Below are 141011 nucleotides of genomic sequence, written 5' to 3' on the forward strand. Positions count from 1 at the left end.
GAGAACTTCCGCTTGAGCTTTCCTTTTCCCACTCTTGTGATTTTTCTTCTTGCTTGAGTCAGGTGCGTCCTTGGCTGGTTTCTTCTCTCCTCCGGTCTTCGGTTTGTCGTTCTTGCGTCTCAGAGCATCGTCCGCGTGAGCGCATCGATCGACAATTTCGAATTATCTCCGAGTAGTCGTGACGCGCCTCGTTGCCAACTCCTGGGTAGTATAGCGATCTCTGACACCGGACTTGAAGGCGCGGATTAGAGAAGCGTTGGTGATTTTGGGGATTGTATTTCTACACTCATTAAAGCGCCGAACATAATCCCTCAAGGATTCACCCGGGTTCTGTGTCAACGCATGTAGGTCGTCTTCAATTGCGTGGCGCTTGTAAATTCCTTGGAAGTTGGCGACGAACTGCTGCCACAAGTCTGCCCACGAAGAAATCGAGTAGGGCGGGAGATGCATCAGCCATGAATGTGCAGAGCCTTTCAATGCAGTTGGCAAATAATTCGCCAACGCGTTGTCGCCCGCTCCGGCAGTGTAGAGTACCGTGGAGTAAACCTGAAGGAATTCTTCTGGGTCGGTACTCCCATCGTACTTCTCTATTGCTCCTGGTCGGAATCTCTTAGGCCATCGGACATCACGCAGCGAACGACTGAAAGCTCTACACCCAGCGCTGGGGGTGGTGGGTTGTCGGCGATCATACGTCCTTCGTGGATGTCTATCTGATGATGAGGATGAGGAAGATGACGACGATGACGATGGGTCACTTGGTTCCGGTGTACGATTATGAGGACGTCGGCCGGGTTCTCGAGAATCCTGTCGTCGTCTCCTGTTGTTGTCCCAGCGCCGATCTCCATCGTCGTTGTCATTATGGCGGCGTCCTCGACCAGTATTGCCCAGAACCCGCCGTTCGCGATCATCGTGATCGTGGCGGTTGTGGCGGTTATCACGGTCTCAGTCTTCGCTCGAACGGCCTCCTCATTCTTCGTTATCGTGACGTCGTAAAGAGACGCGATGTCGGGAACGGTTCTCGTTGTCTCGTGCGCGTCGCGCCTCTCGGCGGCCATTCAGGTGATCGTGGAGATCTCCGGTGTCGCGAGGTGAAGGGGTGGCTCGATGAGGTAATTCCCGCTGTTCAGGGTTTTCGCCATCAGCACCGCCAGTTGGTGGCTGTTCCGGGTGCGCTGCAGCAGCGGCCTCTTCGAACGTGTTGCTGAGGTTGGTCACTGATTCCCGTAGCCGTTCTGTCCACCGTGCGAGATCATCGTTCAAAACGGGATCGTAGGGGGTTTCCCTCAGTATTGCGTTGACGGCCCTGATGTGTTGGGCCGGTGTAGTCACTTGATTTTCCGCTTCCGCATTAGCGCGCGCTGACGTGCCGGTCCCGTCGATAGCCAATACCTCGCGTGGCGTACTTGTCGACGATGAGCCATAGTCTTCGAGCAGGTGTAGAACTGACGGCTCGTGGGGATCGATGTCGATTACCCCCAACGAATCGATCTGAGATCAGCGTCGCTCCTTGTTCCTTGTCCTCATCCCTGAGGGGGATACGTGACTGCTGGACCTTAGGAGGTGACGTCTTCATGGCGCTGAGAAAGACCTTGCAGCTTGAGAGGTCGTGATTCTTTGTCTTGTGAATAGGACAATAGACATCACGAGTTGGAGAAGTACGCTGAATTCCACGCTCTTTGTAGGCACGAATTTCAGCGTGGACGTTGAGAAAAACCCAGCAGGCTTGCAAGGTGTGTTTTTTGGTTTTGTGGATAGGACACCAGGACCTTGTCACCTCGGAAGTCATCCTCGTCGGCTCGTGATTCTTGTCGGAAAGACAAGGTTTGGCCGCACTAGGATCCTTCTCGGGCTCGAATGTCGTCGATGTTCCGTTCTCCGCTTCGGCGGGAGGATCCTTCGACATGGAGTTGTCCTGGGTTGTAGCCACTGCGTTCTCGCTTCCGGTCATTGATGGACCAGCCAAGATCGGCACCGTGGTGTAAACCGGGAAGACGATTTCGCCGACTTGAGTCCGCACCAGCATTGTTGAAGCAGGAACTCCTTGGTTGAGGTTGGTGTTGACGCTGTTGTCGACGAAGCTGGATGATATAGTAGTAGAACCTTGAGCACCAAGTCCCCCTACCGGGCACGCCACTGTCGACGGGGGATACCCGTAGACCGGATGTAGAGGGTACTGGGGTACGCTGGTACGAGGATCTACGTAATATGACATCAAGCAGACAGAAAACAAAGATTATACTGGTTCAGGCCCCTTGATAGGTAATAGCCCTAATCCAGTTGATATGGGATTATATGATGGAAACCACAGATTACAGAGGGAAAAGCAGAACTCGATGATACCGACGAGGTCGTAATCGAACAGGTTCGATTAGATCTCCCGACGACTTGGCTTCTGTAGGCTTCAACTCCGTAGGCTGTGGTGGATGTGTTGGCTATGAGATTCGATCCCTTAGGTCCTCCCGGGGGGTCCCTTTTATATCGCAGGTCAGCTGGTCTCCAAGTAGGACTCGGAGACATCGGACCCAGCATGATACAATGATGACCCAGTCCCATCCGAGTAGGACTCCTTCCATCTGTGAACTCCATGGCGAATTTCCTTAACGCATGCCGAAAATGTCCGTATACGCGCAAGTATACCATATCGATACGTGACGTATATCGAAGGGTAGAGGGTATACCTTACCCGTAACCTTGACAGGCACCACGTCCCGTCCACCGCCGCGCCAGAGCCGCGCGGAACGCGATGCTCGCGCCGGCGCGGCTGCCGATCAGGAACAGGGGCCTGCAGCCGGGCGAGCCCGCGGCGTACGAGCGCACCCACCGGACCACGTCGGCGGCGTCCTCGAACGCGGCGGGGAGGCGGTCATCTGCGGGTTCGTCTCGGCGTGGGTGCTCATTGGGCTCAACGCGCTAGCGGCGAGGCTCAAATTCGACGACCCGCTCGAGACCGCGTAGCTGCACAGCGAGTGCGGCGCGTTGGGCGTCATCTTGTGGGCTGTTCATGGGCAGTGGCGGCGGCCGGCTGCTCGGGGCACACATAGTGGTCATCCTCGTCATCGTGGCGTGGGTGAGCTTCACCATGGCGCTGCTGTTCCTGGTGCTCAACAAGCTGGGCTTGCTGCGCATCTCAGCCGAGGCACAAGATGGCTGGCATGGACCAGGCGCACCACGGCGGGTTACCATGACGACGACGTGAGTGGCAAGCCGGACCGCGGCATCGGCGGGTTCATGCTCAAGTCGGCGCATGGCACGCAGGTCGCCGCCGAGATGGGTGGCAATGTCTAGTGGCATGGAGGAGCTGAGCTAGTAATACACACATGTAGCATCTGCGGATTCATCGGTGTCGACGGAGGCGATGACCGCGGGGATGGTGGCCGTGAGGGCCGTGCAGGAGTTGTGGAACGGCTCGAACACCGAGCAGAAGAGGACATACCCACCAGATCTGCTCGATGGAGAGGGAGGGGAAAGCGATTGCGGTGTCCATCACCGGCCACGCTTGCCACTGCCATTGCCGGTCTCGTGGAAGAGAGGAGAGGGGAGAAAGAGGAAGAAGAAGAAAACAAGGGTAATTTGGTCAAAAATTTATTGTAAATGCATCTCAGTGGCATATCTCAATATGTGCAAAATTATAATGGTATGATCCAAATTCACAAATACTGATGGCATATTTTAAAACTGGCATATTTTTAATGGCAATGTATCTAATTAACCCTATCCTATATAGGGCGCGTTCTTAATTCTTCATCAAGCATATATATGCATGTGAAACTGACACTGAAGATATAAATTAAATGTTAACAATGTTTCTAGAATTTACGGACGTTGATGACTTATTGGTTCCTAGATTAAATGGAGAGAGCTTTCAGAGGAGAGGAGCGGTGATTAATTTATGGCATCATTTTAATTTAAGAAAAAAACAATAAATACCATTGACAAACGCCAAAATTTAAGAAATACCATCGACGAATGCGAGTTTCATAAAATGCCATTGTACAAATGATTTTGTTCCAGAAATACCATCATCGTCAGGGTTCCGTCCATCCCGCGCCCTTAAATGTGATGTTCATCCTATATCGCTTAACAGAGGGATGCTAGCAAAACCCTAACAGCGATGATATTTTTGGAACAAAGTTACTTCTACGATGGCATTTTATGGAACTCGTACTTGTCAATAGCATTTCTTAAAACTAGCATGATGCGTGTGCGCTGCAACGGCATTTTTTTTCTATTTGTCTAATATATTATCATTGTGCTTGTCTGAGGGTGAGCTCCTCCACCAGGGAACCATAAGGCACCCTTTTTTTTAGTTTTGGCCTAGGGCGGTGATTGAAGTTCGAGGAATCTGTGGTGAAGTATGCAGGAGAGGGGGTCTAACCCCTCGGGGGAAAGACAATGGTGGTTTAAACAGGTTCGGACCGCTGAGAAGCGTAATACCCTACTCTTATGTTATGCTGACTGTGAGAAAGAGATTACAAGATTTCCTTGTTGGAGTAGAAGGTGTTTATCATGAGGGGCAGGAGACTGCTCTAGTGAAAAATGTCTCATCCCCTCCCTCATAAGGCCAGGACCTCTTTTTATATCTCAAGGGGTTACCACAGGGACCCGCCGAGCCTATCTAGGGAGGATAATCACATTGATTGCAAGTCTTGTTCCTTGCATTGGTAGTCTCTTACACGCCTTGCTGCGCCGTCGGGCCTGCCGAATCTATCCAGCTGACACGGGCGATGCGCTTGTCACTCGGCATTTAAGGGATGAGGACTTTTCGGTCCTCATTTATACCGGGAAGTTGGAACCCTGCCCTAAACGGGTTAGGCAAACCGTCTCCGGCTGACGTGAGAGGCTAAGCTGCCTCTCACCATCGTGATGTGACGGGGTGAGGGGGGGTGTTAGGCGGCTGGCCGCCTGACATGCAGCCAGGGGGCAGGCGCACTACCCCGGCCACATCAGTCATTTGACCGGTCACAGACCAGTCTGTCGCACCACGCCGCATTAAATGTAACACGTGGGGGGAGGGGTGCTCGCTCAGACCACCTTTAGTGCTGTTAGGTGGGCACTAGGAGCGCCCGCCAGGCGTGGCACACGGTGCCACGCGGAGGGGGTTGGGGTGACCTGACCCCTGGACACGTGGGGAAGGGTCGCCGCCCTGCCTCGGGCCGAACCTCCCCGGGGGAAGGCCACATGGCTGTTAGGGGCAAGCCCTTCCTCACAGTATGGGTACCCCAGGCCCATATTACCGACAGTGCTAATTTTGCTATCATTTCGTAAAGATAAAAAAAATTCATAATATTATATTGTCATATTATTCTTTCGACGAGGTTTATGACATGTGGGGGCTAGAAAATAAGCAAAGTTTTGTGGGTCCCACATGGTAGTTGGGTGGTGGTAATGACAGACTCACCACCACCACTACCATCTTTTTATCGCAGTGTTCGGTAGGCCGGCTGCAGCCGCGGCTGCGCACAGTGAATAAGGCATTGTTCGTGCCGCAGCCCCGACAACCGAACATACCCTATATTAGTATATAAAGATTGGACGTTTGTTAATAAAATTTCTTTGGATTTTCTCTTTTAATTGAGTGTGAATCCCATCATAATAAAGTGAAGATGGGCTAGCAGAGTATCTAATGCTCCGATTTAATTGAATGGTTTATATCACACATATTTTCTTTTCTATTGGCTGGAATAATACGGATGATGTGGCCGTACCTGATCATAGCTAATTGGGATTCTTATATACTCTATCTGTTTTACAATATAAGACTATTTCATAATATAAGACTTTCTGCTATTGGCCATATTTATATAGATGTTAATGAATCTAGACATATATATTTGTCTATTTATTAATAGCTATATCAATATGAGTAATGATAGAAAGTCTTACATTATGAAACGGAGGAAGTAGAATTTATTTATATATCGCTGAATGTACGTTAACTAGTTTCAGCTTAATTTTTTATAACTTGTAGAAATTAAATTTGACATGACATATTTGTGAAGTGATATATCTCATATTAATCTATCTTGATATTTTGTTTTAAAAATATTATTTAGGTGACATGAAAAAACGAAGGAATGTGCCCTCGAGACATAAAAATCCATCTCGGCAAATTTTCCCTAACACGCCAACTTGCAAGATTTTAATCAAACAAATTTTAGATGTATTTAAGTATCCTGCAAAATGTAACATTTATCCCAAATTGCAAAGATCCTGCAGCAAATGTTAGTTTTTTTAGTAGCAATTAATAGGTAAAAAATAACCGTAGTTCCTTAACAGCGACATCATCAAGAAAAACCAATAACTAATATCATCGCATGATTAGGATTTACCAAACCATTTTAGATGTAATTACCTAACCCCCACAGTTTAACAAACAGCTTACCATGTAGTATACCGTAGTTTCAAAAACCGAAAAAGTTACCACACACAATGGCTGTGATAACGGGGGATGCTAATGCGCGGGTGATCACCCGCACCCCCCCCTCCCCCTATACGTCCTCTTCTCCCCTTTTCTCCTCCCCTTCTTCTCTTTCCTACTACAGTATACCACAAATTTTTTTTTAATAAAACAAAAGTTAGAAAAATTTATGTAAATATATATTATATATAAAAAATTTGAATTCAAATTCAAATTTGAATCGGGTATGTAAACTTTTGACTTATAAACTTTGGATCTATAAATTTTAGGTGTATAAACTTTAGATGTATAGAAATACTATGTATAGAAAATATTTGAATTCAAATTCAAATTTAAATCAGACATAATTCAAATTCAAATTTGAAACGCGTATATAAACTTTTGACTTATAAACTTTATATCTATAAACTTTATAAACTTTAGGTCTATAAACTTTATATATATTAGAAATACTATATATAAAAAATATTTAAATTCAAATTTAAATTTGAATCGGATATATAAACTTTTGACTTATAAACTTTTGGTCCCTGAACTTTAGATGTGTAAACTTGAGGTGTATAAACTTTAGGTGTATAAATTTACTAAAATAGAAAAGTAATGCGGTGCCAGAAAAAAATCAGGTGGGCGAACTGATCGCTACCAGATCGCCCAGGCGATCGATCGCGCATCAGCTTTTCCGTGTGATAACCACGTGATAATCGTACAAAAGTACACGCAGAAGAACTAGACAAGCCAGAACGGCGTCTGACGAGGTGCACCCGGGAGAGACTCAAACGTGTCGAAGGTCTCGACGCTGCCGTCCTCGACGCTGAACACGTACAGGTTCCTCTTCTCGTCCTCGCTGAAGCCGTTGATCCAGTAGATGCGGTTGGCCTTCACCCCGCACCCGCTCGCCGAGCACGACGCGCCGCTGGAGTTGTCGCCGCCGACGAGGAACGCCCGGTCGCCGATGTCCGTCGCCCTGCGCCACGCCGGCCCCGGCGCCGCCGCCGAGAAGTCCATCCGGAACACGTGGACGTCGTACGGCCCGCCGATGCTGTACCCCTCGAAGGCGATGGCGACGAGGAACAGGTCGCCGCGCGACTCGACGAGGAACGTCAGCGAGCTGGACATCACCTGGCCGGCGGGGAAGTAGTCCAGGACGGGGATGGCGATGGCCCCCACCACCGCCTCGCCGCCGCCGCCGCCGCCGCCGCCGCCGGTGAAGTCCAGCGTGCCGAGCTCGCCCTTGTTCTCGGCGAAGTAGAACCTCCCGCCGACGCCGGCGACGTCGAAGAGTTGCCTCCTCTTGGGCACCGGGCAGTACTCCTCCGGCAGGTCGTAGCACCCGATGTCGTAGCCGTGCCTCGACCAGCGCTCGCCGCCGACGCGGCAGAACAGCAGCGCCGGGCTCTCCAGGTCGAACACGAGGACGCCGCAGCCGGGCTCCGGTGGCCGGCCCGACAGCACGCACCGGCGATGCGCCGGGAGCTCGCCCTCGCCGAGCGGCGGCAGCTCGGCGACCCTCGACCCGTCGCGTGGGTCGAGGAGGAACGCCGACGCCGGCGGCGAGCTCGTCGTCATCAGCACGAGGACCAAACCCTGCGGCGTCTCGAGGAACGTGTTGCCGCACATCTCCACCGAAAGGTTGACGTCGAGCAGCTTCATGGCAGGCAGACTGAAGACTCTCGTCGCCATTGACGAAGACGAAGACGACGGAGTGACACCAGCAACGCCATATCTCTGCACCAGCAACGGGTAAGCTGCGGCCGCCGCTGTCGATGAGTTCGCCATCGAGATCGATCGAAAATTTTACACACCGGATATTAATCAGGGTGCCTTAAATTAGCCGTAAATCTCTCCGAGTCTGAGTCCTATACATGTTCCTGGCCGAGTGGCCGCGATGGATTGCGCCTGATGATCGGGAAGAAACATTAACGGGCATCGTTCCATACTCAACTTATCTAATTTTTTACACCCTCCATCCCATAAAAATTATATTTCTAGCTAATTTAGGACAAAACAGTAGGATTAGAAAATGACCACAATGACCTTATTTAATGAACTCATTGCATGCACACATTCCATATATACAAATGATTAAAAGGAAGTTTGAGAGAATTAACCCATATAATTAGCATACTTAAATTATAAGCTGAGAGAACGTAAGGAAACTTATCTAGATGAATCAATTTGTTGGGCCCCACATGGCTAGAAATACAATTTTTGTGGGATAAAGCCTTAGAGCTAGAAATGTAATTTTATTGGGATGGAGGTAGTATATTATCAAGATTTCGGAGGAAACAAACTAAACATACCATCACCAATATAATATAACCTATCAAATTTTGGTAATTTCGAAGTTTATATTCTCAAAATTGGTTTTCACTAAAATTTGGTAAGGTATCAAACTAATTAAACATCTTATCCTAGCATTATTAAAGTTTCATAAAGGTTTTTTTTCCACAGTAAACAAGCCCAAAATATAAAGGTATTGTGGGAGGATGGAGTGGTTTTTAGGCCCAAATATTTTTTTTTACAAAGCCTTAATGTAAGACTATTAATTTCGAGTCTTTTCTTAATAATGGAATGAAACATTTCGGTCTTTGCTTAAGAGCTACAGCCAATTATTACTAGGTTCACATAAAAACAAACTTACACCGTGAGTATGAAGCCAAAGTAAAAAACCAAAAGTAAAAGCAAACTAATAAAAACCAAACAAGATAAAGCCCCCACAACTACTAAATTCTATTGGTGAATCTCCACCCGAAGTTTGCAAAGAGTAGCATGATCGTCGACTCAAATTTATGACACATATCTTTTATTAACTTGATATGATCATCATACCTTTGTAGTTGAGTCTATTCCCGGACCCACTATGTTGCCCTGGAAAGAACCTGCAAATAAGATTTTGAAGGTGATCTATCAAAAACCATTTCATTTCTACTAAGCCAGAGAGCCCAACATACAGCAGAAGCTTCAACAATAATAAGTTCCTTGATCTTTTTATTAACACCCACAAGCCAATTCCCAAACATATAAGATATACTACGTGGAGGGTATAATCCAAATGCAAATAGTATAGATCTCCTAATAAATATGGCAAAATGGCAATCTAGGAAAAGATAGTAAATCGTTTCATTTTTCATAAAAAAACAACATCTCAAACTACCATTCCAATTCCTCCTAGCCAAATTGTCTTTTATTAAAACAATCCCCTTAAGGAGATATGACATAAAAATCTTAATCTTAAGAGGCATATTAAGTTTTCAAATAAACTTATTTCTCTCGATATGCCCATTAATAAGAGCCAAATACATAGATCTAACTGAAAATTGACCACTTTGATGAAAATTCAATCTAAATATATCATCCTCCACTGTTAAGTTAATTAACATGCACAATTGAAGCACATAAATTCAACCATCTAATCAAGTTCTGATCAACTAATGCTCTCCTAAAAGAGACATTAAGCGGAACAATACTCATAACACTTGCAACTGAGGAGTTTTTCCTTCTAACTATGGAATATAATGATGGGTATCTGTCCTTTAAAGATGAATCACCTAACTACTTATCCTCTCATAATCTAACTTGTTCACCATTGTTAATAAACCAGGAACCCATATTTAGAAAAGAACTTTTAACCTTCATCCATCCTGACCAAAAATGGGAATCCTCTTGTTTCCGCTCAACTTGAGTTATAGATTTAGTATCAAGATATTTCCTTTTCAAAAGATCTTCCCACACACCTTGTTCATTTATTAATTTAAACAACCACTTACTTAGTAAACACTGGTTTTGATTTCTAAATTATGAACACCAAGTCCCCTTTAATCTTTAGGCTGACAAATAGTATCTCATCTTGTCAATATATATTTCTTTTTATGTTCATCACTTTGCCAAAAGAAATGGGATCTATAATAATCAATTTTTTGAAGAACCCCTTTAGGAATCTCAAAAAACAAAATCATAAACATAACTAAACTTGATAACACAGAGTTAATCAAAACCAATCTTCCACCTACAGGCATATGCTTACCCTTCGAACTACTAAGTTTTTTCTCAATTCTTTGTTTAATTGCTAACCAATCTTTATTACTAAGCTTTATAAAATGCATAGAAATGTTAAGATATCTAACATAAAAATCTCCTAGTTTGCACCCAAAAATATTTGAATATTGCTCATGACTTTCCTTAGCTTGGCCAAAGCAAAATAATTCACTCTTGTGGAAATTTATCTTTAGGCCAGATAAATTTTCAAAACCAGTTAAAATCAATTTCATATTTTTAGCTTTCTATAAATCATGCTCTAAAAAAATGATAGTATCATCGGCATATTGTAACATAGATAAACCATCATCAATCAGATGTTGGACCACTCTAGAAATTTGACCATCATCTTTTGCTCTCTTTATTAATATAGCTAACATATCAACAACTATATAAAAAAGAATTGGAGATAACGGGTCCCCTTGCCTTAAACCCTTGTATGTTTGAAAATTTGATCCCACTTGGTCATTGACTTTAATGCCAACATGTCCACCTTGATAAAAGACGCAATCCAATCACACTATTTTTTGTGATAAACCCTTCATTCTCAAAGTTTGTTGAACAAAAGACCATTTTACTTTATCATAAACTTTATCAAAATCAATCTTAAAAAGTACACCACTCTTTTTTATCAGTGCAATTCATGTATCATTTCATGAAGAATAACAACACCCTCCATAATATTCCTCTCAGGTATAAAAGTTGTCTGTGTGGGACTAATAACCTTCTGAGCCACTCCGGAAATTCTATTTGTAGCAACTTTAGTAAAAATTTTAAAACTAATATTAAGTAAACAAATAGACATATATTGTTGAATTTTCAAAGCCTCATTGCACTTGGGTAGTAAAATAATAGTACCAAACTTAAGAGAGTAAAGAGGTAAATTACCACTATGAAAATCATCAAATAAATCAACCAAATCGGGCTTAAGAACATTTCAGAAAATCTGATAAAACTCAGCTGAGAATCCATCCGGACCCGAGCTTTATTATGTTCCATTTGAAAAATCGCATCTTAAATTTCCTCCTCAGAAAAAACTTGTACTAAAGCTTTATTTTCTAATTGAGAGACCTGTGGAATATCACTTATTTGGCTTTCATCTAACGTTAAAGAAGACTTTTATAATAAGTGGTGATTTGCGCCTTTTCACATCACCATTAATTACCTAATCACCATCCTGTAACTGATAAATCCTTGTTTTCCTGTGCTTACCATTTGCTACCAAATGAAAATATTTAGTATTCGAGTCCCCTTCCAAAATATTTTTAGTCTTAGCTCGCTAATACCATTTAATTTCCTCTTCCCTTAGAAAACAGGATAGCTTATTCTTCAAATAAAGTCTAGAATCAAGTTCCACTTGAGTTAACAAAGTTCATCATAATTTTTTATCAAGAAAATCAAGTTTTTCTAACAAAAACTTCTTCCCTTTTCTTATAAAGGCCACTAGTCTGTTTGGCCCAACCTTAGTCTATTTGGCCCAACCTATTTGATGGTTATTATAAGTAGATGAAGAATTTGTGTTTAAGAGTAAAGAAGTATCGTCAAAGATATCTCTATTAGGAGTATAATTTTGAAGTACTCTTGGAGTTGACCAGAAACTCTCTCCGGAGTCCAACATATGTCTACTCCAAAACATCAATGGTTAACTAACGTGCCGTGTTCATGCAGAATTTTGCTGGTACATGTACGTATCCCTATTTCGATCGGATATTACGTGTTTTCCCCGTAGTGATAGAGATTTTCGTTTGCGACTCTGAAATCGTCTCGTACTCTCGTCAACAACAATGGCAGACGAATCGATCCCGTTGTTCACTGTTGGTTACCCTTTGTTGGTGTAGCAGAGCCATGCCGACGGCCAACCAGGCTCACCGGCGATGGCCTATAGCCTGCTTGACGGGAAGACGCCCAACGATATCAGCCTGCAGCCCGAGATGCACTCTAACACCTTCCTCGAGACGCCGCAGGGCTAGGTCTTGTACTGAGCACCTCGCCGGCGCTGGAGACGACGACGATGTTCCTCCTCGACATCCAGAAAGAAGGTCGGCCTATCACCTCTCGACTACTATCTCACGGCAAATCACAATGTTTATGCTACACACTGACCACGACGGTAGCCTGGGAACAATGGCCATCTCCGATCAAGTGCAGTTGTTAGTACAATGACGGTATTTAAACAGTTATATCCATCTACAATCGTTCGTTAAGCTAATGAACGTCAAAGAGATGTGCCACGTCACCAACTGGCTGCTAGCGCTACGGACCATGCTACAGTGCACAATAGGACTAAGGGCTTGTTTGGTTGCTACCCTGAAACCTGAGTCCAAGCCTGTGACTTGCCTGTGTTGTGTTTGGTTGGTGCCCTGAAGATATTGGCCTGATAAAACTTGCCTAAGTGCGCACGCCTAAGTCAGGCCTAGGAAATTGGTCGCCTGATCACCCCATGTACTGACCAAGTAAAAAAAATGGGCATCACTTTCCCCCTTCTTGCTCTCAAAAGTGAATATAAAAGCCTAATATCTTCACTTCTCTAACATTTGGCAAGTATAATCTCAGGCACAAATTGAATCAAACAACACCTGACCATTGTATCCCATCAGGCTTATTTTTAGGGCATCAACCAAACACACTACTCTCAGGGAGACATGCCTGACCAGGTAACTTTGCTATCTAAGCTCAGGCTACTCTCAGGGATGTAAAATGCTCAGGCAGGTTGCTCAGGATAGCAACCAAACAAGCCCTAAATGTGCGGGCTACAGTAGCACACATTACCCTGGCCGAATCTGAGCTGCTCTTATTTGATATGACGGTCACCCAATGACTACTAAATTTGTAGTCCCTACTACAACCGCTGGGGTCCTGATCCGCTTGAGGCATGATGAAACCAACCTGCTTGTGATGACAGCATCCAGTAGAGGATGGCAGCGTCTAGGCCATCGAGACATTTGACCATCTCCCTTTATCTCAAAACACAACAGACTAGACCATCTAGGCCATCGACACCGTTCTGTCACGTTCTTACTACCTCTGTTTCATCATTATTATACATTGTTTTATTTTTTTTCCAAATCAAACGTTTTTAAATTTGATTAAGTTTATAGAAAAATATAATGATATTTTTAAAAAAAAACTATCAAAATACGTTAAATGTAAGACGTAATGGAACTAATTTGGCGCTATAAATTTTACTATATTTCTATAGAAACTTGGTTAAACTTTTAATAAGTTTAACTTTAAAAATATCAAAAACAGAGGGAATAACTTTTAGGCAACAATTTTCATCAACATGTTGCGATCATTTTTATCTTCAGCCACGTTGTTTTGTGTTGTTAATTAATTATATAAGTTCTAAAATTGTTTTCGATTTGATTTGGGCTGTGCCGTAGAAGGCTGGATCGTGGCGCTGCGTATGGGGCTACAAGACGGGCCGACCCAGGTGCGTATCGTTCGACGGAGGCCCAAGTTCGGAATTTCTGATAGCCACTAACTTGATCCTTTTTTTCTTTTCAATCTTTCCGTCCATCCGTCAATGTCCTCGTATGAATTCGCCTGTGTGGATTGGAGGATTGGTTGAAATGAATTACTTTCTGAATAAAATGTTGCCGTTAATCCTTTTAATTGAAACGGCTATTGTTTCACCTACTCCGTATTAGAGTATCTACTCCTCTTATTGCCATTTGACTGCTGCACGATGGTGGTGTACTCAATTAATGAAGATTAAGTAAGCATATAGAAGAGAAATCATTACTACATGATTAATTAAATTTTAATTATTATAAATTTGAGAAATAAATTTATTTTGATACTCTCTTCATCCAAAATATAATAAATTAGCACCAGATGTGACATATCCTAATCTTAAGTATCTAGATATGCCCCTATCCAGAAATGTAGGAATGGAGTAGTGGATTTCTCTATTTTAAAATGAATGGAGTAGTTTAGAGCAACTTTTATATAGTAAAATTTTTTCGTATAGGACATACCATTCAGAGTTAGCTGTTTAAAAGCATGTCAATAAAAATAGAGATAAATTCTACTCCCTCCGTCTCAAAATAAGTGCAGTTTTGCACTGTTCATCTTCAACGTTTGACCGTTCGTCTTATTTGAAAATTTTGTATGATTACTATTTTTATTGTTATTAGATGGTAAAACATGAATAGTACTTTATGTGTAACTAATTTTTTAAAAAAATTTTATAAATTTTTTAAATAAGACGGACGGTTAAATATTGGACACGGATTTTCAGTATTTATTTTAGGATGGATGTAGTAGTATATCTTCAAAAGAAACTGCCATATGGAGGAGACGAGGAGTATCTTGCAACTGAAACGCAAGTACTCTACAGCAGCACCTCGCTGCCGCTACTGGCTACGCTAGTACTCCAACGTGGACCACACAGTGAAACCTGCAAACATGCAACGACTTGTCTCGTCACAACAGTGTGTGCAGATTCCGCTCGATGAGTACTGTGCCGGTAAAAGGCAGCTGGGGCATGCACAGTACTCCTTAACAAAAATATATCTTCCCAAAATAATTGTATTTTCTATACAAAATTTGTTCAAAAATAATTTTCACTCTAGAGTACTAATTATTCCCTGAATGACCTTTTATTTAGATTTCTCCTTATTCTACTTACTCTTAACCACTCTCACACTCTCACCTATACATCATTTAATGAAGGGTAATATAGTTTTTTTACTCAAACCTTAGTACTCCATCCGTCCTAAAATAAGTGCAGTTTAACAGTTCGTCTCATTTGAAAAAATTTTATGATTAGTATTTTTATTATTATTAGTTGGTAAAACATGAATAGTAGTTTATGTGTGACTATTTTTTATATTTTTTTTCAAATAAGACAGATGGTTAAACGTTAAATATGGATACCCACGACTATATTTATTTTAGAATGAAGGTAATATATTCTAAATAATATAGAATTATAATTATTTTAAAACGGAGGTAGTAAATCCTAGCTAAAAATTTAGATTGGTTATTTTTTTTTCGGAAGGGTACATTACAATTGATACAAGCACCGACAGGATAGGATAGGATAGGAGTGGCCTCGGATATCAGTGGGCTTTTTATTTATTTACCACGAATTCCCTCGCTGGTGCGTAACGTACGCAGAGTGCCGTGGTAGCAGACTGGGAGCACGTACTTTGCCGGACCCTGATGGGCATGGCATATGCAATTGGCAGCGTGATGTGAGCAAAACAACAGTTCGGGGAAGGCCAAAAGGATTCGAGACAGGATGGACGGACGTCTCTGATCATCTCTGAATGAGAATTGGATGATGGAATCTGGTCAGTTACGCATCACATCAGTGTTTTCTGCTGTCATGATTCCTGGCCTCTGCCTGCCTTGCCTCACCCTGTTCTCTGTCAGAACAACTCTCTCGCCGTTTTCTGCCGTTACGGTGAGCGAACTCTTTTTAAACTCTTGAGGGCACAAACACTTGAGGGCATGCCCAACGCTCCAAGCGTGGTCTCACCCCCTCGCGAGGAGTATATTCACGTTAGCTTGGCCGAGACCGCATCCTGGCATAGCGCTGCGACACCCAGAGAAGTTTGCGTGGATTTGTCAGCTTTTGATGAGGAAAAGGTGAAGAATGGATGAGGAACCGCGTTGAGGGAGAGGCGTCGCTACATACCGTAGCCCCGGGACATTGAGGCCAACTACCTCGCGCCACCGCACCTCGATCTGCCGCTGCCGCCGCTCGATCTACCCCTGCCACGCCTCGATCCGCCCCCACTGCCGCTCGATCTGCTGCCGCCACGCCTCGATCCGTCCCCGCCGCCGCTCGATCTGCCGCCTCCGCCTCGATCCAGCGTCGCCGCGCCTCGATCCGTGACACCGCCGCTCGATCTGCTGCCACCGCCTTGATCCGGTGCTGGGGAGAGAGGCGGCGCCGCCGGGGAGGGGAGAGAGGCGGTGTCGGCGAAGGGAGAGCCGGAGAGAGAGGAGACGCGGGGAGAGAACGAGAGTGGAGATGTGATGAGAGGACTGAGGAGGGTTTGATGGTTATATATCTTTGTGGTTTTTAGAGGGTATACTGCAAATATTGGATGTATAAGCAAATAAAAATAATCCAAGAGTTTAAATGCAAAATGTGACGGACTGGCAGGTGCTGAAACATAAAAATAAGATGGGGGTATAACTTGCACCGTGTGAGGCATATACCTATCTAGGTGCTTGATTACTTTTGCTTATGTGGATGATGGAGGTGCTCCCTGCCTTGGGCATGCCCGGAGAAACGTACTACTCCTACACCGTACACGGTACAGCAGCAGTATTAGTAGGAGTAAATTCGGTGAAGGAAATCGTGCAGCCTACTGACTACTGTATGCCCTGTGCGGCTGTGGCCTGTGGTGCTGAACGATCAGCTTGCGCTGCGCCGCGACGCGAGAGAAGGGAGGGGAGGCGACTAGGCGAGGCGACGTCGTGCCGTCTCGGTGGTGGGCGATGATGCGAGCGCGTAATTACGTAGGTGGGCGTCGGTGTTGGAGCGGTGAATTGGAGTCGTTTCTCTCTCTTTTTGTCTCGCTTTGCGCCCGCAGAATTCACGCCTTAAAAGCCGCGCGGCGCTCATCCCTGACTTGGCCTCTCTTTTGCCGCCGGACTGAACTGCTACTGCTACTATTTGATCCATCACAAAACTCGTAGTACTCGTCAACTCGTATATATTTTGCTATCGCGTTTAGAAAGTTTTCAACTTATCTTTTTCGGAAACTTTTCAACGTATACGTGAAAAGTTATTGAAAATACCTGTTGTTCCTGAACAAATAAATGGTTTCATCAGAAAATCACACGAAAAGATACCGTGGTTGATCAATCAAACCAGACCACCCGTCCTGAACCACCCACCCCACAAACCGAACAAATTAAAACAACAGGAATCGAGAGCTTGGAATCATACGTGCAGAAATCTAACCACCGTCCACGCTAGCTTCAAGACAAAAAAAAAAAACCCAGCCGCGCGCGAGGTGCAGGTCGAAATCTTCAGGAGACAAAGACGACGCGTGCAATGTGTCTAGAGCTCTCGCGTACTACTACTCCACTACTAATACAGGACTCCCTCCGTCCCATAATATAAGGGATTTTAAGTTTTTCTTACAACGTTTGACCACTCATCTTATTTAAAATTTTTTAAAATTATTATTTATTTTAATTGTGACTTACTTTATTATTTACAGTACTATAAGCACAACTTTTTGTTTTTTATATTTGTAAAAAAAAATTGAATAAGACAAGTGATCAAACGTTACAAGTAAAAACTCAAAATCTCTTATATTATAGTACGGAGGGAGTACTAGTTACTAGCCAGCACAGCCGATCGACGTCTCTCAAATTAACCAACGCTGCTAGCTCTTGGGCGAGTGACACGTCTCCCTTAATTCTTTACGTGGATCCATCGAGAAGAAGAGGATATGGATGGTTGTTGGAGAGGAGGCAAAGCCATCGCCTGAGCTGATAACGACAGCTACACGCCTTCGGTATTCCACGCGTGTATATACTGGACGGTTGAATTTTTGGGCTCGTACCACCACGCCGCTGTCAATCACTTGGTCGTTTTTTTTTTAAAAAAAAATACGAATTACCCCTGAACTATCACGGTCGACTGAATTACTATTTGAACCAAAAACCAGATATTACTCAGCCTAAATTTTTAATACCGGACGAATTACCTCCTTCGGTCTAATTTGGAGCGATTTGTCCTGCGCATAGTGGTGTCGGCGGTGGAGGGCGCTACCGGGTGGCGGCTGCACGCCACGGAGGCCGAGTTGGGGCGAACGTGGAGCTCGACGAGATTCCCTCTCTCTCGGGTGTGGGCACAGGTCGCGCGGCGGCGAACTCCTGGAAAGATGAGTGCATCGCGGATGGGTGCTCATCGGGATGCGGCGGAAGCAGCAGGACAGACGACACACGGCGCCCCCATACTCAGCTCGAGGGATGGAGATCGGTACAGCCTGCTTAGCCCGCCGCCTACCTCAGCTCCTCACCCGCCACCCGCCGCGGCCTCTGTGCCCGCTCACCTCCGGCCTCGGCTCCTCGCCCGCAGCTGCCTCCGTCCCCGCCCGCTGCCGCCTCCGTCCCAGCCCGCCTCGACTCCTCTCCCACCCGCTGCCCGCAGCCGCCTTCGCGCCCACCAGTCGTGGCCTCTGTTCACCGAGAGAGAGAGGGAGGGAGAGAAGGAGAGAAAAAAATTGCTGACAAGTGGGCCCATCAGTTTTTATTTGTTTTTGCTGATTGTATCGCCACGTGTGTGCCACGTAGGCTGAAAACCACTTCAAATCGAGTTAGGGTGGTAATTTATCCGATTTTAAGAGTTTGGGGGTGTCAAATGTCCGGTATTATAGTTTATGGGGGGTAAATTGTACTACCGCAATAGTTCAGGTGGTGTAATTCGTACTTTTCCCTTTTTTTGGTTAAGAAAAATCTAAAAATAACTGATTCGATACATAAATATGTAACATACCAATTTCATCGGTTGCTCATATTTTTAATAAGCCAAAATTGCTTATTGGAGGACAAAAATTAATTTATAAATAAAACTTTTATATATGTTCTTAGTGACCTGATTTGATAAAAAAAATACATTAAAAATATCTTAATATTAACTTAAATAAAATTAAGTTAGAAAATTTGAATTTTGGCTTTGACTTATTAGGACAAGGATGAAACTATATCACTCTTCAAACATGCAAGCTCAAATCGATTTGCACGTATAAAAACAAAAGTAACAAATTTGGCTATAAATAATACTCCCTCCATCCCAAAATATTTGACGCCGTTGACTTTTTTAAAAAATTTTGACCGTTTGTCTTATTCAAAAAATTTAAGTAATTATTAATTCTTTTCCTATCATTTGATTTATTGTTAACTATACTTTTATGTCTATATATAGTTTTACACATTTCACAAAAGTTTTTAACAAGATAAACGGTTAAACATGTTTAAAAAAGTCAACGGCGTCAAATATTTAGGGAAGGAGGGAGTACATACGCAATACTACCCACAGTCTAAATTACTATTTTATTTTTGTTTTACTTATGTAAGTTCAATTTGAACTTACAAGCTTGCCATCGCATATTTATTTATTTTATTAATTTTTTAAATATTATACAACATGCATGAAGCGAGGAGACGTCACCTTCTGAAACAGATATTCACCTCCCATAGATATTCTTGTTAATCTTATGCGTGACACTTCCAATCCTAGAAACTTTTCTTTTTTGGGTGAGATAAGCATCAGGCAAAGCGAAGGACCAGCATGTGTCGCTCCCTTTTCCAATGGATAATATGCCTTTTATTTATTAAAAACTCGTTTTGCAAGTGATAATCTTGGCTTAATAAATGGGAGCAGAGGGAGAGTGAGACACCACCGCCTCTTGATTCTTTCAAGATTTCACATGTTTGAATTTGAGCAGTCCGTTTTTCATGACAACATGTAGAAGAGGATTTCTATCTCTTTCATTATCTTAAAAAAAGTACTAAAAAAACCACTCAGCCTTGCTCTCACGTTAGATCAAAATCCGGCGGTTCAGATGGAGCCACGTGTCAGTTGGAGTATCCATGCTCTCCGGGTAAGAAAATGGAGGCCATACCGAACCATCCCTACATCAACCGGTCCTGATCATTGGATTGAATGATTTGTACAAATAACTCCAGGAATTAGTGGAGTAATAGAGTAATTAGGAGTACTAGTAGATGCAAGGCATTGATGACTGGATATGTGACTGGAAACCTGCATGATTGCACTTGCTATGGCTCACAAGGCCACAGGAGCCATGCCAAGCTAGCCAGCTGATTGAGGCATGGTTTCCTGGCCTCTGATAGGCATCTACCACCTCATCAATTCAGAGGGTGATGGGTTAAGTAGTGTGGTGCACCATGACCTTTTCTATCCAATATTTTGTCCCTTTTTCCCCCATGATGAACATGGTCACACTTGGAAATTGGAATGGAGGGGCCAATCATCTTTCCTCCCTCTATCTTTCTTTTTAATTTTATCAATGAATTGGTTGGAGATCCAGGGCAAATGATGTTCTCATTGTGACCACTTTTTATGTATAGGCTATATATAAAGGTTTGATGGGATGGCCCTACTTCTCTACCGTTATTTCACATAATCATTAGTTTGTCCTTGCCGAAATTAGTTAGACCTCCTTTGGAATTAAGAAATTTAGAGATTTTTCAGAGAGAAGTGAAATAGTTCCTGTAAAATTCCTACTCATTCCATCCTAAAATGTAGCTATTTTTAGAGTTTAAATTTGTTCCAATATATAGCTGTTTCTCCATCTGCACCATTATCTCAACCAATCATGCATAAACATCTCCCATTTAACTTTACATATTTTTTCTCAAACCATCACAATCTTTCACAATTTAATTACCCTATTTTTTAAAAAAAAAATAGAAATATTTAGATTTTTTTTGACACCGAAATATTTAGATTTGGGGATGAAGAGAGTATGTTTCACAACCGGTACTTTGATATGGTGTAGAAGAAATCACAACCGGTAAAATATCATGGATCCTTGAAAAAAAAATAAAGGGCAGCTGGCTGAAAAGGGTCATAAAAACACGCTCCTTTCTTTTTTCAAGTGAAACAAAGTCGAATTTTGAATAGGAAAAGTCAGCAGCTACAGTTATACTAAAAAGGTGGGCATAATAATTGTTCTATCAATGAATAAAAACAAACAAGTGGGGAAAATACCAGCCAACTCTAATGCAAACATTGACAATAATACAGACATTCAACTACTAATAAGAAGCCATTATAAAAAAAAATCAACTAAGGCTCTGTTTAGTTCCTACGTAAAAACTTTTCACCCTATCACATCGAATATTTGATACATGCATGAAGTATTAAATATAAAAAAACTTATTACACAGGTTGCGTGTAAATTGCGAGACGAACTTTTAAGCCTAATTGCTCCATGATTTGATAATATGGTGCTACAGTAAACATGTGCTAATGATAGATTAATTATGCTTAATAAATTCTTATTAGTAGTTAATACTTTAAATATGTGTACATATACTTTAAATAGTTTATTGACGGATTCTGTAATTTATTTTGTTATTAGTCTATATTTAATACTTTAAATATGTGTTTATACGTCAAAAATTTTCACCGCTGGATATAAACACAGCCTAAGATTCTCCTGTCTTGCTTTTGTGAGTAAGTTCTAATATAAGTCCCCTGTTTGCTGATTCCCTTTGAATATATTCTTCGACATACACATCCACCCATACTCGATGACAAAAACAGTTGGAAACAGCTCTTCATGGAAATGCTACATTGGCCAATCATGCTCTTTATTTACTCAACGGAATTATGGGAATGCTACCCTAATTATTTATTAGATGGAGGGTGATAGTTGGTACTGACAAAAATTCCTTGTTGTCAGCTTACATTAAGCCAAGATTTAAGGGACACTTCTCTTGATATGGTACTGAAGCTTTTTCTTAGAGCTGCTTTAATAGACAACCTATCATACCCCTTCTTTAGCTATAGAGAATCAATTCCTTCAACCCCACCAATCTAAACTTTGTTACAAATCAGATTTCCTTTTTCTTTTGCGATTACCCGAAAGACCAACACACATACAACATATACATCACTATACACGCAAAAAATTCCTAGCTCACAGAATTCTTATTCACAAATGAACCCTGATTAATAAAGTCTTTATTTGTAGAGAAGGGTATTTTTACTCGGCCTCTATATCCAACCAGAAATATGTAGCCCTTTTAAATTAGTAACCGAACTCAGAGCTTTGGGTGCTACTCAGGTCACTGCAACCACTAGACTACATGTTGTTTCACGATTAATAAAGTCATACAGTTATATTCCATGACCACATATTTGGCGCTGCTCTACTAAATCCCTCTAAAACATGGACCAAAAAAATTCATATGGTGAGAGTTGCAACTTACACTTATTGGTAAACAAAAATTCCAGAGCTCTCTCAGCAAAAATCTTTTTTTTTTGTTTTTGATACATTATATACTCCCTCCGTCCAAAAAAAGACAAACCATGATTTTCGTGTCCAACATTTGACCGTCCGTCTTATTTGAAAAAATTATGAAAAAAATTAAAAAGATAAGTTACGCATAAAGTATTGATCATGTTTTATCATCTAACAACAATGAAAATACTAATTATAAAAAAATTCATATAAGACGGACGAAAACCATAGTTTGTCTTTTTTTTTTTACGGAGGTAGTAGACTGCAATTTGCAGGTAGGACTACATAACTACCCACGACATGACATCATGCCAGCCGATCCGGACCATCCGTTACTTAAAAGTGGACGGCCAAGATGAGCCAAAAGTCAGCGGCACAGTCGCACAGTAACGGCAAGGACTGACGACCCTGAAAAAAAAACCTCGTAGCCTCGCAAGAAATTCAGTCGCGTCTGCATACAGGTCATCCATCTCTCTCACTCTGCCTCGCCGGGAAGCAGCAGCGAGCGAAGTAGTAGGCGAGAGAATCCGAGCGAGGAAGAAAGCCCGAGCCGAGGAGCGCTTTAAAGCGGGAAGAAGAAAGAAAGCGCGCGAGTAAAGAAAAGGGAGGAGGAGGAGGAAAGAGAGCCGTCGTTTTCGTTCTCCTCTGCTTCGCCTCGGCCACGCTGCGGCCACCTCCTTTCTGCCACGGCAAAAGCCTCCTCGGGATGCTCCACTGATCGTCTTCTACTTACTCCTCTTTCTTCCAGCTTGGCCGGCGTGTGGCTGATTATTCCAGAATTTCCATTAGCTTAATCACCGGATCAAGAAGAATGAGAGAAAGGGGGGAGAGGCTCTTTTCTGTGGGATGACAGATTCCGTTTTGTAGGAGCAGCGCACCATTTCAGATTTCTTCCTCCTCCTCTTCTTCTTTCCGTTGTGCTTGCTGCTTTTCTCTACTACCTTTTCCACTGTTGCGAAGTCGGGTTGGTGGGTGGTTGATTGATTGTTCTTTCCTTCCTCGTGAGGGTTCTTGCTTCTTGGCTTCTTGGCCGCTTCTTGAGTTGGGGCTAGCTGGTTCTTTTGCTGTCTCTGTCCCGTCAAACTGAAGCGAGCGAGAGATTGACCGGGTGGGTGATTCTTCTTCGAGGAGCTTCTTCTTGGAGCTCGTGAGAGTGGAGTGATCGAGGTGGTGGTGTGAGAGCAGTAGACAGGTTTTTCTTGGGGAGCTTGGAGGTAGCCGGAGTTGGGGGAGGAGGAGGAGGATGGCCGCCGCGCCGCCGCCCAAGGCCGACGAGCTGCAGCCGCACCCGCCCAAGGAACAGCTCGCCAGCGTGTCCTTCTGCATCACCAGCCCTCCGCCATGGCGTACGTGCGCTCTGCTTCTCTACTTCACTTCAGGGTTTCTTAATTTTTCTGATCTCGAGTTCTCGATTGCTGCTTAAAGTGTTCTTTGTGATTTGTCCTTTCGTGTTGTTTTTTGTCCATGCTTTTGTTTGGTTGATGCTTGAGTTTTTCATCGGTGGATACGTGTGGTGATCATCTGTTTATGTGAAAGTGGAATGTTTTAGTACTGAACTTTTGGCCTACTTTTGGTTTGATGCTGATGCTTTTGCGTATAAAATTGTGTATTAGTTTGTACGACATGCTTTTGTTCTTCTTTTCTCTCGTTAGTTCTAGTATTTTCTTACTTTGCTCAGCTGAGGAAAAGGAGACTTTTGATTAACTAGTCTATAAAGATTAAGTTCACCTTTTAAAGTTTTAATCCATCATAAAAAGGGTTTTGAATTGCAAATTCTTTATGCAGTTGCCTAGCAGTAAACTGTGTGTATGTTCAGTTCAGAGATGTGTTCAAGTATATATGCTATTTTTTTTCTCTGAACTTGTTATCTTATCTTATATGCAGCCGAGGCCATTATATTAGGATTCCAGCATTTCATTGTTATGCTGGGCACCACTGTCATCATACCGAGTGCACTTGTACCTCAGATGGGAGGAGGAAATGTGAGTCCCAAAACTTATGTGTTACAGTACATCTCTTAGTTCTATTCACTTGCTTGACAATTGATTTCAGTACTACTGAAGATTTATCAGTGTTAATTTACACAAAAAAAAATTGAACCTCTACATGCTGAATATCTGAATAATTGCTTCTTTATATCAGGATGAAAAAGCTCGGGTAATTCAGACGCTGTTGTTTGTTGCCGGAATAAACACCTTGTTCCAAACATTCTTCGGGTCTCGTCTCCCCGTTGTGATGGGTGGCTCATACACTTTCGTCGCACCAACCATCTCGATCATTCTGGCTGGACGTTACAACAATGAAGCAGACCCTCGTGAGGTAGTGCCCAGTGGTTTTGGTCTTCGGATTAGCGGTGTCTCTGTCTATTTATGACATTTTTTTTTGTGGGGGGGTGAAAGCTAACATTTTTCTGCTGTTGTTGTTGTAAAGAAATTCTTACGGACCATGAGGGGAACACAAGGTGCTCTCATCATCGCGTCGACGATTCAGATGATACTTGGTTTCAGTGGTCTCTGGCGCAATGTTGTTAGGTTGGTATGGTTTTGGTCTTTATTTGATTGAAGCTAGAGCTGTGTCGTGTAGAGTTTTGATTTTTGCAATTAACTGTCCTGTATTATTTTTGCAGGTTGTTGAGTCCATTGTCTGCGGTTCCTCTTATTTCACTTGTTGGATTTGGGCTTTATGAGCTTGGTTTTCCAGGGGTTAGTAGTTCTGCTCCTTCTATTTTTTTATGTTTTTAAATCCTGAATATACCTTCATGTTTTTTTTTTTGGAAAAATGGATGCAGGTAGCTAAGTGTGTGGAAATTGGTCTTCCAGAACTCATCCTACTTGTTGCATTTTCTCAGGTATTAATGTTACTTTACTACTCTCTGCATAGTCAGAGCAATAGTAACATATTTTACATACTGATCATGTTTGTATTCTTGATAGTATTTGCCTCAAGTGTTACATTTTGGGAAGCCTATCTTTGGCCGGTTTGGTGTTCTTTTCACCGTTTCGATAGTGTGGCTTTACGCGTACATTCTCACAATTAGCGGTGCTTACAAGAATGCTCCACCAAAGACACAGGTGCATTGCCGTGTTGATCGCTCAGGCCTTATTTCAGGAGCTCCTTGGTAGGATTCTAGAATAACCATAGTATTATTCCGTGCTTTTATTTCGATGGAAATCCTTACAAGGTGTTGATTTTTTATTGTAGGATTAGAGTTCCTTATCCCTTTCAGTGGGGAGCTCCAACTTTTGATGCTGGTGAAGCCTTTGCAATGATGATGACTTCATTTATTGCTCTTGTGGAGGTTGGTCTGCAGTACTTAATCAAGAATAGAAAGAAAAGGCTATGCTAGCATGCATTCTAAGCTATCCATTTAGAAGTAATAATATGATAAAATTTTGCCTGTAGACAACTGGAGCTTTCATTGCTGCTTCAAGGTATGCAAGCGCAACTATGATACCTCCATCAATCATTAGTCGGGGCATCGGTTGGCAGGTAAGTGAATCAATTGTGCCTTTTGTACCATAGAATTTGTCCCATCTTCAATTTGTTACATTGATTATCCTAAAACATTATCTTCAGGGAATCAGCATCTTGATTGATTCTTTTTTTGGGACGGCCAATGGAACCTCAGTTTCAGTGTAAGTATAGCGTTAGTGGATAATTAGAACCGTCAATCCTTGATTGCTCAGATAGTTCCTTTTTTTCCCTTTTTCTAACTGGGAGTGTGAATTTGGTATTCACAGGGAGAATGTTGGTTTACTCGCTTTGACACATGTTGGCAGCAGGAGAGTAGTGCAAATATCTGCTGGTTTCATGATCTTCTTTGCTATCCTTGGTAATTCTGCTCATGTCCTTATAGCTATCTTAACATATTTTTTTTGTTGTGTAGAAGTCATTTTCTCTGCCACACTTGGCTAGGCTAATTATAAATTATTTTGATGAACCAGGAAAATTTGGAGCACTTTTCGCATCCATTCCATTGCCTATATTTGCGGGCATGTACTGTATTTTCTTCGCTTATGTCGGTAGGTTGAGATGCCTGAATCAAATAAACATCAGTTCCTTCATCTGATAATTCTCAACATATTATTCCGCTGTAATGATTCACTGTTCCTTCCATGCGCAGGTGCCTGTGGTTTGAGTTTCCTTCAGTTTTGCAACCTAAACAGCTTCAGGACCAAATTCATCTTGGGTTTTGCTTTCTTCATGGGGATCTCAGTTCCTCAGTACTTCAATGAGTACACAGCTGTTGCAGGTTATGGACCAGTGCACACTGGTGCCAGATGGGTATGAGAAATACTACATCCTACAGAATCCTCCTTTTTTTTTCTTCATAGCTTGTTCTTTGTTCTGATCACTTGATGATAATCTTTGCTCTCTCTTTTTTTTTCAGTTCAATGATATGATAAACGTGCCGTTCTCGTCGAAGCCGTTTGTCGCGGGTCTTGTGGCCTACTTCCTCGACAACACGATCGAGACGCACAATAACACGGTGAGGAAGGATAGAGGCTACCATTGGTGGGACAAATTCAGGAGCTTCAAGAAAGACGCGAGGAGCGAAGAATTCTACTCGTTACCGTTCAATCTGAACAAGTTCTTCCCTGCTGTCTGAATGATCTAGCAAATGTCACCCAAGCAAAAATGGTTCATGTCTGAACATAATTCTGCTGGCCTTCTTCAGTGTTGCTGTGCGTCAGTTTTGTGTACTTATAATAGGCGAATCTTACTAATTGGACAACGGAGATGTGCCTTAGAATGGGAATATCATGTCTATTTTTTTGTCCTACAATGATTTATGTGTCATTACCTAGGTCTTTCTCTTATCAAGTTGTCAATGACCCAATGTACATGTGGCTTTTCTATCGGATAGTATTAGTATCACATTTAACAATATGACCTGATGCTGATCTGCAATTTAGTGAGTAAAATACTGAAGCTGTCAATGCACATGTGGCTTCCTCAGTACAGATATAGGAGTAATAATCATCAGCAATCTGGCCTGATGTTCTTCTGCCCTTTTTTGGGTTAAGTAAATAGTGAAGCGTTTTATGCTATTCCTACTCCTGTTACTTGTAGACAGCTCCATCGTTGGCTTATAGCCGTAGCCAAAATTTAAACTTAGCTAAATTTTAATTTTTAATACTCAATTTTAGAGTTAATTTTGAGGGTTTTTTCACCATAAGATTATAAGTTTTTTTACCGTAGTTTATTTCCAACATTAGCTTTTAAATCACTATAAGCACGTATATAAAAGTTTTACTCATAAATTATTTATTTTTAGTTACTCAATTCAGTTTTGCACGGCTTATCAGTTCCATCTGAATTGTTAATTTGCACCTTGCATTGCTCCATGTGCTTGGCAATGTTTGTTCTGTATTCTGGTTATTAATCAACTGTTAAAGAAGCCATCTGGAATTCGGGGATGGGCCTACAGATTGGAATTCATAAGAGCCCATTGGGCCTATGCCTTGCAGTCTCCTTCGAGTTTTTTTTTTTAATCCAGTCTCCTTTGAGTTGTTGGCTTGTTGCATGAGACTTGACATGCTTTAAGCTCTAGCACATTGGACCGAGTCGTAATTTACAGCGTAGAAGTTACGATGTTTTGGTGGAATTTTACAAAGTATCCATTTCAAATATTGCCACCTCAGAATTCACCAGTCAGGAATTTCACATGACTCTCATAGGATTTAGTTCAAATTATATGAAAATCCTCCAAAAATCTTCCATTTCAGAGGATGCCAAATTCATAGTAGCAAGTTGACAGCAGCGAATCCTACAGAGCACACCTATCCAGTGATAAAATGGCAGCACAGGTGTCTCCAACAGAAAGATCATGTGACTGATTTGAAATGTCATTTGATTGGCACACTTCAAATCTTGCATGGATCTCATCACACAACCGAATTGCAGTTTCAATGACGAAGAGACTTGATACCAATTACTACCTAGTATTCTTGGCATGCCAACTTCCATCTGCTAGGGCTTTGTGTGGCTGGCAATTGAAATCTGGCCCCCAAAAATGGGAGAGATGATGGCATCAGAGCCCCCAAAATCTGCATGGAGTTGAGGCCCATCCTCAGTGCTGATGACAACACCTTCTATCATCATAGGGAAAATCCTCAACAACCATGATGCCATATGATATGATACAGCTCCTGAAATAGAGGAACAAGATCAGAGATTTGATTACGGGTACAAAGCCCATGATACAAAAATGTCACAATAGTTGCAGATCGATGGCATTTGATGATTTTGCATCTGCAGTGGTCATGGTTATACACAGGTCCAATCATGAATCATCATCATACAAGAAGACCCAATAGAATTATCCGCATCAAATTGCATTGTGCGAATAGCGCAAATATAGCAACCGGCAGAAATGTTTTTTTTTTAGCCGGGCCTAGGCGGACCAAATTTACTTAAGAAAGGGGTATGTACATATTTACAAGGTTCCAACTTCGACAAGAGGCTGTCGAAGTAAAAGGATGTTGTCACAAGGGCAACTTCCCGAAAGAAAAAACAATTACATCATGCTGTTGTTACTCTCCTAAAACTTTGAAAACCCCGGCTTCTTTCCAGACCATAACCTCCTCTTTAATCAAAGCAAAGAGGCTACCCGCTGTCCGGCTCTGACTCTGGAAAACACGTGCGTTTCTCTCCTTCCAAACCATCCAACAGACAAGCAAAACTAGCATGTCAAAAGCGCCCCTGCAGCTGGTCTGAACTCCTTGCCGCGCCAAGAGCCACCATTCCCCTAGTTCCAACCCTGCTTCAGCCGGCAGTTGGATGCCAATTCCAGCCCAACCCTTGATCATCCTCCATACTCTGGTGATGTATGGGCAGGAAACAAAGAGATGCTCACAGTCCTCGTCGCTGCTGGTGCATAGTGAGCATGTTTGATGGTGTGGCCATCCGCGCTTGCTCAGGTTGTCGGCCGTTAGGCAACGGCATTTTTCTGCCAACCACATAAAGAACTTAACCTTTGTCGGTGCTCTCGTGTGCCAAACTAGATTGCCACAACGCGCCTCTGTGTTTGCCATAAAAACATGTCATAGGCAGAGGAAGGGGTAAATCTTCCATTCGAGGCCCACTTCCATATTGTCTCATCCTCTTCCCCTCCTCGCAGCTGCACCTCCTGGATCGCATCCCAAATTTGAAAGTACTCCCCAATGCCCCGGTTGGATGGAGCTCCTTTGATGTCGCGCACCCACCTATGGTTCTGTAGTCCTCTCGCCACTGTCAAACCCTTGCGCTCCACATGACTGAAGATTAACGGAAATCTCGCCTTTATGCTCCCAATTGGCAGCCAATCCGCAAGCCAAAACTTTGTGTTTTCCCCATCTCCCAACACTTGCCGTGTGGCTGAGAAGAACAGGTCATGTAACTCCTTCGGCTGCTTAGTCTCAACGGTTGTCCAAGGTCTGTCGCGATGCTCTCCTCTCTTTGCCAACCATTTAAGCCGTAACGCCATGCCGAAGAAGTTTAGGTTTTTGATCGCCAAACCGCCCTTTTCATATGGCATACAGACCGATTTCCATGCCACTAAACAATGCCTGCCACTCACCTCCTCCTGTCCCTTCCACAGAAATCCCCGACACTTCCTATCAATCTCCTTGATTGCAGACTGCGGTAATTCGAGCACCGACAAGTAATGAACAGGCAGAGCGAAAAGAACTGACTTGATCAAGGTCAGACGGTCTCCAGTGGATAGGAACTTAGGCTTCCAACCGGCGAACTTCTTAGAGAACCGATCCAACAAAGGCTGAACATCTTGCTTCGTGAGCTTCCGGAGTGAAAGCGGCAGGCCCAGATAAGTGATTGGGAACGGCTCCAATCTACAACACAGAATTGACTGCACCAAAATTGCCTGATCCTCTAAGCATCGGATTGTTGTGATTGCACTCTTCGCAAAATTCGCCTTCAAACCAGTTGCCTCCCCAAAGAGTTGAAGGATCGCTTTCACTGCCCACGTATCTTGCTGCATCGGCCGGAAAAAGAGGACCGCATCATCAGCATACAAAGAAATCGCTGGTGGCCACAGCCTGCCTCCCATCCCGCACATGGCGCCAGCTGAGATTGCCTTGTTTACCAGGGCCTGCAGGACGTCCATCACCAACACAAAGAGGAGTGGTGACAGCGGATCTCCTTGGCGCAACCCTCTCATCAAACTGATCGGGTCACATTCCTCCCCATTCATCCCCACTGTCGTCCGTGTCGTGCATAGCAGCGAACAAACCCCGCGTCACCAGCGCATACCAAACCCTCTGTGTTGAAGCAGCTGCAGCAGAAAGGGCCAAGAGACCGAGTCAAAAGCTCTTGAGATGTCCAACTTAAGAAGGACCATCGGCTGGTGTTCCGTGTGAAAACGACGAGCCATGCCTCTGACAAACATGAAATTCTCATGGATCGAGCGTCCCCTTATGAAGGCCGACTGCGTGTACGGAATCAGGTCCCCCATTCTGCCCGCCAGCCTTGTTGCCATCAACTTGGTCGCCAAGTTTGAGAAACTGTGGATCAGACTTATTGGTCGGTAATCCTTCAAGAGCGCCGGCGCTTCTTTCTTCGGAAGAAGGATGATCACAGCCGAATTCAATCTCTCAAGGTTTTGCGAATTGCCGGAGAAGAATTTCTGGAGGGCTGCTAAGACATCACACTTGATTGTATCCCAGCAAGCTTGATAGAAAAGCCCTGTGAAACCGTCCGGGCCAGGAGCTTTTTCAGCCGGCATGTCTCTAATTGTCTTCCAAATTTCCTCCTCCCCGAAGTCCTCCACTAGCTCTGCTAGGTTCAGCTGCTCCAAGCCTAAATTCTGAAAATTGAGCCCCCTCCTACTAGCATCAGACTCAGTCGTGCCCATCACCCCTTGGAAATATCCCCTTGTCATCTGAAGCATATCCTGCTGGGTTGAAGCCCGCTCGGCAGAAATGTTGGGAGCCATAAAATGGTATATGATGGAATGGAACTGAAAATGGATTACACATCTAGTACTTAAAATAGGTACTCACCTTTTCTTTTTAATCAAATTCATCTTCCAAAGTATTGAAGTATTAGAAACTATTAAGAGTGGCGGGCTGGGCGGCCGCTCGGCGTGTCCACGTCGGATAGCTACAGTGCAGGGGTGGCGATTTTGCGAAAAAACCCTCCTCTTTGTGCGTAATTCGATCGAGGTTCCTAACAAACAGTATCCATGAGGTGTTACTTTACGTGAAGGTCCTTCAGAAATACGGATATTCCATGCGAAGGAGAGAAAAATCGTGATTTAGGACCGTGCTCTAAAAAGTGAAAAACGAGGGGCTTTTTTGCAAAACTACGCGCACTAATCCACTCCCCCTCCCACAAACCCTAGCCGCCGCCGCCAGTCCCCTCCTCCCTCTCGTTCATTGCTCAGTATGTATCATCGAGAATGGTCAGTTGTATTGTCAGGTTAATGACGTGATAGTATTTGTAGCACTGACATTACCTACTGTTTTCCTGTTGTATTGAGTGGTTTTGGCAATGTTTGCAGGTACGGATTCCCAATAAACTGATGTTGGGTGATCTAATAACTGAAGGCAAAATGAAGTAATATAATCGCATCAATTTGTAATGTTGTGGGGAGTTGATTTTGTTTTTGTTTTTCTGTACTGATGAGGTGTAGGCTAGCAGCGCCCGCCAACCGGCACTGAGGTAAGGAGTTCCACAACCACAGCACTCAGATGCAAATAATGGGCATGCCTCTGTCTAAGCTACTAAGCAGAGAAGCACACTGCAAATAAGAGCTGAGTGAGCTGGGAGCTGCCAATCTCTGTTTTCTCTTTTTCTTGGATTGCAATTTTTGATTTTAGATTGGATATTTGAGAGAATGCATAGGAAAGGGAAAGGAAAAGGGAAAGGGATGCCTTTACATTGTACTTATCTTTCCTTACGTTACCTATCTCAGATGTGGTCATAGTAATATACTTTTTTCTTTGTGCCACTTATCTTTCCTTTCTATGCTCCACTGATATATCAGCTGGTCCATGTGCCATTTGGTGATTGCTGCTTACATAGTTATTTTTATTTATCTCCGTACGCTATGTGATGTTATATTCCCTTCTCGATATATGTTCAGCCATTCAATCAGTTTTGATTAGTTAATGTTCATGCATCAGATTTGTTAATACAAAATGTTCTCTGATCTGGTATTCAGCTTGGCTACCAGTACATGTTACAAGTTCAATCTTCCACAAGCAATTGAGAAAGGTTGCAGGTGAGAGGCAAGCAGAAGCATGACAGGAATATTGATTTACTTACATGATAACCGTTGTGCCATTAGGTACTAATACTAACACTATTATTTTAAATCATGCCCCTTCTATAGCTTGCTTCTTTGGCTGCATGTACTATAGCTGATTCTTTGCTGTTATATGATATTTTGAACTTCCTACAGATGTTGTATATGCTATTTAATTTTCATTTTTGTTTTCATGCTCTGCAGTTTCATCTGCATGTAACCTAAATAATTTCACGGTGCTCAACTGGATCACTGTGGGTGTAGTTTCATTGCTCATTTCCCATGTGAATATTAATTTATTGGCAATCCTAATTGTAGCTGCCATTTGATCTCCTTTGTGATGTTTTACCTGTCCAAATTTTTATCCCAACGGGCATCCTTGAGGTATATCTGTGTTTATGTTATAGGTGCGCGCTGATGCTTGGTTCTGCTTCATTTAATGGCTTAGCTTGATTAACCTGAAAATGTGAATTGTGCTCTTAGGGGTTTTTATACCATATAATGTAATCTCTTATCTTTTTCAGCCTTGGACAATCGGAGGTCATTGAGATTAAACTCTGCTTGCTTCGCATCCTCCAGTAAGTGTAAGACTTAAAAAAAATCCATGGGTATTTTTTCACTTCCCAGTCGTAACATACATGTCATAATGTTAAGCACTAATTGATTTAGTTATAAACTATGTTTGAGATTACACTAGCAGGTCCCATTAATCAATGGAAAATATTCTTTTTTTTCGCACATAGACAAGTTATATTTCCAAGTAAATTTCTTCATTCAAAAATCACTTATTTTGGTATCAATGGCTAGCGTAACCAACTCAGATGATCTTCTTGTTGATAAAATGCAGTATGTTCAGCATGGATGGTGACTTTGGTCCATTGCTTGAGCTTATCAAGTTACACAGAATGTATGGGCTTTTGTTGGTCATGGACGTTGTTAGTGTTTTTCTCTCCCTTGAAATACATATTTTTTTCCTGACTATTGGTAATCAAGTAATGTTGTAATTTTCCTTTTCAAGGCACACAGTTCTCACTTGTTTGTGGTGGTGATGGTGGTGGTTTTTAACATATAATGTGATATCTTTTCTTTTTCAGCCTTGGACAGTTGGAGATCATTGTGATGTTGGTGTAATTGGGCTTACTAAGTGCTCTGGTACTCATGGGCTTCTTCCCTGTTTTGACACCTTTTTGTTAGTATCAATTCAGAGAGAGACAATTTGCGTACATCCCTTGGATTTCATGATCTGGGTAAATTTTCCACTCAATTCTACTCTTACTTCTAGCCGCTGTATTATGTTTTCAGTTTGGCCATAACATAATCGAGGTTTCAGTTAATATGTAATTTGTGGTGTATTACTTGCTACCTACAGTCCCATTAAATTGATGTTTTCTTACCGCCTATGCTCAGACTACAATCACTGGCAGTCCAAGCAGCCTGCTTCTTGCCTCTTTTAATAAGATTACACATATATACATGGATTAATTGTGTGATTCTTCTCAAAATGCACTTGAAATCTGAAGGTGTATTCTACATAGTTTGTGTATATGGATTTATTCACTAATTCTTCTGCAAGCAGACAATCTTGGTTTGCAGCCCCAAGTAAAGGGCAAGTGTACGAATTTAGCCACAAAAGCGACGCCAACGAGGATCGCCATCGACGGTGACCGCTGCTCCATCGATCCTTCTTCCCCCGTTTGCTACTCTCACTTCACAGGTTCAAATACCATCCCCGCGAGATCTCATCTCCAAACCACATGCCTTTACTATTACCACACTATTTCGCTCTCTTTCTATTCTTTTCATTCCCCATTTTCTCTATACCGAATATATGTTTTTAGATCATCGAGCGTCACACCCTTCCTCGAGTCAATCAAACTATCATAGATCTACCATTAACCCTAAGTACTGTTGACAGCCCTAATCAGTGATTATGCTTAAGTGATCTAACCTACAAACCCTCTTTGATATTAGCTGACCCAAAAAATCCTTTCTATAACCATTTTATTATAGGGGTAGACTATTTGATTGTATCATTTAACTATGTAGATTTGGCATCCTAAATATACACCTATTCTATTACATATTCTCTCACTCATCCTTATTTCAGTTCAGATATAAATGTTATACTTTTTGGCTTGCCCATTATTGAAACATGTATACTCGTACTTTAGCCCCTTTCAATTCCTTATATTTTATATTTGTGTCATGACTTGCTAATATCGGATTCAGTTCCTAATATTTCTAATATAAAAATTTCCCTTTTTCCATACATTAGAACAATACCATTACACGAAAGTACAATAAATAATTAATACTCTTTCACATAAATCCTTTAACTACTATACTGAAAAAAAAATACTTACATCAACTGTAAATTATTAAGCTTTTTCACGGCTATTTAGTCCTATTCCTGCATCATAATTATCTTATATCTTATCGTAGTATAGCCACTTAACCCAGCACATTATCTTCTTACCATATATATCTTTCCAGCTACAACTAAGATTTACACCACATAAATACTTACATACATCAAGTTATAGATCATATACTTCATTGCATTTCTACATATCCCAAAATACTCACCCTGTTTAAAAATAAAAAAATTATAATAAAAACTCTAATAACTAGCTGAGCCTCTCATAACTTTTTTTATTTATCAAATACATCTAACTACATGTGTATATATATTGTAGCCACAATCATGTCTTCCGCAGTGTTCGCATCAATGAGGCTGAATGCAACAAATCAAAGCTACTTGGTAAGCTCAAAGTCAAACAAAACTTTCTATGGACAATATGCTGTTAGCACCAGTGCGGATATGATATTTTCTTTCTACAGCCTGTGCCAATCACACTTGCGACAGCATATAAGATGCAGCATGGAGATAATCTGAAGTTAAAAACTTCCCATGGCTTGAAGATAAAGATCAAAATCAAGGAAGTAGCTAGCACACTGTACATGACGACAGGATGGAGATAATCTGAAGTTAGAAACTGGAGAAACGATTCTTTTCAGGATGCCATCAAGGTCTAAAGCGTGTGTTATGATACTGAACAGACAAGGCCTTATTAGATGTCCAGTGAAGACCCCATCCAACAGCTCATCAGCTAACAAAAGGTCCCCTGATCCATCAGGTCAATTAACCAGAGCAAGCACATTTGACCATGCATCTTCTAGCAAAAGCGTTCCATTTCTGAGGAATGGAACAGGTACAAAGCTTGCCTCATCACATTTTTTCAACTTACACTACCCATTAACATGTCTATTCTGTTTTCGCCGGGTAATAGAAGATATACAATTAAATCAGCCAGATACTCCTCCAACTTACATTGGCTAAAAACACTGCTATATTGCCTCCTGCAAAATTGCACATGCTGGACAAGTGATTTAAATCTTTCTATCTATGTTTCTATTCATATGTAATCATTTTCTGTGTCATTTTTTACTAGCAGGCAGTAACAAAAGAAAACCTAGCAGACACCTCCTTCTGCCACCAGATTAAGCTCACAGCTGAATTGAAGAGTTACATCAAAGAGATTGCAGATTGTCTAGAAGAATCAAACAAGTTCTATGTCGTGCGTATGAACAGAACATTCATGGAACAGGACAGAGTGGTAATTTTTGACACAACATTTCCATCTTCTTATACCCATACTGAGCATATAAATGTCACTTTTCTTTTTCAGTACTTTGCGACTGAGTTTTCAAAGAAATACATTGTGAACTTGGTTCGAGGCAAGACAGCAAACATTAGAGTGCAGATTGCAGGTCGACCCTCAACAACTTAACATCAGGGTGGTTAGCTTTGCAGCAGCCAACAGCATCAACTTACACAATCTGCATCTTCCACTTTTATAGGACACAAGTCACCTCATGCTCACCATAGATGCTCTGTGAAAGTTACCTGCATCTTCAGTAGTCGCTGCTATTATCTACCCTGGAACAGCTACTATAATTCTCTCTATTATCCTTTGCTTGCGGTCTATCTAACTTCACTTGCTCAGTAAGCACGTGACCTATAACTGCTTATCATTGTCCTCAGCTCCTTTTGTTATTCATAAGCTGAGTGAACAATTAACCACTTTATGTACAAACAGCTGGCTTGTTATACTACAGGTTACTATGGTACTATTTGTTGTTTCTTTTTACCATATGCTTTTTAGCTTTTCTTAGTTAAGAGAACGTGTGCATCGCATCTTTCCATCGACCTGTCTACAGGCGGCGCGCCATTGGCGCGCCCCAGCCTCTAGTTCACATAGTTGTACGCGCGCAGCATGCATTTTATTTAGGCACGGTCCACAATTCATACATGTATAGTGGATACGTCTCGTCGGCAGACACTCACGGTATAGTAGGGTAGTCGTGTGTACAGTGATATAGTCATATCTGCGCGTCTTTTCATGCCGTTCGTTGACTTCGTTCACAGGGTCAGGGTCGGGTAGGCGATATCGAGTGTGACGCCACACAGGCCGGGGCCACCGACGTCGCGGAGAATCCGGATGTAGCCGCGCTCGCCCCATGACTGGCCCCATGAGTTCTTGATGGTCCAGTACTTGGCGCCGGAAGACGCGTCGGTGCCGTACCCGACGACGGTGACGGCGTGCGCTAGGCGCGTGCCGCACGGGCCCGTGTAAACGCCACCCTTGTAGAACTGCATCCCGCTACCGACCTCGATGGCCACAGCCACGGGCTGCCGAGCGACGGCGGCCTGCAACGCCGCCTCGTTCCGCGGCGGCACCTTCCCGAAGCCGGTGATCTTGGCGGCATGGTGCGCGGACTTGGCGCGGTTGCAGGGGCCCCGCCGCGCCGTGTACGGGTAGTCCGCCTCCGTGGTGAGGCCACCGTTCTCGACAACCCATTTGTACGCCCGCCCGTACGACCCTAAGTTGCAGCCGCCGTCATAGCTGTCGCAGTCCACCAGCTGCTGCTCCGACAGAGAGACCAGCTTCCCCGTCTTGATCATGTTCAGGCTCTCGATGGTCGCCGCTGTCACGAACGCCCAGCAGCTACCTGCAGGCGTACGTAACGTAGGTCCAATGCAATTAATAATTAATAATTAAGGTATATTTTACGTTTGAAATGGAACCATGTGTGAAATTTACACGTACTGCATGTTGACGTTTGGGACTTGGGAGGCACAACGGCGCCTTGGGCCCTCCAGTCGACACTGGCCGGAACGTCCACGCGGTAGGAGAAGCTGGCGTCGACGTCTCCGGCACCCGTCGTGATAACGGAGTCGTCCACGGGGCCATCGCCGGCGTAGTACCCGGTGTACGTGGCCAGGAACTCCTCCTCGGTGAGGTCTGCGAACTCGTTCTCGGCGAGCTGGTAAGTGAGGTCGCCGCGCAGGTTGACGGCGTCGATGAACTCCGCGTTGCGGCGGTACACATCGAACCGCTGCAGCGCCTCTTCTGCGCTCGGGTACGACCGGTTGTGAGCTCCCTGCCAAGCGCGGAACCTGTCCATCATCACCATGTCGCCGACGTCCAAGCAACTGCCCGCCGTCGCACGCGCCGGGAGCATGGAGGTGGCGAGAAGGGCACCGCACGACGCGAGCAGGGCCAGCGTGAGTACCGGTGGCGAGGCGCACGCCATGAATGGTGCCATGGCATGCACCTAACTTGTGGGTAAGTACGCGTTCCACCGTTCAATATTCCACTTCTGGTCGACTATGCATGCTTAGCTCTACTTACTTATATGGTGTGTCGGGGTGCTGGGCTGGAGGTGTCAACGTCGAAAAGATGCGCTGATGGATGTAATTTGGCTAGCGACAAGTGCACACAAATGACGCCTGCTGGTCGTGCGGCCATTAGTGGAATGGCAACCAACCGTATTTCTCTTGTAATTGTGTTGCACGGCTATACATCCACATGTCACAGCCATGTCACCAACGAGTTTGTTAGGCTGCGTTGCCGTGCACACGACCAATAGCAAAGCGGATTAATTTTCGGTTTGACTGTGAACGTTGTGCGTTTGGTTCTGCGTATATCAACCTGAAAATTAACATATGTGAAAAAACTTGACTTTCCCTAACCAAAGTTATATGAAGTTGGATAATACTGTTATAGAAAGTGATATTTCTTGACAAGAGAAAATATGGACATGATAATATTGGCAACAGAAAATATGGAGATGGTAGTATTGGCAGCCATGGCAAAGCAGCCAGTCGGTCCTCCACACTCTGGCAGAGGACGGGCGGCAGCTAGGCATCCAAAGACGGTCACCCATGGCCCGATGGACGCCCAAAAGATGTTCAACCTCAACACCCACCTACGAGAGGAGGCCCACAAACCCACATTGGATTGGCTGACTACCTAGTAAGATGTAACAGGTTAACCGTTTAGCTTATAACTGGTAAACCATAAAGCAGTTTATTAGCAACAAAAAATAATAATTAATGAACAAAACACTTATATATATATATATATATATATATATATATATATATATATATATATATATATATATATATTCTTAGCGATTTAAAAGCTAATGTTGAAAAATAAACTATAATAAAAAAAAAACTCATCAAATATAAAAGTTTTAAAATTTAAATTTTTGTTGCGCCTCATAAGTGCCGTTGTATTCTTACTAATCAATCGAGTTCGATTTGATTTTACAGGTTCTATAGGGTGCCTACGTGACTTTTTATGTTAAAAAAAGTTCTCCAAAAGTGACTGGCCGGTCAAACTCTGATGAACTCCAAGAACAGACTTGATATGTTCCAGGGCCCACATGTCATGCACGGCTAGAAAATGACAGCAGCTGAAGACAAGAAAAACAAGAACTAGTGTCTGATGACAGGCGCCTCCTCCTTTTCATTTGCCTCCTGAAACGATTCCTCAGAGCCCATCATTCCTACGCATGAACAGTTGAGAAAGAGAGCTTCAAAAGCCATCTTGCTTGCAAAGTTGCAGTGCATTTGTAACCTAGTAGAAAGCAACTAAGCTATCTAGACATGTTGGCTCATTGTCCATCCAATCTGGAGCACACAAAAGAAGAGGTTGTAATCTCTCCAATCACAAAAACATTTTGTCTTGGACATTGACGCGGTCAGTGACATACAAATTTGATAATTAATTTCTATTATAGAATATATGAAGATCTGATAAAATTACAAATTATAGAAGTATTTTGAAACAAACGTATACATATGATTTCCACACATCCGATCTAAACAACTAAAATATATAAATGTTCAAAGTTTTTCTGTGACCAGAGAGTGGTTAGCATGACACCTCACAATACAACTTAAGCTTTTCTGTTTTTTTTTCCATTTTTTTTTTGCTCAGAGATTACTTGACACATGAAAGGGGACAGAGTTGGAGGCTTGGAGCAACAACTACTCATGGTTTTCTTAGGCCATCTCCCTTTCTTTTCCTCTCTGGCTTTCTCAATGATGCATTCTTGCTTGCTCCAAACACTTATCCAGGCATGAAGCCATGCATGCTTGCTTTCCAACCTTTTTTTTTTCTCTGCTCAATGCTATGCTGTGTCTGTGGCTTGCTCCCCATGATTGCCCCTCAAGAGGGCCATCAGTGAGAGACAACTGCAATTAGGCAGGATCTATGTCGTCTAATGAGACAAAGGCCCAACCAAAGCCACACAAGCTAATAAGGCTGAATTAATATGTCCATTAGGGCTGCAGCTTCCTGCAAGCTTCTACATATGTTTCTTGTTCCAAACAAGAGTGCTTGTGCTTGGAGCCAAGAAAGGGTTAGTGTAGTTAAATTGGATTTTGTGTCTACGGTGCACAAGTAGGACAAGTGTAACCGTGTCAAGTTAAGTGAATAAATAATAGTGTAATCAAGTTGGAAGTATATATATCTCCCTTAATTGCCTTGGCCTGCAAGACGTGTTCAGACATTCTTTGCATGCTCTGTATGAAATGTGATTTTGCCGTCTAGTGAATGTCAGGTCCAGCTAGCTAGGTCACATAATCATATTAATAGGATCTACAACTCAAGATAATCTACTTGATTGTCTTCTTCAGCCATCTCTTGACCATGATATCACTTTCACCAGCTTCAAGACTCTTCCTCTCTTTTTTTTTCTTCTTCTATGGCAACATTGAGAGCCTGTTTCGAACGCAGAATTGTCACAGAAATTTCTGAAGCTCAAAATGTTTAAATGTTGATTTCATTTTAGAGGTCTCGTCAGCGTCTTAAATAACAGCATGGCCTTCCAATATCTGATAGGCCTGTCCTGTGACTATAAAGAATCTTGGAACTAGACCGGGCAACTACAGGCAAAACATGCCAAATTTATGGCCAACATAGACAATACTTGTACCACACTGTTCCAGCTCTTCAATATAAGGAGCCTTCTTGTCAAAAAATATATATATTTGGATAAGCAAAAGAGGGAGAAGAAAAAGAAAATTAATTAAGCAGCAGGTGTGATGGAACCAGCTTGTCTCTAGCCATTAAATAAGGTGAGCTCATGCACATCATACAAAACAAAACATTGCTTGTGTCATCCTAACTAACACCCAAACAGTGTCTCTGCATATCGTGTGTAATTGCAAGATATAGGGCAAATGGCAGGATTAGGTATGTGTTCTGTCACTAGCCAAGTGTAGATGCCATGTTAGGATTAGCTTTCAGGGGGACACAGAAACATATAAACTTTCACTGAAGCAATCCTGTAAGCTGCCGGACATACATATTGCATTTGATACCTACGTTGCCAATAAGCATTGGGAAGTTTGGGGAGGAATTTGATGTCTGGCACGTACAATTTGAAAACACGGGAATCAATTAAACAAAACAAGTTGTTTGGATACTCCATATATAGGAATAATTGCAAAAATTTTAGAGGGAAAAAACTATTATCTCCATCCCAAATTATAGTAACATCTGGCTATGTATCTAGACAGTCTAAAATATAGTACTCCATATGTCCTAATATAAGAGATTTTGGAGGGATGTGATACATTTTGGTACTACGAATCTGGACATGCTCCAAAATACTTTACAAAAGTTTCTCAATTTTCCACTTAAGTTATGGTTTCCACGTACATTTCTCCATATAAATGAGAAATTCTTATCGGGTTCGAATCCTACGGAAATACTTTATAAACAGAATTGCTAAATAACATTTGATAGAAATTTAGAGCCAAAATGTTACATATTTATGACATTATATTCTTCGCGATTCATGCTAGGCCTCCTTCTCCTCTAACTCCGGTAACCCTGACGAATTCCAATGACCGGTAGTAGCCCAATGATATGATTTAGAGTTTAAGGTTGAGGTAGGATTAGGGTAGGCAAGAGGGAAGACGGAAGAGGGGCTGTTATCTAGGCTTAGAGTGATATTTATGGGAGGTGGGGCGCATCAATGGTGGTCAGCGAAACGGGTAGGCGGTGGCGGCAGTGTCGAAGTCGTGGGGGTCAGTGAGTAGTGGGCTAGTATTGGTACTGGAGGCAAAACACAACAAGTGGTTAGGAGGGAGTGGTGTCTCCAGCGACGGAGAACCACCAAAGAATAGAAAGACAGTAGGTTAGGGGCACTTCGCCACCATCGGCTTAAGGAAGAGGAGGAGATGAGTGGGGGGGTGGGAGGAGACCTGGCAGGAGGCACTGGTGGAGAAATGATATTTGCTGGATCAACCCAAAACCTCAATAGTCTCGGTTCCAAAAAGAACCGGGACTAAAAATGATCTTTAGTCCCGGTTGAAAACCCCACAACCATTCTATGATCTACCATCTTTAGTCCCGGTTCATCCCCTGTCAGATGCATGTCAGGGGGTGTCACCAACCGGGACTAAAGATCACTACTTTAGTCCCGAACTAAAGATCTTTAGTACCAACCGGGACTAAAATTCAACGCATAGTATATAATCCCTATCACTTATCCTCTCCTCCATAATCACAGCTCACACAGCTCACCGGGGCTGGTGGCCGCCGGCTGTGGTGGGCGGCGGCGGGCCGGGGGCATGAGGTCGGCGGTCGGCGGGGCCGCGCCCGACGGCGGCAGGCCGGAGACCGGCGGGGCCGCAGGTGGTGGGAGTGGCGTTTTCTGTCTTTTTTTTGATAATTTTTGATTCACTGAGATGTATAATTTTGTGATTCATTGTATCATATGGATATGAGATGTCTAATTTGTGATGTATTTGATTTGTGTGTATTTTTTTAGGATTTATGATGTATTTGATTTGTGTGTATAAGTAACTTTAAGATTTATGATGTGGATTTGGGATGTTACTTTGATTTGGGGATTTGGGGTTTGATTTGGGGATATGCATGCCACTTGATTCGAGAGAAAATAAAAAGAAAAAAGAAAGAAAAAGGGACCATTTGGGACTGCCGTTATTCTCTCTTTACTCCCGGTTGGTAATACCAGCCGGGACGAAAGATCCCTCTCTTAGTCCCGGTTGTTGTTACCAACCAGGACTAAAGATGTCCTGGTTATTTCAACTGGAACTAGATTTATACTCCGGTTAAAAACCCGGGACTAAAGGGGTTATCAACCGGGAGTAAAAATGGTTTCTCCACCAATGAGGGTGCATTAGTGTGTTGGGGAAGTAGCGGTGAAGTAGGCAGGATCGAGGTGTCGAGCTACGACGAAGGGAAGAAAAAGAGGAGTAAGTTAGGTTTTAGGTATTTGCACGAATCTTGAAGTGATCTAACAGTTCAAAATTCGTAGGATATTAGAGAGGTGCATTGCGCATTACCTTAAATAAAAATCGGTTGTTCCCAGTTAGGAGCCCTAATAAACGGGACCTTTGATCATGCACCATAAAGGCTCCTATACGGCGGAAATGCTGTTGGGCGATCGATCGCCCTGGGGATGGGGTAGCGATAACCTCCCCCCTCTCTCACTCCACCTAGTTTCCTTTTTTGGTATCGTATTACTTTCCTATTTTAGTAAATTTATACACCTCAAGTTTACACATCTAAAGTTTAGAGACCAAAAGTTTACAAGTCAAAAGTTTATATATCCGATTCAAATTTGAATTTGAATTCAAATATTTTTTCTATATAGTATTTCTATACATCTAAAGTTTATACACCTAAAGTTTATAGACTTAAAGTTTATAAGTCCAAAGTTTATGTACCCGTTTCAAATTTGAATTTGAATTATATCCGATTCAAATTTGAATTTGAATTCAAATACTTTTTTATATATAGTATTTCTATACATCTAAAGTTTATACACCTAAAGTTTATAAGTCAAAAGTTTATATATCTGATTCAAATTTGAATTTGAATTATATACCATTCAAATTTAAATTTGAATTCAAATATTTTCTATATATAGTATTTCTATACATCTAAAGTTTATACACCTAAAGTTTATAGACCCAAAGTTTGTAAGTCAAAAGTTTACATACCCGATTCAAATTTGAATTTGAATTCAAATTTTTTATATATAGTATTTTTTTACATAAATTTTTCTAACTTTTTTTTTTAAAAAAAAATTTGTGGTTTATTGTAGTGGGGAAGAGAAGAAGGGAGAGTAGAGGGACGTACGTATAGAGGGAGCGGGCCCAGCGATCACCAGCACATTAGCAGTCCCCCTTATACGGTCCTACCACTTAATCATGTACGAGCCACACAACACAGGAACACAGCAGAGATTAGAGGCCAAGGAAGCATCGGAGCGAGGTGATCATTGACGCGCAATTAAACAAGCGTAGAAAACCGGGACGTTTGGGCGGCCGCCACGCGGGTTTCGTCCACAAATCGAAGCCGCACGCACGCACGTCCGTCCGTCCACCCCGGATGGATGGATCGATGGCCCTCGTGACCTGCGTTCTCTATTCGTTGCGTGCGACGCCGGGCACGAACGATCCACGCACGGGAGGAACTTTGACTCCAGATCGGCCGCCCTGCCGGCGAACTGGTTTCGATCGGAGGGAGAGAGTGAGCAAATCCGAGCACGCGACTGTAAGACCCGCTATATACTGATATTAACGAAGTTATCCTAAACGGCCCGCTGTCGATAGGATCATCATATATACCATATCGAGAGTGCAACATAAATCATAAATACGGGGACTTGTGCTAAATTTTGAAACTTGAAACCGGATGAGTTGGTTAAAAAAAAAACTAATCAATTAGGCTACACCTTACTTCGCACGTACACTACGTTGTACTTGCTTTCATATATATATACGTGACCAAGCACCCGTCCAAGGTATTTTCATAATTTATTTGTATTTGTACGATCGTCAGAGGAAATGGAGGTATTGGTTGATGGTTTCTATTTTGTCTCGACTTTTTATGGGATGTTGCAATGTACGTGTTAGATGAGTCGCACGATATAAGTGTAAAGTCATATGCACATATGACCTTACACCGCAGCGACCATTGAGCCGCACAACCACTGTAGCCATAGCCATCACTACATCTGAGCATATTCATAGTCATATTGAAATTTAAATCTTCAGTGATAATAATTATTCACGCATGCATGGATACCTTCTAATGGAATTCATGGGTTCATTCCCTGAATTTATTTCTGAACTCGTTAGTGTGCAATAATTTAAGCATATAGGGTGTTTTCTTCACAATAGAAAAAGTACAGACTGGGCTGATGGTCCTAAGGTTGAGTACTGTGCTGGAACATGGACCATATCGCCCTATCCCCTTCAGGTAGGATCATATAATCTTATCATCTAAATGATTTTTTTTTGTCTTTAGCAAATGTATGGTCATTTTAGCTATAGTACTTATATCAGTAGTGTGTCACTGTTATATATCAATCATCTAGAACCATGGGATAACAATTAAAATTTTCCCCAGCTGGCTAAGCTATAATACGTGTTCCATCTTCCAAAACTATGAATAATTTTTACCATGATCTCTGATAGCAATCATGCATAATATTATGCTTGCCGACTTACCCTAGATCTTGTGAAACCTGATTTATTGAGTATACTATATCGAGTAGATTAATAGGTTAATTAATAATCGCATTCACTGTTTGGCTTGTTTAGTTGACTTGGTTGCTCATAAGTCCTAACCCTGCATACACACGATTGCTAAATACCAAAATCATGTGACACGAGTCATTTTCTTGGCTTATCGTGTACTCTCTTTGTTTAATTTCCTTTCAGTCCTTTCTCTCTTCTCTCTGAATTTTGTGAGAAAAACCTGTGTGCATGATGGCAATGGAAAAGGTACGAAAGAAACAGACTTTATTCCACAAGACTTCACGAGTTGTAATACGTAGGTTGATGTCAATTCATTCCAGTTGAATTTTTTGCCACTTGTTTCGAGAGAAAATCAGCTGATTTGGCTCATGGGATTAGGCCAACTAATTAAGCACGAATATAAGCATATTGGCTTTCGCAAAGCCTCCACTACTTCATTACAATATTTTTGTGCACGCCAATTAATTTGTAGTCAACTGTATATGTAGAAAAAAAATGCTAATGGAAACCCATTTATCAGAGAAATATAATAATAAAGCTAATAAAATTTTATGAAAAAAAATTAGTCTATGTCATGTCGTCGTATGCCGTTTGGTAGCAAGTCCTTGTAGTATACGTACATACGTGTCGATGGAAATGCTAATTTGACAATAATAACAACTAAATGAATGCCAGTATTATACATGACGAATATGGACCATTATTCCTCGCTAATGCAGCCAATCTCGGGCCGGACAAAACATATATGCATATTGTCAAATAAAAAACATAGCACAAGTACATGGAAATTAAATAAACACATTAATAAATTTTAATACCACAAAAATAACAACTAGGCAAATAGATGGTTTTACCAGCACGACTCTATGTTAGACCGTGGTTCGATCCCCACTAGCAGCTACTACATGTTAGATTAGATTTATTTTGTGACTTTTTTCGTGTACTAGTTTGAGCCCGTGAACCTTTTGGTATAGCCACTTGTGTTAACAAAGTGTGCAACCCTGCATATATATAATGCGATAGAAAAATGCTGCAGGTGTGAGAGCTAAAATTGCAAATGGCCTGAAACAAAGAAAGCTGTTGACCTCCCAGCTTTGGTTGGAACCCTAAAATGTAAACATTTTTTTTGGGCCATGGCATGATCTGCTCGATCTTTGTGTTAGCTTATAAAATGGGGCAAAGTAGGGAAAGCAAGAGAGGCACTAGGAGTTGATTACTTTTGATGTATCCATCTTGTCAGATAGATTATGGTTAACCAGGGCTTTGGTATTAAAGATTTGCAGATTCGCATCGTAGTTTAATCAAACCAAGGCGCCTGTAGATCATCAAGTGGTGCACTAAGCAACAAATGCTCCTTTGGGTCATGTGTATACATGAGGGCTATTATTACTTTCGAAATGCTCCATGTTAGTGACATTATGAAATATGGCGCGCATGAGACATTGAGCCCCATTGTTCCAATTAATTACAAGTAAAAAAAACTGATATTACTTTGCTTGGCTTGCTGAGATTTTCTTTTGGAAGGATCTAGGATAGAGCTGCAATAATTCAAAGTTAAAGCTCATGTGTTTGAAACAAATGTATCATGAAAAGACAATTTATCAAACCTTGGGAAACATATATCAAGAGGAACCCGATACTTTTCAATTCACATGCTTGTTATGGAATCTATGTGACTTCTATTTGATATTTCACCTAAACATCGTTGCGAGAAATGTATATTCATCTCATAACCTCGAGTATTTTTATTTGTCTTTTAGAACTCATTGGTCGTGTGAACTGATTTTTTTTTCAAAGGCAGCTGGGGGTGTGAACAATTTCATTATAAAAAATCACAAATAAATTGTGAATCGAATTCTTTTAGACTTCCACTGCTCTTCTACTCACTCTGATAATACTTTGACAAAAATGAAGGCCTGGTTTAGAAAACAAAAAAAAATAAATTAAAACACTCATTCGTACGCTACATGAATCATACTATTAAATTCTTATACAGTCAATTCCTACCCTCCGAAAAAAAATAAGTATAGTTGCAATGTTATCTACAAATGACAAACAACTATATTAAGCAGGGATCTTGCAATGCTACCAAACACATGTTTTGCTACAACTTCAATTTGTTTTTACTTAGGCTGTGTTTAAATCTAAAGTTTGGGTCCAAACTTCAGTCATTTTCCATCACATCAACCTGTCATACACACACAACTTTTCAGTCACATCATTTCCAATTTTAACCAAAATCTAAACTTTACACTAAACTAAACACAGCCTTACATTTCTAAAAAAAACCCCACCAAATTTATTTGAACAAAGCGTGTGGAGATGGACATGGCTGTGCACTGTAACTTGAGTGCCAACCGCTGCATTTGCAGCAAGTCGTTTCTTATACGCATCAACAGAAGAGTATACCTGGTGTGTCCTCTGGTTCCTAGACTCGCAAGTGGTGTCCTGCACAACGTCGCACTCATGATTTGGCTACTCCCTCCATCCCAAAATATTTGACACCGTTGATTTTTTTAAAAATATTTGACCATTCGTCTTATTCAAAAAATTTAAGTAATTATTAATTCTTTTCCTATCATTTGATTTATTGTTAAATATACTTTTATGTATACATATAGTTTTACACATTTCACAAAAGTTTTTTAATAAGACAAACGGTCAAACATGTTTAAAAAAGTCAACGGCGTCAAACATTTAGGGAAGGAGGGAGTACAAACCAAACCAATATACTACTAGTACAAGCCCTATTCTTCTTCTTGCATAGTGAGTGACATTGGCAGGTGGGGTCCCTGTTGCTGTTCAAGTGTACCACCATTCACAGTGCAGGTACGTGGCTTTAGCTTCGTTGGGACACGTAGGAGAAAATCTGGCGTGTTTGTGCGAGCCGGAACGCCCTTCAGGAGGATGCGCACGGCCCACCTGCGTTTGAGGTCAGACGACACGAGACACGCATCCCGCATTGGCGGGTCATCCCCTCTCCACTTCGTCATCTCGCCTCGCACGCGCTCCCTCGTCCCAAAATTGCTTTGGCTCAGCCTGCACTATGTGAGTTGTGGCTTGGCACCTAGAGAAACTCAATAGTGTTGCTTGCACTGCTATTGCCTTTATGTGTGTTGTGGTAGTATTCTGGAGGGGGGCATATGCTTTTCATGCAATGCTGAAAAGTTTTTGGAGGTTAATTGCTGATAAGTCCTATTGGAGAAGATACTAACACATTGGACATCTCCAAAGAATATTCAGGAAGCAGCCGGTGAAATGTGGTCAATGTACCTTCAATACTCTTTAACAACTTCCACCACACTTTGTAGGCTCCTCCAGTTAGCATACACCCTGGACTCAAAATTTTTAGCCCTATTTTAGTTGCAAAACTATCCTTTTACCATTATGAAGTTGTGGATGTATATATATACCTTCGTAAATAGGGTTCAAATTATAATATCCATAATTAAATAACATATATATACACACACACATTACGGTTGATATAGAGGTCGGAAGAAACTTCTGTTACGTAGAAAACAATATGGCTTGTGAGGATCGGCGGAGGGTAGGATGTCGCCGCCCGCTGCCGCAGCCGTGGCCCGCGAGACGGGAAGAGGAGGAGAGGGCAGGGGGGCTGCTGCTGCCGCCACCCACCGCCGCCGCCGCGGCCCGCAAGAGGGGAAGGGGAGGAGGCCAGGAGAGCCGCTGCCACTGCCGACGCCAGCCGCTCGCCACCGCGGCCCGCGAGAGGGGAAGGGGAGGAGGGCAGGGGGGCCGCTGCCACTGCCGACGCCCGCCGCCGCCACTGCGGGACACCGGCTGCTACCGCCGCGGCCCGCGATAGGGAAAGGGGAGGAGGGGATCAGAGGAGAGGGAGGAGGAGTGGAGGAGGAGGGTGTGAGGAGATAGAGATAAGGGAGATAGAGTGTGGGAGGCGTGCGGCAGCGGTTTCCGAGGAGATAACGGTGAGTGGGAGGTGAGCGGCAGCGTTTTTTTTTTAAATTTTGGTCCTGATTTGTTACACTTACACTTAGATCTTTAGTCTCGGTTGGTATTACAAACCAGGAATCCCCTCCCCCGCCCCCCGCGACAATCTTTAGTCCCATTGGAGTTTTAAACCAAACTAAAAAAATATTTTTAATGTGGTTTTCGGCCGACCCAGTAAAGATCAGTTCTATCATAATGGTACTCGGACCAAATGCCCTCCAAAGAAGGGAAAACAAAACCGAAATGAACTGATGCCGTGTTAGTTCCAAAGTTATTCTTTTAAACTTTCAACTTTTTCATCACATCAAAACTTTCTTATACACAAACTTCTAATTTTTCTATCACATTGTTCCAATTTCAATCAAACTTCTAATTTTAATACGAACTAAACATAGCCTGAATTGAAAGAAAGCGAGAAAGGAACTGACGGCATGGCAATGATGCGACGATGCAAATGTTTGATCACGATGCACCAAAGATCTTCCTCCGGCCGGATTCACGGCCTACGCATGCCGTACGCATGAGGTGGTCAGCAGCGCAGAAGTGCAGAGTTCATGGCAAAACCAAAGGCAACTTCTGCTAGCTCTCCCATAACGTGGGGGCCACATGCATTCGGTCCCTGGCAGGTGGGCCCTATGATGCCACGTACATCACCACGTCTAAGTTCCAAAGTAGTACGTGTAGTGTAGTTCACCCTGAGATGCAGGATATACAGGGCCATAAATGCCATGGCCATACCATAGTTTTCGGAATATGGTGTGGCGAACTGACGATCACACGCGAGAGACACATGTTTTTTTTTCTTTAAGCCGACGCATTTTGTACGTTTTGTCGAGAGATTTGGGATCCAACGTCAAACGACATATTTACATTACAAATAAAAAATAATTTATGAATAAAACTTTTATGTACGTATTCTTAGCAACCTAGAAGCAAAGGCTGAAAAATAAACTTCGATGAAAAAAATCTTAAAATTAGCTTCAAATTTAAAGTTGAAAATTTAAATTTTGACTGAGCATAAGCATGAAGCATCTTCATGGATCGTAGGTTCAATGTGAAATATAAATGAATTTTCTTGAGTTATAGAATTTTCTGAGACTATATGAACCTATATTAAAAAAGCAAATATTAGGAAATGACCTAATATCAAATAATTAGAAGGTATGAGACTTCGGCGTGAATATTAGGAAATAATCTAATATCAAAAAATTAGAAGGGATGAAATTTTAAACCAAGGTTGTCTAACCCACCACTTATGTAGCTAGCCGGAAGACCCCTGGATGTTTCTTGAACCTATATTTATCCAATGAAACAATGTCTACACCCTCTTACAGAAGGTATTGCAAAGAAAACTAGAGTTTCATTTGTTACATGATATCTTGCGATCCGCCGCCAATGAATTTTTTTTTGTGTGTGTGTGTGTCCCCTATGAAACAAAGTATTTTTGTTGTCTGATTCACCTAAGATTTTGCACTCCAGCTTACATAGAGATCATTTCTGCGATTTCGAAGAACAAAACAAAGTGGGAATGAAAAGAGGAGGAAAGCCGGCTAGCATGTCGGAAAAAGGTAACCCAAAAAAAATAAGGGAGAAAATAAGAAGCAGATAAGCACCAAGTTTCTCAGTGCATAGATGATGTTCAGATAAAAATAAATATAATAATAAAATGGAGAATAGAAGTGCGTCATGCCCATGACATCTCCAGCCGTTGCAATCTGGGGTTTCAACGCTACAAGTGCACTGTCACATTGGCACAATGTTTGCTTATCTTATCCTCCTTTTCTATATTTTTGTTGAAGACCTGATATACGGCTTATTATGACATGCTAACAAAATGAATGAGTCAGGATAACTCTGTTTACATACTGGTCCAAAATTATTAAAAATCAACTAGATAATCTATAAAACCTAAAAGAGCTTCTTAATGAAGAAGTGACCATATATAGGAATAGTCAACGACCCTTCATTCTTCCCTGTCCCTGGTCTCTATGACTCTACCTATCCATTTAGGCCTCCTTTTAAATAATTCATATGAAAATATTGTAAACCTAATTCATATGAAAATTTTATGAAAATTGAACTAATTCATATGAAAATATTGTCAAATTCATGCATTCCAACGGGTCCTTTAGCAATAAAATAAGCTATAAATATCGACATATTATACATATGAACCTACAAGAGGATACAACCTTATTATACCTATATTATAAACCTATTACTTGCCTACTTGGTAAGGTAATAAAACCATCACACTAGTCGTATGATATGACTTTACCCTGCAGTAACTTATATAACTTGTGTCACTCTCTGTTACGCTAAGCAAGTGCTCGAGTGTGATTGTCTCCTGTTAAACACCTAAATTGTAATTGATAAATATAAATTTACTTTAGGCATGTTTGATAGGACTATAGCTTCGGCTTCACTTCTCCTATAGCTTAAATCTAACCAAATAGCTTCAACTTCAGCTAAATAAGAGTGGAGTGGACTAAAGTGATATGCAAAAAATAAACTAAAGAAATGAAGCAGGGTTCGAGCCACTCCATAACTCAACTCCAGACTTCACTCTTAGAGTTATATTTAGAAGTTAGAGCCCGGTAACAGAGGCGGATCTACAGTACTAGGGCCGGTGTCAGGCAACACCGGCGGCTTTCGACAAAACCTATAGCAAAACTGTTTATCCATATGTTATAATATCATGATTTAAACATAATTAGCGTACTATGACACCGATATACATGTTATGACACCAACGAATCGATTTTCTGGATCCACCACTGCCCGCTAAACACACATTTTACCGATAACGGATCTTAATTGATAATAAACACACTTTTTACCGGTAACGGATCTTAATTGGATGATTAACCCGGATCCAAAACAAAGCCCAATCCAAAACTAAAATCTCCACTAAAATATGAGAGCCCCCCCCCCCCCTTCCCCCACATTACCCCCGCTCCTTCACCGCATTTAACACCACCACCTCAAAACGGCAACTGCATGACCTCCACCACCTCCACCTCCTCCTCTTCACTCCCAAGAACTCGCAATCGCCACCGCCGCCGCGGCGGCGCAGCTTGATACCGGCGGCGCGAGAGGAAGGCGGAGGAGGGAGAGAGAAATGGGCAACTGCCAGGCGGCGGAGGCGGCGGCGGTCGTCATCCAGCACCCCGGCGGGAAGGTGGAGCGGCTCTACTGGCCCACCACCGCCGCCGACGTCATGCGGGCCAACCCCGGCCACTACGTCGCCCTCGTCATCCTCCGCATCTCCGCCGACAAGGCCGCCTCCGCCGCCGCCGCGGGGGACAACAAGACCAACGCCGGTGGAGCCACCGGCGGCGGCGGAGGCGGCGCCAAGATCACCAGGGTCAAGCTCCTCAAGCCCAAGGACACGCTCCTCCTCGGCCAGGTCTACCGCCTCATCACCTCCCAAGGTCAGCACCCATCCGTTCTTGCGCTTCGATTCGCCATTCTCGTTGACGCGGCAACCTGAAATCCGCGCGTGGTGGATGCGCAGAGGTGACGAAGGCGCTGCGGGCGAGGAAGAACGAGAAGATGCGGCGGTGCGAGGCCATCAGGCAGCAGCACGAGCAGCTCCGGCGAGGCGACCCGCTCGCTGGCGTAGCCGAGGAGGAGGAGGAGGAGGAGAGCGCCTCCGACGATCAGGTCACTGTCCCTGCATTTTTTTTCCTCATGTCAAGACTGAATTCTCCGCCTTGCAAGAAAGCTAACGCCTCGAGATGTTCTCGCCGCCGCGCAGGACGGGAAGAGGGACCGGCACCGGAGCTCCGGCGCCGGCGCGCCGCCGGCCGCCGGCGGCAGAGGCCGGCACTGGCGGCCGTCGCTGCAGAGCATCTCCGAGGCCGCGAGCCAGAGCGGCGGCGGCGGCGGCGGCAGCAGCATCTCTGAATCCGCCGCAAGATGATTCCCCTGTTTGGTGCTGTATTGTCTGGTTTTCTTTTCTTTTTTTTTCTTTCTTCTTCTTTTCTTTTTTTTCTTTTCTCTCTTAGTATAAAGTGCTTGGAAGTTGGAACTACCTCCAAAAGAAAGCAGAAAAAATTGTAAATCAGAGTAATCAGAGCAGGATCAATAGGAAGGAAAGCTTGTTTCATCTCTCATGTAATTTGCATGGTGAAAAACTGAAACTTCAGTGTGCAATTGGGGTTCAGTGATTTGCAACTCTGAAGCTTTACCTGAACAGAAGGAGATTCAGAAAGCATCCCAACCCTTTTCCATCAACATATACTACTATTTACCCAGTCCAGTTACTTCGCAAAATTTACCAGATTTTTCAGTTTGAAATCTGCAGAGCAAAATATCCAAGGTACCAATAATGCATTTCTTCGTCTCGAATTCGCGCCGTCCGAGGCGTCTCGGTTTTGAATTCCAGGAGTGAAACTGCTAGATCAGGTGCTGGGCACATGCTATCCAGTGTTTCGGTGTAAAATACTCGGCAGACGAGGACACAACACTGCTGGTTCTGATTCTTCTGAAGTGTTTTGGAGTTGCTAAGCTCCATCAGTCCACTTGGAGGCTCTGGCAATGCCAGCCCGGATCAGGGCCGCCGTCCACGGCTGCCAGTGGAGCTCCAGCGAGCCTCGCCATCGACACCCCACACGTGTGGTGGCTCTCTGCGCATCGTCGTCGCTGCTCCGGTGGCTGGCCGTCCACTGCTGTGTTCTCCTGGGATTCAGTGATGCTGTCCTGCAGGCTGCACAAGGGTCAGTCTGAAATTTGGAAGAACAGAACTGAATTTACTAATAGAGTATTCCTCACAGTACAGAAGATGCAGATCCATAGGCAATGGCCAGTGATCAAGTATGGTTTAGCATAGTTTACAAGGTGACTTCTGAAGACAGTATTGTATTGAGATGTCATGTATCAATATCTCAAACATATTATTGTCAGTTGCACGATGCCATTTATGCAACAAGATTATCTCCAGTTAGATGTCCAGCTCGTAAATTCTGTTGCCTTGGTCCCTCAGATGCTTCAGATCCAGATCTTTACAGTGCAAATGGTGGGGGATTAATTTGATAGTTTGGTATGTGATCCATGCATCTCGGCTCATGATTATGGAAGAGGCAAAAGCCTGATTAGCAGCGTGCGTGCGTGCTGAAAAGGCAGGCAGTGTATCATTGTTCAGACTTCAGACAGTCTGAACTTTTTTGACCAGCAAATCAAACTGATGCATGAATTAGCAGAAGAAGGGACTATATTTTAGCCTAACTAAACCATAAGAGGACTGAACATTAAATGAATGAACTCAACACCAGAACAGGATATGAGTGAAAACATAATGATAAAGCATCATCAGATGAAATGCTAAGTTCAAAGTAGCTGACATTAGAAGTAGGAACCACTGACAAGCTATCCTCAACTCGTCGGTAAAAAAGCCTATTTACAACTCCATCAGTAACAAACACTACTAGTGTTAATCATATTTGGCAAATGAACTTGGCATTGTGCCCAAAATTGTCTGATCAAAGTCGTTTTCTGTGCATTTTTGTCATAGATGAATCCTGCATTCCTGCATCTCAAAATAAAACTAATGAGCCATTGCTAACAACATATTTTGAAGCGTGGATAAGTTAAGAAAGCAGCTTACATGGAACCGTTCTCCTTTTGAGATGTGAAGATTAACTTCACTCAGTACTACCATTCGTCGACTTCTGGCTAGCAGAACCTGTTAATTCATGATAACTACAGTAAGTACAACAATGTAATGGGAGAACAATAAGAGAACGCAAAGGTATAATCATACCGTCAGTTGTGAGCCAATCCTGCAAACAAACGAGCTTTTCAATATGGTGTTTACGTGATTCAAATATAGCAAACTTTGCAGTTCTTATTGCTACATTGCAATCAGTACGACATGGCTGTGAATTGTGCTAAAATCAGTACTGTGTATTCCAGGAGAGCACTAGCATATACAATGGTATATGGGCCTCATGGGCCAACAGTAAAATAAGTCTAAGACTACATCGCTATACACATATCTAACAGCCCCCTTCAAACTCAAGGTGGATTTGGAGAATGATTTGGAGGATCTATCACATTGAGTTTGAGAATGTAAAGACGGTGTTGCTCTCTAGTTTGAGCCTTGGTAAAGAAGTCAGCAACTTGAAGTTCAGATGGCACATATCGAAGAGAAATTGTTGACTGCTGACAATGAGAGCGTGTGAATGATGCATCCACTCCAATATGCTTAGTTAACTCATGCTTTACAGGATCATTGGCAATTTGTATAGCTCCTGTGTTATCACAAAGAAGAGGTGTTGGATCCTTGCATTCTACACCAAGATCAGATAATAACCAACGAAGCCAAACAATCTCAGAAGTGGTAGTAGCAAGTGCGCGAAGTTCAGATTCAGTACTGGATCTTGACACAGCAGTTTGCTTCTTGGACTTCCAAGCAATGAGAGAAGTACCAAGGAAAATACAATATCCAGTAATTGATCGACGATCCATTGGATCACTCGCCCAGGTTGAGTCAGAATATGCATGGAGGTGAAGCTGACTCGAGCGTGCATAGAATAGTTGTCGAGATGCAGTCCCTCTCAAGTAACGGAGCACACGAAGCAAATGGCTATAATGAACAGAGGTAGGTGCACTGACAAACTGACTAAGCACATGAACAATGTGAGCAATATCTGGTCTGGTTATAGTGAGATAAACAAGGCTTCCAACAATTTGACGATATCGAGAGGGATCCTCAAGCAAAACACCTTCAGTAGAACGAAGTTGAACATGTAGCTCCATTGGAGTAGTGGCAGTCTTGGTATCAGTAAGACCAGAGCGTGTTATAAGATCATCAATATATCGATGCTGAGAAAGGTAGTAGCCATCCTCTGTATTAGTGACCTCTATCCCCAAAAAGTAGCTAAGAGGGCCTAAATCAGACATCATGAATTGCTCACTTAGACATTGCTTCACAAAAGCAATATACTCTAAGTCATCCCCTGTGATTAGCATGTCATCAACATAAAGCAACAATAGAGTCCGTCCATGGTCAGAAACATGAATGAATAAAGCCGGATCATGATCACTTGGAGAGAATCCAGCAGCACAAACAACGGAGCTAAAACGCTCAAACCAAGCACGAGGTGCTTGCTTTAAACCATAAAGAGCACGATTGAGACGAAAAACATAATTTGCAGGGGCATCAACACCAGGAGGCGGTTTCATGTAAACCTCCTCCTTTAGGTCACCATGAAGAAAAGCATTCTTCACATCCATCTGAGATATGGTCCAGGAACGAGCAGCTGCCACGGCTACAAGAGTACGAACAGTGGTCATGTGAGCAACCGGAGCGAAAGTCTCATCATAATCGCGACCATGTTCTTGCTGAAAACCGCGAGCAACTAAGCGAGCTTTGTAGCGCTCAATAGAGCCATCAGAGCGAGTCTTCACCTTAAACACCCACTTGCAAGTAATTGGAATGGCATGACAAGGAAGAGGAACAATATCCCAGGTTCTTGTTCGCTCTAAGGCAGCAAGCTCCTCTGTCATAGCCAATTGCCACTCAGGAATGGCAGCAGCCTCTTGATATGTACTAGGCTCCTGAACACCATCAATTGCTGCACACATATAGCGAGGATGAGGCATTATCTTGCTGCGATCTCGAAGACCATATCGTGGTGTAGCAGACTGTGGTGATGACACAAGTGGATCATCAATGAGCGGAGCAACGGGTGGATCATCAGATTGAGCATTAATGGTACTAGTTGGAACATCTGAAGGAAGACAAGAGGGAGGCTGAGACTCATGTGGAGTTCGAGGTCGACGACTATAGTGGAAAGGAAAAGGTGACATCTCTGACCTTGGTGTTAGAGTGGATGATGGTATATCCAAAGAGGGTGAAGGAATGGAAGATGGAGAAGGTGTCTCACTGATGGTAGTTAGGTCTTGAGAAGGAATAGGTGGAAGATGGAGAAAAGAAATGGACTCCTGAGGAGATGAGGAGGACGAGATTTTAGAGTAGAAATATGGACGATCCTCAATGAAAGTGACATCTCGAGATATGCGAATACGACGAGAAGAGGGGTCATAACAACGATACCCTTTATGTTCAATACTATAGCCAAGAAAAACACACTCAACTGATTGAGCTGACAACTTGGTGCGCTCTCGAGATGCCAAAAGAACATAGCAAGTACAACCAAAAACACGAAGATGATCATAGCATGGGGAAGATCCAAATAGAACCTCTCCTGGACACTTTCCTTGAAGGCGAGATGATGGCTGAATATTGATGAGATAAACAGCAGTGGAAACAGCTTCAGCCCAAAAATGAGAAGGTACAAATGATGCAATCAATAGAGTGCGTGCAGTCTCAATGATATGCCGGTGCTTGCGCTCAGCAACACCATTTTGAGGATGGGCACCAGGGCAAGAGAGCTGAGGAAGAGTACCCTCGGAAGAAAGAAGTTGTCGAAAAGCAGCTGAGAGGTACTCCCCTCCTGAATCAGAACGAAAAATACGAATAGTAGCAGAAAACTGAGTATGGATCATGCGAATAAAGGATTGGTATATGGATAAAAGTTGTGAACGGTGTTTCATGAAGTAAATCCAAGTGTATCTCGAATAGCGTTGTTGAAGATACTCCCACATCTTCTTAGCAGAAGAAAGATCAATAAAATTCATTCTAATGGGGACCTCAGCGCTCATGCACAAGAAGGCCATCACACGCTCATCATTACGTCGCCAAGCTGCAATTTTCTTCTCATCTTCCTTCTCATGAGGTGGATCATCATTCAAGTGAGAGGCCACACCATACGACCTGAGTTGCATACGAGCAGAGGAAGCCCACTCACGGTAATTTTGTCCATTGAGTTTTATATCCAAAGGCAAAAGAATGACATTCCCAAGTGGATCTGATGCCATGGTTGCAATCTGAAAGGCTGAGCTGCTGCTGCACTTGAAACGCTGCTACTGCACTGCTGCACTGGGCTGCCGCTGCTGCAATTAGTGGCTGCAATTAGGTATTGTAATCAGCAGCAGGAGATCCAACACATGGCAGATTTGTTGGAAAGAGTCCTGGCGGCAAGTGCGACAGCAAAGGATGGAGGCTGCGGGTCCTGCAGACTGCAGCTAGCCGACACCACTGCAGCTAGCACAATTGGATAATGCAACCTCGAGCAGGAGAAAAAGAAGCAGGAGAAAAAGCAGTCAAGCAGATCCAGCAGGAGAAAAAGATGCTCCAGCCAGAAGAGAAGAGGGTCGATCCCCAAAATCAAGTGACCACGAAAAACAGAACACACAGCAGAAAACTTCCACTGGGAGAAGAGATGAGGGAGGACACTCGCCGGAGACCAAGACCGGTGAAGAGCTCGCCGGCGGCGGACATCGACGGGAATCGTAAGAGCAACCTTGCTCTGATACCATGTGAATTGTGCTAAAATCAGTACTGTGTATTCCAGGAGAGCACTAGCATATACAATGGTATATGGGCCAACAGTAAAATAAGTCTAAGACTACATCGCTATACACATATCTAACAATGGCATGGCCAATATGTCACGTGCCATCCGAGCAACCGTTGGATAGGTCAGGTTATGTTCCTTCCACCAGTGAAGAACATCACGCTCACCTCCAGAGAGGCATGGCTCTTGCAAGTACTGATCAAGCTCAGTCATCGGTCGCTCACAAATTGGATATCCATAACGACGGTAATATTTCAACCGATCATCATCTCTGCTCACATTGATTTCATTTCTAGTCTCCTTAGTACAGTTAGAATCTTCCACCTTGCCAGAATATTCATCAAAGAGCCTGAGCAATATATCATCCATACAACGAATATAATCTGTGTCAGTGTGCAGGTCAACATGAAGTTTGATGTTTTCCAGACGATATGAAGGATCAACGATCATGGCCATATAGAAATGTAAGCAACAAAGTTTCCAGCATTTCTTGAACTTCTCTTGCATCTTCTTTACCACAGTAGCAAATGCATCATCCCTGGGGTTATCAACTTTGCGTTGCAAATTACATTTGACTTGCCACACCTTCTCAAAGAGGTCCACGGGACAGGGAAAATTGTGCATTATGTCCATATACCGATGAAAATCCTCCAAGGTATCACAAATACGACGTGCACAGCTCCAGTCTTTCCCTGATGCTGCATAGTTGTAGTTTGCATATTTTACTTCTGAAGAGGTGAGGCCCTCCGTGCTCTCAGAACAATTCATTGACTTCTCCACGATTTTGTCAAGTTCATCCAGCCCCACTTGAATAACCTGATCAAGTAAATGAGTTCCATATCGTACCACAAACAAGCTCTGGTTTGCGCAGTGGGAGTTCCATTTCTGGAGATGGGATTCGACATTTGAAGCAACTGAATCATCAACAAACTCATCATCCAATACAACACTAAAAACCTTATCACGAAGACCCCAGTTTTCAATAGATCCCAATATAATACTAATCAGTTGTCCTGCATCACAAGAAGGATCTATCTATCTATCTATTATCTATTATATACTAAAAGTCCATTAAACTTCCTACAAACGCTCTTAGGCCGCCACGTGGCAATCTAAAAACGCTCCTAAGCCACCTCGTGGCAAAAAGTCCATTAAACTTCCTACAAACGCTCTTAGGCCGCCACGTGGCAATCTAAAAACGCTCCTAAGCCACCTCGTGGCAGAAATACATCCAACCCTTAATTTTCATTAAAATTGGTGGACCCATTATTGTGGACCATTAGATTAGATTAAAAAAATCCCACCCCTTCTCTTCCGCCTATGTATGACAGGTGCGAGGGTATTGTGCCGGTCAAAAATGTCATCAGCAGATATACGTCAAAGAAAATACGTATATATGCACTGTTCACCGGACGAAAGTAGAAAATAAACATACATATTACCTCTGTACGCGTGTACGATTAGGAAAAAAATGTTAATCCTTCCGTCCTAATATGGAATACGAGGTTACTTATTATTATGCACATGTTTCGATGCTAAGTATTAATTAGCTTTTTCTTAAAAAAAAATAAGGCCATGTTTCGATGCTGTAAAAGTTTGGCAATTTTTTTTAGATATACAGACACACATTTGAAGTATTAAACGTAGATTAATAACAAAAGAAATTACAGATTCCGACTGTAAACTGCGAGACAAATCTTCTGAGCCTAATTACGTCATGATTAGCTATAAGTGCTACAGTAACCCACATGTGCTAATGACGGATTAATTATTTCTTTAAATGTAATCTCGTGATTTACAGTCGGACTGTGCAATTAGTTTTTCTTTTTGTCCACATTTGATGCTCCATACATGTGTCCAAACATTTGATGTGACGGAAAAGTTGGAAGTTTGAAGAAAAAAGTTAGAATCTAAACACAGCCTAAGTATTAGTTTAAAAAACTTAAAACGGGTTAATATGACTTTTTACAGCCGCATTTCTATAAAAAATTTTTGGAAACAAAATACACCGTTTAGTAGTAGCGGAAATCATACGTGCGGGAAGCAAGGATTGGAACCTAGACCTGTGAACACAACCAAAAGTTGTTTTGTTTGTATGCGTATCTACCATCTGTCCTTCCAAATATAATTACACGTGGTACTCACTATATGCTGAAAAAAAGCAGAAAATAAAACTTGTAGATACAGTTGGGAAAAAGTAAATCCATCCTTCCCTCTTAATTTTATATTCAAACCTGTTATGTTTGTATATATACACATGATCAGTTCATGATCCGCACCCTCCTCTATGGTTTCTTTTACTCTCTTTATTTTCTACCATAGTGATTATTTAAACCATAATTCACTATTTAAAATAGGATCTATCTTCAATATAAAACAGAAGAAAATATATTGCATCCTATATTAACTATATTTTTATACTAACTACATTTTAATTAAAAAATGTTCACATATGAAATAATGTATTTATTTATTTTATAAAGTAGACAAACACGCGCACACACACACCACCACATACGCAACTTCACACTCACATCTCCGCAAATGCACCTTCTAACACACGTTTATATAATCCTATTGAAAGTGCACCTACATGTGCGTAATATTCGTTGTCGAAATATTTTATTATAGCCTTTCTTAGTGAAATAGCCTATATTCTAATAAAAAATGTCACATTATATACTTTTGCATGTCCTTCTCACGTAGCAAATAGTATTGACAACCATTTGCTCACCAACATGCATTGCTAAATTAGATCTATAACAACCACGTGACACACGCCGTGAGTATTCTTTGATATAGCTTATCTTTACATTTTCTTTAATATAGTGCAGGGTTACGATATAAGTATTAAAAAGTATCTAAAAATTATTAGATCCATAATAATATCAAAACCCACTAACTCATGTTAGTGAGATTATTACTCGAGTGAATTTTTTTTCCATGTGTTTCTCGCTACCATTGAGTCTGTTAATTTTTAGGCAGATTGTAATTAATTTGGTCAATATGATTGAATAGAGTGCCAGATAATTTCTCTTAAGAAAATATGTTAAGAACTATGCTTTTATTAAAAAAGTTGCACATGGAACTATGTTCTAACATTTTACATGTTATGCAAATAAAAGTAGCAAACTTGACGACATAGATTATGACATAATATATCACCGGTCTTGAAACGTTCATAACTTTTAAATTATACATGCAATTTACCATCATGTTTTTTTTTACTGTACAATTTACCATCATGTTGTATAATGGCTATACTATAGTGCTAAATACATCATGACATATGCGTCGACATGTAATAAATGATGTTATGATATTTTTAAATAATTTCACATCATATTTTTATATTTGTATGGTGTCAAATATCACTGGACAAATATTCAACGCTAATTTGAATATATATATATATATATATATATATATATATATATGTGTGTGTGTGTGTGTGTGTGTGTGTGTGTGTGTGTGTGTGTGTGTGTGTGTGTGTGTGTGTGTGTGTGTGTGTGTGTGTGTGTGTGTGTGTGTAAAAATGAAAACAATGAAATTTAGCTATGTTTTTCATGCTTATCAAATTAAATTTAAATTTCATGTATATTCTCACAATTTGTTTTGGATGATTCAAAATTATTTGGATGGTATTTGAGGAGCGATAAGCATACATGATACATATATGTGAAAACATTCAAAAATAATATTTCCATCGGGAGAATTAGGGTCGTATATATCGGTTTTTTATAAAAATTATTAATTAGATAGATTATAACTCTCAAGTTATCAGAAAAAAAGAGAAAAAGATCTGTTCGTCGATTTCAACTAAAGCTGTTGGATCCGGTATGTATGTCACACAGTAAGATTAGATTTGTAAAATAACATGCCTATGTTCGGCCTTGGAGCGATAAAGAAATAACGAACATTCTCTCTCTCAGTGTACTACGTAAGTTAGTCAACAAATAAAGTGTACTTACATCGTGAAAGAGTATACCGTGGTTAACTACTTCAAAATAACTGTGCATCTAATTTCCAACTGGTTTGTATATTTATATTATTTGTGATTAAATTAATAATTTAAGACCCATGTTAACTATATTTTGACTATAGAAATGATATGCCACATGGGCCAATTTTCTACGCATCATGTAGCTAAATTAGATCCATGATAACAATGATGACGATGCTCTACGTATTTTCATGGTGTCTATAATTTTCATGGTGTCTATAATTTTTTAAGTAGTGTCAAATAACCAACTACACGCATCAAATTTAAAAGATGAAAAATGTATATATACAACTAAAATTTGATACTATAATTTAATTGTACCAATTACTTAATAAAAAAATGTGTCTCCACTAAATAAAAAATAGACTAAAAACTTCCCCGCAATGATATCCTCACGGATCCCGTATATTCTTTTGTTCTTCCCTATCTTCCCTTTGTCTCCCTAACTCTTCTCACTGTCCTTCTAATAGTCCCCAATTCATCCCATAATAAACTATGATAATTTATATGCAATTAAAAAAATACCTTACTTTTACTTTCGTTGACATGTTTTCTAAAGAAGAAAGTAAGTCTACCTTCTTTTCAAATGATGAAGAAGATTGTAAATAATTGCTTATAAATATTACTTAAATATGATATAATATAAAGCTAATAGGTTAGAAACTTATAAAAATAATTAATTAATACCGATGAAAAAATTATGGAGAAATCATGGCAAATGTGTCTCAAACTTAGCGTTCGACGCATGCCCGCGTGAATGCGCGGGCTACTATAAATACTCTCAAGTCGCCACGTGGCACTTTAATAAAATAGAGAAATCTAACCATTGATTTTTACTTAAATCGGTGGACCCATTATTTAAGATCGTTAGATCTATTTTAGAAAACCAAAACCTCCCACTGTCCCCGCACGTAGTGATTTTTATGCCGTTTCTCTGTTTTCATATCGAGATGCGCTTCGCTCTTCCACTAAAAAAACTGCACGAATTTTAAAGATGAGAGTCTAAGATTAGAAGGTGCTTAACAGTCTGAAAATCAATTAGAAAGGGTATGTTCGTCCTTGGAGAGAATTAAATAATCTCGCATCTGATATCGGTTCCTTCGGCACCAGCGGCCAATACGCTACTACCGTTACTTGATCATAGCCCAGACCAAGAATGCAAATCAGAATATAACTGGAAGAAAAATTAACAATGAATAGGATCATCAATGGTCGCTTGATGGAGCATTCAACCTGATATATATATATATATATATATCCATCCTACGGTTCCTGCTCTTCATCTTAAATAATGAATTTAAGGCTATTAACTACCCAGGCCAAGATTAAAACTACCATTTCTAAATGAATTTAATCTGATCCTTTCATCTTCTTTATAATACATACAGTTTTCCATGTGAAAGCTTATCACAATTAAAATTAAAATTATCTTCTTTGGAAAAAACCCACAAATAGACATCATACGCATTAAAATCCATTAAACATTCTATAAATATTTCTAAACCGTTGTGTGTCACTCTTAAATTTTCCAAAACCCACAAATAGACATCATACGCATTAAAATCCATTAAACATTCTATAAATATTTCTAAACCGTTGTGTGTCACTCTTAAATTAGAGATACATTCAATCACTGGTATCCACTTAAATCAATGGACACATTATTTACGTCGTTATTAGATTTTTTTTTCTTTAAAAAAACATCACAAACCTTCTTCCCTTCCACTCCATCCCTATAGGCATTAAAGCACATAAACGCTATGGTAAGTTGCTATTTGTCCCGCTTAAATTATAGAAAATCCTAATAAATCTGAGAAAAAAATAAAACATTCGACCATCGGTTTTGACTTAAACATGAACACATTATTTTAGGTCATTAGATCAAGCTTTTTTTTAAGAAAAAAAACATCCCAACCCTCCCTCCATTCCCATCCCCCGTGCGCGGTGTGTTACTTTTCTATATTTTTTTTATTTCTTGATAATTAAAATTAAAATTATCTTAGTGGGCAAAGAGAAGACCACAAACGAACCTTCACCTATTAGGTATAGCCACCATATGTCTCTTATGATCTGTTTGAACTACACATTATTTTTTAAGTGAAATCAATAATTTAATAACCATATTGACTATATTTAAATGCTAACAAAAAAGTTACATTCTGCAACCCGCATCCATATTGAGGCCTCCACTAAATATAAGAAAATACTAAAATTTCTCACTAAAAATAAAAAATATCGCACCTTAATTTTTCACAAAATTGGTAGACCCATTACTTATATCCTGTTAGACATCTAACGACTTTCTATCGACTTAATTATTTTTTTCTCTCAACATGTATATAGGAGTTATTCATCCATACAATTTGATATTGATGCTTTTATCAATAAATTGTCTTTTTAGAGATAAATAAATAATCTTAAAATGATCATAGCATCTAAATTATATATGTTCTCTATGAAGTCACGTGGTCAGTTGAACATACCGATCGTACTAAGAACGTCGGTGGAATCTTAACAGTGAAACAACCATGATGTTGCCTTAGGAATATAAAGGGCAATTTTAGACAGTAATTAAAAGATCATGTATATTTATTTCTTTTTGGTAAAACTTACTCCGATACATCGTGAATTCCTGACATCTAGCATAGAACAATAAACATGTTTTTGTTACATGACACTCCAGTTTAGTGGTAATTTGCCAAAAAAATACTACGACCTCTATTTTAATTTTTTTTTACTTAATTAGAGAGATATAATTTAGAATAGATGCCTTTACCCCATGCCAGGTTGCAGGATCAACTCACTTATATTTTCATCCCGAATTGTAGATATCAAAGCATTTTAAGGATGCCTCATAGAGTGGAATTCTCCCCCAAAAAAATAAAAGATAAAGATGAAAAGAAATGAAATTAAAATTGAACAAAATTTATCTAATTCTAAATTTTTTTGCTGGGCTTAAAACCCATCTTAAATAGAAATATTCAAACATTTTGATAGGACTAATAAAATGAATATATCTAAAATTTCAAACAGAATCTAACAAAAAAAATGGACATTCACAGTAAACACATCTATTGTTTCGACACAAAATTTTATCATAAATTAAAAACTACACGGTTTAAAGTAATTTTAGTTCACAATTTATATGTTGCAAGGGTAATTAGAAGAAAAATCATAACCAATATTCAAAGTACATTAAATAAGTTCAATTTTAGTTTAGGATAAAGTAAAAGAATATTTTTGATAGAAAGCCACCCACACATGACATTCGTAATAAAGTTTCATGCACATTAAATAAGATGCCCGCGCATATGCACGGGCTGCCTTCCTAGTTATTATATACTAAAAGTCCATTAAACTTCCTACAAACGCTCTCAAGCCGCCACGTGTACCCCTACAAACACTCCTAAGTCGCCACATGGCACTATATAATCTTATCGTTGATTTTCATTTAAATTGGTGGACCTGTTATTTTACACCATTAGATTAGATCTATTATTAAAAAAATAATTTTCTCATGTTAACATACAAGCGCTACACGATGCAAACGCTACTTCTTGTCTTTCCCTACGTACAAATGCACGTGACTGAAAACAAAACGATAAAGCTTTCCTATTCTTTGCTGGAAGAAAAAAATGCACATGTATAGAAAAAGACAGAAAAAACATACATCCATATAAAAATCAATGGTCTTTAAAATATGATTTCTATAATATAAAAATAAAATATATAACTTCACAAATATAAATATATTTACTTAAATCTATCTATTATTATATACTAAAAGTCCGTTAAACTTCCTACAAACGCTTCTAAACCGCGACGTGGCATTTTAATAAGGCAAAATTGGTTATATAGCATCGAAAATTCACGTTTTTGGTTTTATAGCACCGAAAGATACCGGTTCACATTAATAGCACCCAAAGTTCACCCTGTTCCTATTTTTAACACTTCCGTCAATTTTTCCGTCCGTCTTGATCGATATTGACCCAGCCACGCAGATGATTTGACGTTTCTACCCCTCATTGACATGCATTCAACTTGTACTTGTGAGGGTAGAAACGTCATATCGTGTGTGTGGCTGGATCAAGACTGACGGAAAATGATCGAGAATTGACGAAAGTGTTAAAAATAGGAACATGGTGAACTTTGGGTGCTATTAAAATGAACCGGTATCTTTCGGTGCTATAAAACAAAAAACGTGAACTTTCGATGCTATGTAACCAATTTTGCCTTTTAATAGACGGGAAACATCTAGCCCTCAATTTTCATTTAAATTGGTGGATCCATTATTTTGCACCATTTGATTAGATTAAAACCTTCCTTCCTCTCCTCTCCTTGCACGTTTTGTGGTCCAAATTGCAGAAACCACACACACTTTGACACTTGGCACTCAAGTACATATATTTTGGTAGTGTAGTTTGACAAAACTACACTATCAATGAATGGATTCACCTGTGAGATGACGTGATTGTTCCACCTAGGATAAGGACGTGGCATCCTGTTAACTTGGACCATAAAACGTGTAGTTTTATGAAATTTACTCTTTTTTCTATTCCCATTCACCCCACTTTTATTTTTTTACCTAGGGTACCCCTAAATATTTTTATATTACTTTTTTCGCTATTGACTTTTGAGCATATGTTTGATTATTCATCTTACTAATAAAAATACATAATTACCATTTATTTTATTATGATTTTACATTGATGTCTTATGTTCGCTATATTTTAGCACAAAATACATTGCGGCAAATGACATCGACATGTATTAATTAACTCCATAACAATTTTTTCAAAAAAAAAATCGCATCAAACTATATACTTTATGGTATCAAATATTACTTAACAAATATATAACGGTAATTTGAACTATGTAAAAATGCAAACCATGTAATTTATTTGTGTTTTTTAAGTAGATCCAATTTAAATTTTAATTTGTGTGAGATTAACATTCTCAAATCATTTTGGAATTTTTTGAAACTGTTTGGTTGGTATTTCAATAGTAATAAATCCTACATTATACATATATGTAAAGAAAATTCAACAAAAATATTTTCAACAGGTAAAGTATATATCATTGGTTTTTTTCATATTTTCTAATAATTATTTAAATGATATGAAAATAGTCAGAATATAACCCAAAAATAACATATTTATTTAAGAAGTTCAAATATAGTTAATAATGGTCCAAAGACATAAGTCGATAAAAAATAGCTATTTATTTTAAAAGATTATAATAAATTAAGGTTCCTGACTAATATATGATGAAAACATGAGAGACAGTACATTGGGAGAGGGCATGAATGAGGCGAAGGGGGTGGATGTTGGGCGATGGTGTACATATGTACATACATACAATGCCCCTCAGGCTCTATATTGGCACAATCGATGTTTACTTTATGTTTTCACTCCCAATACATATCCAAAATGACATATTTGGTTAAGGTCGGCTTTTGACTCTAGCTACCACAACAATTATAATTTTATATCTTTATTTGTGATTGATCGAAAAATGCAGTTCTGCCAGTTAGAGGAAACAATCCAATCCAAGAGTGCCAATCGATCTTCTACCTAAGTGCTCTAGAATATATTCTATGGTACCATTTAAATGACTTTATTAGACAGTATTTAATGATCTTTTAGTATATAGTACATAGATATACTTGCCGGTGGCTTTGTACTTTTATTCCATACCTTCCGGGTATAAAAAAAGTATGTTTTTTTATAAATATTTATAGTTTTTTTTATAAATAAATAAATAAATAAATCAAGATCACATTAACTATATTTTACTACATAGAAGTTAACATGGCAACTAAATAACAACGGAAAATTAATTGTACATATGTATTATGTTATACTAAATCATTTATTGTACGTAACAAAAATCAATTAAACACGCTCTAGAGCGCTCATAAATCACCGTATAATATGTCGTAAAATAAATAGTAATTACATTGACCTATCTATTATTTTTAACTATTAGATCTATTTTTTTTAAAAAAATCTTAAGTCGCCATGTGTCACCTCCTATGAAAACAGGAAAAACCATAGAAATTCTTAGAAAAAATGAAACACCCCGTCATCGGCTTTCACTTAAATCATTTAGAAAAATAGAAAAATAAAATCTTCACCACCTCCTCACCCTCCCATGAACAAATACTGTCATCCACTCCCTATTGTTTTATCTCTTAAATTAAAAGAGAAACAATATATAATGTTTGATATTTTTAGAAACTAAGTACAAACGCAAAAACTCACAACGCGCACACACTCACCCTCTATTAATGCACACATGCATATACCTCTATGAGTACTTCTGAGAGATTAGACTGACATATTTTGACATTGACGAAGTCGCTACGCACCTCATTGTCGACAGGTACGTCGCCTACCATTGAAAGAATTTGTCAAGTCTAGTATAGGATCGAATCACAAGAACTAAGCCAACCAGAGGGGGGGTGAATGGTTGGTATACCCAAAATCTGAAAACTTTTAGCGGAAATAAAAGTTACCCTCGAACTCGATGGAGATCGGTCTGACCGGAGTAGATTAGCCGGTCTGACCGAAGCGTAGCCGCCGGTCTGACCGGTGTTGATCTACCGGTCTAACCGCCGAGATCGCCTGCCGCCTGCTGTCGCCGCTGTCGGTCTGACCGCCGTGCTCTCGCCGGTCTGACCGCCGGTAGATAGCCGGTTAGACCACTGAAACCCGGTAAACACAAATCGAAGAACTCTTAAAGTGGATGACGACTTTATTGATTCTCTCTGTGTTTACAAAGTGCCCCAACAACACTCCTTACAAAAATTTCGACTAAACTCGAAACCCTAACTCAAAACTCAACTCTATTGCTCTCTAAAGTAATACCGGGAAGCCTCACGCTCCCCCTCTATTTATACATGAGGTAGGCAGCCTAAAGCCACGAACCAAACTCATACTAGGAGTCCTAAACACCTTAGGAAACCCACTAGTACAAGAAAGAAACTTTACATAACCAATCGTACCAAATTTGGACTCCTTCCAAATTCAACTCCGCATCCCATACGCACACAATAACTCCATCGTATGCCATATGGAAACTCCATCAACCACTTGCATCAACTCTAGCCTAAGTATCCCGCATGATCTCTGACCACCACGGACGTCGTCTTATCCCCAAGCCGACTCCCGGTCCATCACCGCAAATACTCTCCCGAGACATCAAGTCACCTACACATGGAACAAACAAAGAAACCATATTCCGAGACCAAGCTATCTCCAACTTGACTCATTAGCAGCAAACAATAGTATTACATACGTATAGTATCCATCTAAAAGTTATAATCATGAAATAAACTCGGATATCCAAATAAACAACCCGAAACCGAAACCGACACAGTGTCGGCCGGTCAGACCGCGGGCTGGCCGGTCCGACCGCTCGATCACCGCCGGTCTGACCGGCAATACCTGCCCGGTCTGACCGGTCCACATAAAATTTTAACCTGTAGATTCACCTGTGAAATCCAATCATCTCCAAAACCACTTCATGAATAAATTCCAAATAACAAAACCAATAATCTCCAATGCCCAATTGTTCATCACAGAATAATAATCAAAAACACCTTTGATTTTACATCTAGGACTTACACCCGAGTGGGCAAGTTCCACCACAGAGAACCTAACCAATTGAGCTACATTCACTTCGTAATAATGTTGGATATTAAAACAACCATAATATTTAAGGTACATTTCTGGAATACTCCTATGACTTTTAAACCAGTGGAATTATTATTTCTAACTGTTAGATCTATCTTATATAAGAAAAAAAAAGCGTGTATTCATGGTACATCACATTTCAAAAGTATTATTGCGCAATTATATTTCGTCGTTATCATATTCACGTTAGCTGGCGTGGAACCTCTGACCCACTCTACATAAAATGTTCATAGATGGACTGGCTGTCAAACTACATCTATCATATTAGGCTATATAAACCCATACATTTAGTGGAGGTTCATGTCTCACCCAATTCATTCTCGAATAAACCATGATAATATATATGCAATTAAAAAAATACCTTACTTTTACTTTACACTTACTTTTCGTTGACATATTCTCTAAAAAAAAATAAGTCTACCTTCTTTCCAAATGATGAAAAAGATTATAAATAATTTGTTTATAGATAGTATTACTTAAATATGATATAATATAAAGCTAATAGGTTAAAAAATTATAAAAGCAATTAATGCCGACTAAAACAATTAACGGAGAAATCGTGATAGATGTTCTTCGGTTAATATTTCGCTCTTACAAGTGTCTCAAACTTAGTGTACGACGCATGCCCGCGTATTAACGCGGGCTACCTTCCTAGTTTCACGAAATGTGATAATCTTCTGCTGTCTCTCCCATTCATCATCAATGTAATGAACACTTAGGCACAAAAAGGCCAAGAATGGATCATAGTGCCACACATGAGCACTCAAGCAAACCCGACTGCTCAAAGCAGAAAACTTCTCCTTCACCTTAGCCTTTTCTTTGTCAAACAGTTGCAGAAAGCCACCACCAATGTTAGTGTTCGCTGGCATCTTCCCCATAGAATCGAAGCAAGGAACACACTTCCTAAAACTATCATTGTGCATCATCAATGGAAGGTACCCGCACATTGCCAATGTCTGGATGAGTCCATTCTGATCAACCTCAGGATTCTTCAGATTCGTGCCAGCAGGAGTGCACTTCTGTTTAAGCACTGGGTGTTCATCATCCCATTGATCCTTCTGATCATTATTAGTGATGTCAGGCGAGGTAGGATTCTTCTGCTCACGTGTTGCGAGTTTCTTACGAGCTAAACTCTTGCCAATCTCTTGACTCCTCCGGTTTATGTCATTCAGGGTGTTAGGCAAGGCAGGATCCTTCCTGTGAGGCATCGCATCGTCTGTACCTGAGCATCTCTTTTGGCTGATCGGCAAGAATGGGAGCTTCTTCTGTGTCGGATCAGAACTGGGTTCCATGAGACTCTTCTGGCTGGATGGCGGAAACGGAAGCTTCTGTTGCATTGGCCTTTTCTGGGGATGGGGGCTGCACTTGGCCTGGTGCTTTAGCAGCCTACTAGTGCCATTGGTGCTGTTGCTGTTGAAAACTTGGTGGCAGTGCATGCACTCAGCCCTCGCAAGCTTCCCGTCGATGTAGATGGGTGTGAAGTCATCCCACACCTTTGATCGCAGCCTTTTCGGCCTTGTGCCTAAGAATAATGGGCTTGGCGCGCTGCCTGAGCTTTCCTCTTGTTCAACCATGTCATCAGCATTCTCAAGTTTATCTGCCATACCTAAGCATGAGGAAAGGACGAATAATTGCGTAAAGATGCAATCAAGTAAATTATGCCTTTGAGTGAACAATGTCCTAATTTATTTGAACAAACTTTGTGACAAAAAAGAATTGATTGAGCAGATTTAGTGCATATCAGATTTGAACAGAATCCTATATACTGATCAAAGCCTAACGCACCGTAAGACTAATTGCAATATCGTTTGTTGTTATCATTGTTAATTTTTCAAAATGACTACACATTTCAGCAATGTAGAACTCGTCGAGTGTCAGATTTATGAACAAAGTAACAAACTAGACAATTAACAGCTAGAGGAATAGTTAATAATAGAGCGCAACAGAAACTAATAGTGACAAACTACGCAGGGCTGCGATGGATTCAAATCACCTAAAGATGTTATCCTGTGAGTGAGAGAGGGGTGCAGTACCATTCAGTGCCCTTTCCTCTTCTGTGCCGCCATGGTTTGCGCCATCGCAATCTTGATCCATGCCCTGGAAAACAAACAGAAGCAATCCATTCATCGCAGAATTTTCCAATCACATCCTCGCACGCGCAATACAGACGAATCGACAAGAACCCAAATCCACCACAAAGGAATCACCGACACATCACCACAACACCCAAAAATGAAGAAAGAACAAGGATTCGAGAAGACGCATACCAATATTTGCGATCCCAGTATGGAGAGGCCGATCGGACGCGGCGGATCGGTAGCCGGTAGGGACTGGATTCCCCACCGCCACCGCCGTCGCTGGGATTTCGGTTCTATCACCCCTTCTCGGCCTCGAAGAATGAGATGAGGAGAGATAATATATGGCGGGAATGGTAAAAACCTGGAAAGAGCCCTTCGCGCCAAACCTCGCGGTAGCATCCGAGTTTCTCGGTCACTTACCTCGTGGGCCCCAATTTCCAGAGAATAGAGCCCATGCCTGAACTGAAAAAAAGGCTTGAAGCCCATTTAGCAAATTGGTTCGGCCCAGTAAGCTGGCGCTTATATTTATAGAAATAAAATTAACAACGTAATTCTAATCAGAATTTGCTAAGATTTGCACCTAAGCGATTCATAACACACGCTCATGATCAGCAAATTTCTAACCTCGCTAAATTTCTACGGAGTTGCTAAAAATATGGCGCCATATGCTATAGTCTATTTTTTTCAGCCACTTTACACAGTAGTTACACATCATTTACACCCCACTTACATATGTAATTAGTATGTAATTTTTGAATTTACATATGTAATTTTAGTATTTACATATGTAATTTTGAGACTTACATTGTATATATATTAAAATTACATATGTAATTTAGGGACTTATAATGTAAATACATGCCGACTTTTTTTGATGAAAAATATGACGCCATAAATATAGCTACACCCAATTTCTATTGAAAATGCACCCACGTAATAAATTTGCTGCTGTGTTCGGGTGATTACTGCACTCTCCACAAGAATCTGTATTTATGTTGGAATAGATGAATTGAGTTGAACTAACAAAGAACGAACTGCTAATTATGTAGAGATCCGGATCCATAGGCCATGGCACAGGGCAGCAGGGCTGTGAATCTGTGATCATGTTTAGTTTAAGCTTAATTAAGGAAGTTTTGAGAATAGAATGGCACTACAAATTTTGTGGGCTGTCGATGATGTTCTGAAAATTTAGTTTTGTCCCATGGACTAGTTGGGACCCCAAATGATGATCTTCAAGGTTACGATCTTACAGAAAAGTGGCTGATGATGAACTGCTAACTTCTTCTGTGATTCATGCATGATGCATCACGGTTCATGATTATTTGAAGTGGTAAATACATGACAAGATCAAGTGGTATATAATTCTTCAGAGAAAGCCTGATTTATTTTGGTCAATAAATCAGATTGATCCAGGGAGAAGAAATGGAAATAGTGTACTCTAGCCTAAGGAAACCATAAAGAGAACTGAAAAGTATAGTGAACTCAGAACATAATGATTAAATATCACATGATTGATAAGTTTAAATAACCAGGTTTATATGTTGAATATCTGAAACCAGAAGACCTCCACACATACATACAAAAGCCCCATTACACATCCATCACTGACAAAGGCTGCTGTTAATCATAGTTGCCAGATGAACTTAGCATATTGTTCTCAAAATTTCCTGAACCTAAAAGGCACACGCATTTTGTCGTCTTTGAATCCTGCATTAGAAAGGTAACTACTGAGCTATCGTTAGTAGCACGTATCACAGTGAGAACATCAGGAAAACAGCTTACATAAAACATTAGGAAAAGGTTGAGCTATAGTCCCCAAAAATTATCACCGAATGACAACTCTATTTGCGTAACCTACAAGAACATGTATACAGCAGTTAGTACAGTAATGCAATTGGATAGCAATTGAGAACAGCAAGGGCACAAACTTACCGCCTGATCTGAGCAAATCCTGAGTACAGACAAGCTCTTCAACAAAGTGGCTACCATCTGACTCAACAAGTGCGAGTTTTGCAGTCCTTGTTGCTACCTCATAATCAGCACCGTAAGGTATTGCCAATATGTCACGTGCTATCCGAGAGATTGTAGGATATATCATACTATGTTCCTTCCACCATCGCAGAACATCGATCCTATCGTTTGAGAGACATGGATCTTGCAAATACTGATCAAGTTCAGTCATCGGTCGCCACCACTGTGGAAATTCAGAACCAAGGTAATGAAATACCAACTTGTCATCTGGATACAAAGAATGCCCGCCACTAGTTTCAGAACTAGAAGTGCAGTTAGGGTCTTCAACCTGACCAGAATATTCATGGAAGAGCCTGAGTAATATGTCATTTACTTCTTCAATATAATCTATCATGTCATTGTCCAAATCAAGCGGAATATGTGACTTGATGATTTCCAGGCGGTATTTAGGATCTATGATCATAGGCATGCAGATATGTAAGCAACAGACTTTCCATTGTTCTTTGAATTGTTCTTGCATCTTTTCCCACACATAGGTAGTCTCTTTGTCATCATGGTAAAGAAGTTTACGGTGCACAACATTCTTCACATGCCAGATCGTGTCAAAGAGTTTAAGTGGACTGTGATGTTTGGGTATTTCGTCCTTTTGTTTATGAAAATCATCCAATATCTCACAAATATTCTCTGCCTTAACCCAGTCTTCCGATGATGGTGCATATCTATGATTTGGATACTGTAATGCTAAAGGAGCGGGGCCCTTTGGATATGAAGAAAACTTTCTCGACTTCTCCATGAATTTGTCAAGTTTAGAGAACTTCCTTGATTTTTCCATGATCTTGTCAAGCTCGTTGAGCCCCACCTGAATAACCTGATCAAGTAGATGAGTTGCGTAACGTACCACAAACAAGCTCTGGTTTCCAGATAAGCTTTGATCTGCATGCCGCAAGTTCCATTTTTGGAGGATGTCCTTGACATCTGAAGCCACTGAATTGTCAATGAATGTGTCATCCAGTGCAATGCTGAAAACCTTGCCAAGAAGACCCCAATCTTTAATAGCTATCAATATGACTTTAATCAATTCTTTTGCATTGCAAGAAGAATCCACAGCCCGGAATGCAATGATCTTTCGCTTACTCTCCCACTGATCATCGATGTAATGAACACTCAAGCACAAATACGGTGAGTGTGTATCATAGTGCCAAACATAAACACTCAGGGAGACCCGACTATTCGAAGATTCAAACTGCTTCTTAAGATTGGCCTTTTCTTCCTCAAACAGCCTCGTGAAGTACAAATACAGGTCAACATCAGATGGCAGCTCGACCTTGGGGTTCAAGGAAGCAACAAACTCACTGAATTCATCATGGTTCCTCATCGACGGAACGTACCCGTGCATTAGCGATATCCTAACGAGCTTATCAGTCACATTCTGATCAACCTGCAGGTTCTTTGTATTTGTGTCTGTGGGAGTGTCCTGCACAGGTGCACCATGTTCCTCGGCAGACTAATTCTCAATTGAGAGCGATATGGGAAGCTTCTGTTGCATGGGCCTCTTCTGTGCCTGGGGGCTGCACTTGGCCTGGTGCTTAAGCAGGTTGCTTGTGCCACTGTTAAAGACTCGATGGCAATGCATACACTCAGCCCTCGCAACCTTCCCATCGATGAAGATGGGTGTGAAGTCATCCCAAACCTTTGACTGGAGCCTTTTCGGCCGTGTGCCTAAGAACAATGGGCTTGGCGCGCTGCCTGAGCTTTCCTCTTGTTCAACCTTGTCATTGGCATCGTCAACCTCATTTTTCATACCTAGACATCAGGAAACGCTGTACTTAAGAAACGCAATCAATTGAGTAAAACATGTCTAGAAATTGATTGGCCTAATTTATTTGAATGGGAATTGACTGAGCATACTTTGTACATGTCCTGTGAAAACATTGAACTAGCCAAATGCATCACAAGACTAAAGTTGCACCTCAACATAGGTTCTTCCTTTTATGCAAGGGGTTTAGCATCTCGATAATGCAGAGTTCATATAATATCAGATCTGTGAACAGCTGGAAAAGCAGCATCTCGAGGAAATATTTGCAGACAAGCACTGCAGCAGAAACTACTACTACTCTACTAGTAGACTATGAACCTGCCTATTACTCTTACATTCGAAATGAACTAGTTACTTGCACTTGCAAGAACACACGGTACAAAAAATGAAGAGATGTGTGTTTCAGTCCATATGGGGTAGCCAGGGAGAATCTCACCATTCAGTTCTTTATCCCCTTGTTTGCCGACGCCGCTTGGACAGTCACACTCCTGATCATCCATACCTGCACCCAGGAATCACAAATCACCAATCGCATTCAATCCACAACCTTAAAACAAATTAACAGAAGCCAAATCCCCCCCCCCCCCAAACACCCGAAAAGGAACAAAAAAAAAGAAAGAAAGAAATCAAGAACACATACCGATCTTTCCAGCCCAAGGGGAAAGGGGAGGACACTCGGATGGAGCGGGTGCGGCGGATCAGCAGAGCGGCGTTCGGATTCCGCGCGAGGTGGGGTGGGGAGAGGGGAGAAGCGGCGGAGGAGACGATCGAGAGGGAGAAGAAGATGGAGGGAATGGTGAAGCCTTTCGCGCCGCTTTCTCCCGCCACCTCGCGCTGCTTCCTCGTTAGCTTACCCCACAAAAAAAATCAAAAAAAAAATCAGAGGCAAACCTATCCAAACCGGAATAAGTTCAGGTTTGGAGGCCCAGTATGGTTCAGCCAAACGGGGCCGATCTTGCATTTTTTTTAAAAAAAAAAGTAAAGAAATTCCTTTCATTTCCAAACAATCTCGAGTTTTCATTTTCATATTTGGTACCGCATGAATTTCTTTTTTTTACCTAAAGTGCATATATCCAATTCGAATTTGAATTTCAATTCGGATTCAAATGCATTTTATATAGAATGTTGCTATATTTTAAAAGTCTACCCGCATGGATATCTGTACAAAGTTTCAATGTATTTATTTACATGTAAACAAAATTAATTTTCCTTTAGTTAGTATTTTTAATTTTTTTCAAACTTATTTTTTGAATTCGTTTTCAAAACCAATCTACTATGTGGGTTATGCCCACACCTGTGGCAGAAAGGCGCTGGAGAGAGCGAGCGATCCGGCCTCCTCCATTCGGCTGGGCTGCACGTTAGCTAACTGGGCGGAGTTTTCATCTCTCTTTGTATTCCTCTCAAATTTCTACCACATTATGGCCATGTTTAATTGTTTAGGTGTAAAAATTTTGAAGTATACGGACACACATTTAAAGTATTAAATGTAGACTAATAACAAAACAAATTACAGATTCCGCATGTAAACTGCGAGATGAATCTATTAAGCTTAATTAATCCGTTATTAGCAAATGTTTACTGTAGCACCATATTGTCAAATCATGGCGTAATTAGGCTTAAAAGATTCGTCTCACAATTTACATGCAAAAGTGCAGTTAGTTGCTCCATGCATGTGTCTAAACATTTTTTTTTTAGGGAAACGACGGCAGGAGAGCTACCGGAATTTAATTGATAGGAGAAAAAATTAAAAAACTTGTAGTCCCAGAGAAGGGAAGAAAAGGTTTTGAAACAAAAGGGAAATCAAGGAGGTCTAAAAGCAGTCCTCCGCAAATTGGCATGTGTCTAAACATTTGATGTGACAGAATTTTTAGAAGTTTAAAGGGAACTAAACACAGCCTATATCTTTCGTTTTGCACAGTACATTGCTCCCTAGCTAAGCTCTCATACAGTCACTATGGATATCAGCTTGTTTCATCTCTCATGTCATGTAATTGGCATGGTGAAAACTTTTGGGTCTGTAGTTTACAACTCTGCAAATTGACCTGAACAGAGAGATTCAGAAAGCATCCAAATCCAATTCCATCAACATACTACAATTGCTCACTCCAATTACTTTGCAAATTTTACTATTCAGTTTGAAATCTGCAGCAATATCCGAGGCACCAATAATGATGCATTCTTCATCTAGAATTCGTGTCGTCCCAGGCATCGCCGTTTTGAATTCCAGGAGCTTACCAGTGTGCACTGCTAGACCAGGTGCTCCGGTGGCCGTCCAAGGGTTTAGTCTGAAATTTGGAAGAGCAGAACTGAGCTAATATTGTTCACAGTACAGTCACAGAGATGCAGATCCATAGGCAATGGCCAGTGCCAGAAGGTTATAGATCATGTCTGGTTTAGCATAGTTTAGAGGATGACCTCTGAAGATAGGGGGGAGCGCTGCTCTCCTAGATCAAAAAAAAAAAATCATTATCTCAACATATTTATTGTTCAGACTTCAGAGAGTCTGAACTTTTTTGACCAGCAAATTAAACTGACGTACAGGAATTAGCAAAGAAAGGGATATATATTTTAGCCTTGTAAACCATAAGAGGACTGCACATCAGAGGAATGAACTCAACACAAGAAGATATCTGTAAAAACATAATGATAAAGCATAATCAGATGAAATGTTTAAGTTCAAAGTAGCTGATATTAGGAACCAGTAACAAACTACCCCCAACACGTCAGTACAAAAGCCTCTTTACACCTCCATCAGTAACAAACACCACTATTAACTTGGCATAATGCCCAAAATTGTCTGAACAAGTCGTCGTTTGTGCATTTTTTTCATATTTGAATCCTGCATCACAAAAGAAACTGATGAGTCATTTATAACATATTTTATGTAGTGTGGGTAGTTTATGAAAGCAGCTTACATTGAACCCTTTTCCTTTTGAGACTAAGATTGATTTCACTCAGTAAGATCACTGGACGAAGTCTGGCTAGCAGGACCTATGAAATCATGATAATTCCAGTAAATACAAGACTCTAATGGAAAAGAATAAGAGAACGCAAGGGTATAAGTAGGACATACCGTCAGGTGTGAGCCAATCCTGAAGACAAACAAGCTCTTCAATATCGTGACTACTGCGTGATTCACATTTAGCAAATTTTGCAGTTCTTATTGCTACATTGCAATTTGTACGGCATGGCATTGCCAATATATCACGTGCCATACGAGCAACCGTTGGATAGGTCAGGTTATGTCCCTTCCACCATCGAAGAACATCAGGCTCACCTTTAGAGAGACGTGGCTCTAGCAAGTACTGATCAAGCTCAGTCATCGGTCGCTCACAAATTGAAATTTCAGACTGATGTTGATGGTAATATTTCAGCCGATCGTCATCCCTATTCACACCAACTTCATTTCTAGTCTCAGAAGTACTGTTAGTATCTTCCACCTTGCCAGATTATTCATCGAAGAGGTTGAGAAATATATCATGCATATAACGAATATAATCTATGTCTCTGTACAGGCTAACATGAAAATTGATGTGTTCCAGACGGTACGAAGGATCAACGGCCATGGCCATATAGAAATGAAAGCAACAGAGTTTCCAGCATTTCTCGAATTTCTGTTGCATCTTCTTTAGCACTGTAGAAAATGCCCCGTCCTTGTAGATATCAACTTTTCGTTGCAAATCACATTTGACTGCCCACACCTTGTCAAATAGGTGCCTTGGACGGGGAAAATCATGCATTGTGTCCATATACTGGTGAAAACTCTCCAAGGTATCACAAATAGGACGTGCATTGCTCCAGTCCTTCGCTGACTCTGCATAGTTGTGGTTTGCTTTTCTTACTGCTGAAGAGGTGAAGCCCTCCGTGAACTTAGAACACTTCATTGACTTCTCCATACTTTTGTCAAGTTCATCCAGCCCCACTTGAATAACTTGATCAAGTAAATAAGTTCCATATCGTACCACAAACAAGCTCTGATTTGAGTAGTGTGAGTTCCATTTCTGGAGATGGTCCTTGACATTTGAAGCCACGGAATCATCGGCAAATTCATCATCCAGTGTAATACTAAAAACCTTATCACGAAGACCCCAATCTTCAATAGCTCTCAAGATAACATCACTCAATTCCCTTGCATTACAAGAAGGATCTACCTGACGAAATCTGATGATCTTCTGTTGCCTCTCCCATTCATTATCAATGTAATGAACACTCAGGCACAAATAGGCTGAGAGTGGATCATGGTGCCACACATGAGCACTCAAGCAAACCCGACTGCTCAAGGTAGAAAACTTCTCCTTCAGCTTAGCCTTTTCGTTATGAAACAGTTGCATAAAGTCACCAAACATGCTATCGTTAGATGGCATCGGGAGCATAGAATTTAAGCAAGGAACACACTTCCTAAACCTATTATTGTACATCATCATTGGCAGGTACCCGCACATCGCCATTGTCTGGATGAGTCCATTTGATCCACTCTGATCAACCTCAGGATTCTTCAGATTCACTACAGTAGGATTGCACTTCTGTTTAGGCACTAGATTTTCATCATGAGGCTGATCCTTCCGATTGTTATTAGTGGGTACGTCAGGCAAGGCAAGATTCTTCTGCTCAGGTGTTGCGAGTTCTTCAGGAGACCCACTCTTGCCAACCTCCTGACTCTTCCAATTTGTGTCATTCATACTGTTAGGCAAGGCAGGATCCTTCTTTTGAGGCATTGCATCTGCTGGACCTGAGCATTTCTTTTGGCTGATCGGCAAGAATGGGAGCTTTTTCTGCGTTGGATCAGAATTGGGTGCCGTCAGACTCTTCTGGCTGGATAGCAGAAACGGAAGTTTCTGTTGCATTGGCCTTTTCTGGGGATGGGGACTGCACTTGGCCTGGTGCTTTAGCAGGTTACTAGTGCCATTGGCGCTGTTGCTGATTAAAATTTGGTGGCAATGCATGCACTCAGCCCTCGCTACCTTCCCGTCGATGTAGATGGGCTTGAAGTCATCCCACACCTTTGATCGGAGCCTTTTTGGCCTTGTGCCTAAGAACAATGGGCTAGGTGCGCTTCCGGAGCTTTTCCTCTTGTTCATCCATGTTATCGGCATTATCAACATTATCTCCCATTCCTAAGCATCAAGAAATGCAACAATTGCATAACGGTGCAATGTACCTTGTACATTCCCTTTCTTACTCTTAATATACATCGGCCGGCTATTCGCCGGCCCGGCGAAAAAAATAACGGTGCAATGAAATAAGTAATATTTTTTGAGTGAACAACGGCCTAATTCATTTTAATAAAACTCGTCGATAAAAAGAATTTGATTGAATAGACTTAATGCATATCATATTTGAACTGACTGCTAGAAATCGATTGAAGCCTAATGCACCGAAAGACTGATTGGAATAGGATTTGTTGCTGGCTCCCTCTCCTCTCAAGGTGACTTCTGACATTTCAGTGGTGTACAATTCGTCTAGCATCATTGCATCATATTGTGAATGAACTAGACAACTAACAGTTAGAGTGATAAACAGAGTGCAACATAAACTACTAGTGACAAACTATGCAGCTGGCGATGGCATTCACATAGCCTGAAGAAGGAAGGTATGTTCTGACTGAGAGAAAGGAGAGCAATACCGTTCAGTGCCTTTTCCTCTTCTGTGCCGACTTGCTTTGCAACATCATCACAATCTTGATCCATGCCTGGACACCAAACAGAAGCAATCCATTCATCGCAAAATTTCTCAATCACATCCGGCATGCACGATAAAACGAATCGACAAGAGCCGAAATCTCCCAGAAAGAAGCAGAGTGCATCACCATTCACCACAACCCAAAAATGAAAAGAGAAAAAATATAGGCAAAATTGGTTCTAGAAATAAGCTCATAGCAGGGTTCGAGAAAGATTAGTGAATAAACAAGAACGAGAAGATGCATACCGATCCCCAGGGGCAGGGAGCCTTATGGAGAGGCCGATCGGACGCAATGCATCGGCAGGGCTGGATTCCTCGCCGCCGCCGCCGCCACTGCCACCGCCACCGCCGCGATTTAGTCTCTCCCACACCCTCTCGGGCTCGGCAAACGAGATGATGGGAGGGGAAGCGACGATTTTTTTCCTCTCTCTATTGATGGCGGAAGCAACGAGAGAAAATATGGCGGGAAAGGTGAAACCGGGAAGGAGTCTTTCGCGCCGCGCTTACCCGCGCCACCACAGCTACCGTGTGGACCCTATTTTCCAGAGAGCCCATTTAACAATTTTGGTTCGGCCCAACAATCTGGCGCTTATACAGAACAAGGAATAAGTTCACATTTGGTCCCTTATGTCACCGAGTCTGAAATTCATCATTTAACTGCAATACCAGAACGACACGTCTCTCAGCTCATAAAACAAGTGCAAATAAGATCCCAAGATAGTTTGGATTGCAATACCAGAACGACACGTCTCTCAGCTCATAAAACAAGTGCAAATAAGATCCCAAGACAGTTTGGATAGAGTAGCGTTGGCGTGACACTTAAAATCAAGAAAAAACCGTGAAACCCACATATCAATGAGTGTCTGGTTAAAAATAAAAAAAAATACAGTAGAACCCACGTCATCACTCCACTTATTACAATCTTCACTCCCTTCCTCCTCTCTATCTCTCTCTCTCTCCCTTTGCTCGTCATCGTCATCAGCGCACAATTTCAAGGCGGGTGGCGGCCGGTGTGAAGAGGGGCGAGAGGTCGAGCCACCGAGACGGCGGCGACCTCATCAGAGGTCAGAGGACCTTACAGAAGGAGGCGGTGAACATGAGGCCGACGGCGACCATGACGATGGCCAGCATTGGGTACCCAGTCCACCGACTTGGAAGGAGATATATAAATCCAGGTTAGTCCTCTCTATCACCTCGATGGGGTGAGGGTGTAGGTCCACTTGGAGAACTAACATGATATTGTTCATAGTATAGAGATGCAGATCCATATATAGGCAATGGCCAGTGCCAGAAGGCTAGAGATTATATCTGGTTTAGCATAGTTTAGAGGGTGACTTCTGAAGATAGCATAGTATTGAGATGTCCTGTATCATCATCTCAAACATATTATTGTTCAGACTTCAGAGATTCTGAACTTTTTTTACCAGCAAATTAAACTGATGTACTTAGGAATCAGCAAAGGGAATATATAGTTTAGCCTTGCGAACCATAAGAGCACTAAACATCAGAGGCATGAACTCAACAACAACAAGAGGATATAAGTGAAAACATAATGATAAACCGTCATCAGATGAAATGTTAAGTTAAAAGTAGCTGATATGAGAAGTAGGAACCCAGTTTCGTTCAAAAAAAGTAGTAGGAACCCAGTGACAAGCTACCCACAACACGTCAGTACAAAGCCTCTTTACATCTCCATCAGTAACAAACGCTACTATTAATCATATTTGGCGAATGAACTTGGCATAGTACCCAAAATTGCCTGAACAAAGTTGTCATTTGTACATTTTGTCATACTTAAATCCTGCACCACAAAATTAAAGAAAACAAATGAGCCATTTCTAACGACATATTTGCTGGACAGCGGGTAGTTTATGAAAGCAGCTTACATGGAATGCAGCCACTCCGGTGCTTTCTACTCGTAGTAGAAAATAATCTGAACCGTTGATCTTATTTGATCGGAGGGTTCAAATCTATTTCTACTCCAACTACATTTAACGGTAGTAGAATCGTAGAGGGGTATATTTGTCTAGAAAAAAATATTTACGGATGGGTATTTTCGTCCTTTTTATTCTCTAACCTTAGCTGCACTTTCTCCTCTCTCGTTCCAGAGCCAACGCCATCCCTAACCTAAGCCGAGGCGAAGAGAACCTCGCAGCTCCTTCCTCCGCCGTCATCGCCGCCTCGGACGACCTCGCCTGCTCCACCGCATGGTATATGTTCAGATTGGGAATTCACTGCCATTAATAACATTAATTCCATAGCGGTAAAGAACTCGATACGATTAAAAATATAAACCGCACCAATTGTAAACGGGATAGTACGGGAAAGAAACAGCAAGTGCAAACGGAGAAAACAAATCACGTTAAAACAGGATAAATTGACGGGATAATAGATGGAAACGGACGGATCGATAATGGATGGAAACGGGGTAATAGGGGAAAGAAACTGCAGTGGAAACGGAGAAAATGGATCTCGTACGTACGAAAAAAGAAAATGGATCTCGTACGTACGGAAAAAAAGAGAAAATAGAGAAAACAACATAGATGAAAAACGGAAAGTCCCGGTTGACATACGGATAGATTCTGACAGGAATAATATGGTTGGTCCAAAAAACAAAAACCATGTACTCCTTCCGTTTCCGGTTATAAGTTGTAGTTAAAGTCAAACTATTTTAAGTTTGACCAACTTTATATTTATAGAAAAAGTAGCAACATTTTTAACCCAAGACAAAATTATTATGAAAATATAAATAATTTAGTATTACAAATATCTGTAGCTCTCTTTAGCAAAGGCTGGGATGTTTATTCCATTATCTAAAAAAAATTATTATTATTATATTTATCTATAAACTTAGTTAAACTTAAAATAATTTAACTTTGACTAAGGTCAAAACGTCTTGTAACCTGAAACGGAGGGAGTATTTTTTAATCCACCCGGTCCGGATAGGCTGGACGGATTCTGGCGTAACCAGTTTTGTCATAAAATAATATTTCTGCGCACAAGCAAAAAACCACGTGTTTTTGGTCAACCCGTGGATCCGGACAGACTGGACGAATTCCAAGAGTTGTAACCATTATTGTGCTAAAATAGTATTTCTCCTTTGTTCTATGTTTACAATACGTAAAAACCACGCGTTTTATTAATCGACCCGGTTTGGACAGATCGGACCGATTCCGAGCGTAACTAATTTTGTCCTAAAATAATATTTCTCCTTTATTCTATATACGCACAAGCAAAAACCACATGTTTTTTAATCGACTCGAGGGTCCGGACAGAAGCGGACGGATTCCGAGCATTGTGACCAATTCCTAAAATAGTATTTCTCCTTTGTTTTATGTGCGCAAGACTAAAAAACACTTAATTTTTAATCGATCCGGTCTAGACAGACCAGACAGATTCCGAGCGTAACCAATTTTATCCTAAAATAATATTTCTCCTTTATTCTATATGCGCACGAGCGAAAAACCACGTGTTTTTTAATTGACCCAGTCCGGATAGACCGGATGGATTTCGCATGTTGTAACCAAATTTGTCCTAAAATAGCATTTCTCATTTGTTCTTTGTCCACAAGACAGACTGGACGGAAAACCACGTGTTTTTTAATCGACCCGATCCAGACAGACTGGACGGATTCCGGACATAACCAATTTTGTTCTAAAATAATATTTCTCCTTTATTCTATGTGTATATGACAAAAAAAACACGTGTTTTTTTCCAACTTGGTTCGGACATTCCCAGATGAATTCCGGATATAAAATACGATGTGTCCTAAAATATATAGTAGTTCTGTTATAGTATAAATTTCGTCTCAAATTGAAACCGAGTTTCATTGAGTTTAAAAACTTTAAACCAGTTTTCTTGTCGTTGTAGCCTACCTTATCCTACGCCACAGACACGTTCTTTTTATTTTTTTTAATTCGACACATTTTTTTTATTCTTTTTTACCGGACGTGTAGTCACGTACATGTGTGCGCCCCTCGTCAACACGTCCGTCCAGCCCAGAACGCCACGGCCTAATTGCGAAGAGGAGGAGCAGGCTTGACCATGGGACCGACCTGAAGAAATAAGTGCCAAATCTACCCCCAACTAACTTACTCCAACTTTACTTATCTACCTTTAAAAATAAACGGTTCAGATTAATTATACTTGTAGTATATACTACAGGTAGAAAGCATCGGAGCGTCGCCCTACATGGAATCCTTTTCCTTTTGAGACTTGAATATTGATTTCACTCAGTAATACCACTAGTCGACTTCTGCCTAGCAGAACCTACGAAATCATGATAACTACAGTAAGTACAAGAATTTCAATGGGAAAACAATAAGAGAACGCAAGGGTACAGGTCATACCGTCAGATGTGAGCCAATCCTGAAAGCAAACAAGCTCTTCAATATAGAAATTCCTACGTGATTCACGTATAGCAAATTTTGCAGTTCTTGTTGCTATATTGAAACTAGGAAGGTAGCCCACGCGATGCGTGGGTATGTATTGTAGTTTGTTTTTCAAACACTATAATGACAGAATATAAATTGGAGAACATTTCCGAAATATAAATCGGAAAGTAATTCCGCACAGATACACGGACATCTTATTTGTTATTAAAAAAATACTAAAAGGAATCATACATCACTGTATATATATACTGTAAGGGAATTTAGATTATCCTACAATAAAAAAGAAATATATTTATGTAAAATAGATGGTAGATTTTAATATACTACTTCTGTGATAAGAATGTCTCTTAGATTTAAATAAAAATCCCGATATCAATTGCTAGAATCTTCGATAAAGGAAAGGGATGCTGAGTATGAATCACTCAACTATTAAAATCCTGATATCAATTGCTAGAACCTTCGATAAAAGAAAGGGATGCTGAGTATGAATCACTCACCTATTCTTCTGAATTATACGTATCCACACGATTAATTTTTTGTTTCGATATGCAAAAGAAAACCATTTCCAATGGAAGCATTCCTATAATGAATTCCTTAGCAACCTTTATAATAAATGGAATATACCAAATTGTGATCAATCAAATATTACTAAGTCCTGGTATTTACTACCGCTCAGAATTAGACCATAAAGGAATTTCTATCTACACCGGGACTATAATATTAGATTGGGGACGAAAATCTTAAAATCGTAAATTAAAGGCTGTTGACAATAAATCTGTGCCGGCATCGATGATTTTTCCTTATTAGTATTTCTTTCCGATTCTACAATGTACATGTTTATGTTTTCTTTTTATTTTTTTGGCTTTATCTTTTTTTCGATCATATATGGTGTAGGTATTTAAATTTTGTTTTTTTTTTGGGATAGAGATTAGCAATGGGAATTTTAAGAGCTCTAATCCAATGTTTAAAATAATGGGTCCACTAATTTAAGTGAAAATTGAAGGTTGGATGCTTTTCTTTTTTTACTCTAAATTTCTAGGATTACTCTAAATTAGAGCGCCACGTGAAAATATGTAGGAGCGTTTGCAGTAAGTTTCATAGATTCTTAAGTATATAATAGATTTCTAGGATTTCTCTAATTTATTTTAGAGTCACGTAGCAGTGTAAAAGCATTTATAGAAAGTTTAATGTACTTTTAATATATAATAGATATATTTAGAAGATGGTTTAAAAAACATTGATTGGATATTTATTATATAATAGATAGATCTTTATTTAACTAAATATATTTATATTTGTGAATTAATATATTTTATCGAAAATTATATTTTAAAGACCGTTAATTTTTATGGATGTGTCTTTCTTCTATCCTTTTTAAGTTCATGAGTATTTTTTTTCCAGCAAGATTAGGAAAAATCATGTACGTTGGCACGTATGGAAGTATTTGTATAGTAGTAGCGCCTGTATATTAAACATGAGGAAGTTTTCATCTTTATCGTACGGATGTTTTCTTCCTTCCGGCAAACATTACATATAGCAGAAAGGTATTATATATAGATCTGGTTTATTAGTACAAAAATAACGGGTCTACCAATTTAAATGAAAATCAACAGCATAGATCTAATTTAATGATATAAAATAACGGGTCCACCAATTTAAATGAAAATCGACGGTGAGATTAGATTGTGCCACATGGCGGTCTAGGAGCAATTGTAGGAGCGCCATATGCCACTAAAATAAATTATACATTATTAATACACTAAAAATCATCTACACTGCTTAACTTGGTGTTCATCACTTATTTCCACATCTATGTATAAATAGTCTAAACATACCACTTCAATCGAATAATACAATAGCACCGTTAAAAATAGACATGAATGTCTCTCTAACAGATAAAGTCGACTATAACTGCCAAGGCTTTCTTATGTAATGCCATGAAACATCAGTCCAACATCGACGTAGCCGTGCCCCCAAAGACCAGGCTATAGCATCATTTAACACTTAATTCACTATTGGCACACCCACAAATGATTCTATTAGTTATATGTCCCTTTATATACATTGCCTACAGTAGCCTTTCACTGATGCCACCTTAACTCAACCATATGTATACCCTTGCAATATTTACGATAGCATAGTAAATACTATACCCTGTATTGAAGGACGGAGAGGGACAGAAAGGAGTACGAGGTGATGAAAATAGATAATTTTTGCCCCCTACTTATTTCTGTGTAGTATTATTTTTAACAAAATCGTAGTTTAAAGGCTATTGACAACACATAAGTGCCGGACGGCCCGTATGATGTTTTTTTCTTGATTAGTATTTCTTTGATTTTACTATTGATATATTTTTTGATTTATCGTTTTTCTCCATAGTATATGACGTAGGTAATTAAGTTTTTTTCCACAAAGTGAGATGATCGTACGAACTATATACGTACGTACGTTATTCTTTTTGGGGATGGAGATTAGCAATGTGGGAGTTTTAATAGATGTAATCCAATGGTTTAAAATAACGGTCCACTAATTTTAGTAAAAATTGAAGGTTGAATGTTTTTTTTCTCTGATTTTCTAGGATTTTTCTAATTTATTAGAGCGCCAAGCATATACATTCCACGTGTGATTCTACAAACGCTACTAAACCATCACGTGACAGTATAATAAATCAGATAAAATTATAAAAAATCTAAAAAAAAGTCTAACTATCGATTTTAACTTAAAGATGAGAGACCCATTATTTTATATAGTTAGAATTATCTTAAAAAATAAAAAGGCGTGAGACGTACGTGAGACATGTACGTCAGACGTGCATGTAAGTATGTATTTATTTGTCCTTCTCGCTCCTCACCTCCTCTGTTTTTTTAACTGACAAAATCGTATAAAAATTAATTAGATAGAGATCACATGATCTAATTTTTAATTATAAATTAATCTTATATTATTGGTTTAGTTATAAATTAAATGATTATTCCAATAAATTAATTTAAAAGTGAAAATATTGCTTGTTCCAATAAATAGCACTATATATATATAATTATTGGTTATGTTTTTATTGAATATAAGAGGAAGAGGAGGAAAATGATAGAACCAATAGATGTAGAGCCATTTATATATGTGATAAAGGTGGGTATATATGTAGGGACAGAGGTGGATCAAGGAAGGATTTAGGTACCTGACGGAGGGAGGGGTACATACGTATGGGAGAGAGGAGCAACTGTTAGGGATTTTTTTTTTAATGGTTGGAAACAGTGGGCCCACTGATTTAAATGAAAATCAACGGTTAGATGTTTTGTTTTTTTCTCAAAATTTCTAGGATTTCTCTAATTTATTAGAGCGCCATGTGGCAGCTTGGGAGCGTTTGTAGGAAGTTTAATGGACTTTTAGTATATAATAGATAGATAGATATGTACGGCATGGTATTGCCAATATATCACGTGCCATCCGAGCAACTGTTGGATAGGTCAGGTTATGTCCCTTCCACCAGCGAAGAACATCACGCTCACCACCAGATAGACGTGGCTCTTGCAAGTACTGATCAAGCTCAGTCATTGGTCGTTCACAAATTGGATTTTCGTACCGACGGTAATATTTCAACCGATCATCACCTCCATCCACACCAACTTCTGTTCTAGTCTCGGAAGTACAGTTAGTATCTTCCACCTTGCCAGAATATTCATCGAAGAGGTTCAGAAATATATCATGCATATAGTGAATATAATCTGTGTCAGTGTGCAGTCTAACACGAAACTTGATGTGTTCCAGACGGTGCGAAGGATCAACAACCATGGCCAAATAGAAATGTAAGCAGCAGAGTTTCCAGCAGTTCTTGAACTTCTCTTGCATTTTCTTTACCACAGTGGAAAATGAATCATCCCTGTTGTTATCAACTTCGCGTTGCAAATCACGTTTGACTTTCCACACCATGTAAAATAGGTCCACAGGACAGGGAAAATTTGGCATTATGTCTATACACCGATGAAAATCCTCCAAGGTATCACAAATACGACGTGCACAGGTCCAGTCCTTCCCTGATGCTGCATAGTTGTTGTTTGAATATTTTACTGCTGAAGAGGTGAGGCCCTCCATGAACTTTGAACACATCACTGACTTCTCCATGATTTTGTCGAGTTCATCCAGGCCCACTTGAATGACCTGATCAAGTAAATGAGTTCCATATCGTATCACAAACAAGCTCTGTTTTGCAGTGTGAATTCGATTCCTGGAAGCTCTGTTTTGCACAGTGAAAATTCCATTTCTGGAGATGGGCTTTGACATTTGAAGCAACTGAATCATCAACAAACTCATCATCCAATACAATACTAAAAACCTTATCACGAAGACCCCATTTTTCAATAGCTCCCAATATAACACTACTCAATTCTCCTGCATCGCAAGAAGGACCTACGTGACAAAATCTGATGATTTTCTGTTGCCTCTCCCATTCTTCATCAATGTAATGAACACTCAAGCACAAGAAGGCCAATTGTTGAACATAGTGCCACACATGAGCACTCAAGCAAACCCGACTGCTTAAAGCAGCAAACCTCTCCTTCAGCTTAGCCTTTTCTTTGTCAAACAGTTGTATAAAGTCAAGATAGATGTTAATGTTGGCTGGCATATTGACCATAGAATCGAAGCAAGGAAGACACTTTCTAAACCTATCATTGTGCATCATCAATGGTAGGTATCCGCACATTGCCATTGTCTGGATAAGTCCATTTGACCCGTTCTGATCAGTCTCAGGATTCTTCATATTCGTGCCGGTAGGATTGTTCTTCTGTTCAGGCACTGGATGTTCATCATGAGATTGGTCATTATTATTCGTGGGTACATGACGCAAGGTAAGATTCTTCTGTTCAGGTGTTGCGAGTTCCTCACGAGACCCACTCTTGTCGACCTCCTGACTCTTCCGATTTGTGTCATTCATACTGTTAGGCAAGGCAGGATCCTTCTTGTGAGGCATCACATCTGCTGTGTCAGAGCATTTCTTTTGGCTGATTGGCAAGAATAGGAGCTTCTTCTGTCTCGGATCAGAATTGAGTGTCGTCAGATTCTTCTGGCTGGATGGCAGAAATGGAAGCTTCTGCTGCATTGCCCTTTTCTGGGCATGGGGGTTGCACTTGGACTGGTGCTTTAGCAGGCTACTAGTGCCACTGGTGCTGTTGCTGACAAAAACTTGGTGGCAGTGCATGCACTCAGCCTTTGCAACCTTCCCATCGATGTAGATGGGTGTGAAGTCATCCCACGCCTTTGATCGGAGCCTTTTCGGCCTTGTGCCCAAGAACAATGGGCTAGGCGCGCTGCCTGAGCTTTCCTCTTGTTCAGCCATGTCATTGGCATTGTCAACATTATCTCCCATTCCTAAGAATCAAGAAACACAATAATTGCATAACAGTGCATTCGAGTAAATTTATGTTTTCGAGTGAACAATGGCCTAATTTATTTTAACAAACATTTCAATAAAAAAATGATTGAATAGATTCAGTGCATATCAGATTTGAACAAAATCTATTATATACTAAAAGTCCATTAAGCTTGCTACAAACGCTCCTAAGGCGCCATGTGGCATCCTATAAACGCTCCCAAGTCGCCACATGTCACTCAAATAAAAAAGAGAAATCTGACCGTTGATTTTCATTTAAATTGGTGGACCCACTAATTTTGATCGTTAGATTTATATTTACATAAAAAACAAAATCTACCTCCGTCCAACGTACGTCGTACGTACGATCCCTCCACACCGTATGTACTACCCATCTAACCTCCTTTTCTTTTTTTTCTCCTTTTTTTTATCCCCATAATGATTAAAATTATTTTTTATGGGCCTAAAAAGCCCATCAACCTACTGGATCCCCAAAAAAGCAAAAAAGAAAAAAAAAACATAACACGTACACTATTTGACAGAAAAAAATAGTACGATCACAGGCACATACGAATACTATATAGAAAAACAAACGATCTATACTTATCCTTACATATGACTATATAAAACATGGCATATCTATCTTATCTCTAATATTAACATATTAATTACATTTTAATTTAAAAATGATTACATATAACCATATTAGATGCATTTCAGATCGATCTTTTTTTTACATCCAGATCGACCCTAATATATGACTACATAAAACATGTCACATCTATTTTATTTATAATAAAAAATATTGCATCACATATTAATTATATTTTGATTTAAAAATTATCACATGAACCATATTATAATCTTTTTACGCCTTTCTCAGTCCAATAGTGCTAACGATTACTCCCTTTATTATGTTTAAATAACTCACAAGAAACATCATATTCATTTACATTTACAAACGCTCTCAAGTCGCCAAGTGGCACCTACAAACACTCCTATACCGTCATGTGGCGCTCTGATAAATTTAGAGAAATTTTTTTAAAAAATCTAACCATCAGTTTTCATTTATTTCGGTGAACCCGTTATTTTAACCAATAGATCTATAATAGAAATAACATTAGATTTATATTTATAAAGGCCCTACATGCCATTCATACGTAGCTGTACATACGTACTTCATACACCGTGTATACTAAAAGCCCACCGGGCCCCCACATTCCTTCTTTTTTTTCTTTTTCACTCATATGAGATACTAAAAGTCCATTAAATTTTCTACAGATGTTCTAAGTCGCCATGTGGCACCTACAAACACTCCTATATACTGTCACATGGCGCTCTAATAAATTTAGAGAGATTTGAAAAACAAAAAATATTATATGTAAATAGAATATACAAACAATGTACTACAAACAATAGTTGACTACAAGTACATTACTACTATGAGTAATACTATTCCTACACTTGTACAAATGCTTCTAAGATACCACGTGATGCTCTAATAAATTAGAGAGAATCGATGAAAAATTATATAAAAAAGTAAAATATTTATCCATCAATTTACAATTAAATCAATGATCCATTATTTTCAACCATTAAATTAGATATACTAAACTAATCCCTATGTGCGAAAAACCATATAGTTCTCTACATACATACACAACTCCTACATAAGTACGTACACAAGAGATATAAAAAGAAAAAAAAAAGAAAGAGTGTGTGTATATTATCCATCCCATTTGGTAGTTTTCACTTTGTTTCCGGCTCTAAAATATTCCCAAATTGAGGATATATAAATGAAGCAACCACTCCTACGGAGGTGGTACACCAAGCAATGCCATATGGCACTACCTTACGCCACCCTTTGCTCCACCCTCTTCCCGTCGATTTTCTCGAAAGTGTATTTTTTACTAATAATGTAAAAGACAATCATATGAACTAATATAAATATGTGCAGAAGCACACTATGAGTACACATGCGTACACTCTATCCCTATGTTAGAAATATATTTGTCCAAAAAAAAAGGAAAAAAACAAACATATGTACGAGAGACTACTATTCGCCCAAAAAACAAACATGTAACTGCATTATATCTATTTTTATGTCGTTCTCATCCAAATAGTGTTAACGAATTAGCACAAATTCCAACGCATATTAAACACTACGTACATGCATAGGTGAATTAGATGTATAATACAAGTAAATAATATCAAAACCGTATGTTAGCAAATGATCATCGTGTGAGCCAATATTTTCTATGTGATCCTCGCCACTGAAGCTATTAGATAGTCAACTGATCAACCACGTTAATCTTTTTTAAAATATGTCTATACTACTAAAATTTAGTACTATTGATTAACAATAAATCAACTCAAGACATAAAAAAAGTTTTTCATTACCTCCATCTTCTTTCACTCATTCCCTAGAGGGTGCCAAGCATGAATCTCAACTGACTTACGTTGTAGTGAACTATGCAGGTGCATTATTCGGTTGAGGTGGTTCGAGTTAGAGGTTACCGTTGAAAATATAGCTTAACTGACTTACTTACCAATAAAATTGTGCTTCACACATGTCTTGAGGAGCACAACTATATCAATATGAGACCCATGAATTAAGGCATTAGAGAAAAATCCTTAGCGGCTATAGTCGGCTTCACCCAGTCGTTAGAGGGGCATTCTTATATAAGTTTAATGGGGTTATCCTATTAATTGGTAGAAGCGGTACTTTTAATATTTATATACAGATTTGGACACATGTGAGACATGGGCACTTGAGTATGATGTGGAGATTTTTTTATGACATTAATGATGTGTTGGGTTTATTTTTAGGTATAACTGCAATTATATCTATTAAAAAGACAATCATATTTCAAGACAATGACAATAAGTAGTGGTGATAGGCGAATTTACATATAATCGAGACAAAGTGATTATTTTGTTTGGATATGATACGCATCCTTATCATTTAGTACATCAGAATCTATGATCTATTTATTATAGTGAATATAGTGAGATAGGATTTCTTTTAGTATTCTTTTTATATACAATAAATAAACTGCCCGCGCATCTGCGCGGGCTTCCTTACTAGTTTTATAAATCGATTAAAGCCTAATGCAACAAAATACTAATTGGCATTCGCGAAAAAAAAACAAAATACTAATTGGAATAGCATTCGTTGTCGTCGTTGTTTTTGCAAACTGACTAACTGAGTAGACATTTCAACAAAGTAGAATTCGTCCAGCGTCAGATTTGTGAACAAAGTTAATCAAACCAGACATTTAACAGCTAGATGAATAAATAGAGCAACAGAAAATCAATAACAAACTATGCAGCTGGCGATGGCATCCAAATAGATGACATCTTCTGAGTTCTGAGTGAGAGTAAGAGAAAACAGTACCGTTCAGTATCCTTTCCTCTCCTGCGCCGACTTGGTTTGCAGCATCATCACAATCTTGTTCCATGCCTAGACACCAAACAGAAGCAATCCATTCCTCAGCTGTTTCCAATCACAACCAGCATGCACGATATAACGAATCGACAAAAACCGAAATCCACTAGGAAGAAGCAGAGTGCATCACCACAACCCCAAGAAATGGGGAAAAAAAGAAGAAGAAAACCAGGAATCGAGAAAGAATAGTGAATAAACAAGAATCGAGAAGACGCATACCGATCCCCGGACGCAACGCTGGATTCCTTGCCGCCACCTCCGCCGCCGCCGCTACCCTCTTGGGAAGCGAGGATTTTTCCTCTCTCTATTAAAGCGGAAGCAAACGAGAGAGAAATATGGCGGGAAAGGAGAAACCGGGAAGGAGCCTTTCGCGCCGATTCCCCGCGCCACCTCACCTCGCGTTCGCGGTAAAAATGAAAATCTGTCACCTACCTTTGTCTGGGCCCCACTTTTCCAGGGAGCCCAAGCCTGAAAACCTAGAGCCCATTTAACCATTTTGGTTCGGCCCAACAAGCTGGCGCTAGAACTCCAGTTCTGAACTTGTGTGCTTTTGCTGTAGTTCAGTCTCTGTTCCTTGCGTACTGCATCATGCTGCACAAGAATCTGTGTTGTAAGAGATCGATTGGGTTGAACTAACAAAGAAAAAGCTGCAGATTGTGTACAAATCTAGATCTGTGTTTAGCTTTATTAAGCGGAGGTGAGTTCTGAGTTCTGAGAACAGCACTGCAACCAAAAAAAAAGGTGTGCTCTCTACTTCTCTATGATGTTCTGAACATTTTAGTTTTGTCCCATGGACTTATCAGAGTATATCCGCCTGGTTTTTCAGATCTTCCAGGAAAAAAATGGTTGATGATAAATTAAAAACTACTACTGTGATCTATGCATGATCATGTCGTGCATCATTCTTCATAGAAAGCCTGAATATTTTTTTGGTCGACCGAACAAACCAGATACAAGCATGAAAAGCAAAATAAAGTATACTCTAGCTTATGGAAACCGTAAGACTGAAAATTACAGGAATATAACTCAGGGATATATAATTAATATAATATCAAGATAAGAACAATGATCAAGTATCACCGGATCGATAGGTTTAGAAAGGATAAATACTGAAACCAGTAGACCAACCGACAAGTCACCGACCACACATACATACACAAGCCCCATTACACATCCATGATCTATCATCAGTAACTGAAGATACTGTTAACCATAGTTGCCAAATGAACTAAGCATATTATCCTCAACATTTCTGAACCTGAGTACACGCATTGTCGAATCCTGCAGACCTGCATCAGAAATGTAGCTTATGAGCATTGCCAGTAGCACATATTACAGTGAGAACATAAGGAAAACAACTTACATAAAACATTAGCAATGCTGAACTATTCGCCCCAAAGTATCATTGAATGATATGAGGTAACTAACTTGCATAACCTACAACACATGTATACCACAGTTAGTACAATCATGCAATTGGATAGCAGTGAGAACAGCAAGGGCACTACCCCTCAAAAAAAAAAGAGAACAGCAAGGGCACAAAACTCACCGCCTGATCTGAGCCAATCCTGAGTACATACGCGCTCTTCAACATAGTGGTTACCATCTGACTTAGCAATTGCAACTCTTGTGGTCCTTGTTGCTACCTTACAATCAGTACGGTAAGGTATTGCCAATATGTCACGTGCTATCCGAGCGATTGTAGGATATATCATACTATGTTCCTTCCACCATTTGAGAACACTGGTTCCATCATTTGAGAGACATGGATCTTCCAAATACTGATCAAATTCAGTCATCGGTCGCTTCCGCTCTGGAAATTCAGAATAATGATAATGATCCAACAACCTGTCATCTTTATACAAATAATTCCAGCCACTAGTTATAAAACTGGAAGTGCAGTTAGGGTCTTCAGTCTGACCAGAATATTCCCTGAAGAGCCTAAGCAACATGTCATTTACTTCTTCAATATAATCTTCCATATCACTGTTAAAATTATACATAATACGTGACTTGATGATTTCCAGACGGTATTTAGGATCCATGATCATAGGCATACAAATATGTAAGCAATTGAATTTCCATTGTTCCTTGAACTTCCTTTGCATCTTTTCCCGCACATACGAACTTTCTTCGTCACTATAGTAAACTGGTTCACGGTGCAAATCCTTCTTGACATCCCAGATCTTGTCAAAGAGCTAGAGTGGACTGCAACCTTTGTACAGTTCATCCTTTTGTCGATGAAAATCATCCAAGATCGCACAAATTTTATCTGCTTTACCCCAGTCTTCTGATGATGGTGCATATCTACAATTTGGATACTGTAATGCTAAAGGAGCGTCACCCTTTGGATACTTAGAAAACTTTCTTGACCTCTCCATGAATTTGTTAAGTTTAGAAAACTTTCTTGATTTCTCCATGATCTTGTCGAGCTCATCGAGCCCTACCTGAATAATCTGATCAAGTAGATGAGTTGCGTAGCGTACCACAAACAAGCTCTGGTTTCCAGATAAGTTTTCATCTGCATGCAGTGAGTTCCATTTTTGAAGGATATCCTTCACATCTGAAGCCACTGAATCGTCAATGAATGCATCATCTAATGCAATGCTGAAAACCTTGCCAAAGAGACCCCAATCTCTAATAGCTGTTAATATGACCATACTCAATTCTTTTGCGTGGCAAGAAGAATCGACAGCCTGGAATGCAATGATCTTTTTGTCCTTCTGCCATTGATCATCGATGTAATGAACACTCAAGCACAAAAATGGCAAGAGTGTGTCATAGTGCCAAACATAAACACTCAGGGACACCCGACTATTTAAAGATGCTAACCGCTTCTTAAGCTTGGCCTTTTCTTCTTCAAATAATCCCGTGAAGTACAAGTACAAGTTATCTGCAGGTGGAATTTCGACCATAGGGTTTAAGGAAGCAACAAACCGACTGAATTCACCATGGTTGCTCACCCTCAACGGAATATCTCCGTACATTGCCAATGTTCTGACGAGCTTATTAGTTTCAGCCTGTTCAACCTCCAGGTTCTTTGTATTTTTGTCTGTAGGAATGTCCTGCTCAACTGCATCAAGTTCCTTAGGGGACCTATTCTCGACTGACAGCGATACTGGAAGCTCTTGTTGCATGGGCCTCTTCTGTGCCCGGGGGCTGCATTTGGCCTGATGCTTTAGCAGATTGCTTGTGCCACTGTTGAAGACTCGGTGGCAATGCATGCACTCAGCCCTCGCAACCTTCCCATCGACGAAGATGGGTGTGAAGTCATCCCACACCTTTGATCGGAGCCTTTTGGGCCGTGTGCCTAAGAGCAATGGGCTTGGCGCGCTGCCTGAGCTTTCCTCTTGTTCAACCATGTCATCGGCATCGTCAACCTCATTTTCCGTGCCTAGACATCAGGAAAGACTTAGAAAAGTGCAGTCAATTGAGTAAAACATGTCTAAAAATTAATTGCCCTAATTTAAGTGAACAATATTTTTAAAAGGGGATGGACTGAACAGGCTTAGCGCATTGCTGTGAAAACATTGTAATTGCCAAATGCACCACAAGATTAAAGCTGCACTGCAACATTTCTTCTTTACATGCAAGAGAGTTTATCATTCAACAATGTAGAGCTTATAGAGTACCAGATTTGTGAACAAAGTAGACAAGTAGCATTTCGAGGAAATAAATGTAGCGCAATAGGTACTAGACTTTGAAGCTGCCTATTACTCGTGCAATCGAAGTGAACCTAGAAGACTTCCACTTGCAAGAACGCATCATGAAAATAGATTCGTTTCAATCCATACGAGATAGTAGAGAGAATCGCACCATTCATTTCTCCATCCTCTTGTTTGCCGACGCCGCCGCTTGGACCGCCACACTCCTGATCATCCATATCTGCACAACCCATGAACCCAAATCGCATTCAACACACAAGCTAATAATAAAAAAAAAAACAGAAGCCTAATCTATCCAGGAGGACAAGAAACGGCTTTGGATTATTCACCGCCGCCTCCTCCATCCCCCCAAAAAATCAAAAAAAAAAGAAGAATCTAGAATTGAGGGGAAGATGCATACCGATCTTTACAGCTCGAGTAGGGGGACACTGGGATGGATCGGATGCGGCGGATCAGCAGAAGCGGCGTTTGGATTTGGGTTTTTCTTCTCGGGCGGAGCGAGGTGGGGAGAAGAAGGGGGAAGCGGCGGTGGAGACGAGAGGGGAGAAGATGGAGGGAAAGGGGAAGCCTTTCGCGCCGCTTTCTCCCGCCATCTCGCGCTGCTTCGGCCCCCCTGACTTCTAACCTACCTTTGCGTGGGCTCAATCCATGGAATCAGAGCCCATTACTGAAAAACTCTTGGAGGCCCAGTATAGTGCAGCCAAATTGGGCTAGGCTTGCTTCGAAAAACAGAAAAAAAAAAGATCTTCTGTTTTCCGAACAATCTCAAAGTTGCCATTGCCAACACAAGCTGCTAGTACCTTTTATATTTTGTTAAATTTCAAAGAACCCCATGTTTTATGGTCGAATTACGAAAAACCATAAATATTATGACGTGTGGCGCATAACCACATGTTTTATGGTCTTAATGTTTCATAAAAACCCACCTTTATTGAAATCTTAATTAATTTAGCATATCTTAAACAAATTTCTCAAATTAGTAAAGAATTAAACTATCAATCTTAGCAAAAACTTAAAACTTAATAATTTTATTTTTGAATTTAAGTCAAATTCGCGCTCAAAATGTATAGTGATGAGGTTTGTAAAAGAACAAGTTTTAAAAAACCCCATGTATAATAGTCAAAGTTGTAGAAAATCATATGTATTATGTTTCTTATCAATAGGTTTTATGGTCTCAAAAACCTCACCTTTATTAAAATCTTAATAAGCTACCGTAAAACGTGGGGTTTTCTAAAGTTTACTTTTTATTTTATTTTTCAACAGTGGAAATGGATTATAGGCTGCCACAAATAACAGTAGCATCCTGCTATACTATGCAGCTTCAGAAAAATCAGAAGACTTACAATATTATATGCTCTGTCCATGCAGAAAAACACACGCATTGACACACACCCTGACACTGCCAGCGAGAGGCAATCGTCACCTGTCACTCACAGACTCACTAGGGACTTCTGACTGCACCGGCATCAGTGTGCGGTCAAACACGGAGTACAGTACCTGAAGTCTGTAGATCTTTCACGGCACCGGCCATGGCATGCAGCTCGGCGGTCGGCGGCCAATCGATGATCGAGTCTCACTGGCTGGCGTTCTCGCATGCGCGTATGGCTTCTGAATTCTGATCGAACATCATCTTCGTCTCCGCTGTTCATCACTACTAGCTTGTTCAGGTCCTTGGCTTATTTTCAAAACGGTTTATTAGAAAATAAAAATAAATTTATAGATGAAACTTTTATAAATGTGTTCTCGGTGATTTAAAAGCCAATGTTGTATAAGAAACTACGTTGAAAATATCTCAAAATCAACCTCAAAATTAAGTTTGAAAATTCAAAATTTGGTTTTTTCTTTGGCTGATTAGGCCATCCGATGAGAGCCTCAAAGCGACGCATTTCTATCGAAACCTGAGAGCAGCTATAAACATATTTTAATAAGATAAACGATGAGAGAGAAAAGAAGTAGCATGGACTTCAAGACGTAGTATGTGCATGATATGTAGGATCATATATTAATAGTATAGTAAGCAACTATTGTATAAATTGACTATTAGATTGACTATAGATAAATTGGAGCTAGTAGTGGACTGTACTATTAAACTTGCTCTGAGGGAGAGGTCATCACTTTAGCATTTCTCACCCACTTGCAATTGATTCTTGTGATGGTCGATCGTTCATTGCTTCTGTTTCTTCTGAGATGTGATCATGGAGCATGTTGAACGATTGGGTTGATCGACAGGGCACTGATCAGCTGGGTACGTATAAGCAGACTCTGGTAACATGTGATCGATAGAGATTTTTAGTTTCCCAACATGCTGCAACCAATCAGATTGTTGCGTGTCTCGCGTGCTCTGTGTACTTGTGTGTTGATTGTGCACGGTGCATTTGTAACAACTTTTTCCTGATTGCAACCCCAGTAAGGTCATGTAAAAATGTTTTACTATTAAGCTTAGAAGAAAGTATGGGCGGTTTGATCCCTTGAAATTAATAACACACTACGAAAATTAGGCACCCTCATGCCAAACTCCATTCAACGTATTATTTTTTCTCTCCTATAGGTAGAAAAAGGAAATGGCACTATTCGGCTGCACTGAGCAACCGTGACAACATAGTCGTTATTGTCACAACTACTGATACAAAACACTATGGCTGTGTTTGGCACCTTGTTCCCAACACCTCTCCCTCGTTTTTCACACGCATGCTTTTTAAACTGCTAAACGGTATGTTTTTTAAAAAAGTTTTCATATAAAAGTTATTTAAAAAAATCAAATCAATACATTTTTTTTAAAAAAATAGCTAATACTTAATTAATCACGCGCTAATGGATCACTCTGTTTTCCACGTGGAGGAAATGAGTTCCCATCCAGGACATACGAACGCAGCCTATGTTGGCTGAACCGTTGACGAATAAGTGAAACTGAACACAACCAATCTTTATGCCCTATTGGCCTCTATATTTCTCTCCCAGTTCATTCCATCCAACTCTCTATTTTTCTATCTATACCTCATTATCTTACGTTTTATCAATATATTGTACTAATAATACTACATTCCAAAAGGTGAAGGAAAAAGCAAGTGATATTGTTCCACCTCACCAAGTGTGCTATCACCCTCAACCTTACTTACCATTGTGCACACATGCAAGAACCACCGGATGTACCCTCCTTGGCTCCTTGCTAGCCACCTTCATCGCTTTCTCCTCCTACATGTCACTACCCTTACTCTTTCAATCAATTCTGACGAGTTTCCCTTACTTGCCTCTTCTTCCTTTCTCGAGACTCCAGAGGTTCACCATCGGATCACCACCACCTCAAGGCCTCTCCTAACTACATGGCATCACTCACTCCCGCTGTTAAACCATGCCCACCTCCTTCACCCACATTGCTTTTGTGGCATCAATTTATCCTCTAAACAATGTCACCTCAGTCTTTCCTCTAAATTGACCTTCACTGTCCTTGCCCCTCTCCCATCACTAACCAACCTAATACAACGAAACTTGGTAGAGTTGGACGGCAAAACAACAATATGAAAACTTGCCAAGGATTTAACTGTTACCATTAACAATGAGTCCTCCTCACTATGTCCCCTCCTTAGCCTCCCGCTTGACTGCAGTTAGAAGATGCTTGTAGGCCATTGATCTCTGATCCATCGGCCTTTATCAATCGACCGAGATTTAAACTAGGTCTATTTTTCAATTTGCAAGAATTATACTTTCATAGATTAAACTTGAAGAGCTATGAACGTTACACTGTATTTAGTTGCATACACCAATCAATCTACAATTATCTATATATACGGCTAATGTTTAAATATAGGACCCTTAAATATACTCTGAACACTCTCTCACATTAGCCATTCTTCCTTCATTGCTCCATCTGATTAGCGTGCATTACGTGCCATTATGAATCCCCTGCATCACCGGACAGTGGATCCATCCTTTTGCTGCCCTCCAGCCAGGACGATCACCTTCTCTTTCCCCACAGCCATCAAAGCCTCTCCCCCCTCCTTTAAATCTCTCCCTCTGTCCTAAAATAAATCAACCTCGTAATAGAATATAACACATCTTAATACAATAAATCTAGACACTCTATGTTCAAATTCATTATACTAGGATGTATCATATTTTAGTACAATGTTTGTTTATTTTGGAACGGAGCTAATAGCACCTCTCATCTCATGTCAGCCAGAGCCACATAGAGAGAGACAGAGAACCAAAGCTGGACGGGCACAAAGCAGAGCAATATACAGGGTATAGCCACCACTACCTATACTAGCTAAGCCATCGTGCATTCGTGCGTGGCCGTTCTGCCAAAGATCATCGAGTGATGATTGTTGAGGCAGACAGCACAGCGCGCGCCTCCTCGATCGATCGACGCGTACGTGCGTATCTGCGTATCGTCGTATGCATACGATCGATATGGCTTAGACGACACCGGCCGGTTGGTTGGTTGGTTGGGTTGCTTTTTGTTGCTGATGGTGATTTTTCGCTTCCATGATTGATTGGGGTTGATGATGGAGAGGATGGACCGTAATACAACGACGGGTGATGCCGGATGCATATATATGGTGGTGGCTGTCTCCTGGTAGGTGTCTGTTTTCTTGCCGCCATGTTTATGGTATATTGTACTCCACATGTTCTCTCGTTTGACCTGTATTTTGCATCAGATCTGGGATATTATCGGTGTAAGAATGACAATGGGAATTAAAGTCGGTCTCTCATAGATCAGTATGCACACATGATGGAACAGGAGACGGGGATGAACGTACACGGCGTGTCAATGAGACGTTAGATTACGGAAGTAACTTCTGATCCACGTACTCAATCATCGGGATTATATAACACAAATTGATTGATCTTATTACTACCAGTAGAGATCATTGTAAGAAAACTTCTCGGTCAACGGTTACTGTATTCATACTAAATTGTCGCATTAATATTGAAATATTATACGAGAGGAGATGTACTACGTATATGGATCAATTGTATTGAGCCTCGAATACCGATGTACATATACGGTGTATATATATAGAGTACAAGAGATAAGGAAGAAAACAGCCGGAAAAACGAAGGTGACATAAAAGAAAACAAAAGAAGTTGTCGCTCTCAGGAAATTGCTACTCTTAATGATAGCGGCGATGGAAACGACGTTAGATTGTCTGCTCTGATACCATATGCTATAATAAATCAGTAAATGATTGGATATATACGATAGAGTACAAGGGATAAGGAAGAAAACGTCCGGAAGAACGATCTCTCCTAAGGTGACGGCGAAAGAACGATCTCTTCTAAGGTGACGGCGACGTAAACGAAAACAATGGTCACCTCCAAGAAATTGTTAGATCGTCTGCAATGATACCATATACTCTAACAAATACAGTCAATGATACACATGGTAGATTCTATCGTGAAATGGTGGCTAAAAGAGGGTGAAAAAACCCTAGCAAATAAAGCCACATAGCGCCCCCAATGGATGCTGCAACGTGCAACCGATGGGGGCGGGTGCCTCCCCACGCCGCACCAAAAGAAAACACCGCCCCTCTCCAAATATTCCCCCTCTATCATGCCAACTTTTGACCACTCCTCCATGGCCCCAACTCCCCTCCTCCTCTCCTCTACTACCACCCATCACCATGTCCAGCAGCAGCAGCAGCAGCAGCAGAAAACGCACCATTCTCCCATCATCCATCGATCACGTTTCACCACCAACACCAACAGTAGCAACAGTAGCAGCTGCTGCAGCAGAGAGTATGCATCGATCAGCTGCATGCTATGCTATGCAAAGATCGATTTGATTCGATTAGTGACAGACACAGGCTCGTCGTAGCCTGAGGTGAATTGCGAAAGCAAAGGCAGCACACGTACTACTAGGGCCAAAAAGATTCAGATTTTTCAGAGTGCCCTTCTTTTCATCTTTTTGCAGCCTGGGAAGGACATGGGCATTGGAGATGCAAACCTCATCCCTGAAAGCAAAGATCATCTTCAGAGATAGATAGCTACGTCGCAGCACTGCATCATGGATGCATGGACACTGTTCTTTATCTGATGGATCGATCCTATTAACATTAGTGAATCTAATGCCATGCTAAGGGGGTCTTTAAGGACAAAGTTTGAGAGATTTCAGGCATGTCTTGGTGCTCTGGAAAAGAAGTGTTTGCAAAAAGATGAGGGTTAGCCACATTTGCTGGCAATCCGGGTACTGCTCTTTCTTCGTCCTCCTCTGGCTTTTGGGCTCTCACATTATCTCATCCTCATACATGGGATTCCAAAGCTGCCTACTGGTGCATGGCTTTTGAAAGTGCAATGTTGAATCAGTAAAGGCTTGTGCTGTGAAAGTTGGATCTCCTTGCAGCTAGCTGTAAACATTGGACTCTCTGCTCCTCAGCTGGCAGCAGCATCTCGTCGATCGATCTCGGCCGTCCGATCGGAAACCAACGCGACATTCTTGTACCTTGACTGTCCAAATTTTTTTATTGGAGGAGAAAGCTATTATCCAAAACAATATACAGAGAGATTAAGAAAACAATTTTCCTCCCAAAGCTGATGAAACACATATGTAAGGACTCAAAGTTGCTTTCTTTCCCCCCTCTTTTTCTGAAAGATGATTATTTTCACCCTCCTAGAAAGATCTCCCAAGATCTAACCCCAGCCAAAAGGCAGCTGCAGAATTTGCAACCATCTCTATAGTATGTACCACTCAGCTGTCTGAGGCCAAGACTTTCACTATTCTGCCATTTGGAGAAGAAAGAAAATAAAGAAGAACAATTTTTTTTTAAAAGACCAAAAGATGTCCACCTATATATGCTGAGTGCACTAGCACTAGAATGCAAGATTGCAATGCTTTGAGATCTGTGGTGGGGGCTCCATGGTGATGGCTTCATTTGTTCATTAAGGAGGGGAAAGCATGGCCTGGCCTGGCCTGGCATGTCACAGATCAAACATGGCATGCAGCACTCCATGCCATGGTCATATGACTTAGATGTGTGTGTGTGTGCCTATGGTCATGTCACACAGCTTGCAAGAAGCAGAAGAATTACTTCTAGCTTGTGTAGCAAACTCCCTTCCAGAAACATTGAAAAGAGGGATAAAAAAATATGACAAACTATCCCTGTTATAATGGGTACCTCCTCCAATGATTCCTGAATGGCACTACTATTGACCACTATTGTAAAATGCTTGAGCTGCCATGATATGAGGATTACTATATTGTTCCTCCTAGGTGGCAGGGACTGCATACATAGGGTGGTACCCTGCACTATCACCACCTAGTGGATTTATATATTTTATACTTGATAGATCAAACTACAACTCTGCAAGTGCACCTCATATGTCTGAGCTATCCAGTTTGAGATCAACCTTAGTAATGAAAGAACAAAAAGAAATTGTACCATCCAGCTGGAAGTTCAAAGTATTGAGAAATATATCTGAATGTTGTCTCAGTTGTCTAATTGGTAAGAACATACAATCACATTTGCAAAATGGCTGTTTTATGCTATATGTTCAGATGGTGGAGAATATGAATCTATGTTTTGTATAATATTTTCAGTGAGGACACTATTATAGCACTCTGAATGATTTCAGTGGAGAATTCTTGTTGGAAAGGGGGAAAAAACATCAAACAAAGTAATCAGTTGCAGTGCATGTCTACTTCCTACAGCTTTGAACAGGTGGTGAATGCCTAACCTACTATCACTAGGCTTCAAACAATCATGTGAGGTGGCATAGTTACTTGTTTGACATTTTGGATTCATTAGCAGGGCAATTCAAAGTGCCAGACTATTCCTTTGCTTTCTTGGAGAATTTCCCGTTGTAGAATGACTGACAGTATGTACAGCTTTCAGAATTCAGGGGAAAAAATGGGTCAGACTCACCAACTACTCTGACTGAAATTAAAAAGAGAAGGAACACAAAGGTTGGCCATATTTGCATACACAGGGTCACAATAGCAAAGCACATGAACTCTCTCCTCATGATATATCTTTTTTCAGGCCAATTAAAATGGCAACATGTTTATTTATGCAAGGAAAAAAAGGGTACAAATTGGAACAAATAGCAAGGGCCCCCAAAAGCCTCATGCTTGGACACTGTTAGCCCGGAGATGGACAAATATTTCACTCCAGAGCATCACACTAGGGCATGCATGTGCCTCCCAGTACACCATGCCCCCTCTCTCATTCTCTCTCTCTTCATCTTCAGTAGTAACATCAACAAAATACAAACAAACCACTCGGAAACAAACAAATTTCCCCCTCATGAATATGAACAGAACTTGGCAGGGAGAAGGCCTACACCTTTGACAGGAGATCTGACCCTTTGCTTGACCACCTCATTTAACCCCCACCATCTCACTGCCTGCAATGCAATGCAATGTGCCATTGCATTGCTCTCCTTTTACTTTTCTTTCTCCTCCATGGCTTCACACACCAAGGTAATCAATGCAATCTCTGCAATTTTTTGCATTGGGGAGGTGAAGACTGAAGACCCACAGAGTATAGCACCAAAAAAAAAAAACACAAATTTTTATCTGTCTCTCTGTCTTCCCTCCTCACCTTCATATTTTCACTTCCTCACAGACTGGCAGTGCAGAGGCTGCCATTGCCATGATGGCAAAGATCAATAGGGCCAAGCAGGGAGAGCCCCCACAAAGGTGTAAAGAAACCCCAAAAGAAGAGAACAAATGGGAAAAAAAAGAATCACAAGAACACAACAACCGGAAGAAATCAAACCCCTGTTAATCTGCTCAAAAAAACCCCCCATCATGTAAATAATTCTCTCTATCTACTTGAGACCTTCTTGATCATGTGCCTGGTGGTGACCTCTTCCTCCTCTTTGGTGGGGGAGGTGAGGAGGAATCATATGACAGACCCTCATCTGAGAACAGGTTAACTGCTGCTGCTGCTGCTGCTGACCTCTGTACATTTCCAATTACCAGCTGCTGCATTAGTTGGTAGCAGCTGCTGATCCCTTCCTACATGAGAGAAGAACATGTCACAAACTAACAGTTAATTTCAGTTCAGAAATCCGAAAACTAGCCATGTGCTGAATTTACAGTGTTTTTACCTCTGCAAGGCCAATGCACCAATTGACTGCAAGCTCAGGGTTTACGAATGCGAGCGACGGTGTCTCACCGGTGGCGCACAGCACTGCGGCAGCAGCCATTGACGACGGGCAGTGATCCAAGAACTGGATGTCTGAATTTGCATTTTGCACCATTGCATTAGAAATGTGCTGCAGCACATGATCACCCAGCAAAAACATCTGTATTTTTACCATGTATTGTAGCTAAAACCATTTCTGTGGCTCGGGCAATCAGGTATCTCGTGTGCTTCCCTTTCGGATCGACCTTGCAAGCGAAGAAGTCGATGAACGTGAAAGGCGTAACCGATCGGAGCCTCCAATTGAGCGCCGTCAGGATGAGAAACTCCATTCGACAGATCGTCCGTGGCTCAAAAACATACCTTGAGCACTCTACCTGGCAACGAACAATGCACATTCAGCTCTGATTATTAGAATTTTGCTCAACACATATCACAAACAGTTTTCACATTACAAGTAGTAACTGTACTTGCCTGTAGGTCCAGGAGGGAGGGAACTAGGGTTTCCTCCATCTTGGCAGCCAATGAGAGGCAGGCCACAGCTAGCAACTGCATTGCCCATCCTTGACCCTCCTGCATTGAGGGGAAAAGCACAAACACTGCAATTAATAGTTGAAGCAAGGATCCACAAAGCAAGGACAGATGAATATGTAACATATAAGTATTTAAACTCAGAAACATCTAGGTGTAGTACCATGAAGATTTGATAAAAAGATCTTCAAATGGCAAACACATGAATAGTTATTTTGTGCAGACAAGTAGATGTATGCATTGACTGTAGAATATACATATGGAGAGGGCCCTCAGCAGAGGACAACATGATCAACAAATACCAAACATTGTTTACTGTTACATATTGGCACTGTAGTAAATATTTCATAGGTGCTACAAAGCTTTTTTTACTTCCTTTTGAGCTTAGGCTCAATAAAGGTTGTTGAGATCTTCAGTCATGTCAGCATTTGGATATAATCCTATTATCCATTACTACTACTTCAGATTAGTCCTTGGAACTTCAGGGCACGTCAGAATTCCGGGTCCATGCGTGCACAGTGAACCCATACTGTGCATAACAGTTGTTAAATTTTGCTTAACAGGTCCAAGGGCTTGTGTTCAAAAACAGCATCACAAGGCAACAAAAAGTCAGAAAAAATAATGGTGCCCATTTCAGCCAAGGCTGGTGGTGCATATGGCTTGGTGCAGAGAGAGATACTTTGCAGCTTACAGCTAGCTTGCAGTTTGTTCTTTTCTTTGGTCCTGATAAACTACTACTACACCCCACCATGCATGCACAGTCACTGAGAAGATGCCTCACACCTTGACAGTCCAAACACTAACCCCATAGGCCATAGAAATTAATACAAATGTGGAGCAAGAGTAGCAAAGCACAATGATAAGGCATGTTCCACAAACAAAGCTTTAATTAACCATGCATGCACTAAAGCAGAAAAGACCACAATGTGTCTTGAGTGCATAAACAAATCCTGCAGCTGCCCCCTTCATTCCATGTAAAGGGGTAGAACGGTAAATTCAGTGGGCTAATTGATTACTCTGCAGACAACAACCTCCAAATCTTTTCTTTTTTAGGCCAGCATCAGCACTGAACTTGTGCATCAGTTTCCCACTGATGCCCCCCCATCAGCTACCATACACAAGTTCTCCTCTGTGCTCATATTAAAGAGATTATGGAGATGAAAAACTGTAATCTTTCACAGATGGTGCTCATAATATGGTAATTAATTAACTGACACTGTGGCGGCGGCCGCCGGCGGCGAGCTTACCGGCAGATGGCGGAGGGAGAGGAACCGGTCCATGTAGTTGACGGCGAGGTAGGCCGTCAAGGGAAGGAATCCGTTGTACTCTTGCACCTGGGGAAGAAGAGAAAGATAATGATATGACTTAAGCTACTAGCTTCAATATATTCACCTTGCTAATTACGAGGTTAGCTTGAAAAAACAGTGAATCAAGCTAGCTTAACCTTGATAATTACGAGGTTAGCTTGCCAAACAGTTGATTAAGCTAGCTTTAATACGTATGCAGGGTAGTATATATAGATATTGGAAACAATTAACAGAAGCATGCAGCCATGAGCCATGGAGCTCATCAAGAGCTAATTAAGCTTAGCTTTGCTAATTAATCGGCACAGATAGATCGATCGATCACCTTGAGAATCCATGAGACCGACTCGGCCCGGGCGGCCGGGTCGATGGACCGGGAGCGGAGGCGGTCGGGGTAGTCCGACCGCGGCGAGTACTCGGCCTCGCCGCCGATAAGCTCGGCGATGGACGCCGCCGAGTACAGCTCCTCGCCGCCGACGGAGCAGCACTCGTCGTCCTCCGTGGTGCATGTGCTGATGTCAACGGCGACGTCGAAGACGGCCGCGCCGGCGTCCTCGGCGCATAGGAGGTACGACGCGTCGTCGTCGTCGGCCGGCATCGCCGGTGTGGCCGGCCGCACGTCAGTGGCGGGCGGCCATTGCCGGCGTAGCAGTGGAGGAGGAGGTGGAGGAGCAGAGAAGCTGAGGTTAGTGGAAGCGAGAGATATAGATAGATAGAATGATAGAATGATAGATAGATGGTGGTAGTCTTGGTAGAGGGTAGTAGTAGCAAGCGTGAGCGATGTGGGTGCACACAGGGGGATATATAATACTTGATGGCTCTAGCTAGCTACCAAAGTGAGTTGAGTGTGTTATGCAAGTATGATGTGTCATGTGTGTGTGCAAGTGCAAGTGCTTATGATTATTGGATTATTTCCAACTGGGAAAATAAGTCTTTGTCTGACTGATAAGTAGGGAATGATTGGTACTACTACTCCCTCCATCCCAGTTTGATCATCTTGTAAGGAAAGGGCACCAAGATCAAGGATACCAAAACATTTATCATTCTTAGAATTAATCCTCATTGGTTAAGGTGCTCCATCGCTTTGTATCCCGTGGATTACTCATGTTTTAAATATTACATGCCATTGTACCAATAGAAATTAATCTTGGTTAGTTACATGCAATATATTCAATTATGCGTATTTACTCTTTGCACAAAAAAAAACAAAGAGACACTTATTATATAATGATCATTTTGAGAAGATCTCAAAAATTTTAGGGGATGATCAAAATGGGATGGAGTAAAAGGGAAAAAAGATCCACACCACCGAGCTCGCACGCGTGCTAATAAGCGGTTTACGTATCTGATCCTACTCTCTCCATTTACAAATATAAGTATTCCTATATTATTAAGTACATAGATTGAAATTAAAGGGAAAATACTTTCGTACCCCAAGTTGAAATAAGGAAATGTTTAGTAATTGATGCGATAAGTAGCGCCCTAAAACCCTTATATTTGTAATAAATTCCAAACATTTAAAGTGTTTATATTTGTGGGTCTACGATCAAACGTGGAAATTCCTGCGTTCTAAATGGACCTTTTAATCGAGAATGTGGCTGTGTTTAGATGGTGGAAAAGTTAGGAGAAAGTTGGTAGTTTGGAGAAAAAGTTGGAAGTTTATGTGTGCGTAGGAAAGTTTTTGATGTGATGCGATGTGATGGAAAGTTGGGAATAGAGGGAACTAAACACGGCCTATATTACGGAAACTCTAATGGACGATCGATCGCCGGGGCTATATGGGTTAGCGATTGCCCCCCCCTCCCCTCTCCCTCCCTCCACGTTTCCTTTTTTGACACCGTATTACTTTTCTATTTTAATAAATTTATACACCTAAAGTTTATAGACCCAAAGTTTAGAGACCCAAAGTTTATAAATCAAAAGTTTATATATCCGATTCAAATTTAAATTTGAATTCAAATATTTTTTATATATAGTATTTCTATACATCTAAAATTTATACACCTAAAGTTTATAGACCCAAAGTTTATAAATCAAAAGTTTATATACCCGATTCAAATTTGAATTTAAAATATATCCGATTTAAATTTGAATTTGAATTCAAATATTTTTTATATATAGTATTTAGATACACCTAAAGTTTATAAGTTAAAAGTTTACATACCCGATTCAAATTTGAATTTGAATTATATCCGATTCGAATTTGAATTTGAATTAAAATATTTTCTATATATAGTATTTCTATACATCTAAAGTTTATAGAACAAAAGTTTATAAGTCAAAAGTTTATAAACCCGTTTCAATTTTGAATTTAAATTTAAATATTTATGGTGTAGTAGGAAGAGAAAAAGAAGAGGAGGGAGCGATGTAGGTAGGGGGGGGGGCGGATCTGATCGCTTGGGCGATCGATCGCCTATTAGCCGTGTATGGATTTTGGGGGCAATTTTCGCATGGCAATGGCAGCAAATCGGGGCAGCACAGCAGAGCGTACTTTATATTCCCTCACGGATTTTGTATGGGCGACACACGCTACAGCATTCCCCTGACAGGTCGTGTATGCACTAATGTACATACATACATACAAACCCTCTTTTGCCTATGCACAAGAGAAAATGTCAAATGCGATCTCAGAAAAGATAGAGAAATGTCACATGTACGACATTGCAATGTAGGGTTGGTCGACCTTTTAGCAAAAATATGTGTGGTGTAGGCAAGTTTTGGTATCAAACCAAACATTGCTAAATTACTATTCAGAATGCCGATATTTTGGTAGGACAAGTTTCGGGTTTAAACCGAACCACCTAGTAATTTCCGATTCATATCTGAATTTATAAATCTTTGTTTTCTTTTGTAAAAAAGGAAAATGTTGGTAAGGAGTACTGGTAGTAAACTTGCCTACTCCCTCCGTCCCATAAAAAACCAACCTAGTACTGGATGTGACACATCCTAGTACTAGAATATGTTATATACGGTTTTAGATTTGTTTTTTAAGAACGGAGAGAGTACGTTCTAGATTTGTTTTTTATTGGACGAAGCGAATACGTACCTAGCTGGTTTCCTGTGTATGTAGAAGTCGCCACATCCCATATGGTTCCCTTCCCTGTAGTTCACAGGTAGTGTGTGTTAGCGTGTTTACGACAATGCACATCCCCTGCAGGAATATTAACTTCTTGGACCCCCATCTCGTACCAAGAATGACCATCAACATTGCATCTCCACAAGCAAGCCATTGTTCCGAGTAGCCCCCCGCCGTCGATCCGACTACGATCGACGGCTATCATACAAGAGAAGAATAGTAGCAGCATCGGTCAGTCGCCTATACAGTGACAGTGCACGATGTACCTGAGAAGAGATGTGCAGACAGTGCAGTGAGACAGAATATGAAGGAAAAAACATAGAAGAGGGCCATGGCTAGGCTATTACCTATGACATATTGACATACACCTTGATGGAGACGAATCCAAGCTGCCATTAGAGGCGATCACGGGTCGCATCGCTCCAGTTGCAGCGAGAGCTGAGCTGAAGTCCAGCACTCCAGCCAGCCAGCCAGCCAAATGCCATTGCCAACCACAACCACCATAACTCACCGATCGGAGATGGCCGGGAGCTGGCCGGCCGGCAGGCAGGAGGCAGTACGTACACTGCCCCCACAAGAGCCCCCTTCTTCAGTCTTCAGCTCCATGGCTTCAGCTCATCTTCCTTTGCTCCATTGAATGAACTGCAAAGCTTGGCCCGCACCTTCCTGCAAGCCTGCACACACAGCCATGGCAGATTGGCAGGCAAAGGTGTTTTGACCTGATCATCAGCATTGCTAGGGGGTGAGGGGATGGATGGAGTTAAGTGCTCACCTGTGTAGCATGTCATTGCCGGTGCCGGTGATTACGCCGCCGCAGCAAGTTGGGTGGCGTCACCTGTTGAGGTCGCCCTGACTGACCTGCAGCATGAGAGGAAATGATCAAGTTGTGGTGCTTCACAGTGGAGGTGTTAAAGGCGAAGAATTTTGCCCGCCACATTGGAAGATAGTAGCAGCTGTGACTGAAAAAATTAAGGTTCAGACATCAGAGAAACAGCCACAAGATGTTCACACTAGCTCAGAAAATTAGCACACATTCACCAAAGATCCATCGGATCAGAAGATATAATTAATGCATTGCGTGAGTTCTGGATCTGATAACATGACTAGTCTAGATTCAAGCCTCTACTCAAACACCAAAACTAGTGATACATCCGCTGATACATCATACAACAAACAGAAGAAATGGCGGAAAAAATAGGCCTAGTATTCTCCGGTCCACGCCTTCCAGTCCTTGTCAATATTCTTCTCAGCCCATGCAATCGCTGCACGCGCAGCCTGAGGTGCCCCAGGAAGCCCCCTCTCTTTGATCTCACCCTTCATGTCCAAGAATGGGTGAACTAGGAGAGTCCCAGGTCCGCAATAATCATGCTCCAAGAAAGTTCCTAGTATCTGTAAGCAAGAATCATACGTTAGCAGTTAGCACCAAACCAGATTTTAGCTCTTGTAAAAGAGCTCACTCAAGGAGAAGCGTAATGGGATTACATTTAATATTGAACTGGCCTACGAAAACAATCTACAAATATAAATGCCTGTACATGGACTAACTGTATCACAGTGACAGACCGACAAGCTTCAAGGAGAATTTAGATCTAACATAGACTGAATTGATTAATAGAACTGAGAACACAACAAAACAATTTAAGCTAAGATAGGTAAAAACTAGTGATAAGCTTTGGTTATTCTTGCAGAGGAATATTCTTAATTCCTGTTACTAACTATTGCCTTCAAGGTACATGCATAATCTGCTTAGTTTGCTGAATATATAAAGACACTTCATAAGTCGTAACTGTTCCTAAAAAACCAGGATCCTTCATAGCGTTTTTATCTCCATTTTAGCAATACCAGACCCAAAGTACAGATGTACACAAGGGAAATGTTGCCATCCATAAGAGATAAGGTGCTAATTTATCAATCTTCATTCACCTGTTAGTTCGGGACTTATCATTTATGGTAGTGTAAAACTCGCTGATTTCCTAATCCTAACACCATTTGTTCTTTCCAACAACAATTTCGATCCATGATTCCTAATCCTAATCCCATTTGTTCTTTTCAACACCAATTTCGATCCATTATCTGTCATCAACCTTGCCAGCACAACCTTTTTCCAATGCTATTGACAGCAATATCAATTCCCGACCTATTTATGTGATTGCACAGCACAAGAACCCTCACCAAGAACCCAATGCAGGCAATTGTGCAGAAGTTGCTGGTCAGATGAGAAGGCAGAAATGCTACAAGCTTAATTTCACTATGAACATTCGTCAGTGGCTCAGTGCAGATGCTGATGATTCCCTCTTTCTTCTAGTGGTCTTCCAGTTACTAGTTCCATGACAATTTTCTTGACCAAATTATCAGTTTGCTCCATCAATACTGACTTAATAGCTTTTCTCAAAGAAACCATTTTCACCCACATTGATGCAATCCTTATGTGACACAGTTATTCAAAAACTCATACCAAAAACCCACTGCAGCAGTTAACTCAAAAACACCCAAGTTACCCCCAAGAAGGCCGAAATGCTACAAACACTTCAAGGAAATCAAGCGCAAGGAAACCATGAACTTGCCTCGGTGCAGACGTCGACGATTTCCTCCACGTGCTCCCCGAAGTAGTCATCCTTCTTCTGCTCCAGCCGCCACATCATGTGCTCCTTGAACTTGCTCGTCTCCTGAAAAACCCCAAAAAAAAGAAAAAAAGGCTAGAATCAGCCAGCTGCGCAGCAAGGAGGAAGCTCCAGTCTACGGAGGGAGAATTGCTGACCTGCGCGGCGAACTCCGGGATGGGGTCCGGGAACTTGTAGTCGTCGTACGCCGCGTTCTTGGCGCGGCGGCACACGAAATCGGCAGGGCGCGGGGCGCGGCTGCGCAGGCGTCCGAGAACCGAACGCCGGAGGCGAGAAGACGACGGCGAGGAGGAGGCGGAGAGAGTGAGGAGAGGAGGGTTTAAGGTCGCCGGCGCCACCGCCGCCGCCCACAACCTCGCCGCCATTTCTGCTCGGAGCGGAGCGCGCGCTCGTCTCTCCCACGGGGCTTATCGCTTCGAGAGGGGGTTACGCGCATCGAATCGCAGAGGCTTTCATCATCTAGGCGTTTCGGTTTATCCGAGCCGTCCGATCAAAAACGGAAGGCTATGATTTGGGCGTGCAAATTATTATCCTATGACTACGTTTAAAACTCAAATGTTATTCCATTACATGCATTTTTGACCAGGACTCTATGTATTTACATGTTGCAAAAAGAGTACGGGGGAGCCAAACATAAGGGAAAAAAATTTGAAAAGTCACAAACAGGCAGGGTTCAATATTTCCTTAACGTATTTGTATCTAAGGGCGCTGATATGATGAAATTTTCAAAATTTCGGAATTTTGAACAAATACTGCCAAAATTCACAAAAAAAATTATAAAAAATCAAAAAAATTGGCCAATTTTTTTTTTTGGGGTTTTGGGGGGGGGGGGGGGGGTGGGGTGGGGAGGGTTCGGAAATTTTAGTCCAAAATTTTGAACCCTACAAACAGGCACAGGGCAAACAACTGATAGCTCGTTATGTATGGAAAGCCATCAGCAAGCAAACCGAGATGAACTATTTTATTGTGCTTTGAGCGTGCAAGTCAAGGAAAAGAAAACAAAGGCGATGATCATTCATCGCATACATCAATTCGTTTACATGTAACACTAGGCCAAGAGAGCACAAAGATCTTACGAAAGAAGGTTAACCTAGTTTGTTTTATTTTACATATTACCATCAACACCGGAGGTGCAGAACTAGTGCTGACAAAATGCCAATTTATGCTGATGAATCACTTTCTGGTGGATTTCAGTGATCACACGAGTGTCCATTCCTTCATATTTAACTATTTGCCAGTGCAACGATCTCATAGGCGCAGGCTGCACAATTGAAAAGAATTGTCAACAGTCAGCGCAAAGCACAAAGTGATCAAATACAACAAGTATCAGCACAAGCTGCTATAAGATGGACAAAATGATGCAAAAAAATCCAACTATTCCGTCCTTGCTCTACTTCAGAAAGTATAGTTCTACTAAGAATTCTCCTTCTAGGAGAGGTTTATGTTTTTAATGTTTAAAAGCCCAGCTCAGATTATTACTGTGCATCTACAGAAGTTAGGAACAAGTAAGAATTCCATCAGGTAGTATAAAAATATAGCACTCTAATATCCGTCTAAAACCTACAGTTGGCTTCAAGACTAAACATATTTCAAGGACTATATTTATGAGCACTAAAAGGTTTAAGTAGTTTTTTCATGTAATTTCCATAAAATCCAGTCATAGTGCCCATGGTGAGCTGCTACCGATAATCTGGACATGTACACAAAATGTGTCCTCGGAGAAACACATAATCTTCAAAATTAGATAAATCTATTGTCAATCTTAAGCATTGATAATGTCGAATAAATAACTTCAGATATCAGAAGATAGCGAGTATAAACAAAAAAGTAAAACAGTACCAGAAATCTAGACAGAGAATCATATCAAAAGAGCTACCTATGTGTCGTTGTGGGCTATGTTGCACTGCCATTTCAAAGGAGCAGAATTTTGGAAGGGCTCTTACAAATTATTGATATATAAATAATGAACAAAATATCATTTAGAAGCCATCATTAATAATATCCTGCTAAAATATCATTTAGAAGCCATCATTTGCTAGCCATTTCATTAAACTAAGTGGTTGTTTACTAGATTACTAGTAGCTCCATTGGTCACATCCATCAGCATGATGAATCATTTATCATTGTAGAATATAGTCCACAAATGTTTGTGTCAAAAGAAACAAAGGGATAAGAAAAAGTAACATACCAAAAAGGACAACGCCGGTAAGAATATTCCCAACCTTTGAGACCTGTTTCACACTGTTCTTATATGATTTAAACCTCTTCAGAGCAGTATCCTCCTCCAAAAGCTGCAAGGTAAATAATATGAATCAAAACAAACTACATAGCAAAAGTGGTACCATTCCTAAAGATAAACACTATACCACAGGGGTACTACAATTTTTTAAAAAACAAGAACTAAAACAACAAATAATCAGCATAGCTTTGCAAGATATTAAGATTTGCTAGTATCTAATAATAGTAACAGCAAGTAATCTTACATAACTAGCATTATACTAAAAATCGAGATTAATGTGTAAATGAAAAGGTAAGCTACAAATGAAACACCAGAGTAGAAAAGTCAAAGACCAACAAATGTATGTTTTGGTGCAACATAAAAGTACTAGGAGGTGATAAAGAACTAAAAGCTTCACATTACAGAGATGAGAAATTCTCAGGAAGAAAAAAACTATTAACATGATGCACAAAATAAAAGATGGAAACAGTAACTATTACACCATTCTCATAATTCATATTAGTGCTCTACACAATTCCAATTAGTGTTCTATACAATGGTATGAAATATTGTGAAAGAAATACACCAACACCATTTTAATGACTTAAGGATCACAAGAGATCAACAAAAGCCACAAGAATAAGTTATCCTCATAGCACATCTCTGTCTAATATGATAGCGGAAGCCGATTTCTACACCATTCATCATCATTTAAGCCACAAAAAAAAGGAGCATATGCCCTCACAAATTTCCTACAGCAAGTCAGCAACACGAACCTAATTCAATTCTAAGCATAATCAAATGCATCCAGTTCTTATCTCGCTGAAAACCACGCAAACCCCACCACGGAAACCTCTAGTAGTATAGTAGGTAATCCCGATCACCACAATAGGCACCTGAACTCGACATCAACCATTGTGAATCAAATCAAACACGAAGGTTTCCACAAACACTGCCAATCCCACTCGTTCTACAGCTGACAGATCACATCTCGTACGCAACGAAAAATGCCCTAATCACGACGGCGCGCCCCCGATTCGCTCATCAGATCGAATCTACGCGCGGATCAGAAGGAACACGCACGACCTAACCACTCCCGGAGTCATCCCTCGCGACATGGCGAACCTAAACCCGCTCGCCTACCCCCCAAAAGAAAAAAAGAAGAAGAACTCGTGATCGAATCGGGGGAGGAGAGGAAGGCTCACCGCTTTCTCGCGTGCGCCGAGCTCGACGTGGAAGCCGCGGCGGGGGGGCTGGAGGTGGGGGAGCGCCGGCGCCTGCGGCTGCGGGGAGCGGAGGCGGGAGCGGAGGGCGGAGAGGAAGGCGGGCTGGGCCATGGCGGACGCGGCGGGTCAGGGGGGCAAGAGGGACGAGGAGGCGCAGGTTGGGGGAAGAAGACGACCAGATGGGGAATTTAACTATGGGGCTGTGATGGCCAATTTTAGGGTTGCCAGTTTTCCAAATGCCCCTCTTAGATTTACACTTAATAATTTATCATTGGAGAAATGTAATTTCTTAACTATTTACCACTTTTGCCTTCGTGGCGTGCCACACTGCCGTGCTAGTGTGGAAAGCAACGTGGATCTCGCCCGTCAGCCCCACTCCTCTCCTTCTTATCTATCTCTGGTCGTCGCCCACCTCCCGCCGGCCCTACACCGTCGTCGGCCGCCGGCCCGTGCTCGCCCACACCCCCCCTCCCGGCCCCGCTCGCCCTGCGCCGTCAACACCCAGCGCCCACCACCACCACTCCCCGTCTCCCCCTCCTCGTCTCCCACGGCTCCGATCCGGCGCGCCTCGCCGATCCACGCGGTGGCGAGTTCGCCGAAACCATGCCGAGCTCGCCGAAGGTCTTCTCCTCGGTGACCACCTCCCACCGCGCCACGCTCCTCTCCACCCCGGCCTTCTCCGCCGCCTGCCTCCTCTTCGACCTTGCGGGCTTCCTCACCGCCGCACTCTCTATCTCCTAGTCGCCGGGGAGTGCACCGCGCGCCCGCTGCCCAGTCTCTTCCCGCCCGCTCTCCGTCTCTGTCGTGTGGGACCAGCGGCCCAGGGATGCGTCCGGCCCACGCTCGCCCACCCCCACCCTCACCCCCCCTCCCCGGCGCCGGCCCCGCGCCAACGGCGCAGCGCTCGTCCACATTGCTTTCCACACTAGCATGGGACAATGGCACGCCATGTAGACAAAAGTGGTAAGAAATTACATCTCTTTAATGGCAAATTATTAAAGTGCAAACCTAAAAGGGGCATTTGGATAATTAGCAAACCTAAAAGTGGCAAATAGTTAAATTCCCCAATTATAAACTAGGAAGAATGCCCGTGCAAATGCGCGGGCAACTTTTTTATTGTTTATAAAAAGAAAGCCTGTGGAAGTCATATCTCACCTTGTTTACTATAAAAATTATATATTACTGCCTTATAGTTATTAAAGAAATAAATATGTATATCATAAACCATGCACTTTGATATACCATTTAATAATGTATTTTGTATTCAGACATAAATTACTTTGTCATGGTTATACGCCTATCACCACAAATTGTTATCATTATGTTGAAACCTGGATGCATTTCATTAGACGGAATTACATCCATACCAAAAAAGTAAACGTAATACATCGTTAGTATAAAACGTTTATCTCCACCTCATGCCGCTGCATTTTTTTAGAGATGGAATCTATAATAATATTTTAAAATACATTCAACCAATTAATAGGATAAAACCATTATATATATATATATATATATATATATGTGCGCAACTCTAACGGGTGAAGCCGACCCATAGCCACTTCTTTTATTACGGCCGGCTTGAAACATGGGTCTCATATGGACATAGCCGTGTCCCTCGATACCAGTGTGGAACACAATTTAATACATAGTTAACTATCAACACAGAAATAAATGCTTATATTGATAAGTAGGCCAATTAAGCTCTATTGACAATGATCCTCTATTGCTATACGCATGCCCCTACCATACATATATTTGTGTAGCAAGCTTTGTTGTTCATGCTTGATGTTCTTCACGGAATGATAGAGAGAAGATGGATGTGATGCAGATATTAATCAATTTGTGATATAGAGTAGACAATGGTAATGGTACAAATATAATTTCCTGTTTTGAAAATAAGCAGGAGTGATCATTCAACACTAGTTTAAAAAATCAAACCCAATAGGGTTGATGAGGCAGTTTATAAATGAATATAGTGCTCGCTATCAACTGTTTCAAAACAAAAAGGAGAGTAATTGTTAAGATTATTTGGATGAGACTGAAAAAATGATAGAATATTGTTCCACATGATATTTTTTAATTAAAATATAGCTAATATGGGTTGTAATACTTTTTCATTGTATATCATATATTAGAATATATCCCAGGCAACAACCTAGTAAAAAAAGGGAGCAAAAGAGCCACGGAGAGGAGAGAAAACATGCGCGTTGAAGGGGATTAGCTGGTGGTGGCTGCTGATTCTGACGGGCACTTGTTGACGCGAGAGAGTAGGAAAGCAATGGTGGAAGGCCTAGCCTTCGGGTCGACAACGGTGACGTCTGCGGGTGCCACATTCTCCTTGAGGGCGTTGTTGTGCTTTTCTCCTTCATCGGTTCTTTAGGTGAAAACCACATTCTGGTTCTCTAGGATGGGTGATGGCGGTGTTCTTTAGCGTCATTTCCTCCTTGGAGGCGTCGTTCAGAAGTTCCATTCGTATTGTGTGCATGTTGGGTTTCTGCAGCAGAATCAGATGTAGACGCGTGGTGTGGTTGTATTTTCTTTTTCTTGACTACAGCCTCCCAAGACTATGTAGTCTTGTATTTCTTTTCCTGCTATATCAATAGAAACGTGGAACTATCTTGTGTGGGTTGTTTAAGAAAAAAATAATCTTTATCTAGTTTATTTTATAGATTAAACTACATTCAGATAAAATATGTTATAAAAGACACATCATCTGCTTTTATTTTCACACCGAAGCTCTGAAAAGTTTTCAGACAGTACCGGCCATGTCCATGGTCACCATGGAGTAACTAAAAGTTCAGGCGTGACGTCATCCTCAAGGTCTAGTCCAGGATTATACATGGTGGTAGTACCCTGTCCCAAATCATAAACCAGTACTGCTATACGTCCGACTCCCTCGTCCGATTCCCATCCGACCCAACCTCACCTGCCAATCGTTTCGCTCCACGCAGATCAGCTTCTCTCCATGTGGGCTAGGGCAATTAGCAGCTAAGAACTGGTCGGACAAGAGTCGTACGTCACAGTCGTGTGTATAGCATTTCCGATTATAAACATACAATCCTTTAATCCTTTATCATCTAATCCTTTAATCCTTTATCATCTGGCTTCAAATAATAAATGCAGTTCTCTTTAAGACCAACTTGTCTTGCCCGCACCGACGCTCCGAACTTCGACGACGCGGCCAAGAAAAAGGACCTCTCGCCGAGCGTGCTCATCACCTCCACCCTGGCCCGTTTCAAGAGGTCCAGCTTAAGCACCAAGATCTTGGAAGCCACCCTATCTCGAGGCTTCACGTAGTACATGGCGACCAAGAACAGCTCCCCGACGGATTCCACCGCCCTAAACACCGTCCTGGAGTGCCCTGCCGGCGTGTGCTCCGTGTCGTTGGTCGCTACGGCCGTGAACTGCGGGGCGGCGCCGTCCACCGGCGAGAACTCGAGAGCCACGACGAGGAAATGCTTCTGTAAGTGGTCCACGCTGTAGAATCTGCCCCCCACCGTGGTGAGCATGGACATCGAGTAACTTATTGAGACGTCGGGGCTCACCGCGTGATCGTCGTACTCGTGCCTGAGCCACCGGCCGCCGGCGCCGGCGCCGGGGCGGCAGTGCCAGAGCACCGTCTCTTCGAGGTCGGCGATGAGCACGACGCAGCCCGGGTGGGCCGGGGCGTGCGAGAGGATCACATCTGACACACACTTTACTCATTTGGGATCAGATCAACAAGGTATTCATCTGACACACACTTTACTCATTTGGGCTGTTAAGTGTTGTTAAACGATTCGATTGGTTCGCCGTCGTGCTATAGTTTTAATTAGTTTAGATAAAAAACAAGGCATCCATCAGACTTGCAGTTTACTCATTTGGACTTGCATTGAAATAGAGAATAATTCCAGACAACTAAATAAACAGTTCCCTGAAAACTTACAAAGAAAGCTGAAAGACAAAGTTTGCTTACGACATACCGCTTGCATATGTGTGGCATTCAAAAAATTTGTAATGGTAAACTTACCCTCTGCTAAATTCGCTAATTCAGTGCATAGTTATGAAACAAATAACTTTGATCCAACCACTGGTTGTCTTACCTTTTTTGGTTCAGCAAACGAATTTTCATCCAGCAAATTGTGAGATGTGAGAACAGTCACGGTTGATTTTGCCGTATTGACGCCAGCTTAAAGTTCTCTTGAAGATATTGTGAGGTTCACAGCATTTGGCCCTTGTTGCTTCATTTTTTTTACCCTTGCACCATTATTTACAATGATCTCTTTTTTTCTCTGCTTCTCATGTAAGAGAGAGATTTTTTTTTTCAGTGAGATTTCTTATTGTTTGGCCAATCAATATCGTTGATCAGCAGAACAGCAACGAAGTTATATTTCAGACCTAATGGAACTTTTGCAGGTGTGCACTAAGCGCCTGCAACTCGCTAGGCGATGACTACTCCAACGCAGCCGCTGGAATTCAGGTTGTAATGGACGTCCGCAATTAAGGTGGGGCTAAAGTGAACTATATACCAACTCAGTATTTTCCAATGAAACCCAAATTCACATATCATTAAAGGAAAACTTATTGTCTTCTCCATTTTAATATGCAGCTATATTAACACATGTCTATAAAAGTCTATGAATAAATCGTTATGGTCATTCAGACTGCATTACATATTTGCAACATGGATTCAGTCTTGTTCTCCTGCCCATGATTTATGATGAGTCTGACTACTGCACAACACAGCTTACAAAAAGGGACTACCAACATTCTTCTAATTTAACTTCCATTGTGAAGGATTTTCTTATTAATCGTGCAGGAGTTTCCACTTCAGTGTGAAGTAGTTGTAATTTGTCTCTGTTCTTGTCTTTTTGGCAGACTGAATTATCTGCTCCAATAATCCCATTTAGGGTGAGTAATACTAATTTGTCTCTGTCAAAATAAAAGGCTCATGGAGAAATTATTAATACTAGGACGTCAGTCAGGAAAAACACAAAAAGAAATTGCATTGTTCTGTACACTACTTATGCTGCTTTTTAATGACATAGAGTAGCTTATGACTATAGCTTACATGCTCTTTCTTCTTCTTCTTCTTAATGAAATGAAACACATGGCTATTGCGTTTTCGAAAAAAAAAATAACAAGTTCATTTTCAAAGCACTGGATAAGAATATTTCTGAAAAAAATACGTCAAATACTCTGTTCGCTTTGTTGTCATGTTATTTTCGAATAGGTCTGTAACAGTAGCCATAAACGCTTAATTGACAGGTTTCTCACTGTGCTTTTTTAATCTTGCATTTGGCCTACAACCTCAGGAATGTCTAATTACTGGTCACTATTAACAAAATCATGCATACTAACTTACAAAGGAAGCTATGGTTTGAAAAGTTTGTGGTCTAAGAGAGTACTAACAGATAGCATAATAAAGTGAAGTTATATACTACTGTAGTACTAGAGGAAATCATTGGCATTATAGTGGTGAACTCATGTATCTCTTGACTCAATCAAAACAATTCTTCCATGATGTCCATCTTTATTTTTTACACATTTAACAATCAATCTGTTAGGCTCTGTTAAAGTAGCATGTTATAATACCCATAATGATATGAGACAACATATAAATCAACCACATAGAATTCTGTGATAGTATAGCTGTCCCTCATTTTAGATATGCTGACTTATTTACTATTATGTAGCAACGTTGTGGTTTGATTGCAGACATATAGTCTTAGCTGAGTTATGATACATTTCCCTTTTTGCAGCTGGGCATGCAACCGAGCCTTTCTTAGATTTTGTTGTTGGACATGGAGAGATATGGTCAACTCAATTGTTGTCATTTGCCATTCAGAAGGTATAATGAACACACTAAAACAAATTGAGTAACATCTCTATGGCACAAAGCAATTACTCTCGCTGTAGAATTCATGCATAGAACCTCCTTACAGTAGCCTCAGTAATAATTGCTCATTGGATCATCCTTTCTTATGTGGAAATCCGGTCAAGCCACAGCTGAATGTAGTCTATTTGCACATTTCTTTTTTGAGATAGAACTAGCAGTGCTCGATCTCCTTTTCTGAACATTATCGTTCATGAGAAATAAATGTTCTATTGTATAAGTGCATAGGACCTTATTTTAAATATTTGGGGTGTAGTTTTACACTTGTGCCAAACCATTTGGTTCTTTAATTTTGTTATTATCAACAAAACCAATTTGTGCATTTGCATTTAGTTTAGAGTAATCTCTAAGAAAATACACCTACTATATTCATAAGGCACTGCTCATATAAAAATATTACCTAGCTTATACCTTTATAAACATGGACTTACACCAAAATATCTTACACTATGCAGTCTGAAGCCCCTTGCAGTTGTATGGACACACGAGAAGTTTTAGTTGTAAATCCTACAGGTTCTAACCAAGTAGATCCTGACTATTTGGAATCTGAGAAACGACTTGAGAAATGGTTTGTTCAACGACTAGCTGAGACAATAGGGTTTATTACGAGTACACCTGAAAACATTCCTACAACCTTGAAAAGATATAGAAGTGATTTCTCTGCAGCTACAACCTTGAAAAGATATAGAAGTGATTTCTCTGCAGCCATAATTAGTAAACTTGTTAAGGCTGGTAAGGTCACTATCTGGACTGATGTTGATGGGGTCTTCAGTGCAGATCCCAGAAAAGGAAATCTTGTATCAACTTACTGCCTTGACACTTAATCTGGAAATTTACTACAGTTTTTTTATGTGTTATGCAATATGAAATGTAGATAAAAATGTGTGCATGCAATTTCAAACTCATCATCTTTTTTTTGTCAAGGCTTATGCCTCCATGAAGAATTTATAGTATGTTTGTGTGACTGCTTGCTGTAGTATTCTGAAAGAACAAAATATATTTCTGTGATTAAGTCTGCATATTCAGAAGGGGTCATTAGGCTATGTCATTAAACTTTACGAAATTGACATTTTTTACATCATCCCACACTTTCAGATTTGATTTTTTTTTTGCGGGGATTTTCAGATTTGAATTTGATGTAATTATCATTCTTCCCTCACTGACTAATCCTTTCCATGGAAATTTAATTTGATTTTGTGTTATCCCACATTTGAATTTTGGTCAGTGGGTGGATCTATCATGCATCATGTGAGACTGTTGACTGTTTATCATCTCATATTCTGACTTTCTGTGACAATAATCAAATACCTGTTAGGGTTGTTTTGAGTTTGTTAGCGGCTATGTGCTGGAATCTTTGGATTACTAGAAACAATATGGTGTTTAAGGAAAAGCTGGTTTATTCTCCACTAACTGTTCCTTTCCTTGTTGCTTCTAATCTCATGCAGTGGAGAAAACTGATTCGATGTGAAGATCTGTGCAAATTAGAATCGATGGTGCAGAAGATGAAAGATGCAGTGGCAAATCTGAGACCGACAAGAACTGGGATAGGCTAATTTCTGGGTTTCTGTCCCCAGAGTGACATGCTGCTGTTTTTAGCTTAATTCTGTATCCCCTGGGGAGATGTGGGCTGTCCTTTTGTTGTCATGAGAGTTGTTTAGGCCTTTCTAGAGTTGTTTGATTTTTTGTCGATCTGTTGATAGTTGAACTTTCCATGCTGGCATCCCCAGCTGAACCTGCCGTTATGGCTTTCAGTGAAAAGCCGGGTCTCTGACCTGTTCTCTAAAAAATATTCTGACTTTCTGAGTAGCAAGCCAATCAACTAATGACGGTTTAACATATCAAATTTCTAAGTTTATTTTATTTTTGAATTAGGATCGAAAAGATATAAATTTATAGCTGTTGGAGGCTTGTCATGGAGGGCCTTCAGCCGAACCTGCCGAAACCAAAAAGTTCAAGCAATATGCTCACGCCGAAGGTGGGCAGCGAAAGACAAGAGCGAAGCCATACGGGCGAAAGCCGTGACTGGGGGTAACACCACCTTCGCCAAGTGGAGTTCTCGGCAGAAGGCAGCACGGGCGAAGATGATGTGGCGAAAGCCTCGGCACACGGGCACGGGTTTCGCCATAGCACCAAACCTCGTTGACGGGAGATTTGGTGGACTGCTACGCCCTCGGGGGATTTCGCCAGATAGATGGGCCGAGCTATTTAGACCCACTAGGGGCCCATATGTGTAAAGGGTACAGTGTGCCCTTCATAATGTCTCTATCATAAGGGTAACCATGTAAATTCTCCTGTATAACCTAAACCCTAGCAGTGGGAATCTGTAATGGGGCTATAAATAGCCCCTAGGGCCAAGTAATAGGGGGATCCCAAAAAAATTCTCAATTTAATACACTATAACTGTTTTCCAACCACTGTTGAGTAACCACGTCTTTCGACGTATGCGGTTGTCGTTTCGATAACAATAGCTGTTAAGACAAATATTTTATTGAGAAAAATATTATACATTTTACTTTTATAAGCAGTTAAATTTGTTCCTATGCCATCTGGATGTATTGGATCTGGTATTATTAAATACAAACTCTAGATGTTTCTGTGTCGTTTATTTAATAGCCGCTGTAATGCATAAGTAAATGAACCTGTAATTGAGGGTACTAAATCTAAATGAACCCTTTGATATATCAAATATTCTTATTAACTGTTGAGGAGAAAGCATCATGTGTGTTTTCCATAGTATGCCAAGCACAATTTTGTAGCGTTTTCTTCCAACATTGTAGTGTTAGTGAATTAGAAGATAGTTGCTGTATATATGAGATCTGCGAGGGTGAAATATTTTATAAAAAATGGAATGCATGTTGACATTGACAATCATCACATTTTAAACTCTTTTGACATCGTAGTGTAAGTTAGAGTTGACGTTATTTCATTTCCTGTTGTAACGCACGGGCACCCAACTGTTATAGAAAAAAGTAGTAGCATTTTCAACCCAAAAAAAATTATTATGAAAATATATTCAACTATTGATCTGATGAAACTAATTTAGTATTATAAATATTTATCTATAAACTTAATCAAACTTGAAATAGTTTGACTTTTACCAAAGTCAAAACAGAGGGAGTACCTAGTAGAGAAAGGTGGATTCAACCAAAGTAAAGGAAGACGTCATGTTTCTTCGATGTTGCACGTAGTAGGATATCGATGTTTCAATCTGTTTTCATCTTATTGAAACATTTTTCACCAAGCGATGAAACATTTTTTTTATCAAGTAATGGTACATTTGAAATAATTTTTACTGACTTAGTATAAAACATCTAAAATATTGTTTTGTTTTAATGTTTTGTTTCACCACCCGGAGTTTTGGCTGGCAGTCGAGTTTTGTTTACGTTTCCGAGATTTACCCATTGGCTTCTGTTTTCATTTTTTTCCCTTTTTTTTTTTTTGCTAAACACATCTCCGTTTTTTTCTATCCCTTGATTTTGTTACAACCAATCGTCACCGCACGCCACCGTCTAAACTTAGACTCGCATTCGCCGCCGCCGCCCACCGCCGAGAGATCCACCACCGCCCACCGACGCCCACCGACGAGCCGACACCATGACAAAGCCACGCAATCGCCATCACCCGTATCCCAAGGCACTCCTGCGCAAGAAGAAGGCCGGTAACAAGGAGGGCGAGATGGAATGGAACTGCAAGAACTGCGGCCGGATCAAGATCAAGTCGGTGCGGGAGGGCGACGTGCAATCGCCATCACCCGGATCCCAAGGCGCTCCTGCGCAAAGGCTGGATCAAGGTCAAGTCGGTGAGGGAGGGCGACACGCACAATGCCGCCTGCACCGCCAAGAAGAAGAGAGCCGAGGCGGAAGCTCAATGAAAGGAGGAGGCCGCCAGGGCGGCAGCAGCAGAACTCGCGGCGGGGGCTTCGAAGAGCGCGAGGCGCAAGGCAGCCAAGTGAGATGGTCTTCAAGGTAAATTGATTTAATAGCTCACTTATCTTGTATTGAGAGTTATTATGTTGCCATGATTTAATTGTTTAAATGATGCATGCTTAAATCTGTGTTAGTTGATTAATACCGAAAGTTTCAGTTCGAGGAAATCCTGATATAATAGCCTACCCTGCACATTGATTTAGTTGTTCAAGTGATGCATGTCTAATCTGTGTTGATTAATACCGAAAGTTTCAGTTCGAGCAAATCCTGATATAATAGCCTGCACTTTTGAATGGAATGGTGAATGCACTTTTGAATGGAATGGTGAAGATTTGCTTTGGCATTTGCATACCTGTAGAGCGGTACTCATAGTTGAGTTAGAGGCATCCCACCCCTATTCAATGTATACTTGATCTAGAAGAACTCAAATACATCCCCATTGTTCAGGTGAGCATGCAAAGAACACACTGAGTACAATACAAGGATACTTTCAGTTTGATGTGTTGTCCAAACGAACGATGGCGTCTGACGTAGCATCTGTGATACCCAGAAAAAAGTGGCGATCGACATCACAACATCATCTGCTTACAATAGATAGAATCCGCACAGAACAATTTTAATGCAGCTGTTGACATCCCAACCAAATCCAGAATTAATACTACAAGGGATGTATCAAACATCCGTCTTGATAGGATATGCTAATCGGCTAAGAAATAAGAGAAATCCCCTGTCAGATCAACTTATCAGAAATTGGACATCAAGTAATTGCAGGTGATGATAATACCATGACTACTTGATTTGATCACTTCACTATAGAAATTACACAGCGACTTGAGGTGGTTTTGCTCTAGACTGAAGGTATTCCATAAAGAAAGTTTGACATATACTTTGTAGTTCTTTAACAATTTACCATTGAGCATATATATGCTATATAGGATGAAATGTAAATAAAAAGAAATAACAGAACCAACCAAATATCCTTGAGATCTTGATTATGCAGTAAATATTAGTAGTACTAGTAATTTGCCCGTGCTAACGCTACGGCGATATGTAGAACCCATGTTATTAAAAAAGTATTCATTTCATTAAAATATATTCAGTTTATTTAATTCAGGTTTGCTTTTGTGATTTTTTAAGCAAGAATGCCATATTGATTAGTTGCCAGTTATAGTTAATCTTTCTTTTTTTTTTCCAAACAAAAGCATCAGATGTCAAGGACCAAATAGCTGAAATCTAATTTTATATATGCATTATATATTGTCTCCATATATCTGTTGCTATCTTACATTGCAATGACCAAAGTTACGGATCGCATTAATCACCATATTTAGCACCGACAAAACAAAGCTAGAAATAATTTAGTTTTACATAATCAATCAGTCTTGACTTATAGGTTAATTAAAAAAATATTGATAACAGAATATGATACAACACCAAGTCAACAAGCCCGTAGGATGGTAGTTAATATGTAAACCTCCAGAATTGCAGCTTGAGACCGATCTTGCCAATGAATACGCGTAGACCACTTGGAGCTCGGCCTCCGTGGCAGTTCCAACACCCTCCTTCCTCAACAGTGCCCAAGTAACAATAGGATTCAAAAGAAATTAGAGTATTACACCCAAATTTCTGAAGAAAGTGCAGGATAAATCAGGGAATTCATAGTGAAAATAAACATATGATTCCTATATATAAACAATTTCAATGAGACATCAATACAAAAATTTTGGCATAAAATAAAAACGAGTATACAAAAATATTTCTGAGCAGATATTCATAACCCTATTTAATCTAGCATTGTAGCTATGATGTTGACTTTAAATTTTGACTCATTGTAGATAAGCTGTGAAAACAGCTCCTCAGTTGTCATGTGGGGACTCACGTATGCAAGGAGGCGAGGTGCCGCGCGGCGGCAACAACTGGGCGACCAACAGTTGTTAGGATTGAGTTCTTTTCTAGAGTTTGTTATTAGGCTTTATCCTGAGTTTGTTAGCATCTTAATCTCTTGAGTTTGTTAGCATTACAGTTCATGTATTATTTAAGCCGATTGAGGCCAGGAAATAGAGCAATCAATTTTGAGTCCAATCTAGTTTATCTCCCTGCCTCGCTGGTGCGTCGCCGATCACGGCTCTGCCGCGCCGACGAGGTCCAGGGCCACGTCCTGCAACGTCCTTCAAATACTCGCTTCGCCGCAATCCTTCCACCAACATCCTTGCCCGTGACATCAGTAGATAATAGCGTGTGTACTAAATGTCTAAAACACATACTCTTTCATTTGCTTGTGAAATCATTTGTCAATCTACATGAATCAAGAATATGCTATATCAAACATTTTTGTCAGCGATACAACCAAATATCTATTTTGTCAAACCATATAAGAAAAAAAAAACTCTTGACCAAGGCTTGAATACTCAACCTTCCCCGAAGCCTGCAGACAAAAAGCAGTATAAGATCATCCAAGATATTGACTTAGAGAATAACAGAATCATATACCACCAGATCATTTCACTTACATAAGAAGAAAAGCGGATAAATGCATAGTTATTGCTCTATGTAAATGGCCATAGGGCTAGATGGATGCCATCACAAAGTTACTTAAGTGGTGATTTATACCAACCCTGAGCAAAGTTCTTGAAAAGATAGAAAACAAATGAGGTATTAATTTCCATCCAGTGCTAACCTGTACATATACTGTGACATGAAAGCTATATGACGTGCAGAATATATAGGCCACAGTATACCAAAAGCCTTATTTCAGAGTTCAGACTTTAGTGGGTTGATTCTTCCATGGATCCGGCATGCACAAATAAATCAAGAATAAGTCAGGAGCTGAATGCATACATCCAGCAGGCCAACAAAATACATCTAACTTATCATATAATCCTGGAGGCAAGCAAACTATATCTAGCGCACCAGAATTAATGCATACACCTAGCAGCACCAGGCCATTAAGATCGATATCTTGCAAATTTTATACCTAATGTGGTTACATGTTCTTCTGAATTAAAGAAATTTTAGGTTGTGCACTTAAGCACATGTACTGTCAGAAAATTAGTTGATTCAACCCGTAACTGTTGTCATACAGATTTAGTTTATTAGCATCTAAGTATCAAATGTCACTTGACAGAAACGTGATTACATCGGATGCAGAAGCTGAAGAGCAATTTGGCACGTCATTACCTGTTATCGCAGACAAATCAGGTGCATTGTCCGTGCACATAATTTGACAACTTAATTATATGAGCAATTTTGGACTACAAAGCCATTTCTGCAATGTACCAGATATATTATTATCATACGGCCCACTACAGGTGTACATATGGAAATTCATTATTTGCATCCGCAAATCATTTGATCGGCAATGTAAGTCCAGAACCCTACTGCTGATCCGCAAATAAAAATGGTACTATTGATCTACAGAGTAATGAATGTGAATGGATGCTAGTAGTAGTAGCAGCACAGCCAAACCTTTGGCTTCTCCCACGCCCTACCGCTTTGATGGAGCTGTTTGATGAACCAGCAAACACAAGCACCTCTTCTTTATGAGTCCACACAAATCCAACAGAGCCTACTGATTGTTAAGGTGACATGTAGAAAATCACAGGGTCTTATAAAACAACCATGCCATTTAAGGACACCAAAGCTACATATCAAATTTATTTGACACAATACCATGTGATCAGAAAAGAGTAGGCATAAATGGACAGTACTATTTGATCAATTTGAGCAGAGGATCAATTAGTGCTCCAGCATTTCTTACTAAATCCCTGACCACCATTTTTTTACTAAAGACCTGAAAAGCATAATCATGCATAAAACTATAAATCCCTTAAGATTGCAGAGAACGCCATCATGTTGTGTAGATTAACAGAGCAAACAATGTAATTAACCATGCATAAATGCATAAGTGTGATTTAGCTTGCACACAAACATGTATCTTCAATGGCACAGTACCTATCTTCAGAGGCAAGAATGAAATGAAAAGATGACCGATGCTTAGCTCATACTGCAAATCAGTAATATACCATCTAAACATAGACAGCAAACGCTACGAGTTTAAGAATCCAAAACCTGCAATACAAGAAAAGATGATATCAAAATAAAGTAATATTCCTTTTGTTCAAAAATATTGTTCTGTAAAGGTAAAAGAAATCCAATCCAATTATGCATGGCACCCCTATAGTTAGTTACAGGCCCTTCCTGCATCCTCTATATATGCAAGTCATCGAGATGACACGGCGAGGCCGATGACATACTATTCGTTTAGCAAACAAGGAATGACTGATGACAAAAAAAAAACAATATATTTTGAGACGTATCTTATATTTTTACACAAAGAGGAAAAGAGGAAGGAAGATTAAAAAAAAGGGCAAAAATAACCCCCTACACGCATAGTAGAAAATCATTGGATTTAATCGGAATCGATTGCAGTTTTACATTTGCATACTAACATGGGTCCTTGATAGCCAATCGGAGATTTTCCTTTGGGAGTGCAAAGCTAGAAAGCATAAAAACTTGTAATCTACCTAGTCAGATTTGTAATTTAAATTTGGTGGATAATGCATGTTGGAAACAAATTAGGGAGGCAGCTAAGTCAATATTTAACTAATGGATATTTCTACTTGATTGCAATGTCATTATAACTGCGAAGAAATACTCAGTCGCGATAGTGAGCAGGAGTGCATGGTACATTCAATTTCATCCAATCGAAAATTGCATCAATTATTCAGTATTTACAGCCGAACCTAAGTTTATCAAATACAAGGATACATTATGTTCAAATTATGTTATGTGTATAATGCAAGTACTACTTGTCAGTCATTTCATGCAGGGGATAATTACCTCAACAAAAACTTTGTAGTAACTCCTAATTGTTGGGTTAGAGAAGTCGTCTTTATGAGTAAGATCTAGGCTAACCTCCTTCCCCATCTCACAGATTGCAAAGTGCTTTCAAAATAAAATTCAGCAGCAGCACCACGGTAGTTTACAAATTCAGCAGCAGCACCTCGGTAGAGTAAACTGTCAATTGCCCTATTCCCCCACATAATGCATAACATTAAATTTATTTCTTTTTGAATAAATTTATTTCCCACCCCAACGGAAGAAGAGAAAGAAAAACAACTGTCTGGTATTGACAACCATGTTTTTGACCTCTTTTGATTCAGCAATGCTTACTTGCAGTGTACTGGTACAGAACAGACTTACTTGTGGGTGGGCAGCGGCAGCGTCGCCGGCTGGGGCGGGTGGGCAGCGGCAACGTCGCCGGCGGCGGCGTTGGCGGCGAGGTGAGGAGGCGATGCGGGGATCTGGCAGTCGGCCGCCGCCGGCTGGGGCGGATGGGGCGAGGTCGCGGGGATTTGGTGCGGAGTCGACGGCGGCGGCGTTGGTGGCGAGGTGAGGAGGCGACGCGGGGATCTGGAGCGGAGTCGACGGCGGCGGCGTTTGCGGCGAGGTGAGGAGGCGACGCAGCCGCGAGATGAGGAGGCGACGCAGCGCTGGCGCGATACAGGGAGGAGGGCGAAAAAGGCGGCGAGAAGGCGGCGTGTTAGAAGGAGGAGTGGGCGTGGGGAGTGATCTCTTGGATCGAGAGAGGAGCGAGCGTGGGGAGGAGATCGATCATTGGATATGGCAAACGGATGGTTGAGATTAGGCGTGTCTGTCACATGCGTCTGCTGTGTCAGGAATCAAGACCACCACTACGAACTTTTTAAGTAGTAGAGATTTATCGTGGTGTCCTGTGCATATCATTGGAAATAAAAACAAATAAGTTGGTCATCAGCTGGGTGTAGTATGCTTTCTTTCGCTAGGTCATCTACTTGGTTTCTGTAAGTTCGTACAATTGATAAGGACCAGTTGTTCTACTTGGTTTTTGTAAGTTTGTACGTCTGATCAGGACCAGTTGTTAGACCGTACCAGGTTGATGGCTTTTTGGGAGGTTTTAAAACCTGTTGTGCTATGTCTTGTAAAATGGGCGGCCAACTTTTTGGAAGGTTTTAAAACTTGTGCTATGTCTTGTAAAATGGGCCAGCCTTTGATTAAAAAAAAAAACCAACAGCTACACCACCATAGGTAGATTGTTTAGGGCAACACAAATAACTACGAGAAACAACTACTGCTATAAAAACTAGAGGTCATGTAGCGGTAGCTCTTACCGTAACCGAAGTAGTCATGATATTTAACACATAGGGCAGTTTTCTTTTTCTGTGTTTGCAGGAGCCGAAACCTCAACCTGCAATATAGTGCAACCGAAGTAGTCATGATATTTAATATATAGGGCAGTTTTCTTTTTCTATGTTTACAGGAGCCGAAACCTCAACCTGCAATATAGTGCAGATGGATTAACACCAACCCCACCAACCTTTGCCTTGTCAATAGATAACGAGGATAATGCAACTGATCATAAACTATGAGAATAGAATAATATGGCAGTATATCATTTATTTGTGGTCGGATCAAGGAGCTGGTGTATTTGGACAACTATGATACTCAAAAGCGTGGAACAACAAAGTAAATTAACTAGCTTAAGTACAGAAAGCATAAAAGAATCGGCTAAGCTAAACAAGGATATTATTAATATTTTCGTTGGACCGAACCAGACAGATCGATGGCATATCACCGATGCAGATTGTGGAGCGGCTTGTTCCAATCTAACTCCGTCCTAAAATGTTGTTGTATAATAGAATAGCAAAATAGAAATATACTCCCTCCGTCCTATAATATAGCAAATATGATATTTTATAGTGCAATGAATCTGAAAAAACATTCAGATTTATTGTACTATAAAATATCTCATCTAATCGTAGATTATGATATTATGGGATGGAGGAAATAGACACACTGTGCCAGATCCTCAGTTATCCACCTGTAAAATGGAAATACAAAATAAGAGCAAAAGATGTGGCTGGCGGTACAAAAGGTTGATTTGTCAACAGAAAATAAGTTTACCTTGGAGTGATCAAAAGATCAGCGACAGAGCATGGCATCAGCGATGGAAGTAGACAACCACAAAGTAGCCCTCGAAAGTGCAGGTCTAGATTGCTAGAAGTATCTAGATGCTACGCTAAGCACCACAAATTTTCTCGGTAAAAAAAAAAAAGAGGTAGAACGAAAAGTAGACACCCAGTTCTTTTTGCAAACCAATAAACATACCACCCCATAAGGAATAAGCAAAATAACATATTTTCAAATAAAAAATAATTTATGAATAAAATTTTATATACATGTTCTTAGCGATCTAGAAGCAAAAGCTAAAAAATAAGCTTTTATAAGAAAAATCTTAAAATCAGGTTGAACTTTTAAACTTTGGTTGATAAACCCAAGCATAAAGGAAAAAATGAGGCTGATAGACAATTAGGCCATGCAACCACACAGATTCATAGCATGGTCAAGTTGAAAGTCAAGTACAACTTTTAACAAAGTATGACGTAGCATTTGGTAGTAAATCGTTGCAAGTATTTTGACTCGAAAAGGAGAAGAATGCGTTAACTTGCCTAAAGTATAATATATCCGCTATTTCCATAGGCTTCGAAATTACCTAATTTCTAACGTACTAAGCTTTAAAGTTAAGCTAGGAAAAGTTCCATAAGCATAGAACTTAACGAAGTACTAACGTACGAAGGTTTTAGTGTAAGCCAACAATGATCGAACTGAACTCTAGGCACCTAAAGCTATGCATATAATCTAGTAACTACCAATGCAATATACGCACATCACAAGAATTATTAAAAGATTGAATCATTAAAAATTTCCCTAAATTAAGATGTACCAAACGTGGGGAGAAAGATAGAATTGCAAACAGCAAAAACAACCAATTGCAATCAAGGCCAGATAGTGTGTTTTAGGATTCACTTTGAGCATATTGGTCACACATTTTTGAAATCCTTCGTTCAAAACATTGATATTTTACTACAACAAAGTGGTATCCCACTTCTCTCAAATCCACTGCATGTGGTGTGCACAAGGGAGCTAAACAGCTTGATTCCCAACAAGGTTGCCTAACTATGCAATCTATAGAGATGGTCCACAACAAAATGATATACTTGCTGAGCGTAAAGGTAGAGGCTTCCTGTTTGTTTGCAAGTCCAACCTAAACCTGAAATAGATGGACTTCATCACAAACAGTCTAAACAAAAACAAAACAGCACAGAGAATTCAACACTGTTGTTGTGCATTACCTACTGTCTCCAAACCGTGGCGGCCAGTGACATCCTTCGCCGGGAAGGAGGAGAAGCGAGTATGCCCTTAGCACGCCTCTCCTCTATTGGTCGAACAGCGGCGGCAGAGATGCAGTGCTGGAGAGGGCGGAGCAAGGGCATTTCCATCTCTCATCATCCGGCGGATGAGCGAAAATCATTTCAGAAATGAATAAAACTGTGAAAATGGCAATGTGGTAGTAAGCTCGTGCTCCATATTGACATTTTATCGAATCCCGTTTTGAGAATGGCATACGTATACTAGTGAAACCCTGGTTTGAACGCGGCTAAATATCCATTTTCTCGCTAGAAACATAAGACTGCATTCGTGAGGAGGGATTAAGGAACCCCTCATCTCTGACACACAAAACAAAACATTCATTAGTGTGTGATTAATTAAGTATTAGTTAAAAACTTTAAAAAATAGGTTAATATATTTTTTTAAAGTAACTTTCCTATAGAAAAAAATAAAAACAAAACACACCATTTAACACTTTGGAAAACACGCATGCGAAAAATTAGGGAGGTTAAGTTGGAAAAGTAGACTAAATAACACAGGATAAGTCACGCAGCACACCCTCCCCAACGCAAATCAATTGATTATTAGCGTTAATGATAGTACTTAACGTTAATGATAGTACTAATGATACAATATTTAGTATTATTTTTTGATATGATACATAAAACAATCCAGTTAAAAGTTTTAAAAAATAGTTGATAGTTTCAAATTTATAGCTGAAAGTTTTTAAAAATTTGAGTTGAAAGATTTTGAATTTTGACATGGAAGTTTTAAATTTAAGTTGAAAAGTTTGTAAGTTTAAGTTAAAAGTTATAAAATTTGAGTTGAAGGTTTTTTAAATTTTGAGTTGAAACCTTTTGATATTTAGGTTGAAATTTTATAAACTTGTAGTTGAAAATTTTCTCAAACTTTTCAAATTTAAACCCAATATATAGAAATAAAATAAAGTTGAAAAAAATCATGGCCTACCTAGAGTAATCAAAGTGTGGGATATTATATTCATCTACAATTTTACAATTTTATACAAAGTCTACTAAATTTATTTCTCTCTTAACATAGTTTGACAAACCAGATTTATTTGTTGTTAATAACTAATAGAATTTTTATTTTTAGCTCGATTATTAAAAAAAAAGTAAAAAGTTATTTAGTAATTTTCGCCGCAAAACACGGAAAATCACCTAGTATTTGAAACTCCTACTTCTTTTCTTCTCCTCAAATTCTATAACAGAAAGAAAAAGAAATACAATTCTCTCAAAACAGAAAAAGAAATACATGCGCAGGCAAGCAAGAGAGATGACCAAAGCGGATTGTGCATGTTGATCTGTTGAAGCATCGACTTGAGCAGATGAGTTGGCAAATGATGGAAATACTGTATTCATGGAAAGACTGCCAAGCACAGATGGTGAGCAGCAAATGGCACCTCCAGTCTACTAAGAGCAAGTTCAATAGTATAGCCCACTAGTAGCTTCAATTCATGTATAGCCAATCTAATAGCTAATTCAGAGAGCAAGTTCAATAGTATAGCCCACTACAAGCTCCAATTCATGTATAGCCAATCTAATAGCCAATTCATACAATAGTTACTTACTATACTATTAATATATGGTCCCACCTGTCATACACATATTACGTCTTGGAGTCCGTGCTGTAGCTGGCTACAAATCTATAGCCCGCTGCTCTTCTCTCTCATCGTTTATGTCATTAAAATATATTTATAGCTGGCTAATAGCCTGCTTTTGTACCTGCTCTAAACAGGCATATAAAGGCACGCAGGCCGACTGTTCATCTAATTCATCGGTTACAGGAGATAAAATAACTTCAATGGAAGATTTAAGAGCTTATAAGGGCATGCTCAATGTATAAGGTCTACTTGGGTAATAAGGTGGGACCCGGTATTAGTTATAGTGTTTGCTACAATGTATATGGTAAGAGAAGGCATTAGCCTGGGTCCCACTGGTCCCACTCAATTGCATGGCATGTGAGAGAAAAGAGAAAATATTGCTATTTTATTCTTATGGGTGGACATTATGCATATGGGTAGCTCATGTTAAAGACTACTATATGGACTACTATCACAATGTAGGACTACTTTAGAGGCTTAAGACCCCCTCCTATTGCTAGAGTACTACATGCGTTGTCGTTGGTATTCCAACTTTATGTTTCGAAATTAAGAGATGGCTAGGTGGGCCTCTTTAATTAGTCGTTGCCAAATGTTTATGTTGGCTCCCATCGGATGGCCTATTCTTATCAAAGAAAAAGTCAAAATTTAAAATTTCAAACTTAATTTTGACATTGATTTTGAGATATTTTCAACGCAGTTTCTTTTTCAGCATTGTCTTTTAAGTCACCGAGAACACATATATAAAAATTTTACCTACAAATTCATTTTTATTCTCTAATAAGCCGTTTTGGCTTATTTGAAAAAAAGCTAGAGGATGGAGCCCGTTGATTGCTATCCCCAGTTGATTGATTGGTTGCTATCCAAATGTATATGTGCAATCCGATGGCCGGAATGAATAAAGGTGACGTGGCTTACTCTAACAGGAAATTTGTTTTAATTGCACTTACTTCCTCCGTTAAAAAAACTCAACCTAGGAGGGGTCCCCTAACAACGAATCTGGACAAATATTAGTCCATATTCGTTGTCCTAGGAGGGGTGAGGTTGAGTTTTTTTTGGATGGAGGGAGTAGTTGGGATGACTTGTATAGTTATATAGGATATGGTCGCAGGCTGGCGACATGCTTGATAGCATTCAAGGCTTAAAGAATTCTCCTCAGATATTCAGGATGGTGGATTTGGTGGTGAGTTGACAGAGAAAAGTGTAAATTTGGTGTGGAGAGTTTCTTTGTAATATTAGAGTTTTGATTATTGCGGATGTACATTGACGAATGACATGAGCTTTATGGCTAAATAAGCCATTTGCTTTATTCTAATTTATGGTTTGATTTTGTAAAAAATAAAAATTTCTACCTATTACATAATTTTGTTATCATGTCCGCATATCTCTCTAAGTGAAAATTTAATCCCAAAGTTTGCTGTCATTGGACCACGTAAGCAGAAAAATAATAGCCATCCTATATGGAATATGAGATAAATTGAAACGAGCAAAGCAGTTGGATGTTTGTGACACTTTGGGTTAGATGCCTCGACCGGAAGACTCTGGAATCACTGCGTAGAGGCCACATGATTGCACTGATGCTCGGCTCTCATATGGTTGGAGCGACGACCAGTGCAGTGCAGGCGGCAAGAAAAGAGGAGATTGGTTGGGGGGAACGGGGACGGGGGACAACGTATTGCTGCTGCGCCGCCGCCGCCCCCGCCTGGAACTGCCGCTGAACCATACGCTCTCGGTGTCGATGATTTGGCAGAGAAGCTCGGGGGTCATCGGGGTTTGCCACGTCCTAGATCCTCCTAGCTCATGCCACAGCCAGCTCCTAGATGCGCATGAAGAGAGCATGAAGTAATGGGACAAGATAAAGATGGGTCAAATTCTCGTGCTGTACAAAAGAGTATTCCCTCTATCCCCAAAAAAAAATCTAGAAATAAATATGATAAATTCTAGTACAATGAATCTGGACAATACTATGTCCAAATTCGTAATGCTAGAATATGTCGCATCTAGTACTAGATTGGTTTTTTATGGGACGGAGGGATTACTATTTAAAACAAACTTTTAGAATCAAATTCTCAATAAAATATATTAGTCTTGCCATCTAAAATATAAAAATTTTATGAAGTTTTTCATACATACTAAAGCTAAAGATAAAATGATAGTTGTGATTGGTTAAAATGAGAAAGTAGCTAGGTGTAAATTGCTATATTTCAACTTCACGAAATTTTTATAAGACGACACATATGGTAAATTATTTA

General features: G+C 40.7%; 15 protein-coding genes and 2 long non-coding RNA genes across 20 annotated transcripts; 4 read left to right on the top strand and 13 right to left on the bottom strand.

The window, feature by feature from the left end:
- Positions 1-7067: 7067 nt before the first annotated feature.
- LOC107275764 (uncharacterized) lies at positions 7068-8194 on the bottom strand. The gene has a single exon (XM_015755682.3). It carries the CDS (start codon positions 8192-8194, stop codon positions 7145-7147), a length of 1050 nt encoding a protein of 349 aa, XP_015611168.2. The 3' UTR covers positions 7068-7144.
- A 14989-nt stretch (positions 8195-23183) lies between these two features.
- LOC4346932 (nucleobase-ascorbate transporter 6) lies at positions 23184-27369 on the top strand. Its single transcript, XM_015756981.2, has 14 exons — positions 23184-23771; positions 24310-24407; positions 24568-24744; positions 24856-24956; positions 25052-25127; positions 25214-25273; positions 25359-25543; positions 25627-25723; positions 25828-25914; positions 26002-26060; positions 26166-26257; positions 26370-26447; positions 26549-26709; positions 26816-27369. The coding sequence occupies exons 1-14, from the start codon at positions 23669-23671 to the stop codon at positions 27032-27034; spliced, it is 1593 nt and encodes a 530-aa protein (XP_015612467.1). The 5' UTR covers positions 23184-23668; the 3' UTR covers positions 27035-27369.
- A 1824-nt stretch (positions 27370-29193) lies between these two features.
- Positions 29194-31279, bottom strand: LOC136351706 (uncharacterized). Its single transcript, XM_066303976.1, has 4 exons — positions 30802-31279; positions 30604-30700; positions 29987-30257; positions 29194-29247 (listed from the first exon to the last, which is right to left on the bottom strand). The coding sequence occupies exons 1-4, from the start codon at positions 31277-31279 to the stop codon at positions 29194-29196; spliced, it is 900 nt and encodes a 299-aa protein (XP_066160073.1).
- Positions 31280-31770: 491 nt separating this feature from the next.
- LOC4346933 (uncharacterized) lies at positions 31771-36808 on the top strand. The gene is made up of 12 exons (XM_066303936.1): positions 31771-31828; positions 31928-31983; positions 32068-32088; positions 32591-32650; positions 33199-33252; positions 33522-33609; positions 33769-33921; positions 34251-34388; positions 35371-35435; positions 35516-35886; positions 36130-36291; positions 36364-36808. Exons 1-8 carry the CDS (start codon positions 31826-31828, stop codon positions 34275-34277), a joined length of 462 nt encoding a protein of 153 aa, XP_066160033.1. The 5' UTR covers positions 31771-31825; the 3' UTR covers positions 34278-34388; positions 35371-35435; positions 35516-35886; positions 36130-36291; positions 36364-36808.
- Positions 36809-36933: 125 nt separating this feature from the next.
- LOC4346934 (cysteine endopeptidase RepA-like) lies at positions 36934-38350 on the bottom strand. The gene is made up of 2 exons (XM_015757075.3): positions 37786-38350; positions 36934-37687 (listed from the first exon to the last, which is right to left on the bottom strand). The coding sequence occupies exons 1-2, from the start codon at positions 38282-38284 to the stop codon at positions 37098-37100; spliced, it is 1089 nt and encodes a 362-aa protein (XP_015612561.1). The 5' UTR covers positions 38285-38350; the 3' UTR covers positions 36934-37097.
- Positions 38351-52473: 14123 nt separating this feature from the next.
- Positions 52474-53640, top strand: LOC4346935 (uncharacterized). The gene is made up of 3 exons (XM_015755323.3): positions 52474-52963; positions 53047-53195; positions 53290-53640. The coding sequence occupies exons 1-3, from the start codon at positions 52651-52653 to the stop codon at positions 53452-53454; spliced, it is 627 nt and encodes a 208-aa protein (XP_015610809.1). The 5' UTR covers positions 52474-52650; the 3' UTR covers positions 53455-53640.
- A 5365-nt stretch (positions 53641-59005) lies between these two features.
- Positions 59006-64710, bottom strand: LOC112936346 (zinc finger BED domain-containing protein DAYSLEEPER-like). Its single transcript, XM_026020124.1, has 2 exons — positions 64669-64710; positions 59006-59911 (listed from the first exon to the last, which is right to left on the bottom strand). The coding sequence occupies exons 1-2, from the start codon at positions 64708-64710 to the stop codon at positions 59006-59008; spliced, it is 948 nt and encodes a 315-aa protein (XP_025875909.1).
- A 6474-nt stretch (positions 64711-71184) lies between these two features.
- On the bottom strand, positions 71185-73040 carry LOC9267887 (uncharacterized). The gene is made up of 3 exons (XM_015756025.2): positions 72922-73040; positions 72688-72751; positions 71185-72260 (listed from the first exon to the last, which is right to left on the bottom strand). The coding sequence occupies exons 2-3, from the start codon at positions 72746-72748 to the stop codon at positions 71263-71265; spliced, it is 1059 nt and encodes a 352-aa protein (XP_015611511.1). The 5' UTR covers positions 72749-72751; positions 72922-73040; the 3' UTR covers positions 71185-71262.
- Positions 73041-74211: 1171 nt separating this feature from the next.
- Positions 74212-77326, bottom strand: LOC136351890 (zinc finger BED domain-containing protein RICESLEEPER 2-like). Of its 2 annotated transcripts, XM_066304352.1 has the most exons (5): positions 77160-77326; positions 76956-77021; positions 74665-76506; positions 74515-74586; positions 74212-74439 (listed from the first exon to the last, which is right to left on the bottom strand). In XM_066304352.1, exons 3-4 carry the CDS (start codon positions 76097-76099, stop codon positions 74558-74560), a joined length of 1464 nt encoding a protein of 487 aa, XP_066160449.1. In that variant the 5' UTR covers positions 76100-76506; positions 76956-77021; positions 77160-77326; the 3' UTR covers positions 74212-74439; positions 74515-74557. The 2 variants fall into 2 exon arrangements, with proteins under 2 accessions (XP_066160449.1, XP_066160448.1); XM_066304351.1 differs by lacking the exons at positions 76956-77021; positions 77160-77326 and having other exon boundaries at positions 74515-76244.
- A 1732-nt stretch (positions 77327-79058) lies between these two features.
- LOC112936382 (zinc finger BED domain-containing protein RICESLEEPER 2-like) lies at positions 79059-82640 on the bottom strand. Its single transcript, XM_026020229.2, has 5 exons — positions 82445-82640; positions 82143-82208; positions 79593-81633; positions 79435-79510; positions 79059-79358 (listed from the first exon to the last, which is right to left on the bottom strand). The coding sequence occupies exon 3, from the start codon at positions 81619-81621 to the stop codon at positions 79969-79971; it is 1653 nt and encodes a 550-aa protein (XP_025876014.1). The 5' UTR covers positions 81622-81633; positions 82143-82208; positions 82445-82640; the 3' UTR covers positions 79059-79358; positions 79435-79510; positions 79593-79968.
- A 7341-nt stretch (positions 82641-89981) lies between these two features.
- LOC9269550 (zinc finger BED domain-containing protein RICESLEEPER 1-like) lies at positions 89982-95685 on the bottom strand. Its single transcript, XM_015755938.3, has 3 exons — positions 95625-95685; positions 95355-95420; positions 89982-91956 (listed from the first exon to the last, which is right to left on the bottom strand). The coding sequence occupies exons 2-3, from the start codon at positions 95416-95418 to the stop codon at positions 90752-90754; spliced, it is 1269 nt and encodes a 422-aa protein (XP_015611424.1). The 5' UTR covers positions 95419-95420; positions 95625-95685; the 3' UTR covers positions 89982-90751.
- A 647-nt stretch (positions 95686-96332) lies between these two features.
- Positions 96333-99661, bottom strand: LOC107278924 (zinc finger BED domain-containing protein RICESLEEPER 3). The gene is made up of 5 exons (XM_026020242.2): positions 99471-99661; positions 99222-99290; positions 96955-98799; positions 96769-96842; positions 96333-96694 (listed from the first exon to the last, which is right to left on the bottom strand). The coding sequence occupies exons 2-3, from the start codon at positions 99286-99288 to the stop codon at positions 97604-97606; spliced, it is 1263 nt and encodes a 420-aa protein (XP_025876027.1). The 5' UTR covers positions 99289-99290; positions 99471-99661; the 3' UTR covers positions 96333-96694; positions 96769-96842; positions 96955-97603.
- Positions 99662-107001: 7340 nt separating this feature from the next.
- Positions 107002-110834, bottom strand: LOC4346937 (cyclin-D2-1-like). 2 transcript variants are annotated; one of them, XM_066303873.1, is made up of 6 exons: positions 110314-110757; positions 109932-110018; positions 108624-108726; positions 108329-108526; positions 108119-108249; positions 107002-108026 (listed from the first exon to the last, which is right to left on the bottom strand). In XM_066303873.1, exons 1-6 carry the CDS (start codon positions 110584-110586, stop codon positions 107856-107858), a joined length of 963 nt encoding a protein of 320 aa, XP_066159970.1. In that variant the 5' UTR covers positions 110587-110757; the 3' UTR covers positions 107002-107855. The 2 variants fall into 2 exon arrangements, with proteins under 2 accessions (XP_066159970.1, NP_001409677.1); NM_001422748.1 differs by having other exon boundaries at positions 107010-108026; positions 108329-108530; positions 108628-108726; positions 110314-110834.
- A 3265-nt stretch (positions 110835-114099) lies between these two features.
- On the bottom strand, positions 114100-116115 carry LOC4346938 (Protein PLASTID REDOX INSENSITIVE 2, chloroplastic). Its single transcript, NM_001422750.1, has 3 exons — positions 115823-116115; positions 115629-115730; positions 114100-114453 (listed from the first exon to the last, which is right to left on the bottom strand). The coding sequence occupies exons 1-3, from the start codon at positions 116048-116050 to the stop codon at positions 114265-114267; spliced, it is 519 nt and encodes a 172-aa protein (NP_001409679.1). The 5' UTR covers positions 116051-116115; the 3' UTR covers positions 114100-114264.
- Positions 116116-116607: 492 nt separating this feature from the next.
- Positions 116608-119289, bottom strand: LOC4346939 (succinate dehydrogenase subunit 7, mitochondrial-like). The gene is made up of 3 exons (NM_001422749.1): positions 119109-119289; positions 117874-117976; positions 116608-116946 (listed from the first exon to the last, which is right to left on the bottom strand). Exons 1-3 carry the CDS (start codon positions 119238-119240, stop codon positions 116909-116911), a joined length of 273 nt encoding a protein of 90 aa, NP_001409678.1. The 5' UTR covers positions 119241-119289; the 3' UTR covers positions 116608-116908.
- A 3173-nt stretch (positions 119290-122462) lies between these two features.
- Positions 122463-126813, top strand: LOC107278921 (uncharacterized). 2 transcript variants are annotated; one of them, XR_010734878.1, is made up of 4 exons: positions 122463-122856; positions 123528-123616; positions 124874-124962; positions 126453-126813. It is a non-coding gene; the product is annotated as an uncharacterized lncRNA (long non-coding RNA). The 2 variants fall into 2 exon arrangements; XR_010734877.1 differs by lacking the exon at positions 126453-126813 and adding an exon at positions 125463-125599 and having other exon boundaries at positions 122725-122856.
- A 4370-nt stretch (positions 126814-131183) lies between these two features.
- LOC136351671 (uncharacterized) lies at positions 131184-132720 on the bottom strand. The gene is made up of 4 exons (XR_010734856.1): positions 132399-132720; positions 132111-132198; positions 131611-131712; positions 131184-131358 (listed from the first exon to the last, which is right to left on the bottom strand). It is a non-coding gene; the product is annotated as an uncharacterized lncRNA (long non-coding RNA).
- Between the last annotated feature and the right edge of the window lie 8291 nt (positions 132721-141011).

This window comes from Oryza sativa, chromosome 9 (assembly GCF_034140825.1).
Source record: "Oryza sativa Japonica Group chromosome 9, ASM3414082v1".
Lineage (NCBI taxonomy): Eukaryota > Viridiplantae > Streptophyta > Magnoliopsida > Poales > Poaceae > Oryza > Oryza sativa.

What these genes read in the sequence shown, in the direction of transcription:
- LOC107275764 (XM_015755682.3), bottom strand. Translation starts at nt 8,194, where the DNA reads ATGGCGAACTCATCGACAGCGGCGGCCGCAGCTTACCCGTTGCTGGTG.
- LOC4346932 (XM_015756981.2), top strand. Translation starts at nt 23,669, where the DNA reads ATGGCCGCCGCGCCGCCGCCCAAGGCCGACGAGCTGCAGCCGCACCCG. An exon ending in GATCTTCTTTGCTATCCTTG is followed by an intron (nt 26,258 to 26,369) that starts GTAATTCTGCTC and finishes TTGATGAACCAG; the next exon opens with GAAAATTTGGAGCACTTTTC. An exon ending in TGCACACTGGTGCCAGATGG is followed by an intron (nt 26,710 to 26,815) that starts GTATGAGAAATA and finishes TTTTTTTTTCAG; the next exon opens with TTCAATGATATGATAAACGT.
- LOC136351706 (XM_066303976.1), bottom strand. Translation starts at nt 31,279, where the DNA reads ATGGGCACGACTGAGTCTGATGCTAGTAGGAGGGGGCTCAATTTTCAG. An exon ending in GAATTTCATGTTTGTCAGAG is followed by an intron (nt 30,701 to 30,801) that starts GCATGGCTCGTC and finishes TTTCTGCTGCAG; the next exon opens with CTGCTTCAACACAGAGGGTT. An exon ending in GGGGATGAATGGGGAGGAAT is followed by an intron (nt 30,258 to 30,603) that starts GTGACCCGATCA and finishes TCTGTGTTGTAG; the next exon opens with ATTGGAGCCGTTCCCAATCA.
- LOC4346933 (XM_066303936.1), top strand. An exon ending in GCCCGCCAACCGGCACTGAG is followed by an intron (nt 32,089 to 32,590) that starts GTAAGGAGTTCC and finishes TCTGGTATTCAG; the next exon opens with CTTGGCTACCAGTACATGTT. An exon ending in CCTTGGATTTCATGATCTGG is followed by an intron (nt 33,922 to 34,250) that starts GTAAATTTTCCA and finishes TTCTGCAAGCAG; the next exon opens with ACAATCTTGGTTTGCAGCCC.
- LOC4346934 (XM_015757075.3), bottom strand. Translation starts at nt 38,284, where the DNA reads ATGGCACCATTCATGGCGTGCGCCTCGCCACCGGTACTCACGCTGGCC. An exon ending in GTCCCAAACGTCAACATGCA is followed by an intron (nt 37,688 to 37,785) that starts GTACGTGTAAAT and finishes GTACGCCTGCAG; the next exon opens with GTAGCTGCTGGGCGTTCGTG.
- LOC4346935 (XM_015755323.3), top strand. Translation starts at nt 52,651, where the DNA reads ATGGGCAACTGCCAGGCGGCGGAGGCGGCGGCGGTCGTCATCCAGCAC. An exon ending in CCGCCTCATCACCTCCCAAG is followed by an intron (nt 52,964 to 53,046) that starts GTCAGCACCCAT and finishes GTGGATGCGCAG; the next exon opens with AGGTGACGAAGGCGCTGCGG. An exon ending in AGAGCGCCTCCGACGATCAG is followed by an intron (nt 53,196 to 53,289) that starts GTCACTGTCCCT and finishes GCCGCCGCGCAG; the next exon opens with GACGGGAAGAGGGACCGGCA.
- LOC112936346 (XM_026020124.1), bottom strand. Translation starts at nt 64,710, where the DNA reads ATGTGCTTTAATGCCTATAGGGATGGAGTGGAAGGGAAGAAG. An exon ending in ATGGAGTGGAAGGGAAGAAG is followed by an intron (nt 59,912 to 64,668) that starts GTTTGTGATGTT and finishes CTTCGTGATAAG; the next exon opens with GTTTTTAGTGTTGTATTGGA.
- LOC9267887 (XM_015756025.2), bottom strand. Translation starts at nt 72,748, where the DNA reads ATGGATCAAGATTGCGATGGCGCAAACCATGGCGGCACAGAAGAGGAA. An exon ending in AGAGGAAAGGGCACTGAATG is followed by an intron (nt 72,261 to 72,687) that starts GTACTGCACCCC and finishes CCTCATGCTTAG; the next exon opens with GTATGGCAGATAAACTTGAG.
- LOC136351890 (XM_066304351.1), bottom strand. Translation starts at nt 76,099, where the DNA reads ATGCACGGGTACGTTCCGTCGATGAGGAACCATGATGAATTCAGTGAG.
- LOC112936382 (XM_026020229.2), bottom strand. Translation starts at nt 81,621, where the DNA reads ATGTTGATAATGCCGATAACATGGATGAACAAGAGGAAAAGCTCCGGA.
- LOC9269550 (XM_015755938.3), bottom strand. Translation starts at nt 95,418, where the DNA reads ATGGAACAAGATTGTGATGATGCTGCAAACCAAGTCGGCGCAGGAGAG. An exon ending in AGAGGAAAGGATACTGAACG is followed by an intron (nt 91,957 to 95,354) that starts GTACTGTTTTCT and finishes CTTGATTCTTAG; the next exon opens with GAATGGGAGATAATGTTGAC.
- LOC107278924 (XM_026020242.2), bottom strand. Translation starts at nt 99,288, where the DNA reads ATGGATGATCAGGAGTGTGGCGGTCCAAGCGGCGGCGTCGGCAAACAA. An exon ending in AGAGGATGGAGAAATGAATG is followed by an intron (nt 98,800 to 99,221) that starts GTGCGATTCTCT and finishes CCTGATGTCTAG; the next exon opens with GCACGGAAAATGAGGTTGAC.
- LOC4346937 (XM_066303873.1), bottom strand. Translation starts at nt 110,586, where the DNA reads ATGCCGGCCGACGACGACGACGCGTCGTACCTCCTATGCGCCGAGGAC. An exon ending in CGGTCTCATGGATTCTCAAG is followed by an intron (nt 110,019 to 110,313) that starts GTGATCGATCGA and finishes CTTCTTCCCCAG; the next exon opens with GTGCAAGAGTACAACGGATT. An exon ending in GGTGCATTGGCCTTGCAGAG is followed by an intron (nt 108,027 to 108,118) that starts GTAAAAACACTG and finishes TCTCTCATGTAG; the next exon opens with GAAGGGATCAGCAGCTGCTA.
- LOC4346938 (NM_001422750.1), bottom strand. Translation starts at nt 116,050, where the DNA reads ATGGCGGCGAGGTTGTGGGCGGCGGCGGTGGCGCCGGCGACCTTAAAC. An exon ending in TCCCGGAGTTCGCCGCGCAG is followed by an intron (nt 115,731 to 115,822) that starts GTCAGCAATTCT and finishes GGGGTTTTTCAG; the next exon opens with GAGACGAGCAAGTTCAAGGA. An exon ending in TCGTCGACGTCTGCACCGAG is followed by an intron (nt 114,454 to 115,628) that starts GCAAGTTCATGG and finishes TCTTGCTTACAG; the next exon opens with ATACTAGGAACTTTCTTGGA.
- LOC4346939 (NM_001422749.1), bottom strand. Translation starts at nt 119,240, where the DNA reads ATGGCCCAGCCCGCCTTCCTCTCCGCCCTCCGCTCCCGCCTCCGCTCC. An exon ending in TCGGCGCACGCGAGAAAGCG is followed by an intron (nt 117,977 to 119,108) that starts GTGAGCCTTCCT and finishes TTTACCTTGCAG; the next exon opens with CTTTTGGAGGAGGATACTGC. An exon ending in TACCGGCGTTGTCCTTTTTG is followed by an intron (nt 116,947 to 117,873) that starts GTATGTTACTTT and finishes TCAATTGTGCAG; the next exon opens with CCTGCGCCTATGAGATCGTT.